Genomic DNA, 131,932 nt, shown 5'->3' on the forward strand with positions numbered 1-131,932 from the left:
AGAAGAAGAAGAAGCTTTCTCGATTCTGCCATTTCAAGGCCTGCACCCTCTTCCTTACAGCTCCCCACTTAACTGATAAGAGTTTGCAGAGGTAGGCAGCTGTTATGATAGCAGGGCTATAAGCTGGCTCTGCCGTGATACGTATCAGAATGAGCACTGGCTCCTCTCTGCAGAGGCAGACAGAGGAAACCCTGGAAACACTTCGGAGCGAACATGAAGACTTTAAGGATAAATACCTAAACGTGTGTGTGTGTGTGTGTGTGTGTGTGTGTGTGTGTGTGTGTGTCCTCTGCTGGTATTTCTACATCTCTCCAGAGACTGATTAGAACCATGATATAAGAAGAAGATTCAAGGTGAATTCTGAAACTTTAAGGCAGTCTTATAATTATTCTGGGTACACAACATCAACTTGATCTAATCAGATGGATAATAATAATAATAATAATAATAATAATAATAATACTACTAATAATAATACTACTACTACTAATAATAATAATAATAAAAACAATCAAGAATAAAAGGAAATACCATAAAAGTGACTTATTAGGAAGGGATCAAATACTAAGCAGAGGTATTAGACTGGATGGGATTTGGGGTGTCAAGAAATGTCTGGACCCAAATCTTTAGAGAGCGCCGAATTTAGCCCAAAATAATTCTATTACAAGGGGAAAAAATCCTAGCAAGGATTTTGAGTTTAAGAGAGATTTGGGAACATTTTCAGAACAACTCAGAGCGAGGAAGAGACAGAAACTTTTATGTTTGTGTGGAGCCGTGCTTGACCCCGTTGGTAGGTCCTGAATTTCCCTCGGGATCAATAAAGTATCTATCTATCTATCTAGGTATATATGACACATGTTCAAAGACGTTGTGATTGGTTAATCCAAGTTTTTTTTAGAAATTATGAACACTATATGAAATAAACGTGATCCTTTATAAATGTTACTCAAGTATATAGCCTACAATATGTTTAAAATCACATTCCCACTCGTGCAGCAGCTTCTTCACGTGTTAATAGATAAATGGTCTTAATTAGTGATTGAAGGCACCTGCATGTGAAGGTGACAGTAAGGAGAGAAACTCAACATGAAGGTCTCACTTTGTGCTGAAAAAAGTAAATGGATTGCACAAATCCCTTTTTGTCCCAACTGTGAGTCAAAAACACTTCATGTGTTGTTCTGAGAACATTTCTCTATTTTCTCCTCAGCTTGAGAAACTCTTCATCTTATAAGTCCTCCTAACAGTTTTTTACACCCGAGGGGCTTTGTGATTAACTTAGATCTTTACAACGCTCTAGTCTTTACTTTGACGGAAAATTAAAAATTAAAAAAAACAACAAAGAACTTTATTTGTCCTTGGGGGGGAAATTCAAAGCACACAGACCAGTAAATGAACAACAGTGCAGCTTTACTAAAATTAGACAAAGACAATAAAGTGTCAAAATTTAAATAATATAAATATAAACAAAACAAAAAAGAGGAGGTAATGACAGAGTTCATATCTAGAACTGATTCCTCATGCTAAGAATATTCTTCAAAATTTTAAAAACTAGGGACAACTTTTAGCTTCCAGGAAACTCTGTGAATACGGCCCCAAGTTTCCTCGCTCATCAGGAGCATAATATTGACTTCACCTGTGGTGGTCTCCCTCTGCTGATGACTGATGATAATCAGCTGGGCTGGGAGGCGATATAGGGACGTCAGAGTTGGTTGTGTGTCTCTGGAGAGTTGACGCTATTAGTTGGCTTTCTGTGGTTTTTGTATGAATTGATATCTCAGTTGAGTGTGTGTGTTTAAAAAGATATTTCAGATTTGGTCACCTTCTACTCAGTCCATTCCCCGTTCTGTTCATTGGCTCCTGCTCCTTCTTTTTTTGCTGCTTATTTGTGTTTAGTTTTCACTTTGATAGAATCAGAGGGGGGTTTCATCAGGCCTGGTTTTTCTGCCAGCTTAAGGAAACCCGAAGCCCTCTTATCTTGAACCCTTCTGTAACAACGGCAGATTTATGTTAGATCATCAACTCATGACCTCTGTAATTCAAGTTTTGTGTCTATGGGGGAATGTAATGGTTTAAAGCAGTATTAGTACTTGATTCATTATTAAGGTCAAAGATGTGACAACATTTGAAGCGTTAATGGATTAAATGACCTCTTCTATGGGCACAGACACCAGATCTAGTTACGGCCTGAACTTATTGATGTCTTTATTTCAAACATGCCTAAAAGAACAAAAGTTGTAGTTTGAAATATATTTAAAAACGACAAAAAGAAAAGGCAGTCTATCATTTGACAACAACCTGCTATAATCTTTTTTTTTTTTTAAACTTAGATGAAAGAAATAAAGAGACGGGAGCGGCTGCTTCATGCTGTAGGTGGGCAGATAATTAGTTGGATAAACTTTGACTTCAAACTGTTCAGCAAGAAGCTCAACAGACGCTCAGATTACAAGCTGAAGGGGGTGATGGGCAATTACCCACAGCCTGATAGGAGAATAAAAAGATGGTGACAACACAGAGGACCCCCCCCAGTCAAAACAGAGAGCTTTCATCAGTGGTCCTGTTTGATCTCTTTGACCATTTATCGTCTGTCTGGCAGATAAAGTTGCAGCATCTGACAGACACAAGAGAAATGTTATTCACTTTCATTAATGCAGCTCATATGAGCAGTCGGCTGTGTCGATGTGTACATATTTAAATCTTTTTTTGGGACATCTGAAGCTGAAGTTTGCTAAGGTCATGAGAGCTCAGTGCATGTTACACTCTGCAATTTGATCAATGCCAGGGAATCAGTTTGTGCAAATACAGGTACAGAGGGGTAGGAGTTGGAGCGTCTTTCCTTCTACCCTCATTGTGCAATAACACATGGACACTTTCACTTGTATGTGCAATAATAATCTCAACCAAGTGCAATAATCGCAATAATAATCATTGCCTTTTTTTTGTATATTTTGCTTCTTCCATGCATATTTTTTGTATATTTTTTCCAACGGAAGAGTGTTCTATTATTTATGCTATATTATTCTTTATATTGTTACTTTTTGTTACCTGCTACATTTTTATTTTTATTTTTATTGTATATGCTGCTGGAACCTAAATTTCCTTGAGGGAGTCATCCCAAAAGGATCAATAAAGTTCAGTCTAAGTCTAAGGTAACACACTCCTGTTCTGCTACTCAGCAGGCCTGTAAAGTAAAACAGTGAGGAACACTTTGTGAGAGCCTTCAAAGGCAGTGAGAAGATAATATATCAGCCTTGAAACATCATTCATGTATACCGACAGAAATCAATGAAGAGATGCAATAAAAAAGGGCAAAAACCCAAATTAAAGGGTTAGCAAAAAAAAAAAGTGCAACCCAATATGACATTGCCTCCTTTAACAGGCCCACACTCTGCTGACAGGTGGTGACAAGGCCCAAAGTACCCCATCAGCCCCCCAACCCAACATAGACTTATAAAAGTATAAATGCATGCATAAAAGTTACAGTGCAGCGTTTTTTTATTCATACAAACAGGCCGTAAACTTGTACGTCTTCAGCCTCCATTCTGAAACAAATAAGACTGTCCGGGAGTTTGCTCCAGAAAAACTGAACTTCTTCTTGTTTCGTTTTGACTCAGGGGACAGAGAGCAGGCTTGTCTCCGGCGATCTGAGCGTCCTGGGTGATTTCTACAGTAACAGCAGGTCACTCGTGTTTTGGTCCTCAAGAAGATATTAAAAAAAAACCGAAGGCAGTTATTGCTACGCTAATATACATTTTCATTAAATACGCGTTAAACTCTAAAGCATGCAGCCTGATCCACCAATCAATCATGTCAGAGTCTAAAAACCTCTCACGTCTTGTCCTGGTGCGGCAGCTTTTAGATTCGATAAGATGAATCTGAATGAAAGTCATTCACTTGCATTGATTTTTCTTATCAGTGAATGCCATAAAAAAGAAGAGCTTCTCTGGTATTTTATAAATTCTGTGTGCATGCTGCTATCTCATCTCTGACAACCCTGATAGTTTGGCAGATTGATGCCTGCAGGAGCTGTCTTAAAGCTTTTGCTAAATGTCACCCTAACCTTCTGGGTGGCTGTAAGAGATCCAGTCTAAAGGGGGTCTGAGAGTGCTGAAGAGTCAGCGAGTTTATCGACCAATCGTCACTTTTTGTTAAGCAGACCACATTTAAATAATAAAGCTGACGCAGGGCAGCACATTGTGCTAAATTACCTACTATTTAGCACTTTTTAAATTATTGACATTTAATGGATTTTTAATCTCTCGGACTTTGACTCCTGTCTGGATATTTTCCTGTAGATCACATTAAATATTACATTCTGGGGAGGGCTGCTTCATGTGCAAATGCCCAAACCTTTTTGCCAGAGATAATGAAATTATGAAGATGTGGAACATTGCAGCAATTATCTCGTTCTTCATCTCTCGCATAATTGGCCTCAGAAATGGGTGTTTTATCTTCCTTACATACACACCTGTTAACATTTCTAATCAGCCACCAACTCATTTGTCCCTACAAACTTATCAGCCTTAGAATGATAATACTGGTGGGGATGGGTTTACACAACGACCAGGAGTAAATCTTTGGCAAATTTGACGACATTAGTAGAAAGTTTGAGAAACACTGGAAAGTTTCACGACAAATCTTTCACCCATCATCGTTGGATTCTTTGCAAGAAAAGAGACAAAATGTGACGAGCGGTTGAAAAACAGGGAGCAGGACTCGATTGCAGGAACAAAAATATTCATTTAAACTAAAAAGGTAAAAACAAAACTTGGTATTCAAGAGTGCAAATCCAAATCAGAGGAAACATAAGGAACCACAGGAACAAACATCCAACATGACGGATGACAATGAACTGAACAGAGGGGAAGAAACACAGAAAAGCTGTTCCTGTCGCTTTATAGACGGTTGATGTATAATATTTACTGACAGAACATCACTACATTTCATCTAGCAGTAGATTTGTTTTTTTCTAAGAATTATACATGTAAGCCTGTGAGCTGTGCGTCTTGCCTCAAATCACAGTCAATAAGAGGAGACTTGTATGAGTCCATCAGGGTTCACTGATCAGTGGAAGCTGAATGATTTTGTATCATCGAGGCGTCTTGAGTGTTTATAAAGTCAGAGAGGCTAAACGGCTCTTCATGATGAATCACTTTGACCTCCTCTGATCTTGACTGCTTCAGCAGCAGCAGAGTTTATTTCCCTCATCTCTGCTTTGCAGAATATTACCAGCTATCAGGAAAGTGAAGCGCCCATATTTACCAAACAGCAACAATTACACCAATAAGAAGACTATTAGTTTTTAATAATAAGTTAATCGTGAACTAGTTACGTCTTACATAGGCTCTCTTCTCCCCTGGCAGCCCCGCTGCGTTCTGCCCTCTGAGCGGCTTCCAAAGAGCTGGCCAATCAGAAGAAAGTGGACACGTACAAGAAGCGTTTGTTCACTGGGAAGAAAAGTGCTGCATGTCCATCCTGTCGCTATGGCAACAGTGTGTTGATGATGGCCGCTGTATGACCAACACAGCTCCGTCACTTTCACTTTTTACTGATCCGACATGGAGCAAAGAGGGTGTGGGTACAAGACACAATCTGTAGGCCGCAAAAATACAGGGAATATCATTTATGATATTATTTAGAAAGAGCCAAAGGAGGCGTCAACACCATCTTTCTGAAAAAGTTGAAACATTTTCAACTTGAGCGCCTGGAGCGACCACAACAAAGAAAAGTTGCTAGGCGCTGGGCTTTTTCTCCAGGCGAACTATCTCTCCTCCATCGAAAACAATCTAACGCTAGGTGCACACGGGGTCAAAGACCACATGACCACATTCAGTTATTCTACATGTGACTGCACCGGCTATTAAACCTTCTTATATTGTTAAATGAATCAAAACTCCATGGCACACTGAATAATAACTTTCCTGTATTCTCTTGTGAATGAACAAAGCCGTTCACCTATAGCTTCCTCAGTTTCACCCAACACGATCGTCTTCTATCGTTTTCACTCAAAGTATCCAACCGAATGAAAAACATGCAAATCTCTTAGTCTTTGAAAAAAAACATTTTTTTATTTTCATCAAACAGGATTTGTCTGTAACAAACAGCCAGAATATGTTTTAAAAACTTCTGGATATATATATTTCATGGAATGTCACTCAAACTCACTGATATCACTTTTATTCACCGATACCGAGTAGCATTACATTATTATAGTTACACTGAGAACCTTTCTCTTTTCACTTCAAACCCACCAAACCCCAGCCAGCCCAACCTGAAAATGCACTGACACACAGATCCCAACATGACACCATTGTGATGCAGCTGATGTTTCTATATGAATAATGGATGATGAGAATGGCTGCACGTTTTTATCAAAAGACGACATGATCAAACATTTTACTGTTTCAAGGGAGCAACCTAATTCAACTTCATCATTTAAACATTTTCTACATTTTGTCGAAACAACACAATATATGATATTAGCTGCATTAATGTAATTAAACTGGGAATTCATTTGAGAGATAAATGCATATTTTTGGCCTGAAATGGCCAAAAGCATGTTGAATTTAAAAATAAAAAAAAACTCCCTCTAAAGCCACGCCCCTCACTTACATGCACTCGTGCCATTAGTCCAGAAGAGTGTGGGCTCGTGCATGCATGGGGTAGAGAGGCCTGATTGGTTCATAACATGTGGACCGAGCGCAGACATTGGCCGAAGTTCTTACAACAGCTGACAGATTCACGTGAATTATTAATAACTGTCAGGCACTGAAGACAATTTGAATTGTATCCGGAGGAAATAAGCTCCCCTGCCTTTAATTGAGTCAGATTGGAGGCTGTTGTTGGCCGTCTTATTGTGGAGCGTAACCCCTAACATATCAAGCAAACCCTTTGTGTTAAACTTTGATAACTTGAACAAGTTGGGTTTGTCTCTTGAGCACTTCAGAAACCTGATTCAGTTTAAGAGCTACGAGTGCAGAGCGGCTTCTGCAGAATTGATGCCGAAGAAAGTGCCTGTTAAAACCAGCGACAGAAACACAGCAGGAGAAGAACAAGTGTTTATCTCATGTTATGGGGGTTAAAGCCCCCGACATGGGTTACGTTTAAAGCCTCACTTCAGAGTTTGATCAACTTTTGTCATTAAAATCTCATCTGTGCTTTGGGGTCTCGCAGAGAAACTGTGGTGTGTGTTTGATAAACAGCAGCTGCCAATCCTCCTTTGTGCTTCTCATCCTCCCTCTATCAGCTTTACACACGGGAGGCTTTGCTTTATTTTCTTTCTTAATATGAGATTTGCTGTTCTCAGTCCATCACTGTCGCTTGTATAAAGTCCCTCTCATTTCGATCATCTTTTTTTTTTTCCTTTCCAGCCAGCCACAATGCACCTGTCAGACTGCAGCAGATTAGCATTTGAAAAACACATTAACTGTCTCTGCATGCATTGAGCGAGGTGACAGACGGCCTCACTGTTACCGAGTCTGTGCTGCCGTCAGCATTAAAAGCTTTACCCTACAGAAGATGCCGGCAGGCGGCAAACATCAGGGAGGAGAAAACTTTTAAGTGGGCGCAGCAAGAGGAAGTGAAGTGAAGTGAAGTGGAGGATAAAGGCTTCTCAGGGGGGGACCCACACATTTAGAAGTATGGAATAAGGAAGTCTAGAAATGATCAAAGTTTATGAATGGAACTGAGAATACCACCGCGTTTATATATAAAAACAAAATAAACTGTATGACCCTGTGAGTACTTCACTGCCTTATTTATAGCTCAGACATCTCAGTCATTCATAAAAGATGGTTATGAGACATCCAGACTTCTGACTAAGATTTCATTTAACATGACCAAAGTTACTGGGATTATCTGAACCATGACAAACACAGAAATCTTACTCGAAAGACTCTCCTCATATGAGAGTTATTTCTGTGGTTATGACACATTAGAAGAGCCCATTTCAGCGGAACTATAAAAAAAGTATCCTGGACAGAAATCTTCAACACTTCATCACATATACACGCCATCGTCAATTTGATTTAGTCAGCAACTTTTGCTTATTTACACATTTAGAAATTACAAGGCAGGAGTCGTTTTTTTTTTGTTGTTTTTTTTTGGCCACCTGGGAGACGAGATCTCAAGTTACAAAAGTCGCCGGGGTCGGACCTGAACCCAGAGCCGCTGTGACGAGGACCACAGTCTCATGTTCAAAACTCCTTGGCTACCTGGCGTCCCTTTAACATCATCTTTCCAATAGTCTTTCACCTTCAAAATACTGATCGCAGCCAATTTACAATATTTCAGGATGAGCATCTAACAATTTATCTACGCGACTCACTAAACTAATCACAAGAATACGGGCTCATTTTTGTGTTTTTAAAAGGGATTTTCTCTCACTTCAGTCTGTGTACTTACTGCGGAAATTTTCAAGTCAAAGGTCTAATCATGTGATGAATTAGAGGGGCAGAGAAATGGATGGTGCAAAGTGAAATAACGCTCAGTTCGGAGACATCACAAAGTTAACCCCTCGAGGGTTCTTGTGACCCCTTAAAAGATCAGCAGAAACAATTTAAGGGGATAGAAACAAGACTTCAAGACTTCAAGTTCCCTCATTTCTACCTCTTATCAAACTACACCAGAGTGCAGCTTTACATTTTTTATACTGAAAAAAAAACAAACACTGATTGGTTCCAACATTTCAGTATAACAAAGTGACATCAGCCAGAAGTTGTTGCAAAGACATCACTTGAACATTTGAAATAATTTACATTTGAAACTAAGATCCAACACTGTTGCTTGTTTGTATTTACAACTTTACAGTAAAGCAACAGAACGACCACCACGATGTGTGAAAAGTTCTTTTTTTTTTTTTTTTTTTTTTGTCCTGGCAGCAGCGAAGTCTCTGATTGGCTCTGAGCGCAGTTCAAGTCCAGAGGTGAGGCAGGACGCTTCCTGTCTGCAGCCTCTTGCTGTAAAAGACACCGATCCATCTGTTCAATCAGTTAAATGAAATACTCCTTTGGGTGTTCACAGGAGGCGTTCTGTGAGTCAGTCTGGTTGTTGAAAGGGAAATCCTGACTGTCCTCCTGTTTCACTCCTTTCACTTCCTGGTTTCGATATGTCTCTTTTCTCCTGTACAGGAATCTGGCGGTTACCACCAGGCCGCTCACAATGACGAAGATCACCAGCGCTATGACACCTGTGAGGGAGAGGAGGGACACAATGTGAGAGGATGACAGAGCAGATAATAAACTTTTTTTTTTTTTTTTATTCAATATTTAAAGACTTGAAGAGGCTCCTCTACAATCAGACAAGATCTATTCCAATTCATTCTCCCGCTGTACCGCAGTTTAATTTCCTAATGTTTCCATGATCTTTCAAAGTATATTAAACTCATTTAAAATCTTTCCATATCTATCGGACATTTCTGCCCTGCTGAGCTCATTCGAGGATATGAGGGCAAGTTTCATCTCATTGCTATTTCAAAAATACACCTGAAATCAATTTATTCTACATTATAATATAAAGACCCCTCACTTTTTACGATAGCTGCAAAAAAGTTTTCTCATCAGCTATAGTCCTCCATGCAAATGTTCTAATTAGGTAATGTGTCCGTTGTGCACTGAGACACAGTCATGCCAGTTTAATGGACAGTTTGAAATGACTTGTCTGTGTCTCCCCTTTTCTATCTACAAGATTATAGATTGAACCTTTGCAGACTTCACTTTGAATCAATCTGTGCTGGCAGTGCAACAAAGTTTTCAAATGAGTTTTAAATGGACTCTTGCCTTTCACGCTTTCTTGGAGTTCAACATTTGTGCTGAACTTTTCTCACCCGAGCCGAGGTGAAGCGTCCGTGTTACCATGTCACAGTGAAAACATGTACATCCTGCTGTTTTAAGACTGGACATGAGACAAACTCATCAAGACACTTTGTACTGAAAGAATAATGCATGTGAGATGTCGGGACTTCTGTACAACTCCGCTTCTATTTGCGACTAAGGAAGTCGCCCCCTGCTGGCCATTAGAGAGGACCCACATTTAAGGCACTTCTTCATTGCAGTCAATTGAAGACTCAAAAGCAATAATGACTTTAAAAAACATACATTTGGTGGTAAAAGGAGAGAAGTTGCCCTTGAATTATATGATTAAAAGAAAAAAGATTTGGTACCTCCGATCAGAGCTGAGTCAGTCCTGATGGCATTGACTAAAGGCTCACCTGAACCCACAGAACCAGAATGGTCTACAAAAGAGAGGGAGAAAGGATAGCGTTGGAGGGAGAGGAGGAAGACAGTCAGGGAAAGACAAAACACCAACATGCACCAAGCAGCAGCAGCAGACCAAGAAGAAATACAAATTGTGAAAAAGAGGTTAAAAAAAAAAAACAACAAGTTGAAAAGCTAATAAGCAAACAGATAATCCAATTAGCTCAGAAAGAGAAAGACAACAGAAAAATCCAGAGACAAGATGAGAGCATCAGCATTCAGAGGAGGCGGGGGGGAAAATCCTGCATCAGGTCTCCAATGACTCTAATAAAGCATCACAAACTGCATGACAACGAGCACAGAGGAAATTAAATCCCAGAGGAAATGTTCCTCCTGTGTGGTCCAAATTAATTAAAGCGCTGATCACACTGTCGTTAGTCTCCAACAAACAAGGGGGAGTACTGTACGCTGTATTAATGACCCTGGAGCGAATCGGAAAAGCAGCTTTCATGCAATTTAGGAGAAGACCAAGGAAGTTTACGCTGCTCTGCTTCAGAAAGATTTACCCCACAAAGTGGAGAGACGGAAACCACGTGGTATTTAAACCGGCAACCAGCAATCCTATTTAATGCTACCAGTTAAAATCAAAATCCTTTTAGTGTTTTTCTCAGTGTGTTTCACAGTGTTGAAGAGCCATCTTCTAACTTTTTTTATTTTTTATTTTTTTTTTACATCTGTTCTATAAATTACAGTTTCCATGACGACAACAGCATCAGAACATTTGCGCAGCCAGATCAACTTTTTGTTTTTTTATGCCTAATTTTCTCACTAATGCCTCTTCTGTTTTTTCTTTTTTTTTTTTTTCAAACCAGCGCACAACACAGCAGGTCAGAGTGAGCTGAGAACAGTGTCGCTTGTCATGCTACATAACCAGAGTAAAACTCTGCATCATTCGTTCAACTGCACTGATTGAGTTCTCTTCTTTACTGCTCAACCCGTTTAGACCTGGTGAGTCGCAGGCGTGCTTTACCTTTAAGACCTGAGGAGACACCTACGTCTCATCAGGAAAAGGAAAGGAAAGTTGAATTTGCATTTATTGTTTCTGTCCTAACAGTGAGGATACTCAGAGTCTTTAATATTCTCTGTGTTACCTGACAGGTGGTGTGTGTTCTCTGCTGCGTAGGGATTGGCTGAAGCCGAGGAGCCACAGTTGGACTGGAATAAAGGTCCGGTGATGATGACGGGGCTGGTGTCCGGGTGGAGCAGAGCGGCTTTCAGAGGGCTGATGGAGTTAAAGTTAACCACAGAGAGACAGCCGGTGTAACCGAGGGAAGCCACGCGGGCCAAGTCTGGATCCAAATCATCAGAACCTGTGTACAAAGAACATTAGAATAAAAAGAGAGGCCAGTATGTTTTACTTTTTAAATCTGTATATAAAGAATAATCTGGTTTCTCAATCTTAACTCTGTTTTTTTGGTTCAGCAGATTTGACACAGAGGTAAAAAGACAAAGGGGACACATGCTGATCTACTGTATCGCCCTGCTTCTTATTTAATCCTTCTATTAAAAGTCTTGTTTTGGGTCCTTGAATTGAAAAAAAAAAAAATAAAAATGTTGAAGATACATCATCCAACATTGGATTTCAATATCTCTTTTGTAAATTGTTCAGTCTTAAATGTCTTTCTAAGAAACAGAGACATGTTATTGAGTCTCGTGTTCTTTATCAGACTGTAAACAACGATTGGAGGATGACAGATGAAGTCCAGGCCTGGGTATGCTTTATCTGTTATCCAAACAAAATTGGGAAAAACTGGCCATTGCTCCTGGCGACTAATTCCCAGTAGTAGCTGATTGATCCAGGGATTGGTTGTTATATTGCTCGATAATGTATTGAGACCTTTTTGGCATTCTTGCAGATACTGTAGAGGAAATGGCACGCGTGTTTACGGAGATAGAGGATGCACACTTATGACAAAGTCAGCTAGAAGATCAAAGTCCACATCATGCATTCAAAAGAGCACGACAGTAGAATATGTTTGAGTGTGTAGGACTTTCTAGTTTGTGCTTGTCATTGTGTTGTGATAGCTGACAGTACATTCACTAACTCTGATGTGCCTCTCACTGTGGGAACATTTGGTGGCAATCAATGAACTGATTAAGCCCACTTGAGCGTTCTTCATTCATTATGCTGAGCGCTGTACTGATTATTTGTTAGATTTGTTTGTTCGATGAGACCACAGGACACGGCGTGGCATCAAATCAGGATCAGTAACGCTCACCTCCGTGAAAACAAACACGCTCGCCCCTCTCGTTATAGTCAACAAGCTGTCAGTGACTCAGCTTCCAGTCTGCGTCCATCACTCCACCAGATGGATTTTTCACTCTCACCTCGATCCGTTCATTTCATTGACTGTAATCCCTTCATCGCTCTCCTCCTCCTCCTCCTCCTCACAGCAGAGTAAACAGCAGCTGTGAAAGGCGACATCAGCGCTGTAAACAGCTGCATCAGTGTCTGCTCTGATGACTGAGAGGTGACAGCGGTTTTAGCAGAACACATCTGCATGTTGATGAGAGCGGCATGGAAACATTACAGCCGCCTCTCAGCAGAAACACGCCTCACTCCATCACCTCTCTCTCTCTCTCTCTCTCTCTCGCTCGCTCTCTCTCTGTTTCTTCCTGCTCCATTAGTTAGGCTGATGGATGACGGGGTTGGCAGAAAATCCACTTTCCTGCAGATTTTCAGGTCCTGATCTGCCTCTCTGCCTCCTCTGCTTTGACAGACGGGAGCACCGGTCACATGCTGACATGACGGGGTTCAAACACACCGAGCTGACCTGCACTGTACTGGAGCTTTTATACCAAAACAGACAACAGAGTAAAGAGACTGTCTTTGAGGAAATTCAACTGATTTTAACAGTATTTTAAATCATGTCTGGTCAGATGTTGGTTAAAGTATGCAGTTCCTTCAGACCATCTGACCAGATCTCTGTTAAATGAAGGTAAAATAATAATAATTCTCCTGTGAGATCCACTGAATGTGTAGGATAGTTTTTCATGGCGGCAACAACCAGTTGATTTCATTTCATGAACAAGGTTCATAAAAAGTGTAAAGTATTGACAAAGAGCTGAAATGTTTCCAACAGAAACCACATACAAAAAAATGTTCTCATGTTCTCATAAACCATCGTGTTACTCTAAGCTACACCTGACTGAGCAATTCAATAATCACCTGCAGTTAAAACAGGTCTTTGTAAAGATGCAGTTTCCTTGCTTGTTTTTGATGAAGCTTTTTTCAGTAGCTGATTCGATACCTGGTGAAAAAACATTTCTGGACTATTTGAGCCCTGCAGCATGCGAGCTGTTTCTCTCTCTCTTAGCTTGAGGCCATACAGACTGACACAGAGAGCAAACATTCACACACCAACATGATCGAGATTTTGCTTCATACAGGTGTTTTTTTTCTGTCTTCGATGTGTTCGACTTTGATCAAAGTTTACCCGAATGTGCTTCTTTCACCAGGTCGGGTGGATCAGTCAGAGTCAGTCGTCTCTCAACTGGAAGGTCGGGGATTCGATCCCCAACACCTGCAGCCTCACGTCCCATGTGTCCTTGGGCAAGACGCTTAACTCCCAGTTGCTCCCGATGCTTTTGCGGGCAGCGTATGAAAGGTATGTGTCGGTGTTACATGGAGTGTAAAAGCACTTTGAGTAGTCAGAATAGAAAAGTGCTCCATTTATCCTTCTTCTTCTTTGTTTTAGTGATTTGTTGTTTTTTTTGCTCGACTCTGCAGCTGCCCTTTTGGTTTGTTTTTGCTTGTTTTGTTGATTATTCTATCATCTCTATGGCCTCCCCATGCATTTAATTAAAAGGTCAACAGAGAGAAATAGTTGCTCTTTGAGTAATCCAGAATAATTCACTCCACATTAGCATCAAATCAGAACCCTACCTGTGGTCCTCAGGTCAGAGTCTTACACAACAACAGACGCATTGTGATGCACAGTTCTCTCTGCAGCTCATTGAACTACGCATGATCAACTGATTTACATTTTTTCTTTTAGTTCAAATCAGATTTCACTACTTTACTCCTTCACAAGAGGCCACATATTGAGTGTCGGCTGAGTCCAAACATCTCAGCGCTGTTGTTCTGATAAGTGCTGCTCTGAGTGCTCTTTAAGTAAAACGACCTTGTCTCTGCTCTCACCGTCTCCACTCTTACCGTGCACTTTGCCCAACACCAGCGACTTGATAGCGTTGAATTCTCCGTCTGATGTCAGGTTGAAGTCTTCCCTGGGGTTTTTGTCGATCTGAGAGAGAGAGAGAGAGAGAGAGAGAGAGAGAGAGAGAGAGAGAAAGAAAGAAAAGAGCATATTCCTCTCCCTTAATGTGAGTTTAAATTTTAGCAGCCTAATTAGTCCCCTCGAACATAAATAAGCGTCTTAAAAATGACTCAGAATAACGTGCAAAAAGTCAAAAGTCGTCAAAAACCGAGGTGGTATCAGAATTTCACACTACATATATCATTAGAGTTGAATTTTGAGAACTGTGTTTCCCTTTACGCTTCATTTCCCAGCTCGGTGGGAGAGAAAAAGTCCATGCTTTCAGTGAAAAACATTCAGTGTGAAGTTCTCTGCAGAACAGCCCTCATTAAAAAAAAAAAAAAACCCTGCAGAGGAGTGACGCTTGGAGCAGAGAAGTTTCACACACTACTTTACCATTTAAAGGACATTTAACATCAAAGCTTTAAAACTAATAAAACCACTCAGTTAGGGTCATCTGCTTGCAATCAATTAACAATGTTTTTCACTGCACTAAGCCTCACATCCCCCTGTGACTTATTGATTTAGACACGGAGTGAAAGATTGATTTGATGGGTATGTGAGGAACTTTTTGGTCTGAGTTGTTTTTGGCGCCCCTCTCTGGACAGAGCAGTACATTTGATCACTTTTCTCATTTTGTCTGTACAAGCGTGAGTACTGGGTTTTTTTTGCACATTAGAAACACTGTAATGGTATAGCACACCAGTCTCAGTATTGCAGCTGACTGGCTTTGTTAGTTTTCAGGTGCTGGGGGTGAAATAAATCCAGGGGCAGACAGATGTTCTGACACTCAGAGGGAACGTTACACAGTCTGATGGCTTCAGGCAGGAATGACTTCCTGTGGTGTCTGTCTCTGAATGTGCTCCTGTGTTTGACCAGCACGTTGTCCGAGACGCGACCAGCGAGTCCAGCTCCGACCCAACACACGACAGCAAACAGAATAGAACTGGTCACCACGGACTCATAAAACATCCTCAGCATCGTTTCACAGATGTTAAGTGACCTCGACCTCCTCTGGAAGTACAGGCAGCTCAGGTGTTCTTGAATTCCTCCACCAAGTCCACACTGACCACAAGGGTGGAAGCAGGTCAATGCTGCCTTTGTTTTCCTTAAATAATCTTCTTCATCATCATCATCATCATCATCGTGTTATCAGACATCTATCCCATGACATCAGTTACAGGCGTTTTATAAATGTAGAGAAACTGAAAACGTGTTGCTGAACAATTGGACTCGCTTCAAATCTGCAAATATAACAGACGTGGTCGTAGCGGCAAAGAAGAGGAAAATACAATCACAGTGAAGCGGATGCGGCTCCATCCAAAACGAGGGTGACCCTCGTGTTTGCAGGCTTTCACTCACGGAGGCAGAGTTGGCCTGCTTTCTGTTGGACAGTCCGAACACGGGCCGTTAGCTTGTCCTCGTGGGCGGTGGTTTGCAGTGCAAATAAAAGCAGTAAATATAAACACCACGTTCCTGCAGTGAGTGTGCACTCCTCGTGGCGATGAGCCCGGGAGGACGTCCCAGTTTGAATGTTGTGTTTACACGTTCCAATGACCAATGGTTCTGACTATAGGGACCCAACTTTTAATTAGCACCTTTGCTAAACACTATTGGAGATGCTGATCATATTGAGGATGTGAAGATGAAAAAACCTACTTGTTTACACCTGCTGCACTGCCTGTCATGTGTCTGATCGTGGCTCTTATTCACATACAGTGAATGTCCCTGCTGTCTAAATCCTGACTGGTCATATCCGTCACTTTGGATAAAAACATCAGCCAGTGAAACTGTGAACTTGTGAAATGACTGATCAGGAGTTTGTCTGTGCAGAGGTTCACTGCAGTAGGTCTTGGTTAGCGTCTTGTTTGTGCACACTTGCATGCACTTGTACACAGTCTTCAGTCTTATTTTAGCCATGCTAGCTGCTCATGGTGCTCGGCGAGAGGTCAGACATACTCCCGTTATTGCAGCTCATCCTTTGAGTGGCATCGGAACAAAGTCCGTCTCACTTCATCCAATAAGTTGGAGGAAATTTTTCAATAAGAACAACAAATGTCACCCGCTGATCGTAGAGGAGAAGTCGGAGGATCAGCAGAGTCAGCAGGAGGAAAATGTCAGGACAATCCACCCACCATTATTAGAAAATATTGATTTAGATACTTGGCCAGATTTAAGCTCTTAGTTGGTACTGAAGCTTTTATTCAATCGCAATACCAGAGAGAGGAGACATGTTTTTTTTTATGACAAGCTGCTTTAAGTGAGTAGATGCTGATGGAGAATGTTTACCACGTGTTAAGACCACGTTACGTCCTCATGCCTGGCCCACACTCAGAGATGATAGACCTCACACATGACCACACATGAGCATCGATAACACAGTATTGTTCCCGTAGTGTGGTGTGTTTCTTTAAAGGTCAAGGTGTTGCTCTCCACCTATTCACAGATTCCTGTCTCCCATAACTGGAAATGTAGTGACATTCCTCACGATCAGGCGCGGCTGTAGATGAGACTTTTATGGCCATCTGCACAGGTACAGTACAGTACAGCTACACTGGAGTTTGACCAAACATGGCAGACGACATGCAGGAAGGAATCGTGATGGTTTCTGATGACTGAAAATAAACAAAGAAAAAAGTTAAACTGTGGATAAAAGATGTGGAGATGTTTGAAACATGGGCCGTAGAGTTTACAGCGTAAACACAGACTCAGCTGTCCTCACACAGCAGGAGATCAGATCATAAATACTGATCGGGTTTAACATGTAGGATTTAAAATCAAGAGGGTGCTGACGGTCCTCAGAGCAGATCTGATTATTCTTAACACCTCCCACCGCAGGATCTTCAATATGACCCGACTTTGTTGAGTATGGTCGGCATTGGGCCCGTTATCGGTCTGATCATTTTAGTATCATAGTACGTACGCAGCTATCTTCACAGCCTGAGCAGGATGGAATAAGTGGAGCATGCTGGGAAACCAACAGGAAACCCTCAGAGGAAAATACTGCTCTCTGTCCTCTCTGATTAAAAAAAAAAAAAAAACAGAGGACGCCGTTTTCGGTAGCCTGGAGTGATTCATTTTTCAGCAGGACATCGGCCCAGGGGGGGAAGGAAGAGGACGGGACTCTGTGGACGGGTGTGACCTGTGTGGAGGCCGCAGCCTGCTGGCCATCAGGAACCCGCGCTGAAACTCACGTGTGTGTTCGCCGGATGTCCCCGGAGTATGTTTCCAGCAATGTAATGATTCAAGGTGATGGAAAGTGGCAAGATGAGACGCCCCTCATATTTCACCGGACCCCTCAACACACAGTAAGTCTGGAGCCCACGCGAGCCCGGGTCACCTTGTATTTCATCTCAGTCCGAGGATAATTATAAACACAGTCATGCTGCCGGCTCCTGGTTAGATGAAGTTAACCCTCATACATCATAGGAGGCTGCGGCTAACAAGATAAGACATCAGTAGATTCAGATACGATTAAGAAGCTTCATATTTCATCTGAGGCTCTGCTAATGTGTAGTTTGTCCCCGCTGCCCTGCCGTAGATCATAACTGTGGCTTTATTACACAGAGGAGAAACACAGCAGTATCTCAGTTTGTTCTCTACTTTTTTACTGATTGAAACACCCACATACTGGATGTGTGATTTTTATTATTATCTTTTTTTTTAAGTGATTCATTGTCAGAAAAGGGGGAATGCAAAATGTTTGAGTTGCATTTGACACGCTGCGTTCACTTACAGCCTGTTCCCTTTCCTGCATGTTATCTCTTCTAACTTTCTCCTTCCCTCTCCTGACCTTCTCCGTGCCGGGGGGCTTTTGTGCCCCCATGTAATGCATGTCCTTTCCCTCATGTCATACTACTATCTCTCTCTCCCTTATTTTGATTCTTATCCACTGTCCTGTCTCTCAAATAAAGGAATGAAAAGCCCAAAGATAAATCATTAAACTTTCTCTTTCAGGATGAAATCATTTACAGATTTGTTGTTTGAGTTACACTGAGCACCTGTGAGTAACTTTTCATTAACATCAGTTCTGGCACCCTCTTCGTCATGTCTTATCTTGTCCTGTACATGCATTTTGTTTCTTTTATAAAAAATAATAATAAAAAAACTCCTCCAAGCGGGCAGCCTGGGTTTGCTCCTTTCTCGCACGTCGTTCACCACTCTCTCTCTCTCTCTCTCTCTCTCTCTCTCCCTGTTTCTGACTCAATCCATTGTTGTCCTACATCAACAATAAAAAGTAATAAAAAGCATATATATCATATATGAATACCTGTTTCAGTACCACAGCAACAAAAACACAAATCCCATTACACATACTGGATTGTCTCTTGTTTTTAATACTAGTTATATAACAGGCAAAATCCTGCACAACGTCCAATTAACTCAAATATGTTGGCAACATTTTGCTACTCAAACTTTGATAAGATGTTTTTGCAATCTATCTCGTCTACAGCTGTTGATGATCTGAAGGTGTTTTTATACTGTTACACACACTCAATAATCAAACAGAGCCTGCATCACTTTATAAAGCAGATTACTGTAAAGTGTGAAGTCTGGGTGATTTTTAAAACAGATCAAACTCTGCTCTCACACATTTGAAAATGTAGCTTTTAGCGCTAACAAATCTTTTGTCATCTTCGTGCACACTTAAAGACACTCACCCAAAACGTTCAACTTCAGGAACGTGATGCTCTTAATAAACATGGAGAGTGAATGTGAAGCTTACCTGCACAGTCACAGAGTCGGCCTGTCTCCTGATGTTAACCGTGTGAAGCTGTCCGTTAGCCAGACTCCTCACTCTGCTCCTCAGCACTTCAGCCTCTCTGCTGCTGTCCAGCTTGTATCTCACCTCCAGCTTATCTACACACACACACACACACACACACACACACACACACACACACACAAAGTTTCACAAACATTTAAACTTCCTCCTCTTATAAAAACAGCCACGTCGTCTTGGCTAATCTTTACTTATCTTTTAAAGATGTATTTTTCACTTCAGTGATTAATCAGGGAGATGAGTATCTGAGTCAATAAAGCTCCCATATTAAGAGGATTATGACTTAAATCCCTATCAATAACAAGTCCAACTTTAATTAATTTTACTAATATTCACAGGATTATGAGCCGACTTAAAAGAAACCCTGCGATGTCTTTGGGCTTTTGACACTGGAGGAGAATAATAAACGACACCTTGTCCTTCAAAAAGAAATGATTTAAATACAAAAAAGTCTTTTAAATGGAGAGACTACGAATAATAATCCTGAAATGCTCTTATTGAATTAACAAAAAGGTGAAGTAATAATGATTTGGTGTTGGCCGCCGTTCTTTAAACAGCTGAATTCTTCATCAGGTTTTTAAAAAAAACTGACAATGAGTTTCTGTGTTTGGTTTAAGGCGATTTAACTACAGCAGAGGGAGGACAAAATATTTTTTTAAAAAGGAGCAGAACAAGAGAAAGCTCTCTGGGATTTAATTGGACTCTTCAGTTTGAGAGCATTTACCTGACAACTCGTCGGCCAGCATGAAAACCTTAACGCCGCGCTGTCCATCAGCTTTCTGTGACTCATTAACACCACAAAAAGTCCATTTGCAGCTAATCTAGCAGCAAAGTGCTGATTTTATTAAACTCCCAGAGGATGAAAATGTGATTTGTTTTGATGTGAAGAGGCTCCGACTTCTCTTAAAAGTCAAACTCACAACATAATTATTTCACACTAAAGTTGATGAAAACACATCAGCAAGTTTTCTGCTGTTTTATTCCGCAGCACAGAGAGCGGCCACCCATTAACAGCCCAGCAAACGTTCACTCCCTCAGCTTCACTCCTCAGGTCTCTTTTTTTATTTCAGGCCGGAGACAAAAACTAATAGCCGGTCCTGCTGGACGGATTACAAGGAGGTAGAGACTGACGGGGTGAATCAGAGAGAGGAGAGATCTGACAGAGCAGAGCAGGAGATGAGGAGGAGACGAGGAGAGGTCGATATCAGGAGCAGGAGACAGGATGGGAGGAAGAAGGGAGGAGATGTAAGATGAGAGGCTGTGAAGATGTGAAGGGAATAAGAAATGGATAGAAGAAGACGTGAAAAGCTTTGAAGAAGGGCGAGATTTAAACAAAATGATGAGGAGCAACAACCGGCAGGTACGAGTACCTGGAAGGTGAGAGCGGTTTTAAAAAGTGAAAAAAATATGAAGGAGAGAGCCTCCAGCTTGAGCAAGAGCCAAACAAAACAAGCCTCTTCAAAATAAAAGCCCCTCCCTTACCATGCTTGTTGATGAGCAGGGCCAGGTACTCTCTGTAGTAGGAGCTGACGTAGAACAGCACAGCCGGACTCTGGCTGGTCCTGAAGCTCAGGGAGACGTTCTCTCCTCTCAGCGTGGTGTCGGAGTAGATGGAGGACGGCAGAGCGCTGCTGTTCCTGCTCAGCTCGTACGGCTCCTTGAAGGTGTAGCTGACGGAGGTCCCTGACTTGAAGCTTGCCGACACGTCTGGGGGGGAGAGGATGAAAAATGTGCTGCCATGCAAAGTGCCAACAAGGAGGAAAAAAAGGATCTCTTCTATACTTTCTCACACTCAGCTGGCACCACCTGTCAGAGCTATCTGATGTGAGCTGAGACACTTTGACACTTTGACTGGAAAAGCTGATCTGGGGGGAAATTTAGGTGGACCACCTGCTCTAAATCTAGGACCACAGTTCTGTATCCATCCATCTCTCTTCTATACCACTTTTCCCGTTCTGGGTTGCGGGGGCCGGAGTTGATCACCAGCTGTCATTGGGCGAGAGGCGGGGTACATCCTGGACTGTCACTCACAGAGCTGACATATAGATACAGACAACCAGCCATACTAATTGACATAACGAGCATGTCTTTGGACTATGGGAGAAAGAGAACCCAGAGCATGCACAGCCACTGTGAAACTGCATTGGCTCGATTATGAAAATAATAATTGGAAGTGTTCATAAATATTCTGTTCAACTCTTATAATTATAAATCCACTGAATCCAGCTGCTTAATAAGCTGTGATTATGCAGAATGCACTTTATTTAACTTGCTACTGAAATCCCTCGTTTAGTCACTTAAATGTGTTTTATGTGCTTTCATTCTTTCTTGCTGTCCTGTAAACGTTTCTGTCGTGTTTCATGACAAATTCCCAGAGGAGCAATAAAGTTTTTCATTCACTTCATCTATTCATTGAATATTTAAAAAAACAGAAACAAGAAAAGATTGATGTTTGCATGGCTATGAATCCCAGCAGCACAGAAACCTTTATTACCTCGGTTTAGTTTTATTGATAAATCTCATTGATGTGCACAACATTGACTTTTTTATGCATGAACACCATTTGTTTTACTTTGCAGCATCTCTTTAGTTTCTTTTTTTCCTCCAGAAGAGCAACTGTTCGATGCAACCAGGAAGACAATAATTGTTTCTCTCCAGGGGCAAAATACATATATTTACAGCAACATTTTTATTCTGTTTCGATATAAGAATGAATCACTCAGGGATGTTTGGATCCATACGAAGCATCTGAAGATCTCTGGCTGTACCACATAAGGCTAGAAACCACCTTAACACCGATGACGGAGAAGTTCACAACCGCTTCCTGACAACTTTAAACACAGCTTTACCAATCAAATATTCACAAAGAGGATTAATATTCCCCTTCAGGGCCTCCGCTTGCTGACGTAGATGCAGATATGAGAGGAGATACCGGCGGTGGTAAAGAAGAGGGCAGACAGAGAGTCATCCCCTAAAAATGCTAAACTCACTTAGGTTCCTGCACCGGGACACAGAGTTCACTGTGATGATGCATTATTAGTGCGGGGAATTTGAACATCAAACGGCAGACTTGCACAGACTCCAGCACATCAAACAGACTGTATTTGCATGAAAGCTTTGATCCTAAGTACTTCTTGATGAGTGTTAAGTGCAATAAAAGGTTCAATGGAGTGATGCAGACTCTTAACCTTTTCTACAGCTGCAGAAAAAAAAAACACACCCACACATGGACACCCTGAACTGTCTCTTCCGTTTACATTCTGTCCTCCGAGTTTCATAAGGACTGAAATAAATGTCTTCATGCACAAATTGACTGATGAGACGTTATCTCTATGGAGACGCAGACTTTAAGGATTTGTCTGTAAAGTGAAGAGCTGTGGTCAGACAGTTTTCCTCTTAATGGAATCAATCAGAAAAACTGCAGCATCAAGTCTATGAAGCAATGGCTTGAGGGTGAATTATAGTGTCTGTATCGTCATTGAAACTTGACCTTTACAGTGCCTGTAAGAACAATGTGGTTGCATTGGCTCGTAGTGCAGGATAAAAAAAAGGAGCAAGTATTTACATAGGTTAAGTCGTGTTTGCACAATAAGGTGCAGAAAACAAAAGCTGTGTGAAATTACCATACAGATAAATAATTTGCACGTTTTAGCTCTGTGGAAGTCTGCAGAAAGTGTCGCGCTTCGACTTTGTCTTTTGTTATTGTTTTGATTGAGAGCCCCCCTAGCGGCGGATTTTGCATACTGTACGTTTAAAAAGGGACTACGACTCAGGATATAATCCACCGAGAATTTACACAAAAAGGAAAAGGAAGTTTTGTCCGGAAGTCTTTTAACACTAATGGCTGGTTTCACTATCAGTTTCCAGAGGCAGAGGATGAAAGACGATGATCACCAAGGGTCGTAAGACTGACTGAAGCTCAATTAAAAAGTCATATTTGTATCAAAGTTTAGGAAGAGAAGATGCTCCAATCGGAGGAGAGCATCTTCAACATGTAAAGACTCAAAAGTCTGACAGTACGACGCACGCTCTCCTCTACTGTATGCACTCTCTGTGTGTGTGTGTGTGTGTGTGTGTGTGTGTGTGTGTGTGTGTGTACCTGCGTTGCAGAAGACTCCCGTGTATGCTGACAGGCCACAGTCACAGTGGAAGCCGCTGGCTCTCTCCACACAGCGGCCCTGGTTCTGGCAGAGCGAGCCGTAGCTGCTGCAGTGACCCGGGCAGCCGGGTCGAACCCCGGGTGTGATCTTCGCCCTCTCCTCCAGGTCCAGAGTGACGCCGTTCAGCTGCAGGGAGCGAATACAGCCTCGAAAGCCCTTCTGCCTGGACGCTGTGCCTCCTGACAAGACAGGAAAAAAACCCAACACTTTTTGTCAGCTAATATCACACGCAAACAACAACAAAGCACAGATAAATCAAAGCTAGCTGACATATAATAAATATTCCTCATAGCTTTGTCTTTGTCTCAGTGTCTGATTCCTTTGTGTTGCCACCTCTCTGTGCATCCTTTCTCTCTCTTGTTTTCCATCTCTCCTCCTCCCGTCAGATGCAGCTGATCCTCGTGTCGCCTCGGCTCCCACACACATCTCCCAACTGTCGACACTCTTCTTCTGACATGTCACAACAACAGAACAGCTCGGAGGCAGCAAGCTGGAGGTGGTAACAGAATCCGGGGCATAACTTTCACAAGTTGACTTGAGGTCTGTTTATATAGATCTATGCTCGCTGGTGCCTGGTGAACTGTGTGGATCAGAAGTGCAGGTTTGCTCCCCTTTCGAACCATTTTCCCTTCGCACCGGCTTTTATTATAGCCGCAAAAACCAGAGGACGGGTGTCAGAAATAAATGTCCACCTTTGCTCACTTTGTTCCTGTTTCAGATGTCACAGAGGGAGAATTAACCTGGCGACCTGCCATTTTCACAGAGATCACAGGTGGTAATAGTTTTTGTATCCATAGTTCAGACATGACTCTTTATTCTCAGCCATCAAAGATGACAACTTCCTGCTGCTCGGCTTCACACGCCAATAAATCACTGAGCTCTCTAAGGCCCCATTCTCTGCCTGCAAGGTTCTCGTGTTTCAGTAAGCAGGATGGATGGAAACGTCTTCTTAATCGGCTGGATATGGCCAATGATTTCATTCAAGGAAGAATGTCACATATTACACATAAATACAGCAGAAATTAAATACACAGTTTATGTAAATGTCTCTCTGAATGATGTCTACAGTGAGGGAGAAGTGTGAGGAGCCAGGTTTACATGGACGGCCTCGTATATAAAAGTAAGTCAAGAGAACTTAGAGAAGAGAAGAACAACATGCTCACTATTTATTTGTCAGTGTATTTAAATCCCAGTCACTCAGTGTCGTTTTATATGAAGCTATGAGACTGTTGCTAACACAATAATAGAGAGCACAGGCCAATGCAGCTCAACCAAAGGTCAGTATAGTTCAACGCTTGCGTTAAGAAGAGAGCTTAATGTGTAGACTCACTTCCTTCAGCAGACAGCCTCTGAGAGGGAAACGTTCAGCGTCTGGGAAGTTTGAACAGCTATACAAACTATAAAACTGTTAAACTTATATCCAGCGCTGCAGCTTCAGCTGGAACAAGGCAGAGTACCTCTCGACAAGAAGTGAAGACATTTTCTACATTGATCACTTCTGAGGAGGTGATTTCATTTCTAAAAAAAAAGCATAACAAGGGATTTGAAAAGTAAAAAGATCAAAGGATCCAAATGTGGATTAACTTCACCTCTGACCAAGTGAGCAAAGCTTTCAGTCCGACCTTTCAGACGAGTGAGAGTTTCAACCTCGTACGACCCTTTCACAGGAGATCACACTGTGAGAGCACACTCTGCGCTGAAGCATACAGCATGAGGGGGAATGTAAAAACAATTACTGAAATAGAGATTAAATAAAAGCATCAAAGGCAAAGCTTGTGGCTTAAAATACAAAGAACCTCGACCTGCAGGCCCAGAAGGATAGATCGAGAGATTTAAAGGAAAAAACTGATGAGTAAGCAGAAGAGAAATCTGGACCAGGGAGAGAGTCACTCTTATCCAGCATATCCAACAGTACATGCTCATGACATTATGCAATGAAACAGTGGGGCTGAACTGATGATTATTTATGTGTTATCTGTTATTGGACAACGTGAGAAGCAATGCTTTGGGAAAATAAAATAAACCCATTGTTGGACTTGTATGGACTTTGATTTAAGGCTGCCTTAGGTCTTAAATGGAACTTTATTAGTTAATGCTGACAAGTCTGCACACCTGCTCTTGTTAATTAGTATAAGAGTGGCTGCTCCCTAACAAGGAACAGATGAGGTTATGACACGTTGATATGTCTACTTTCAAAGCAAAGCCAAAAACTGTCAGTCCTCATTTGAATCACGTTTGTTTCCTTGTTCTCTTTCTTAAGGCTCAGATATACTCGCTTTGAACCATGTGTGTGCGTAGACAACCGGCTGAACATAAACGTTCACAGCCGATGTTCAGGACGTGTGACTGGAGGAAGCGTTACATAAATCAGAGTAGAGATTCTATTTTTTATAGTTGTGGACTTCATTTATTTAACTTTTCTAACAACATAAATAATCTGCCGTTGTTGTAGCAGCTCTCTGGTGTCTCATCACCATACATCCCTACACTGCTCCTAGTGGCTATATGCATATTGCATCAGGAGGATGTGTAGCGTTAACGTCTGAGGAGGACGTGCACAATCAAAGCTCCAAACCAACGCAGGACACACAAGGCTGACATCAAGTGCACACTGCTCACCGTGCCCTCTGCACACGACGCCTAAAATAACACACAGACTAAAAAAACACACACTATGAGGATTTTGCTTCTGCAGTTGCGCTGAGGATTTGTTAAACTGAAGCGAAGCCGAAGCTGCCTCACTATACAGTGTGATGTTTTTTTTTTTTTTTTTTTTAAATCAACATACAAATACGGTTCTAATTTGCAGATGGCAAAATGGGAATATCTTCACGTGTCCCGTCAATGAGGACGCCAGAACAGCAGCAATAAACTTCTGCTTATCGTTCTGAAACAGGCAGCCCAACGCGTCATGTGAAAAGCGGCCTGCCACAAAAACCTTTCAAATGAATCTACAGCTCCAAATATCAGGCAATAAAGAAACTGGAAGAGCGGTCGTATGGCTTATAAATTCAGGGAGGCAATATAACCGACTATTAATTGAAACAATGTGATTCACTGGTGTATAAATCTGTACAAAGCACTATTAAGCCTCATAAATACACTGTTTATGGAAGCATGGTTTATGAATTAATGGAGGGCGACACTTTGCTTTATTAATTCATGTAACTCAGCAGACTTGTGTGGTAGAGCACTGCAGCTGGTAAAATAGTGAGTCTGAGGATCAGAAATGTAAACAAAAGCAAACATTTCTCCTCATGAATCTGTCAGAGGATGACTTAACGCTCATGAATAAATTGTTTTTTTACGGCATGTTGTGGCTTATAATTGCACCCAAGATGAGCTTTTATTAAATCTCATAATACACAGTTTGAATGCTTTACATTTCAGGCACACAGATGAGGCATTCGAAAGCTCTCAAGGACCGTTTAACAACAGAAGAACAACCTTGTTTAGGTTTCCCACAGCAAACAAGGAGAGTTGAACTTCTTCACACTGCAGTTGGTCAACTCAAGGCCGTTTAACAAAAAAAAAAAAAAAAAAAAGCCTCCTTGGAATAATAGATCATTTTCTTTTTTACCAAACAAATCTATTCGACTCACCCCCGTTGAGCTGTACTCGTGATGCACTGCTGTGAGCTCGGTGACCTCGGAGCAGATTATCAGCTAAACACAGTCAGCGAATCAATATTCAGCTCAATTTCCTCCCGCTGTTGCCGCTCCTGCATCCAATCTCGTCAACGTTTGTTGGCTTTGTTGTCCTTCCACACTGTGTGTTTACTGATATGAAGTGACATACATAATATTTGCAGAATGATAAAAACCTGATGAATAATGGGTTTTCCTCCCCCCCCCCCCTCTCCGGCGGGTCTACAAATAGAGTGAGAGGTCATACTGAGAAGTTTATTAATGGAGTAATATTGAACAGATGGAGTTGAGATAAACAAGGCTGCAGAATTGATTGAGGCTATGTTCGAGACATTCCCCGAGCTGATGGTTAATTACACGAGTCCAGTGAATCACTTACAGTCTCAGATAAAGTTATAGATTATATTAGGACCCTCACCGCAAGAATTCCCTCCACACACAACACTGTTTATTCCATGTGCCCTGAATCATGCGACATGTATGAAATGTGATTATTAGAGTTCAGAAACCATCTCCTCTTTCATATTCAATAATGCAGAGAAGCAGGTGGCATCACGACACCTACAGTAGAGCACTTATAAAACATTTCTCTTTTTAAGATATGTAGCCTCTATATTCTTGTACTGTGGATAATGGGGCAGTAGAAGCTCCTGTTTAACAGCTTGTTAGACAGGCACAGGAAGGAGTGTCTGAGCCGACCTGCATTCTTCACTCTGAGTTTCTCTGGGTGGAGAAGCAGGGTCCCTCATATGTCAACATAGCATTGCAGGAAGGTGTTTTTATGTCATGTGAAAGTATTCACGTTTTGATCTTTACTTGTGTACTTTTTAATTATTTTGCAACTGCAGGACAGAGTCAGTGACGAATGCACCTAACGGGACAATAAAGCGCATCTTATTTTCTTTCCATATAAGCAGAATCTGCAGCTTTCATAACCAGTACAGCTGCAGAGACTAGAAGATAAGCATCATGAAACAGAGTATTTTAAGCCCTCTTTTTACACAGTATGATGCACTATGACCTGTGACCTTTAGTTTTAACAACAGGTTAGGCGACTGAGGGAGACTTACACTTCTAATGTTGACAAATAAAGCCAATGCTGAAGAGCAAAATCCTGCAGCTTGTTGACGGTCCGCTTGGCTCCGGCAGTCACAAACACACCGCATTCAAAAATGCCCTTTTTTACAGCGTACATTGATGGATGTTTCTGGCTACACTGAAATCTCAGAGGGGCACTTTTAATTGTGTCTGTCACTTTAAAGACGTAATGTGCAACATCTAATTGGTTAATTTGGAAAAAAATAACTTGTGTATGTCTATTTAAGAGAAAGTGTTTCTGAGTAGTTCACACAGGCTGGAGGGCTCTTCTTCAGCTTGTTTATATTTCCCTAATAGGCTCAAACTGCCTCTCTAACTCTTGTCCCTGCTTCTACATGAGGGAAGAGAAACAGACCCGTTCTCTCAGGGAGGCTGTTTGTAGGTGCACAAAGACTGGACGAGTGTGCTCGCAAGAGCATTTCTGTAGGAGAACCAGCACACTTTCCAAAAAACAAAACAATTAAACACGACAACCCAAATGAACTTTGACCTGCATGCTGTCACTTGATTGGTCACATGATGTTGTCTTGAGACGTTTATAAGGGCTCTACCGTCTCACAGACACTTTTTTTTGTTTGTTTTGGTCTGAATATCTGCTCTGAATGTTGTAGCCGCCAATGTCTCCTGACGCTTCCCTGGAAGACAAATATGACCAGCACATGTCCAAAGCTCTTTGCGATCCAATGCAAAATATGTTGGGTTTTTTTTTTGGCCTACTTTATTGATTTCCAGCATACTTAGAAGCTTCAAGCTGGCTCTCAACTTGACTGCTGCCTTTAGTTGTTGAATATCCTCCTAAGTAAAGACGATAAAACAGCCTCCTTGCATATGACTTTACTTTCTACATGTCTGGAGTATCGCCTGATATCAGCTCGACAAAGAATATAAGTGATTTTTCAGCCCTAAGAGATCGACTACGAGTTCTCTTATCATGCTGCAAACTTGAAGTGGAGCTGCAGAAATAGTAACGCTCTGCTGTGAAGTGGATAAGAAACAAGGCAAGTGTTTGAAAAGTGAGTGCTTCAGAGTTATGAAGAGACAGAAAAACTTCCGGAAACACTTTGGGAGAAAACTCTTCGAACCCATCAAGTAGAGTAATGATGCAAGATACTCGGGCATACATTCGCCCTCTTATAAGAGGCTGCTTTGTAATAGCACAGTTTTTAAAGAAGTAACAAAATAACAAGGCTATGAATAACTTTGTCTTGTGTCTTTAAAATAAAAGTAGTACACTGAACTCCTCACCGATGAAGAGCTGGCTGTTGAGCTGCAGGTGGAAGTGTCCGTCAGCAGGAGCTTCCTGCGTGGCGACAGGAAGTCCGTCCAATCGTAGGGACGCCTCCTTGACGTTGCGCTCAGCTCGGACTCGATGCCACCGGTTGTCGTTAAGCGGCATGCTTGACTCCACCTGAACCTCCAGAGGCCCGTTGCCCACATCAAAGGAGAAAACCACCTGAGTGGAGGCTGAATGAGGAGAAGGAAAATGAGTCAGTGTTTTTAATGTAAACTTTTACAATACATCCTTGTTTTCAATGAGTGTAAAGAAGAATCAGAGCTCCCAAAAAGTGTTTCGTTGTAAATCCACTCTGATCCTGGATTTGATCATGCCTATAAACCCCTCTACTTCAGCCCTGCTCAGACCAGGCTGTTCCGTGTCTGTAGCTTTAAATGCTGATTAGCTGTGTCTGACCACGCCCCCTCTCTGGATCACAGGCTGACGTAATTACTCATCATCACGAAAGACAACAACAAACAAAAAGCTGACTGTAATGAAGCAGACTGGTTCAAGTTCCCACAGGATAACAACAAACAAAAGACCTGAGAGGCTTTGCTACGCCTCTTTGAATGCTGCTTAACCTTTTTTATTTCGCTTATTCCAATCCTTCCTGTGAGATAGGAATACATGACATATAGCACCCTGCGAGGTCGGGGCCGGTGTCGACTTTAAAGGCCTCTTGTTAACTCATAACAAAATGATTTCACAGTGTGGAAGAGGCTGTTAAATCTAAAAGAACAGCCAGCCTTTTTAAACATCTAGACTTTAAAGTTAATATTTTTAGATGTAGGACTTTCAGTTAAAGTGGATTTAACGTTGATGCACGCTTTATTTGTTGGTTTAGTGTCTAAATGATAAACCACCGCTGGTTAAGAGTTTCAGCATCTTGAGTTAGGACCAAAACAAACTCCTTTGTGCTGCTGATGCTGCTGCCTTGTTTCAGCACCACGGACAGCTCCTCTGTGCTGAGCGTCAGTGTTTGCTCCTCTCAGGGTGTCTGCTCGCCTCTCCCTGTTCCCTCCAACAAAGGCGAAAGATTTAAGAGAGTGCAGGCTGAGCAAACCACCATCCTTCATGCTGCGCTGGCCGAGACTGAAGACGTATTACCACCAGAGTACAAAGCAAGATGAAACAGAGTCCCAGCATCCTGCAGCAACTTCATTTCGGCGATTGTTTTCAGTCAGAGACACGATGTTACAGAGCAAACTAAGGCAGGAGGCAAGCAGAGACTGAACCGAAGTGAAAGAGGGAAACTACACATAAAGCTAATAACTAATTCATATCATCCACACAAGCCATTTCACACAGTACACATTACTGCTGCCCATAAATGTGCGCCTCGTTCAGCCGCAATGCTGTCATAACCATACAGGCACAAGGACACCTTGCCGGATAATACAGCTATATTTTAGACCTCACACCCGGCCACATTTCCATGGCACCCATAAAAATAAATAACACTCTGTTAGTTATTACTGTCATAATCCAAATGACACCCTATTGCTACCATAAATGTGTGCCTCACACAAGAGGCAGGGATTAATGGACGGTCACGGCTAAAATGCCCCCGAGAGTTCATAAAACCGCTAAGTTAAAAATAAAGGTGCATTGGAGGAAAAAAAAAAGGCCACTGCAGTGATTATGTGTCCCTTTTTATGGATCGTATGTAGACTACTCTTCATTTGTTGTGTTGTGTCCCGTGTGGTGCAGCTGTGCAGTGCATTCAGCTGTGGTCTGTGCAGGGAGAAAAATTGATCGGAACAATGCAATTTAAAGCAGAATACAAAGTGAGAAGAAACACAAGCACTACCTGCAGAAATACAAACTCTGCATCCCTCAGCTTGACGGTGAATCAAAGTACATCTAAAAGGTAAGGCTAGATAAATGAACAGGAAAGTCTTATCATCCTCTTTTATCATACACTTTAATCCCTGCTCCAGGAATGAAATTAAAGGAATCCAAAGTTTCCTTCTCTTGCATCACTCTGACACAGAAACAGAAATAAAAACAAAACTCTATTACTCCTACCCCACTATAAATAACACTCTCAAACACTGTAAAAGGCTTAGAAGACACAAATCTCCTTGAAGCTCGTCTGAAACGGATTCATTCTTCACCCTTCAGCTCTTACTCACAGCTCAGCTCGATCCGGATGAAGTCTTTGATGCCCAGGTTTTCCAGGAACACACCGGAGGCGGCCGTGGTTTTAAACAGGAAGGAGACGTCTGCGCTCAGCTCCGCGTGGAAGGTGGGGAAGTGGAGGTACGACGTCTCTTTGTCGAAGAACGCGGCGTTCCAGAAATTCTCTGAAATACACACAAAAACAAACGCCTACAGGTGCTGACAGGAAGTGCCCGGAGGCAGAGCACAACACTGACAGCTGTTCTAATCATCATCATCAAAACAATCCTAGATAACATCATTATCCATCATCCACCACCAGTTAAAGACAACAGCAACATCGAGAGGTTACATCGTCAAAAATCACATCAGGTAATCTGTTACTGAACAGATGAAATCATCTCTGCTCTTAATGTGGAGAACGCACAGCTGACACCAAACAGCTCCTCCTCGTCCTCTAATGTGTCCCTCCTTTACAAACGATCACCATGACAACCTTTACACCTACTTGGAGCGAGGTGTAAGGTTTAAGTTAAAACCTTCTGACGACACCGGAGCTATCTCAGCTGGTGCATCGCTTTAAATGAAAGTAGTCATAACTGGTGCATCTCAACACTGGCTGCTAAAATCTGATGTGTGAGCATCGTCGTCTGTCATGGAGTTTGACAAAATAAGTAACCTCCATAAAAGAAGCTATGTTGAAAACTATATTACATATTGTGATATTACAAAGACAAATAAAGAGCTGTGACATCGTTTACAGAATTTTTTTTTCGTAAACTTCTTAAGTAAAGACGAGGACTGGCCGTCCACCTAGAGGTGTAATTCAGTGTGGAAGGTAGTATGCATGAAGGGTTAATCACCAGTGCTGTGCAGTACACGTGTCAGAGGAGAGAAATGGACTTACTGTCTCCATGGCAGCGCAGAGCACCCACCCTGTAGGCGGCCTCCGAGCCCGGCCTCTGGACGTCACCCAGAACCAGAGACCTGACAGGGAGGCTCTCCTTATGGGTGAGGAGGCCTGAGTCCTCAGCCCTGCAGGGATAAGAGAAGAAAATATTTCAATAAGTCATAAATCATCATAAATCATGATAAAGTTTAACGAAAAAAAAAAAAAAAAAGTAGGAGGAGATGGAGTGAGAAGAGGAAGATAGATGAGCCCAAAAAACAAACATAAATAGGATCCTCTTCTTGTGTAGATTTTTCTGTGTTTTTATTTTTCTTACATCACTCTGGGACAATATTCCATGTTGTTACAAGGTGATGTAAACATTGCAGTGTGAAGGTGCAATCTTTCGGGGACTATTTCAATTATAACCATCCTGACAACAAGTCAACATCCATCCAAGAGAAGTCCTCCTGGGACTCGACGCCTGCTGTCCATCGACGCCCACATGCAGCTCATCGCACTGAAGCTTATCCGCCTGTTAGCCCTGTTGCTGAGAAAAGTTGCCGACAAAAGTACATAAAGGGCTGGAGGGGGGGGAGGGGATGGATGCGAAGGAGTGTTTACAACACTTTGCGAGTCTGATGAAATATTGAAGAGCAGCAATGGCAGCTCCGGTCTGTAAAAATAGACCACTGAACAAACAGTTTGTACTGGGAAATGATCGAAGGAAGCAGGTCAGGCTGAGGCTCGATCGCTTACGACAGAGAGGAAAAGCCACAACACTTTTCTCCTCTGCTGATTTCCTTCAGACCGATTTGCTGTTTCCTTAACGGCCAAAGTTAAACTGGGACAGTTGACTGCTGTGTGGTCCGTCATTCGTTCATAAATGATGTACGCAGGGAAAATATGACATTTTACTTTTCTGATGCTTTAGTGTGAACGCTCGACTCCTAAACAGCGTATAACCTGTGAGTGATGAAGTAACCAAAACAAGAAAAACAATAAGAACAGCACTCTCACTTTTTTGTCTTCTCTGGGAATATTGCCTGTTACACCTGAAGTATAATCTGGAGTGTACTTAGCTTTTCTTCGTTTCGAGACCAAACCATCTTCTGCTAACAGCTAAGGAGCTCCGGGTAAGGTCAAGCAGCAAGACTGTTAATATTCCCTTACAAATGTATACAGTTTTCCTTCTTTAACGTTGACACTTCCTCTCTCCCTCTCCTCCTCCTCCTCGCTGTGGTGATCAGCTGATTGTGAGCATCTATTCTAATCATCCAACCAGATTCCACCACAACCTCTCTCAACCAATCATCCTGCTGCTGTCAGATTTTAAAATCTCTTCTCTCACTCTGCCGCAGTCAAGTGTTGTCATTTCAGTGCGACCGCTGTGACTCTCCTCCAGTCCCAGTCACCTCCATCCATCTCAGCAGAGTTCAGACACGGCCTCATCACATCCTGTGTTCTTCTCTCACCACCATCCCCAGTGTGGAGACTCCATAGGGGAGCATCCTATCCTGCTGTCGGCCTCGCTACCCCTCTGAGAACATGAAGACATCGTCGCAATCTCATCGTCAGAGCCACTGCACATTTGATCTTTTTCTAATCTGTTAAAGGGATGCTTCACCCATTTGCATTAAGCTTTGTATCATTAGAAAGTGTTGAATGGTCGTGAATCCAGCCCTCATTTTGCCCTGAGACGAGAAAAATCAGTTTTTTCTTTGCCTGAAAATTTTCTTTACGTGATGCAAAAACCATCATATTGCATAATGCAAATAGGTAAAATATCCCTTTAAGAGTAAAATCTTACTTTAGTCTCCCCTGACTGAAATGTCCATGAAACTTTAGTCATTTTGAGGTTTTACAAACCTGACTTTGTAAATCAAAGGGAAGCAGAACTTGTGAATGTAAACGGTGAGGAACATTTTCAGGAAACAGAAAAGAGTTCAGTACCACTCCATGCGGTCTGCGTCACAGTTGCAGTAGTGTTGTGGGTCCACACAGTCGCCCTGCAGGCCGCAGGCACACTGCTGGCTGCCTGGCTGAGCTCCGCCCCAGTAAGTCTGGAGAGTACCGGGACCAGGACCGCCGAACCACCAGCTGAACGGAGAGCCCTCTGAAAACACACACGACAATGGATTCATCGTCTGACTTGAGAAAACCTTTCCATTGTTTAAGTTGAGACGTCTAAAACATGAACTGTGGGTTCTCACCGAGCAGAAACATCCCGTCTTAAAAACATTTATATATCAGACTGACATCGCTGATTCACGTCAAAGAGCAAGACAGATCAGCACGTTATTGGAGACGTAACTGCAAGTGCCCACACATATTTCATTTGAAGACTTTACAGTTGTTGCTGCTCCATGATTGTCTGTGAAACGAGGAAATAACGTTCAAATAACGTTCTTCGAAATCATTTTCACTTTTAGGCTTTTATTAGTTTATTCTCTTTCAATAAGAAGTCAGGTTTACTACAGCTTTGTGTTGCCATTTTATGATACCAACAACATTAATTATGGTTTAAGAATATTAGAATCGGATCAGAACAGAAAAGAAGTCGATCCTCGAAGGCAGTGTTTATCTACACCAGAGCATAAACCCTGTCACAAACTCCCAGCACGATGTTTGATGCATCACAGATGAAGAGAGAGCATGAGGACACACAGACGAAGTTGGACTTGATGTCCATTTCAAATGATGAGGACATTTCAGCGATTCAAACTCAATCCATCAAGCTTGTAATTTAAACTGAGTTTTTGCAAACTGTTTGCATGAATTAGTTGGAGAGTCCTTCTGATTGGATGGATAGAGTCTTAACGATGTGCAGAGATGGCGCCTCATGACTCACTCTGATAAGATTGTCAAACAAATGTATCATATCAGTGATTACAGCTGGAGTTTGGCATAAAAAAACTCATCTGATGTTGTTTTTGTTTTCATTTATTAGTCTCAGTTAAATTACAAAATGAGAAACAGGATACACTATATCATGACATCACATGTTGCCTGGAAGTAAGACGCACAATTCAACAATAAAAATATAAAGCTCTCATCTTGAACCAAATTTGCGGTGAACTCTGGATAAGGAAAGTCTGCACTCGTGTGGACTCGAGGACAGAGCGTAGTTTGTGATTTAGAGGTGGCCTCACGCACTAAGCACTCACACACTAAGGTGAGTGAGTGTGGAGTTTGGAAGTCACACAAAGAGGCCCTTTACCTGGAGTGTTGAGGAGGCGGGACTTCCTGCAGCGGTAGGACAGCTCCTGTTCACAGTGCTCTGATTGGCTGATGGCTGCTGATAACTGCTCCTCTTCAGTGGAGTAGTCGAAGTGGACCGAACGCTGGCTGACACCGGGAGACGGTCGGACTCTGCTCAGCTCTGTGTTGTTGTGCTGGATCAACATCCACGTGGTCTCCTCTGTAGATGGACACAGACACTCGTTACAAGGATGCAAAGGATGCTTCGAGCTGTGTGGGCGTCTGCTGCTAACTTGTTAGAGCTGAAGGTATTTTATGTCTTTTCTGACTGCTGCGTATTTCACTTTTATTTGTGTAAAAGGGAACACACTGCTGCACACCATCTGGCTAAATGATATGCATTTATAAAACAACAATGTTTCTTTTGAGCTCAACCTCCATAAGAAATTGTTATCGCCATTTATTTAAACTAATTGTTTTTATTTCCAACTATTTTTTTATTAAGTTGAAAAATAATAACAGCGGACCCCTGACAAAGTTACATGTTAAACATGACACCAGGCCTCTTTGAGAAAATGGGAGAGACGCCATTCTCCCTGAAAGATATTATACTATTAGATCCACTTTTACTATTTTCAGATGCAAAAGTTACATATTGTTAAAGTTCAGTTTCAACTGTATCTGATCAGTGAGTGTATGTGAGATGTAGAAGACACACTGAGAGAATTCAAACATGTACACTGATGTAAATCATGTGGAACGCAGAAACAGATGGCGTGAAAGATAAACATTTAGACCGGAGAGAAAAATACAATCAAGATGATGAGAAGGATGTGAAGCACAAGACATTTACAGAAAGTGATGAATGAAGAGAGAGAGAGAGAGTGAGAGAGAGAGAGAGAGAGAGAGAGAGAGAGAGAGAGAGAGGGAGGGAGAGAGAGAGACATCAAAAAAAGGATTTGAGCATTATGACAGGAGTGTCATCATTTATAAATATCTCAATGTTTATCATAAAACATTAAGTGATTATGAAAGGCTGTGTGTGTGTGTGTGTGTGTGTGTGTGTGTGTGTGTGTGTGTGTGTGTGTGTGTGTGTGTGTGTGTGTGTGTGCGTGTCACCTGTCATGTTGCAGTAGACCAGCTGCGGTTTGATCGGTCCGCTGCCGTCCACATCGATGTAAAAATGTCCCGACGTGTTGCCGTTGTGTTTGTACGCCTCGCAGGACTGTTCGTACACAGCTGGGAGGGGAAATAATGAGATCAGCTGCAGCGTGAATCAACATCAGCATCAACACATCGACCAAATAAAATCGACCAAATAAAATCACACTTTGTATTTTCTCTATGAGCCTCTTTTGAACAAAAGATAAATCCAGGTAAAGGAGAGAATAATGACTGACGAGAATCCCGACCTTCAGACCTTTATCAGCGCTCTGTCTTCCTCACAGCCTCCATAAGTCCTCACACACTCTGTGCTTCCTTTTCAGACAAATTGCTGACATTTTTAAGGCAAATCCATATCTAAAGATCCCCACACTCTGCTCACCAGTTTATCTCTGTGTCTGCACAGCCTCAAGTCTACGATTCATCTCATTCCCTCAGTGTGGTCAAAAAAAAGAAGTTTCACTCAAACATCAGCATGAAAACGAAAACTGGAGGAAAACCGTGCGGAGAATTCAGCGCTTCGGTTTTCGAGGATTTACCTCGAGGGAATCGGCACAGGAAGGATAAATCTTCCCTGTAACGATTGAGTCTATTGATTCATTATTTCTCTGTTAGTCACAGCTACAATTTCATTAGCCTCAATCATATCGCTCCCCTCCATTGCTTTGCAAAGGTAAAACATCTGGGAATAAGTTATGAAGGACGACTTCTAAAGTGTCTCCGGGCTGCAACTATAACAAAAACCAAGAACTACTCTGTCTCTGACCTGATATGAACTCTTTTCCTGCAGCAACACTTCAAAGCTGAACACCAAACAAATGGCTGAGGAGTGCATCTTTGACAAGCCAGCAGAACTAAAGGTTTGTCTTTATACCCAGCAGGTAGAAAATCCTCTTTGCTGTTTAGAGCTGACTCTGAGAAAACCCCTCATTATGATTGATGGAGAAGCCGACGTGCATTAAAGTCATAATAATACCGGTTTGTTGATCACATTTTCTTTTCAATTTGCCTCCTTGAAAGCGCTCCACGTTGAGTGTGTGTAAAAGGAAATTCATTAGCTGCACTTCTTTCAATGTTTCTCACAATTTCTGCTTCTTGTTTGCTTCTAATTTCCATTTTTAGTTTTCAAACCTTGTTACATCTCTCCCTCCATCCTTTTCTTAAACCGTCGCCTGGAGAATTGCACTTAAATCCAACAAATGTGAAACAGCTACAGTAATGCATTTCAGGGGAAAACACAAAGGCTGCCCAAGCTACGAATAAATGACATGGTCAGGAAACACTTTTGCAGATCATTGGCTTGAATGTTTCTCAATTATATTCAAATATCGACTCAAAGCCACTGAAGAGTGATCAGCTGGTTCAGCAGCTGGTTAAGATCTTGGAATAAACGTGGTACACAACAACTTTCGGATTGAGTTGACGGTGGCGCCCCCTGTGGACAAAGAGACGACTACAGTCTTTGCTGTTTTTGATCTGTTCACGCTCCTTTAGATGCAGAAAAAGACACGTAACCCTTTTTACTGTTTCATTGACATCTCACATTTTCCATGGAAAAGATTCAAAATGTGGGATATGTGTGACTGTAAAAATATCGCTGGATTTGAAATTGCTACTTTCTCACGTAAAGGACAAGATCAGTAGAGAGATGGAAGGTACCGCTGTGTCCACAGGGGGCGCCAGATTCATCACAAAGCAAAGTTCCTCACTGTAGCCTTCTATGCCTATTTTGTTTTCACCATATCGCCATGGTTACTTATTTCACCAAACACACAACAAACTGTGGACAAGATACGAGTCAAGCGGAGTCCGACTAAGTGGATTCTGAAAGCTTTACACAAAACATAATGGGATTATTGTGTCGCCTGCTAAGTGCCCTGTACCTGATGGGTGCTTGAAGGAAACAGGACACAACAATAATGAATGAGAGGAGGAGGCTATATATATATATATATATATATATATATATATATATAAGGGACTCTGTGAGTGCACGTATAGTTCAGTTTGACCCAGTGCCCCAGTTTTCTTATGTATTACCGTAGTATGATGATGTTTTACTGACAGGTGACTTACAGCTGTGGCAGGTGGCTCCACTGTATCCGCTGTCAGAGCAGTTACAGTGAAACATGGTCCAGGACTGACTGCAGAGACCGCCGTGTTCACAGCGACTGGGAGAACACCTGAGAGAGAGAGAGAGAGAGAGAGAGAGAGAGAGAGAGAGAGAGAGAGAGAGAGAGAGAGAGAGAGAGAGAGAGAGAGCGAGAGCGAGAGCGAGAGAGAGGAGAAGTCAGCCAAGTTTATCACAAAGTTTAATGACCCCACAATTCCCCTGATAGATATGCATGTCAGATCTTGATTTATTTTTGCTGTCAAGTCCCCTCTGAAAAAGAGAGAGAACAATATTTTCTTCTGTATGTTTTTATACACACTAAGACAGCAGAGTTGAAAATCAATTCGCTTGCTTTGGCAGCTCGAACGTTTGGAAACAATTCTTCATATTTTTTCTGGAGAAAAGAAGGACAAAGAAGTCGATGCCAGTAAACACTTTCCATCCCTCGTTTTTCCAGAGAAGTTTCATTGTTTGTTTTCTCTAAAAACGCTTCTGAAGTTTATTTTATGGTTGATCTGATTCATTCTATTTATTGACAGATATTACATTATTCTTAAAGTACTGCACTTCAAGCTGCCGTTATATTGATCCTGACCTGGCCTCTTTTGAAACACCTTTTCTCTCCTGATTACACACACACACACACACACACACACACACACACACACACACACACACACGCACACACCTACACACACACACACACACACAAACACTGTGACTCCTAAACATGAAATTGCACATTTCAAATAGCAAGGAATGTAAATGTGACATTTTTAAGGGAGGAAATAAGACTGTAAAGAATCGACAGCTTCCCCTTTATGAAGAACAAAGCGCTGAGTCAGCCTCAGTGAACAGTGTGTTGTTATTGTTTTTTTTACCTCCATTTATCTCCATACTGATTTGATCTAAAGAGAGCTACTTAGCAACCACATTAAAGTTTGTGAGTTTTTCCCTTTTAGGATCCTTTGCGTTTCCTCCTGTTGGTAAAACTCTGCTGCAAATGTTTGTTCTTTGAGATACATGAGACCCACCGGCCTGGACTCGGCCTGGATGATGTACACTGGTGCTACTTAGGGCTGAACATGGCCCACACTCTAATGTAGCTATCATGCTGATGATCATGGTGATCGTGGGCCTTCTGCCCTCTTTAAAGAGCTCACGCACACTTGAGTTTGGCACACAGTGGCTCAGGTGTGTTAAGCGTCCAGGGTATCTTGATGCTGAGCCGTGTGGCCCCACATCATAGTAACCATGAAGATGGACTCCCACAACCTCCCGTTTTTGTTCCTTTTTGTTTGAACGACCTGCAACAACCGCACCGACAGCCGGGCCTTTGTTTTGCCTGTATTCCTGTGTTAACAAATGAGCATCGGCTGGCTTCTATTCACTCTCATAACACACACACACACACACACACACACACACACACACACACACTGACCCACCGAGCCCACACATTCAGTGTGCCATGAGAAGCTCACAGTGATAGCTTCTGACTAACAGTTACTTGTGCAGAGATCAAACATTTCACAGTCACAGGTGGATAACTAGCTGAGTCAGAGCGCAAACAGTTTCCTCTAACGCACACATCCAGTGAAATGTCATCTACAGAAAAGAGCTTCAAACTCCGCTCGGAGGCTCCCACAGACCAGGGGCCTTCTGTACAAAGCAAACAGTGGCTCCTAGTGACAAAAAGCTAAGAATCTGGACATTTAGTAAGAACTTCCCCTTGAAGTGAAGACTTATTCCTGGTAAAGATAATAGTTATTCACCAAGCATCCAGCCCGTAAGAGAGCTTGTAAAGTGAGACACTGTTAAGAGTAGTGAGGAGGACCAAAGCATGTCCAAGGACACATCGGACATGTTGCTGCAGGAGCTGAGGATCGAGCCTTTTCTACAATAGAAAAGAGGAGAAGAAAGAAAAAAAAATGCAAAATGGATGCAGCCGTCTCATTAAGTAAAATAAAATGGTTCATCTGATTACTGTGAATGTTTTAAGCTAAACATTTCTATAAGGCCTTGATGAGATGTGATGTTACACAGAGGGCTGAACTTGTAAAGGTGCGTCTCCTCATGGCTTTGAGCTCCGTTTGGGTCTTAAGAGTCGGAGTACTTGATCTGTCTTATAATACTCTGTGCTGCAGGTAACAATCATAAAACACACTGCAGATATAATAACCTGCTCTGACGTGTGACCGCCACATCAAAGCTGTGTCATTGGGTCCATTTTCCAGCCGGCTTTACAGCACAATACATCCCATGGGCCTAAAATTCAATAAGCAGGATTAAACGGCATGTGGTCATTTTTTACCCTCTCTCTCTCTTTTTACAGAAAACTGCTTTTTTTTAATATATATATATTTGTATTTCAGTGAGCAGTCAGATCTGTGCAGGAAGTGTTTGCTGCTGAATAATGATCTGATTAATGCAGATATTTAATTAAAATCACTCGAGCAGATTCTCCTTGTCTTGCAAATAAACGTGTTTCATTCAATGTTTGTGCATATATTGGTGCCGCCTGCATTCAGTTAACTGTATAGACTGTGTGTGTGTGTGTGTGTGCGCATTTGGGCGTGTGTGTGTAGTGTTCCCTTGAGGAGGGTTTTATAATTGCTGTAATTGTCTCATTAATTGTGCTGCTATTTTGCGTGACATGAAAACAGCAAACGATTTGTTCTGCTCTCTCTCTTTCTCCCCCTCTCTCTCCGGTGCATATGCCTAATAGGAAGGATAACAGCGCCAATGTTTATTTAACTATTTATACTTTCATTTAGTATTTTTTCATTGCTGACTCACACTGAACAATTTCTTCCATTTCTTTCCATTCAGTTTCTTTACTCGCATTGGACTGCACGTGGAAAACGGACCACTCCAAGCAGTTTTCCACTATGTGACAAATTCATCCATTCACATACCGACGGCAGAAGATCCCACATACAGTGCCTGTCAGTTCATTTACAGCCATTGGCTGTGTTTGCTGTGCTGATGTTTGAAGGTTCAGTGTCTTGCCGAAGGACACTTTGACAGGCCGACTGTAGAACCTGGGATTGAACCACCAACCTTCAAATTAACAGAGACCAACTGAACGAGCCACAACCGTCCCTGGTTATAAAACACTGAATCTTAAAAACCTGCATGGGGCCTCTGAAGCTGGTCTTGTAGTGCAGGTAGCACTTAAGTGTGAGTCCTTGTGCAACAGCCAGAGTTGGTTTGTAAAAGCTCCTTTCTGCATGTCCATAACTTTTCTGTCAATCTTCAATTGTTGCCAACAAGTTTAATTTAACAGACAGCAAATATTCTGTTGTTTCCATTTAACCCTTAATCCTAACCAATGACAGATCGTTACCAACATGTGTATCCTCCAAATATCAAAGACGGCCTTCAATATTTCATTTTCTGAATATTTGAACAGTCTCTTTAATCAGATAAGAAATGCTTACTGTTGTTTCCATTGAAATTACTCTTTAAACCCGGTTAAGCACCATGCAGAAATCAGATCTACTGAACATTGTCTGGTACCAGGATGGCCGAGTGGTTAAGGCGTTGCACTCAAGATGCAATGGACAGATGTCCTCGTGGGTTCAAATCCCACTCCTGGTAGTACTAAGCTCTAGTTTGACTCTAACACAAGCTTGTCACAAGAACTGCATGGTGGGTTGTGTTTCCTGGTATAAAATACAACTCAAACAATTATAGGTATCAAAAAGATGCTTTACCAAAGATACAGTGGCTACAAATCTTCATCAGTTCAGATACCATTTTTAAACGAAGACTTAAGATCCAATGGGATCCAATTAGATCTACTGAGCAGTGTCTGGTACCAGGATGGCCGAGTGGTTAAGGCGTTGGACTTAAGATCCAATGGGCACATGCTCTCGTGGGTTCGAACCCCACTCCTGGTACAGTATTGCCAAACGATTAGCACAGCCACTACCCTTCACTCCAGACAATTTCATCCATTCACATACCGACGTATGAGTCCTTGTGCAACAGCCAGAGTTTGTTTGTAAAAGCTCCTTTCTGCATGTCCATAACTTTTCTGTCAATCTTCAATTGTTGCCAACAAGTTTAATTTAACAGATAGCATATTCTGTTGTTTCCATTTAACCCTTAATCCTAACCAATGACAGATCGTTACCAACATGTGGATCCTCTAAATATCAAAGACGGCCTTCAATATTTCATTTTCTGAATATTTGAACAGTCTCTTTAATCAGATAAGAAATGCTTACTGTTGTTTCCATTGCCAGACACTAAAACCATTACCACCATTTGCCTTTTGTTTTTTTCTACTTCCTGTTTATAGTCAGTATCTTTACAGTTAGTTTATTTCTAGGTGCCGTTGTGGTCCATGCACAATTTCAACCCCATTTTCCAACCCAAGTTATATATGACATAATTAATCTGCCTCCATGAAGACAGTGCTGCAATGGCTATGTTATTTCTGTCACAAAACTTTTTCTTTACCCACACATTACTGTAATTGCAGGTAGAGCCTGATGTGCCAATCAAAGACAGACAAGTGGAAAAGAGAGAAAAACATCTGAAGACCGACAAACATGTCTGTCAGAATGACCGTCTGAAGTCTGCTGCAAAAACAACCTCCACATTTTTAACAGGGGTGAAAAAAAGAGCATTTGATTTGGACATGTACTGGAGACGATGCTGGAAACTGCACATGACTGGATTCTTCTGGAAACAGTACAGCTAACTGAAGAGGAAATCAAATCCTCACACTGCTGTCCTCATTGAACAGAAGTTTTTAAACTGGCACGAGAGAGATTCTCGGAGTTGGTGTGCAGGCCCGTGGTGGCTTTGAGTGTTTCTGTTTGTATCCTGGAGGGGGTTTCTCTCTTCTGCTGCTCTGCTTCAACTCACACATATATTACCTCCGCAGGGAAGAAACATTTTTTTAAAGTAGCAAAGAATTGCCTTTCAGAAACAGTCGTACAACGAAACATTCAAGGACAGAAGCAACAAACTCGGCTTTAACTAAACATTCCTCCGTTTGACAGAACAACAATAGAGCTGTTCCTTTCTGTTTTATTGCTTTAAGTTAGCACAGCATGTGGAGAATCAACTTTTTATGGAACTTGGCCTGAGAGCTGCAAGACATAAAACAACCCCACCGTTTGTACATGAGATTTCAACAAAGGTAGAAGACACAGAAGGAACTCTTTCAAACAGTCACATTTTTAAAATGAAAGGTACTGAATAGGTCTAAATAACAGTAAAGATCTGTCCTAAACACCTTATGCTCCCATCTTAAAACATAACTTATGTTGACCAGTAATCATACATTTTCACTCTTAACATTTTATGATAATCGTGTGTGTGAGTTTAAACAGACAGACCAAATATGTTCAATCATATATGGCAACATCTGTGGTCATGGCTCTAAAACAGGTGTCACTGTGAGAGAGAATCAAAGATGGCTGACCGCCTGACCTAATGGCCTGTAACAAGTCACAATGTGGCTGCTTCTAGGATTAACAGTACGTCAACTACGTCCATATACAGCAGACGCCCTAACCATCCCAACCACACAGGCGCATGAGCTGCTGATGGGTTACACTAATGATAAAGTGACTTTTATTAAGCTTTAATGCAACATGAATCATGCCGCTTTCTGTTGACCACCATGGCAACCTCAGCTTGACGCACACTGATTAAGACAATGGTGCTACAATTCAGTGTGCCTGATCACACAGTCTAAATGCATGTCATACCCAAGATTACTGTCAGTGTGTAGTGCGCAATACACTTATAAGAATGCAAAAATTCCCCAGATAGTGAAATTTTTTACAAAATCACCAGGATGGCCGAGTAGTTAAGGCGTTGCACTCAAGATGCAATGGACAGATGTCCTCATGGGTTCAAATCCCACTCCTGGTAATATGAAGCTCTGGTTTTCCTTTAACACAAGCTTGTCACAAGAACTGCATGGTGGGTTGTGTTTCCTGGTATAAAATACAACTCAAACAATTATAGGTATCAAAAAGGTGCTTTACAAAACATACAGTGGATACAAGTCTTCATCAGTTCAGATACCATCTTTAAACGAAGACTTAAGATCCAATGGGTGAATGTCCTCGTGGGTTCAAACCCCACTCCTGGTAACGTATTGCTGAATGATTAGTACACCTACTGCCCTTGACTCCAGGTTGTCTTGACTTCTGCTTCAACTGCTCAATCAAGCAATTAAAATTGATAGCTACATAATGACTTAATCATACATCGTACTAACGCTGCATGTCTCCCTGAAATGTAGGGACATTTTCAGTCCAGATCCACATTCATTTTTTGGTATAATTGTATTTTTGTCAAAGGACAAACATCATAGATCACGCACACTTATCAATAAATCAATTGTTATTCTTATTGGTGTTGTCTCACATCACCAGGATGGCCGAGTGGTTAAGGCGTTGCACTCAAGATGCAATGGACAGATGTCCTCGTGGGTTCAAATCCCACTCCTGGTAATATTAAGCTCTAGTTTGACTTTAACATAAGTGTGTCACAAGAACTCCATGGTGGGTTGTGTTTCCTGGTATAAAATACAACTCAAACAATTATAGGTATCAAAAAGGTGCTTTACAAAACATACAGTAGATACAAGTCTTCATCAGTTCAGATACCATTTTTTAAACAAAGGCAAAAAACCCCCCATTGCCTTAAACCCTGTTAAGCACTATACAGAAATGACATCTACTGAGCATTGCGTGGTACCAGGATGGCCGAGTGGTTAAGGCGTTGGACTTAAGATCCAATGGGCGAATGCCCTCGTGGGTTCGACCCCCACTCCTGGTAAATGGTCAAAAGAGGTTCCAATTTGTTGGCTCAAAATATTTGAAACTGTTAATTAATTAATCAGGGTTGGTTTTAGATGCGCTCCTGGTGGTTGAATAAAAAGGACCCTAAAAAGTGTCCACAGAGAAGGTCAGTATGTTGTTCAGTTCATCTACTGAGCATTGTCTGGTACCAGGATGGCCGAGTGGTTAAGGCGTTGGACTTAAGATCCAATGGGTGAATGCCCTCGTGGGTTCAAACCCCACTCCTGGTAATGTATTGCTGAACGATTGGTACAGCCACTGCCCTTGACTCCAGGTTGTCTTAACTTCTGCTTCAACTGCTCAGTCAAGCATCAATTAAAATTGATAGCTACATAATGACTTAATCATACATCGTACTAACGCTGCATGTCTCCCTGAAATGTAGGGACATTTTCAGTCCAGATCTACATTCACTTTTTGGTATAATTGTATTTTTGTCAAAGGACAAACGTCATAGCTCATCACTTATCAATAAATCAATTGTTATTCTTATTCGTATTGTCTCACATCATCAGGATGGCCGAGTGGTTAAGGCGTTGCACTCAAGATGCAATGGACAGATGTCCTCGTGGGTTCAAATCCCACTCCTGGTAGTACTAAGCTCTGGTTTGACTTTAACACAAGCCTGTCACGAGAACTCCATGGTGGGTTGTGTTTCCTGGTATAAAATACAACTCAAACAATTATAGGTATCAAAAAGGTGCTTTACACAACATACAGTAGATACAAGTCTTCATCAGTTCGGATACCATCTTTAAACGAAGACTTAAGATCCAATGGGTGAATGCCCTCGTGGGTTCAAACCCCACTCCTGGTAATGTATTGCTGAATGATTAGTACACCTACTGCCCTTGACTCCAGGTTGTCTTAACTTCTGCCTCAACTGCTCAGTCAAGCATCAATTAAAATTGATAGCTACATAATGACTTAATCATACATCGTACTAACACTGCATGTCTCCCTGAAATGTAGGGACATTTTCAGTCCAGATCCACATTCATTTTTTGGTATAATTGTATTTTTGTCAAAGGACAAACATCATAGATCACGCACACTTATCAATAAATCAATTGTTATTCTTATTGGTATTGTCTCACATCACCAGGATGGCCGAGTGGTTAAGGCGTTGCACTCAAGATGCAATGGACAGATGTCCTCGTGGGTTCAAATCCCACTCCTGGTAGTATTAAGCTCTGGTTTGACTTTAACATAAGCTTGTATTGTATAACTTGAATTTCCCTCGGGATCAATAAAGTATCTATCTATCTATCTATCTATCTGTCACAAGAACTCCATGGTGGGTTGTGTTTCCTGGTATAAAGCACAACTCAAACAATTATAGGTATCAAAAAGGTGCTTTACCAAAGATGCAGTGGATACAAGTCTTCATCAGTTCGGATACCATTTTTCAAACGAAGGCAAAAAAACCCCATTTCCTTAAAACCCTGTTTTGCACCATGCAGAAATTACATCTACATCAAAATTATATCTACTGAGCATTGTCTGGTACCAGGATGGCCGAGTGGTTAAGGTGTTGGACTTAAGATCCAATGGGTACATGCCCTCGTGGGTTCGAACCCCACTCCTGGTAAATGATTGAAAGAGTTTCCAACTCTTTGGCTCTAAATATTTGAAACTGTTAATTAATTAATCAGGGTTGGTTTTAGATGCGCTCCTGGTGGTTGAATAACAAGGAGCCTAAAAAGTGTCCACAGAGAAGGTCAGTTTGTTGTGTTCTTTGAAGACCATTTCTCATGAATATTTGTACCAAAGGGAGACTCTTTAACTACCGTTAATTAGCACAAGCATTACTTTTTCCAGCATTACTTTACATCACCAGGATGGCCGAGTGGTTAAGGCGTTGCACTCAAGATGCAATGGACGTAAGTCCTCGTGGGTTCAAATCCCACTCCTGGTAGACAGACTTCTAATTTATAGAAAGTGGACTGAACACCTTATAAAGTAACATATCCTGAAAGCTTTATGTCTCTGCATCTACACTGCTGTGCTTGAGTTCAGTTTTCTGAAATGTGCAGGAAACACCTCCCACCATATTGACTCTGAGCCTCTGGTATCTACAGAACAGAATAATAATAATACATTTTGTAAGCGCTTTTACAAATACTCAAACACACTTTACACATGAAAATCATAAAATATACAGTTAAAAACAACACCTTGATATCTGTTCGTCAAAGAAGTACACCCAAGGTTATTGATTGACCCACCTGTCGATGATTCCACACATGTCGATCTGCAGGTTGCTGTACACTCCCAGCTTCTTCTGCTGCACCAGGATCAGGTCCACGTTCTGGTTTTCCAGAGTTAAGAGACGCATACAGCCCTGGAAGATATTGAAGGGGTTTCTGCACTGCCGACTGTCGTCTTCAGCAGGACATCCTGAAAAACAAGTTCAGAGAGAAAGTTACTATTCTGAACACAAAACACATTTTTAGAGGTCAGCTAACTAACTTACAGTAAAATGAAATCCAACATACTGAAAGGTAAAAACAGTTATACAGTATAAATATGAATTTTAACAAAAACTGAAAATAATTAACTTCTTATGATGGGGAGAAATGGAAACTTACACGGAGAAAAAAAACGATTTCAATCAACTATCTTTGGATCTTTCAGATCACATGAGTATTTCTCTGCTTCCACCACGCTGTTCAGACTTTTATAAAATAAATATTAGAGACCCGTCTCATGTTTACCTCCAAAAAAGACTTGACTTTCTATGGCGACAGGAAATGAAGGGCTGGCTTGAGCGTTGCCTCCATCCTCTCTATCCACAGAGATGCTCAGACGACCTCGTCTTGAAATGAGCTCTACTGAATGCCACTGACCGTCATTCAGAGCGGAACCTGCAAACCAAAAAAATCCATAAACACGCTGGGTAATTCATACATGGATCTATTTAAACCTACATTAGATGTTGGATGTGCAAAAGGTTTTGAAGGACTGAAGTCAAGCATTAGCACTCATTTAGTAATTACCACACATTTTAACAAATCACAACCTGACACACATGCTCCCAATTATTGTTTGCAAACAGCAATGACATGTTTGTCTTGTACTTTGATTGTGTCGAGGAGTTTAATCAGGAAAAGTTTTGCTTCATTCGCTGATGTGTGGCTGCTGTTGGAAAGCAGAGATGCAAACAGATTGCACAAGCAATCAGGAGTAGATGAGTGCCGATCACACAGCAGTCTTCTTTACATCCTGCTTCCTTTGTTTGTTTGATTGACCTGCAACTAGTGCAAGCCGGGCTGCACCAGCTGTGTCAATCTGTGTATTTCTTTGGAGTTGCAGGAATAAATCAATAACTCATTATCTCCTCTATTTTTCTTGCTGACTACTTTTCTCAAGAACAAAACCGAGTCATCCTGCAGTGCCATTGGCTGCTCAGCAGTCTGCCATAATGATGACGCTGTGTGACTTGAGCTTTAATAATGAGCATGAGCAGAGGCCCACTCAGGCTGTTTGATGGGCAGGGGTGAAAATAATTCAAACTCATCAACTGCATGCGGCCGCAGCTGTGTAAAGTCATGACAAACTTGTGGTGAAAATGAAAATGGTTTTATAATGTGAGTACAGGACACATAATACAGTGTGACTGATGGAGCTCTGTGATATAAAATTACAATTTGACCCCGCAAGGATGAAACTTTTTAAGCTGCTTTTAAGGTGCTTTCTGTTTTAACCAAGTAAAAAAAAAGTCACTCATGCAAAAGTCTATAGCAGAGATCAACAGTGTGTTTACCAACTCTCATAGTATGCTAAGCTAACTACCTCCTCAGCTGTAAAAAATAAGGCCAGAGGCATAATTATGACCTATATGATAGGTTACTCTTTTACACAGTAAAAAGTAAAAGGTTAAGAGATCCAAAGGGCAACAACGACCTAAAACGTTATAAAAATAACTTGTTACATTTGTTACATTATCGACCAGCTACTACATTTTGGGTTTTGTGTAACATTTCGGGTCGTTGTTACATTTCAAGCTCTAACAAGCCCTCGTGGGTTCGAACCCCACTCCTGGTAATTTGCTGAATATTTCACAAACAAATGTATGACTACAGAACAGGTCACAAGGTTGTTCTTTTACGTGTGTTAAGACTTTATTATTTAATTAATCTGGACAGCCGTGTTAGAAAAAGATCTGGGGTCAGCGATCTTCTGCTTGCTGGAAGTAGCTCCAGCATATTACTATAAGAATTGAAACTGTGAATCCCTTTCATTGCTTTTCGACCACAGAAGTGTTGACAAAGTCTGAGTGACATCACCCATTTGTTATTGAAGGGCTGTTTTGAAAGCTCCAACAACGGAGGTTGCAATAACTTTTAGTCTAACTGAGCTGCCACTGAGCTGGAGCTGAGGTATCTTTGTGTGTTTGCAAAAATAGGATAAGAATAGGATGTAAAAATACTTCATAAATGAGACCAGGATGGCCGAGTGGTTAAGGCGTTGGACTTAAGATCCAATGGGCAATAGCCCTCGTGGGTTCGAACCCCACTCCTGGTAATTTAGCATTTCACACAAAAATTGGGGAGATTTGACTTGCAGATCAAAATGGGTTGAAGAGGTGAGCCTTATATATCACTGGAAAAATCCAAACAGGTGAGTTAGAAAAGGAAACTGTTCTTGCATCCAGCCTCAACTGGACACTCAATGAACTGCAGTTTTTTTTGCACTTACATTGGCGTAGTCATTTTTACACCTGAGGTTTGTTTGAGGCTTTAATGTTTACCCATCCTGGATGCTTCCAGAATAATAAGTTCTCGTTTTGCTTTTGAATTGGCCCGAAAGCATGTTCAGAATTATCCAGGATGGCTAAGTGGTTAATGCGTTGGATTTAAGAGCCAATGAATTTGAACTCCACTCCTGGTGATTTGCATATTATATATATATATATAATGATATATATATATTGCATATAACTCGTTCACCGGCAGAAACAGACCAACCATGACAAAGACATCAGGGTGCAGCTGCAGATTTGTTGCTATCTGGGTTCAAAGAAACCGACCTGCACTGAGCTCCAGCAGCGCTCTGCCCGTCTTATGGACCTGCAGCCGGAGTCTGGCCTCACTCAGGTACAGCCAGACCATGCCCCCTTCATGAGCCAGGTCGAAGGTGAGCAGAAGCCCCGCCTTGTTCCACGTTCTGAACTGAAACCCGATGGACACGCCCCCTGAGGAGGAAGCTGTCGCCGCCGGCAGCTGGAGGAAGCTCTGCGGGCCGGGAAACGTCACAGCAACAGAAACTGGCTCAGCACAAGAAAAGGTCACATTGCCCTGAAAGAGAAAAAACAAACAGAGTGAAGAGAGAGAGAGGGGGGAGGGACAGAAAGACTGATTACTACGGCGATAAAACAACATAGAACATGAATATTAATCAGCTGCAGAGGGCGTGACGATGTGACCCCGTGTCATGATGATCTCATCAGCGAGTCTCCTTAAAGAAGGCACTATAGAGGATTTCAATAATGATAACAGGCTTAGAATAAGATAAGGAAGGCAAACTTAAAATTCTAAAGTCACCTAGCTTGGAGGTAAAAGTGATAAGTGATAAGAAATAAGGCGCAGTAAGCCCATTCCTACGATATCTCAACATCTCTGTTACAGTCCATTCTTCTGAGTGGTAGTAATGACACCAGGTTCATTGCTAAGACTACAGAAGTAATAAATTGAAGCTAAGGCTCTCTGCAGGGAATATCCGTCTGCTATCTTTGTAATGCTCTGGAAACACAGATGACATCTAAAAGCCCTTTGTGGTGCAGTTAGACTGATGCACAATAACTCATGTCGGAGTGGGCAGTGAGAGTGCGCCACACTCAAAAGTTACCTTAAAATCCCTGAAAAGTCTGCAGCACGACGCATCAATTCTGCAACATGCACGGCGCTGACTCTTTTGTATTAATCCGCCTTTGCAGAGCACTATTTAGTCGCTGTATTAAATGGGACCATAACTTTGTCGCTAGCACCTTAAGAGCCACATCATAAAATTGCCTCGATTAGATCTTCAGCCATGCATGTGAAATCTGTGAACCTCTTTACAAAGAATTCATGTTCTTCTCTGCTGCCCGAGCCTCTACTGTAATGAGAGAACATTTATTAGTCCCTGCAGAAACGCTTCACGGCACCTGCCTGATGAGCTCGCAGCCGCTCATTGGGAATGTAGAAACATGTGAAGATCCTAATAGCCAAGATGAGAAGGCATTAGTAAGAAGCCTCTGCATTCCTTTGTTCTGGCTTCATTTAACAGCAGCGGCAACATCAGGCAGCAAACCACACAAGCCAATATTTCACCACTTAAATTGAATCCCAGAAGTAAACAGTGAATACAGCAGACACACACACACACACACACACACACACACACACACACACTGGGGGATTACATTTACAGTAGCAAGATCAATAAAAAAGTACAGAAGAAAAAAATCAAAACAATCCTTTCACTTAAAACTAAATAAAACATAACCCACAAGAAAAGTATATGCATGCTGCCCTGTAGTTTAGTATGCACTGTGTTGAATAATTGGTAAGCATCCAAATAAAAACAGGGCACAAAAACACCAAGCAGACTACTGGAGACTACTACTGAGAACAGGAAGGTCCAAAAGGAATTTCATGTGGCTGAAGTTTTTGGGGCTCTTGTCCTGTATTTGATGCTCCAGATAAAAGGCCAGCAGCCCCCGAGTGTCAGAAGAAAGTGAAAAGTAGGCCTCGCTCACACTTGACAGTATCCGATCATGACAACAACGACATGATTTAAACAGGGAGTGAAAGAGGTTATTTAACTTACCATTACTGTAACTTGGTGGTATTTGTGTTTCACCAGCTCTATCAGGTTCAGCCCGTTGAACTGTAGGTTTTCCAAGCAGCCGTGGAAGTTTCTCTTGGAGACGATTTGTTTCTGAGAACCCAGACTCTGAACTGCGCCGACACTCAGCTGTGCGGGGACGAAAACACGTGACAGACACGTGCAGAGTGATGAATCTTTTAAATAAATGATGTGATATAATAATGTTTTAATGTAGGCTACACGTGTGTTTGCCTGCGTTCTCTCACCTGCTTGATGTCCCAGTGGCTGAACTCTGCAGGGATTTGAACCCTCTCTGTGTGTTTGTCCACCGTGAGGTTGAGGTGGGCGCCGCGTCGCTCAAAAGCTAAATGGTGCCAATGCTGATCGTCTAACAAGCTGCCGAGGGAAGCCAGACGCCGGGGCTCAGAGGACGGAGTCCTACCTGCGAAAAGAAGAGTTTTAAGAGTGTTTCATTTTTTCACGGCTCTGTTCACTCAACGAGGCCATCAAAAGCACAAAGTCGTGCCTTTATTTTCAGAGGATATATCCCAAAGAGAGGAGTAAACAGAAGTCAGCCTCCCTCATTGAATCAGGGAAGCCAAGAAATCTAGAGGCTGGGAACGAAACTGCAAAAGGAAACACGAGACATCATTAATGATAGATGAGCACAAGACTGTCCAAATTAGCCGAGCCACTTCTGCATCCCACAACGTAGCATCAGAGAGACGTTGTGCTTCTTCAGAGAGAAGGAGTCCTACAAAGAGCGGCGTACAGCCTGAATCAGATATTCTTAAGGGAGCGCGTCAAAGACAGACACAGTTCAGAAGATAACAGACAAATGTACATTTGATATTTTAGCCAGTTTTTAGAAAATGCATTTTACTGCTTTTAGGAGAAGAAACCCAACTTCATCCAGACAGAGGATGTTGGGACACAGCCTCATAAAAAAGAGGGACGTCTGTTCTGTGAATATATTTTAGGTGATGATTTATTCGATCCCAGTTCGGCGAGTGGAAAAAATGTTAAGATTTAAAAATAAATAAGATGTAGATGGTAGAGAAGAGTGTGACAGGATCTTAATGGTGATTTGATTACTGATGAAACAACTTGAAACAGAGAGCTGGAATCAATAAAAGAGGTCCAACAGCAAGCAAATAGAAAATGAATTGATCATGACATCCTGAGTCCTCACTTTACTTTTTGATCCTTGTTGTCGCCTGTTTTTTTTTCCTCTCAGTTTGGTGTTTTAAACAACATTTGAAGCCTTAATATTAACATTACATAAACATTTAAATAGTGTTACAATGAAGGGGACTCAGTAGCATTTTTTTTTATTTTTGGGACTAATTTGGAAACATCTTGGCTTGTACTGCAAAAAAAACTTGTGTTAGGCCCACTGTCAACGAGTCCTTGAGCGGGATTGTGATATGAATTGTGATCGGGGTGGGTCACCAAAAATCAATAGGTTACTTCCTGAGGGGACCATGAATGTGCTGCGAAAATATTAACAAGCTCCGGGTCAGCACATTTAAAAAATTTAAACATCAGGGTGATGGTGGTACAGAAGAAGGGTCGCGGGGTCTCGAAAATCGAAACATTTTTCATTTTTGGAGCATGCACGTGAAATTTCAATTACATACTCAATATGTGCAGCATGCCGGAGTATCATGAGCCAGTGAGAAGTCCAGGACATCAGATTTTTGCTCTTAGTACGAAAAGTTCTGCTGCTGAAGGACCGCAAGGACACTCGTCAAAATCTTAAAATATATATATATATATATATATATATAAAGCTTCTATGACAACAGCGTTTCTATGACTTTAGAGCAGAGACGATTGTGTTTGCTTGTGCGTCAGTCTTACAGCCTCTGCTGAAATCTTTCCACTTTCTTCTTCCAAAGTCGCACGGTCTGTATCTTCTATTGTCTGCAATTTCACTGAAGCTGTTCAGTGTGACTCAGAATCTGATCTCATATAAGGACAACAACAAGGGCCCTTATCAGAAAACTGCCTCCACTATCACCTCAAAACAGGATTTTCAATTTGCACATACGCAAATACTCAAAACTTTTTAGTAGGTTATTCAGATAAATCCATCAATTTTCTGAGACTTATGGAGTGTCTTGCTGTCTGAACAGGATCAATAAAAGAAGTCTGCTGTCAAAGGAGGTCCAACTTCAATAAATCTCTTTAATAGAGACATTTTTAAAGCTGCTTTCCTGGAGTAGACAAGTATCCCAGCCTGCACTGTGAATCCACTTCAGTATTCTGTCTCTATGCAGCTGTTAATGGATGCTGTAATTGCAGCCATCCGGATGGCCGATTCAATAAGGCGTCGGACTTGAGCTTGTGTTCCTTTTACACTGCACACCTTTTCACACGCTGATGGAAGAGGTTGCTATGTAGAGAGACAATCAGTCCATTCATACGCCACAGACAAAGCGGAGGGGTAAAGGGTGTCTGCTCAAAGACGTGTCGCTGGGTATCAAACCCTCAACCTTGACCGGTTGAGAGACGATGACTTTAACTACTGACAGTGCCTCAAATCGTGCCAATTTTGCAATGACGGTAGGAAATCTGCCCCATCTGACATCACTCCCTCTTAATGACCTGTTAAGTGTAACAGCATTATTCTGTGAAAAACAACATTTGTCAATCAAGGAAGATCTGCCTTGAGGTGGAAAAATAATGTGGAAAATTCATTGGAAGAGGCCCCCAATGAACCTTTGCCAGGGGCCCCAACAGGCACCAGAATCGTCCCTGCCCTCATGGGTTCAAAGCCCGACTCCTTGTACCTACAGTACATGTCTAAGAGGCGCCACCCACAGTGCGTGACTAAAGATCAAAGCTGCATTGTATCCTTTCTAAACAGACCCTGAAAAAGCTTTGGGAGGTAACTAGACAAAACAAATGTCTTTTAAATTGGATATTACAACTCAGCTGATAGCTTTTTTTCATCTTTAAAATAATCCGATTTTTTTTTTTTTATGATGGCGAAATAAGCCGAAGCTGAAATGAATTAGTTTACCTCCAAGAACAACCGCAGTGTTCATTAAAGCTGAATCATGTCTTAAATTCAGCTGTTTATGCGCTTTGGGATGAAGCTCTAGGATTTGTGCAGGAAGCTATAATAGCTTTTGATATTGAAGCAACACAAAACGTGTCTAAATCAATGTCAGGGGAAGATTTTTAAAAAAGCAACACAAGAGGAATATGTTGTTCTAAATCAGGAATGGGTTAGGGTTAGGGTTAGGGTTAGGGTTAGGGTTAGCCCTAACCCTAGCACCCTTTTCAGAAACAGATAAAGCTTTGAATGTAAATGTGGACAGGTCAGTTAATATAATGAGTACTTGTTGCCCTCATGTGTTCAAACTCCCCTCCTTGTAAATTGATCAAACAAAGCCAACAACTTTGGTTATAAGTGTGTTACCACCATTATGATTGGATATCTAAATGTCAAGTACGAAAAGCAGTGTCACAAGAAATGTGTGACCGACTTCATTAAAACTGAAGTAGAAGAAAAAATATTGCTGAGATATATGAAGGATGAGTTTTAATATTATCACATTTGGGGTTCTGATGTTTAATCACACACACAAACTTCACCAGGATGGCCGAGTGGTGAAGGCGTCAGACATAACAGCCAATGGGAAAACGCCTTTGCGGGTTCACTACCATTTGTTAGGTGGATTTTCCAAAGTAAGGAGTTTAAATACAATGTAATAATCTCCCCAGAAAGCTATACGACGCTGTAAAATAGGCCCTAAAAGCCTTTTTTACAAACGTAATGTTGTTTCTCAGTGAATACACAGGTTTGCCACCCAGCTCATCTAAATCATTCATGTTGGAAATATTCCATGCAGTAGAGTAACTATGTGAGTTAAGAGTTTCAAATGATGCAAAACACCAAACTCACACTTGAATAAGGAAATAAGACGAGAACATGAGAAACAGGAATATCAGAGAGGCAAAGAGTTATCTGACAGATACATCACATAAATCTCACCAGGATGGCCGAGTGGTTAAGGAGTTGGACTTAAGATCCAATGGGCGAATGCCCTCGTGGGTTCAAACCCCACTCCTGGTAACGTATTGCTGAACGATTGCTACAGCCACTTCACGCCAGGCTGTCTTGACTTCTGCTTCAGTCAAGCAATTAAAATTGATAGCTACATAATGACTTAATCATACATCGTACTAACGCTGTATATCGCCCTGAAATGTAGGGACATTTTCAGTCCAGATCCACATTCACTTCTTTGTATAATTGTATTTTTGTCAAAGGACAAACATCATAGATCATGCACACTTATCAATAAATCAATTGTTATTCTTATTCATGTTATCTCACATCACCAGGATGGCCGAGTGGTTAAGGCGTTGCACTCAAGATGCAATGGACAGATGTCCTCGTGGGTTCAAATCCCACTCCTGGTAGTATTAAGCTCTGGTTTGACTTTAACATAAGTGCGTCACAAGAACTGCGTGGTGGGTTGTGCTTCCTGGTATTAAATAAAACTCAAACAATTATAGCGAAATCAAAAAGATGCTTTACCAAAGATGCAATGGATACAAGTCTTCATCAGTTCAGTTCATTTTTAAACAAAGGCAACCCCCCCCCCCCCCCCCCCCAATTTCCTTTAAACTCTGTTAAGCACCATGCAGAAATGACATCTACTGAGCATTGCCGGTACCAGGATGGCCGAGTGGTTAAGGCGTTGGACTTAAGATCCAATGGGCGAATGCCCTCGTGGGTTCGAACCCCACTCCTGGTAAAGCAGTACCAAATAAGCTCTTATCATAGTAAAATGATAAGATCACAGAGAAGTATAAATGTGCCTTTAGAAGCTTTTCAACTGAAAACCCAATGGGCAAACTTCTCTGTGCTTCACAATGGGAGCTGAATTGGAAGTGAAGTTCAAGCAAAAAGGAAGCTGAACGTTGTGCTGTGACTCTCACTAAAGTCCAAATAACATCTTAATTTCCTTAATTGATTAAAATATGGTGGGTGCCTTTATTTTCCAAACCCACAACAGGATAAGTCAATGCTAGCAGAAAACCTCCTCATGCAACATAAACAAATAATAAGGATTTACTTCTTGTGTTATAGTCTACAGCATTGTCGATTGTGTGCATTGCTGTTACTCAGAGTTGCCTCATGAAGCGTGACACATCTGCTCGAGGGAGGTCAGACCTGGATATGATGTTAGTGCAACAAAGCAGAGTGGTCCATGCATGAGCTCAGGGTCAATGCACATGGAATATGACCTGAATGACACAATCTGTAACCCAAAAAAGCATACGTAGAGACATAAAGAGACAACGCAAGTAGGGAGAAATAATTAAAGGGGAAGAAAAGAATGGAAGGAGGCCATAGATGGAAATAATGAGAGGAAGAACGATGAAGGGCACTGGACTGAAAACAAAAACAAGACAAGGACTGAGATCCACAAAGGGATTCTAAAATGCCACGGGAAAAAAAAAAAAAAAAAAGGCTTAGATGGATGTAGAGAGTACAGTTAAAAGAAAGAGAATGGCCTCTTCTGGCGATCTGTGGAAGCAAACAACTGTAATAAGGATATAAACAAGAAGGAAAACAGAAAGGGGTTGTAGGACAGGCAGAAAAAGACAAATAAAGAGCAGACGAAGAGAAGAGGTTTGCAGAGCTGCTCTTATTCCCTCTCCTCGCACTGAAGTGGACGGCTTTCATTTTCTCTAAATGAGCTGCAGTCTCTCTGTGTGACGATGCAGACTTCTTTTCAGATGACACACTCCTTAAAATGGAACTGTCTTCCTATAAGATGAAAGGCTTCTGTTAGGATCAGCAAGTGTCCACGGCTTTTGGAAATTGTACGGATCCTGTCTAAATCAGATTCTGAAAGCTGCAGTAAGAGTTAGAACTTCCTGTGACACTTTCTAAGTAACTTTTATTTCAAGTGTATTTGGACCTCTCAGTCATGCAAGTGTTAAATGTTAACTGTAATTTCTTGCATTTCTTCTTCTTTCACCTCCTCCTCTCTTCTTCTCCTCCTCTCTTCCCACTCAAATCCAGGAAGTTCTGATTACTAAGGACATAAACAGCATCTCCTATGAGCTGATACTTACACTACACTACAACCACCCGACGTCCCTGACACCACCATCCGCCTGCTCTGTCCCCACAAAGACATCCTCTCTGCATCTTCTCTGATCTCCCCCTATCCCATTTTCTCTGGTAACATGACCAAGAGTACAATCTTTACCTTGTATGCATGCTTTGTATATATCCTACAAAATAGTGAACAATGTGTAATCTTTAAATGTGTTTAGGTAAAACCGTGATTAAACAATACGCATAACAAAAAAACACGGCTTACATTTTGAACATTTGGCACACAAGCGGTGATTACTAAACATGCCTGGCCATTTTTTAAACTTGGAAAAAGTAGGCTGTGTATTATATTTTACTGTGTCTTTAGTGAGACAATGTGTACAGACGACAAACTTTCTTCAAGAAGCATTGCTACTCTTTTATGTGTTGCCAATCTATCCTTGCAGGATTCAGACTCTTTGTGAGAGTTAGAGATAACTTGGCGACAGACTGCGGGGGGAAAAAAAGATGGATGAAAGAAAGATGGATGAAGGAAGATAAGGATAAAGGCATGGGAGAATATTTGGGGGGGGAAGAGACATATGGCAGAGAGGTAGACTAAGGGAGAGATAAAAAGATAGACGAGGTAATGGAAGAAGGAGTGTTTTGGGAGATATAAAAGTCCAGAAAGAGAGAGCGAAGGAGGCAGAGAGAAGGAAAAGGAGATGAGGAGGGGTGGGATGGATGAAGAAGGGATTTCAGCAGCCATATGGGGTCCCTGAGGAGAGGTGAGCCATATGGTGATGATTCAGCATGGCAGCCTGACAACCTCTGGTTTAACCCTGTTTACACACACACACACACACACACACACACACACACACACACACACACACACACACACACACACACACACACACACACACACCTATGCACAGACTGTAAGCCATGCATCAAGTCCTGCAGAGTCCAGCCCTAACACATGCTACGACGAGCGGGAACCATCCATCATGGCTGTAAGCAGACAGCAGCAAGGTGTGAGCCAAGATTTCAACCAATCAGGCAGCGGCGTGCGTGCGTGTTGTCTGTCTTCACCCAAACACGACCAATCTAAAGTTTTCTCAGAGTGGTTCGTGTTGTCCTCCATATTATACAGTCACTCAGCCATCTCAAACCTGTTTGTTGACAGATAAACTGCATCCTGATGCTACATTTTCAATTTTTCTGGAAATGACAAACATTTCTAAAACAAGCCAATCTTAAGACTGTTTTCTCTCTTACATTATATGTTAGGATCTCTGAATAGGTATCAGTATCTTGCATGTTGTACCTTTTGTGAGCAGCAGCAGCAGCTTTCCTCTCTCTAACTCCAGACTGAGGCCGAGTCCTCCCTCTCCCTCTACGTGCAGCAGCGTCCCAGAATTCCTCAGAGTTTTGAACTGCAGAAAGACGACATCTCTGGACACCTGCCTCGTCCCGGGACTTAACTTGAACGCCAGACTGCTGCCGACGCCGTCCAGACTCATGACATCAGACGCTGAAAGACAAAAAAGTAGATGACGTCATTGCAGGGCCTGGCTTAGACCATCACTGAGTACTACAACTGAAAACTTCGGTTGATACACCATTTCCAATATGGCCACCGCCATCGTTCCAAACTGCTCTTTGGAAACCAACGGGCGACATCACTGAGAAACTACCCATGGTTTATAAGGTCTACATAATAAATAAATAATAAGCACGTGTGCCGTCCCTGCTGTGCATAAAGCAGCATGCATTCTTCACTGACAAGATCGCTACAAAAACATTATTTTATATTTGTCCGTCAAAATTAATGTCCAAGAAATTTAAAGCATTTTGAAAAAGGAAAAAATGAAGACATTGTAATGCGAAGTGGAATCTGTCCTCCATTGACATTACTAGTGTTATTTAATCTTCAAGTTACCAAACATTTTAGAATAAATCAGCAAAATGTTCACTGACCGTATTTAAATCCAACCAAAACTTCAGACATCTTTTAAGGCCTCTGATTTTAAATCTTGAGACTCATAACATCTATGTGGGTCATTTACTATCTACCTAAAATGATAGTAATACCTGCAGAACATGCAGGCTTCTCATCATCAACATAAATTCAGCATCATACTGAGTGAGGAATGTGCGTGACAGTTGACGCCTTTGTCTGCAGTTTATGGAAATGAGCAGAAAATTAATTGTCTGAAGTTCAGCCCAGGTTCTGTGATGTTTTCATGTTTATTTTCAAAGTAAGATAGATACAGTAAAGAATCTTAAAGTGTTCCCACAAGAGTAGCACTTATGTTGTTGAGTTTGGGTATGAACAACATACTGTGCATGTAAAAGCAAAGTGTGAAGTGTGTAATTTTCATTGTTTTGATGGTAAAATAATCTGGATGGTTCTGATGCTGATTAGCGCTCTGTCAGTGTCCGATCAGAGAGAACTGTGTTTATCGGCACTTACTAACATTGTTTGCATTTTGCTTGTGTTGTGCTCACTCTTTGATGGACGTCGCTTCGGAGAAAAATATTGTTGTAGGATTGTAACCTACATAACCTGAAGCCTGAGACCAATGACAAAGACAACCATTAGGTGAGATGCCCCATTTGTTAACCCTTTTGAAAACCTCTGAGTTTGAGGTCAGGCTGGTTGAAAAAAAAAGAGACTTACTGAAAGGGCATCCATACGTCTCCAGCCGGAGGCCGATCCTCCCGTTGGGGTTCCAGTCCAGAGGAATGAGACGGAGAAATCGAGCGATCACCGGCTGCTGCAGTTTGTACTGAACCACACTGTCTGCGTTACTGTTACCTGGAAAAGACTGAAAACACACAAACACAATGAAAATATGCTCCCTGATCTCAATTTATATGCTCTGCAGAAGTAACCAGGATTAGTTTAAACCCAACTCCTGATAGATTGTTGGCTTCGAAGTTTAAAACAAACCCTGTGCTGTGGAAGCTACATAAGGTAACCAGAGCTTCAGTAATTAGGTACATATTGTTTTAAAGGTCAGAAGCACATCAACAAATCATAACTAGTATTTCAGACAAAAAAAGAGGTCTCGTATTTGAGCAGCCTGGTTGTATCACTTGCCACCAGGATGGCCGAGTGGTTAAGGCGTTGGACTTAAGATCCAATGGGCAAAAGCCCTCGTGGGTTCGAACCCCACTCCTGGTAGGCTGATACATTTAATCAAGCTCCGTTCCACCAAAGACAAACAAGTTATTTCCTCGCTTGGAAAAAAGGCCTTTACTCAATAGAGAAGTCACTGTAAGGGCACTAATTCATCGGAGTGGTATTTGTATAATCCCATTTTCAGCAGGCTTTTAGCATCAGTATAAAGCTCGTAGGGGGTCAGACCAAAAGAAGAGGGAATATTGCAATAATTGGAATAATTCATTACCTCCTAATAAAACAGCACAGGGTTCATATCCTATGTGAAACCATGCAGTTGCAGCCAAAAACAAAAAAAAAGGTATAGTCCCTCATTCCAAATGTCACCATGGACGCACACTGATTAAGACAATGTTGCTACAATTCAGTGTGCCTGATCACACAGTCTAAATGCATGTCATACCCAAGATTACTGTCAGTGTGTAGCGTGCAATACACTTTTAAGAATGCAAAAATTCCCCTGATAGTGAAAGTCTTTATAAAGGCGTTGGACTTAAGATCCAATGGGCGAATGCCCTCGTGGGTTCGAACCCCACTCCTGGTAACATATTGCTGAATGATTGGTACAGCCACTGCCCTTGACTCCAGGTTGTCTTAACTTCTGCTCCAGTCAAGCAATTGAAATTGATAGCTACTTAATAACTTAGTCATACATCGTACTAACGCTGTACATCTCCCTGAAATGTAGGGACATTTTCAGTCCACATCCTCACCCACACCCACACCGGGATGGCCGAGTGGTTAAGGCGTTGCACTCAAGATGCAATGGACAGATGTCCTCGTGGGTTCAAATCCCACTCCTGGTAGTACTAAGCTCTGGTTTGACTTTAACACAAGTCAGAGGGTAAGAGAGGGTTTGGCAGGGATGTACTGTAATTAATTTGGTCTTTAAATCTGGGTGGAAATGCTTCACTTTTTCCTTCTGTAAAAAGACTTCGACTTCAGTTTAAAAAGATGCAGTGGATACAAGTTTTCATCGGTTCAGATCCCATTTCTAAACAAAGGCAAAAAAAATATTTTCTTTAAACCCGGTTAAGCACCATGCAGAAATAAAAAAAAAATATTTTCTTTAAACCCTGTTAAGCACCATGCAGAAATCAGATCTACTGAATGGTGTCTGGTACCAGGACGGCCGAGTGGTTAAGGCGTTGCACTCAAGATGCAATGGACAGATGTCCTCGTGGGTTCAAATCCCACTCCTGGTAGTACTAAGCTCTGGTTTGACTTTAACACAAGCGTGTCACAAGAACTGCATGGTGGGTTGTGTTTCCTAGTATAAAACACAACTCAAACAATTATAGGTATCAAAAAGGTGCTTTACCAAAGATTCAGTGGATACACAGTTCAGATACCATTTTTAAACGAAGACTTAAGATCCAATGGGCGAATGCCCTCATGGGTTCAAATCCCACTCCTGGTAACGTATTGCTGAACAATTGGTACAGCCACTGCCCTTAACTCCAGGTTGTCTTAACTTCTGCTTCAACTGCTCAATCAAGCAATTAAAATTGATTGCTACATAATGACTTAATCATACATCGTACTACACAGGTGTCAAACTCCAGTCCTCGAGGGCCGGCTTCCTCAGACTTGTTTCCCTGCTCTAACACGCCTGCTTTAAACCAATGTGTTGTCATAAAGCTCTGCAGAAGCCTGATAACGAGTCACTCATTGGATTCAGCTGCGTCCAAGCAGGGAGACGTCTAACAGTTTGAGGAAGCCGGCCCTCCAGGACTGGAGTTTGACACCCCTGTCGTACTAACGCTGCATGTCTCCCTGAAATGTAGGGACATTTTCAGTCCAGATCCACATTCACTTCTTTGTATAATTGTATTTTTGTCAAAGGACAAACATCATAGATCACGCACACTTATCAATAAATCAATTGTTATTCTTATTCATGTCATCTCCCATCACCAGGATTGCCGAGTGGTTAAGGCGTTGCACTCAAGATGCAATGGACAGATGTCCTTGTGGGTTCAAATCCCACTCCTGGTAGTATTAAGCTCTGGTTTGACTTTAACATAAGCGTGTCACAAGAACTCCATGGTGGGTTGTGTTTCCTGGTATAAAATACAACTCAAACAATTATAGGTATCAAAAAGGTGCTTTACCAAAGATACAGTGGATACAAGTCTTCATCAGTTCAGATACCGTTTTTAAACGAAGGCAATAAACCCCCATTTCCTTTAAACCCTGTTAAGCACCATGCAGAAATGACATCTACAGAGCATTGCATGGTACCAGGATGGCCGAGTGGTTAAGGCGTTGGACTTAAGATCCAATGGGCGAATGCCCTCGTGGGTTCAAACCCCACTCCTGGTAGTGTATTGCTGAATGATTGGTAAAGCCACTGCCCTTCAACTGCTCAGTCAAGCATCAATTAAAATTGATAGCTACATAATGACTTAATCATACATCGTACTAACGCTGCATGTCTCCCTGAAATGTAGGGACATTTTCAGTCCACATCCACACCCACACCAGGATGGCCGAGTGGTTAAGGCGTTGCACTCAAGATGCAATGGACAGATGTCCTCTTGGGTTCAAATCCCACTCCTGGTAATATTAAGCTGCGGTTTGACTTTAACACAAGTCAGAGGGTAAGAGAGTGTTTGGCAGGGATGTACTGTAATTAATTTGGTCTTTAAATCTGGGTGGAAATGCTTCACTTTCTCCTTCTGTAAAAAGACTTCGACTTCAGTTTAACATCATCACATTAATTCAGATAAACTAAGCTAACGCTAATCTGAGGGAAATGAAAGTGTGGGTTGGACCAAAGCTGTGAATGTTGGGTAGGTATAGGGCTCTCACATCACCAGGATGAGCATTGCCTGGTACCAGGATGGCCGAGTGGTTAAGGCGTTGGACTTAAGATCCAATGGGCATGTGCCCTCGTGGGTTCAAACCCCACTCCTGGTAAACCTGTGTCTTCAGTCTAACACATGTTTATACTACAAAGGCAAAGAGCTTCTGCAACAACCAAGATGACACAGTGGTTAAGGTGTTAGACTTCAAATCCAATCGGTTGTTTCCTTTGTTGGCACATGATAGGATTGCTGTTCATGGGTTGGACTTTATTAATCACATATCAGCAATTATATTTGGCCCATTACATTGAGAATAACTCTTGGCTGTCTGGGATATTTTGCTGAGTTTGTTCCAAAAGCTTAAATCAAAGGATCGCTGTAAATCAATACTGAACTGAGTCATCAGCTTTATTCTGCAGGATTACAAAGAGCAGATCCACGAGAGTGTCGCTGAATGGTTGATGAGTTTGAACAATGAATCAGAGGCAGCGGGCTTAGCACTCAATATGATGAACTTTTCTGCCCTGAGCCAAGCACAACATCTTTCAATCTTTTTCATCCATTAGTGTCGATGCACAAAATAAAAAGTTTGCTTTCTTTAGTAGTTTTCTACTTCCACTTTTTGTGCACCCATTTTTTACAGTGGAATCAACTTCCTTGCTCACTTTAGTAGAAATAAAACCTCAAACAATTGGATTTAATCATTCAAGTCATTTTTCAAACACAAATGCTACCAATTCTCTGGATACACGAAACCGTCTGGCTCTCGTCTGACTCTGTACTGACTGATAAATGCCTGATTGATCACTCTTCTCATCTCTCTCCCATCTGGCAATCTATCCTAATTACATCTCTGCCTTGAAGTTGACATGCGGGTTAACTGGCTCTCCCACTGCAGAAGAAAAGCTTAGACACATAATTAACTCGTTAATTCCTATCTAATCACTAGAAATTGCAGTTGGACCTCCTCATCTGATGTAGAGGGCAGTTTTGTTGCAACATTTAGTACTTATAATAGAGCATGTTACATGTGATTGTAAGTGTGTGTCTGGAACTTCCACCTTCATTATGTTTGCATAAACATATTGCTGAGCCGGTGTCCTTAAATGATTTTAAATGAATGACCTGGAAGCAGCTTGACCTACTCACTTCCTGATTCGACTCATAGATGGTCCCATTATAATATAAAATGTTTTGTAAATTGTTGCTTGTCTCCCTCTGTGTATTTGTCTGCAATTTTTTTTTTTTGAAGTTCTTGTAGATTCACTCTGGACACAAACAACAGTCTCCTGTGTGATATATTTCTGGCAGAAAGCCCTGAAGGCAGGCCTGCACAACATTTGTTTCATAGCCATATACTATAGTATTGTTGTGCTGACATGAACAGAAAGGCATTATTATTATATATGAAACACATTAGAGTGTAGAATTTGTGCTGACTCATCTAAAACAAAGGAAACACATTTCATGTACACAACACCAAATAATAGATTTTTAGGACCATTTCTACACAAAATACTCACTCAACAGTATACAACAACATAACATAAAAGCGGCATGCATTTGTTTGATAAGTGTGACTTATGTACAACATGTGAATATGAAGCACAGCTGGGAGGCTTCAGTCACATTCACGGGTCGTGTAGCAGCTTTTTATAGCGCGAGCAGCTGAAAGCAGTCGTTTCCACAAAGCTGCTGAACCAGATGCCAACAGCTCGGCAGACAACATGGGAGGAAAACATCTGATTATCTTTTACAGTCACAACCTGAATCTGTCAAAGTGTTTGTGAAAGACAAGAGGGAAGAGCTGAAACAGGAAGTCTTTTTTTTTTTTACACTGCAGGTAACAAGTCCTCCGGTGTTTGGTTCACACATTTAATTGCCATGTTTTTGTTAATGGATCACAGATGTGTCAAGTCTGGGCCATAAAGAAAACCAATGCAGCCTCTGCAAAGGGTCCAGACGCCTCACCCATGCCTGTCATATTGTTACGTATACATATTGTCAACATTTCGGTTTTATACTTTGTCAGTCAGAGACTTTTGGTCCAGTTGATACACAAGGCGGCAAATTAGAATCATTACAACTCAGTGACATCGTGGCCAAAACAAAGACACTTCTAATGAAGCATCGATACTGAAGCGGTGCCCAAACACGTCAAATCAGCAAAGATATTACTAACACAAAAGCTGTGTTTGGAATGGTTCGTCCTGTCAGCAGTAAAGGATGCACAGCATAGTACGTCTGCTGTACGTTCGTCTCACAGCTTACAGTGTTTACAGCTAACGTTATCGACAGTGATGGTAAGATAAACCATTAACTGATGCTCAGGTGTTTTTTTACAAATCAGATGCTGCTCCCTCTCTTCAGCCGGCTCGGCTGGAGAGGAGGGACCAACTTTTTGTTTGTTCCAAGAAAAAGGCCCATGGTGTGATCTGTTGTTGCATCGTTTAACAACAACAGAAGTTCTTGTTTTATTTTACTTATTCATCTGGAGCTCAACATGTCTAACGTTTCTGTGTTGTTGTTTGTTCATCTTACACGCATTTATGTCCACTAAATCACAAAAACTCCTCTGCCCAGTCTTCCAGAGATGAGCAGAAACTCCCCCTCTCCTCTCAGTAAGGCAATTCAACAGCTACACTAATAACTCTCTCCGCTGACAGGCTCTGTAAGCTTGGCTCCTTTAGACACACAAGTTGAGACGCACTTTGAAATGCGGCTGGGATTGTGTTCAGTTAATGTCGAGTTTCAGATCAACATGTTTCCAAGCTGTGAGAAGCTGCTCTCCGCTCGCTCAGAGAAGATCCTCAGCGCTCAGATTAGCTGGACTCCCTCCACACCAGGAAATTGCCTCGGCTCGACTTCCAATCAAAAAAGCTCCACTCTGCTCGGCTGTATTAAATGTGGCCTCACTTGAGATAAATGTGTGTATATTAACCCACTGCGCTTTAATATACCATGTTTTTCGTAGAGTGTGGCACCGTTTGCTCTGGCATGAGGATTGTTAGGAGGAGAAACAACATAATATGTCGAACTGGCTGAGAGGATTTTTCACTGTGTTTGCTTCCTGCAGAAAACAGGATCAAAACGGTTTCTTATTCCCGAGGCTGTACACAGAAGCATGTAGCGTCACTACTAAGGGACCAAAAAAAAAAAAAGAAGTCCGTCATGACATTTGTGTGAGGAAATGTTTCCACGAGGAGAAAGATGCCTCACTGCCTCTGCTGTCCATCAGATACAGTAATACATAAATCAGTTCTGCAGAGTCTTGCAGTGACTTTTGCACATAGTGAAAAACTTGTGTTAGATTACGTTCTTACATTATGTCAGCCTGCAACTCTGAACAATCTTCCATGTATTGCCTCTTATTTATGACAAATGTTCTGTAAGTATTAAAGTATTCTGAGCCCACAGAAAGCTTTTACACTGCATTACATCCTCCCATTCACACACACGTTTCTCCACTGCTGGTGGAGGCTCTATGGTAACAGATATCACACACTTCAGTGTGTTGCATTTCAACTCGGAAACTTGTTTTTCCGATGTGTCCGACACCACATGAATGCAGGGTTACTGTGTTCCTGTCCTCTGGATGGCGCGGCTTCTTTAAAAAACACCAAGTGGCATTACGTTTCCTGTAACTCATCATCTCATCTGCCTCAGAACAAAACCCTGGATTCATCTCTACCCATCACCCGATTATTCAGTCTGATGAAGTGCTGCCTTTTCCTAGTGTGTTTTTTTTCTTCCCGTCAGTCCCAACGTGTTTTTTTCCTCTATTTGTCCAGATTTTCACCGGAGTCTTCCCCTCGAGTCCGCTGCGCCAACAAACAACACAACACATTCTCCATCTGCCTACAGAAACAAGTCAGCACCTCAAATCTCCTCCACTCTGACTCAACAGTCAGCCCTCCACCGTGCACCAAGCCCTGCAGTAAAACCTCATCGACCTTTCAATCATACCGCCGTGTCTGGTTTTGTGTCTACATTATACAGACCTTAACGCAACTTGATGTTTATTAGACACGCTGAGGTTTTTTTTTTTTTTTTTTCCCGTTTTGCTTTTAGTCTCCAGCTGTGCATCATGTAGTAACTCATAGCCTCAGCAGGCAAAGTGACACCACGGGCTGCCTCACTCGCCCGCTCAGAGTCCATCAACAGCCGCTTAAGTGTTTTGGCAACAAGTCCACACAGTCAGCAGAGCTCTTTGATCAGTTCATCCATTATTAATGAAGAGTCAAAGCCTCCTGATGACTGTGATTATCTCCTCAGGGTGGACTGATCTCTGCAGACCTTCTGATGCAGCTGCTGCTAAACACCGCAGCTACTGTAAACAACATCAAGGAAAATGAGCTGCAGTCAACCTGAGTGATGCTCGTCTGTATTTCTATGAAATGACAACACACCTACAGGACTGTTTGTGCACTTAGGTGATGTTACTTGGTTTCATTGTCCTAAATGTTTGATATGTTTAACACCGCGCAGCTTTGATGAAGCATGGTTGAACGTGCACATATGAACTCTGCATGTGCTGGAATGTGTGGAAGACTGCTTGCTGTGTAAATCATCCTTTCCAATCCTTTATTTTACTGGACTCATTCGACTGTTTCTTCGTCTTCTGCAGCTGAACAACCCCCCGTAATAGTCTCTTTTTCACACAGACAACAGCACAAAGTGGAAAAATGCAGCCGATTCATCAATTTCAAGGAAACAATGGATTTAACATTTCTCACACTGGAGCCGCTCATGCAGAGGCTTCGAACACAAAAGGGGTATTCTTGCCAACGAGCGGAACTTTTCCATTTCTTGTTGTTGTATTTTGCTGCTCTCTGAGTCACCAGTTGATGCCTGCAGCTTCTGTATCCACTGACATGGGCGGTAATTGTGACTTTAATGGAGCGTTTGTCTGTTTTTCCTTCATCGTGTCTTTCACCTGACACCTTTAAAGTGACAGAGAAATATTTGTCGGGTAATAAGTATGGGCTCACCCCGATACTGTCCTCCTGCCTGTACTGTCTCCAGTTGTGTCCCGTGTCGCTGAACATCAGCAGGTAGGACGTCAGCCAATCAGAGCTGCCGTAGCGACCCTGCGTAGCGACAGCGGTGATCTTGGTCCGCTCGCCCAGGTCGACCTCCAACCACTGATAGCGGTCCGAGGTGAGGGGAGACCAGCCTCCAGCTCCTGCAGAGAGAGAGAGAGAGAGAGAGAGAGAGAGAGAAAGAGAGAAAAAATAAAGATTGAATTGATTTCATTCTCACAGTCTTACACAATTTTAAATCACTGGTGTGTATATGTGTCTGAGGAAGTAATTGCTTGACCTTTAAGTCTTGGCTTACGTCATGTTTTATACTCAGGACCAAAAGAACGAGCACTTTTGTGAAATTCAAACAACAGTTAAACCAATTTCAGAGCACAGAGTCAAGAATGTTGATTGTTGTGCTGAAATAATCGGTTTCACTCTGAGACACTGCTGGCTTTTTAAATGTAGGAAACTACAACTAAAAAAAAGCAGCTTTTTTGATTTTTACTGTGTAATAGGGTATGTTTAAGTTTTTTCTGCATGAATGAAAACTTCTCTCATTTTTCAAAATTTCCCAAATTGTACACCTGCAGTCTGGGTGCTTTCATGCTGATGACTCTTTCGGCTGTGTGATTGGCACTGTAGTCACAGCCTCTTCTATCACCTTCAGTAAAGTATGGAGTCAAACTGACCTCCTTGGAAGAATATTTTATGACTCCATACATTAATGTTACATTTCAAAACCATCAATATGAGGTTGTGAGGCCTTTCATTGATTTGCTGCACAGAAACCCTGACCACCCGACACCCTTTCTCAAAATAGCACCGATAAAAGGCTCGGTCATGGCGTCATCTATTGATGAGCTGAGACACTTTGCTTACACGGTTCTGGCTTCTTTGCTGTATATAGAATATCATCAACGGGAGCTTGTGGTACCAAGCATTGATTGGTTTTAAAGTAGCACTGCTGGTTTGTGTTATTTCTCGTAATATATATCAACAATAAAGAGCGTTCTTGTAATGTATCGATCATCTGTATTTGTGGTCGATGAACTCAAAGAAAGAAAACAAGTGTTTGCCAAATAATGCTGTAACTGATTTCAGGAGTGCAGGTTTTCAATAAAGCGTTGGCTTTTTCAACACCATGCTTATAACACCGAAGTCTTTTCCCAAAGCACTTTCAATAAAGCCTGTGGAGCTATTGATCAGCCATATACGAGCACATTTTCATTAAATTTGCCCTTGTTTTCAGAGACAGAGAAAACTGTTGCAAGAGCGGGAAGGAGCCAGAATGTGTTTGTGTGTGTGTGTGTGTGTTTGTTGGAAAGTGATTTGTCAGGCCAAGCGATGCCTCAGAGCTCCAACGCCAGATGGATGATTCTGAAGGAGGAGGCTGCTGACTGGTGTCCCACCGAGCGCTGGCTAACAGACACACAAATAAAAAGAGCAAAGCGCAACAAACACAACCACTGATTTGACCAAAAGAGAGCGGAGGAAAAGCTGCACCAACACAAACAGCGGGAGTACAACCGCTCTGGGAAATCATTAAAGGACAAACAGTACATGCCACTTGTTCTCATGTAACCACGCTGATGCTGGCTTTTCATTTTCGCAGTGATAAGCACTCTGAAACAAAGCGACAAACATAAAGTGTTCAAAGCCTCCGAAATCTAGTCCGGAGTTGTTTGGTCAGTATTGATGACGATGCAAAGCCTACAAAGCCTTTATTGTCTTAAAGGAATCACTTATGTGACAATTTTGTTATTTCTGTCCATCGATGTCTTCTATCGTCTAAGCCAACCAGGATGTATCAGAACTTTTCAGAGCAACGGTTAAAAAAATGCATCAAATTTCCCCTTCAAGCTCAGCTTCTTTTCCACCAAGGTTCACAAGTAGATTCACGCTCAATTTGACTTTGCTTAGAGCCCAATGCTGAGAACTGTTTGGCTCACTCCAGACCTGATGGGGGAAATCCAGACAAATCTGTGAGCTCATATCCAGCTCTGTTAGATCTGGCCTGGTGCACACAGATTATCTTTTTGGCTTGATCTAACTATTGAACTGAAAACAAACAAACAATTGGCCAATCAGGAATCTGTCTTGTTTCATTGTTGTGCATGGTAATGTACATCTTTGAGTTTCTGTTTAACTAGTTATTCGATGACACAAAAGTTCAGGTGTAAAGCACAAGCTGTGTAGATACGATATTGCAACCTGAAGGGAAAACACATGTTTGATTTGGTAAAGTGGCTCAATAATATCCGATCAGACACAGAGCAAATAGGATGTGTACACATGACCTGTAGGAGCTAAACATACAGGGAATATTGCTTTCTGCTGCCCTCTCCTCATTGAAAACAACTGAAAAAAGGAGCTGACTTTCAGAAAAAAATAAAACACACTTGGTGGACACGGGACCATCGGCAGCATTTAACTTGAACCTTACGTTGACCTAATAGACAAGTTTCATCTCACTGCAATCACAACGACTTCAGTCAATGTCATGTGCTTCAACAAAAAAGCTAATTAAGTCAAAAAAATTTCCTTTTTCACATCAGGTTTGAATATTTGGTCCTGAACATGTGAGCAGAGAAATGTTGCAGAGGCATCGCTCATGAGTTATTAAATTCTGTATGAAACTCAAAGATCCTGTGGAGAACTTTGGGTTTGAGCGTTGATTTTGGCACCCCCCCCCCATGGACAAAACTGAGTACCTTAACTTTTTCTTATTGTGTCGTTTACATGCGTAGGTAGTGTCTGACACAAAATATCATCAGTCAGTCACATGTGCGTCTCATTGTGAGAATCTGAATGATGTATCAAAAAGGTTTTTCTTCAGCTTGTGCATATTATCTATTCTGACACCGACCTCATGGCAGCAGCTACAGGCGTTAAAAAACAATAATACAGACGTTGTCAACTAGTCAATGATGATCTTGTTTGCTTTTGTCAGTCATACAGAGTCTCATTTTCAGGCTGTTTCCATAACAACTTAAAAACTCCTCACAGGGGATTTAACCTCATATATGTCTTCTTGATTTCCCCGTTGAAGTTTTACTGGTTTCTCTCCGTGTCAGGGCAGTGCGGTTGAAAAAAATGTCAAGCTTTCATATTCCCATATTTGAGTTACCAGTCAAACATGTCCGTGAACAATGTGTGCTGGCAGGTCGAGGAGAAAAAGCTCAGCAGTGAAAATGAATCAGTGTCGGTCTGGTGGCTGCTGGAGTGTGATCTCTCAAGAGCTAAAGGCCAGAGCTAATAAGCACTCGACTTACAGACGTGTCCACTGACAGAAGAACAGAAAAGAGACACTCTGACCTTTACTCTCGAGCAAAACACCGCGGAGGGAAAGAGGAAGAGATCAGACGGACAGAGAAGACCGACAGTGTCCGCCCTGTCAGATATAATTGAAACAGAAGTGAGCTGATGGCTGACGCTCTGAGTGCTTTCTGTAACAGCTGTCACCATAAATCAAAAGAGATCTCTCGGGCACTTTTTCCTCCAGTGTTTGTAAAGGAACAAACTCTAACTTTCCACTGAGTAACGTCTGATCTAATGAGGGTCAGAAGTGTGACATCACCGCTCCGCCGGCCAATTAAAACAGTAATCGCCCCTTTAAGAATCAAGGGCCGGTGAAAGCGACACCAGTGACGAAGAGAAGCTCATTATTTGAAGCAAAACCATCTGAACTTCTGTCCTTCAGGCTAATGTTGCATAAAGGCTCGGTCATATCTGGTCTTCCCACACCAATTACAACAATAACGTCTATGTAACATTTGACTGGGATGCCGAGTTTAAACAGCAATGGAAACTTCCTAACAACTGGTGATTCATAGTGAGCCTGGAGATTTGTTCGAGAGCCATCTTGTACTTTGTCTTCATTTTCTCCCGTGTTTTTAATAGATCACATTGTGTTCTTATTTGCCTGCTAATTACTAGAATTTGTGTCAAAACATGGGCAGATGTTCCCATGATTGTGTACAGTTAAATTGAATTAACGCATCTTTGTTAATGCCACGATTCCCTTCTGTTAAGTTTGTTTATTCCTTTGTTGTTTTGTTAAAATGTAATTTCCTGTTTTGTCATTTTTTTTTATCTTTTAGGAGCACATGAATGCAGCATGACTGCCTCCATTTTGATTGCCCTAACCTGTTTCACCTGTGTCCAATCACTCCTGGTTTATCTGCGTGCTTTACCTTCTGTGTCAGCTCATTGTCAGATTTACGTGTTGATTATCATCATGGCTCTGGCTTTGTAGTCTCCAGCCTTTCATCAGCTGAGAGCTACTTTGACAAAATGAAGGTGGCCAAGAGCTGCATGCATCACATCGCTGGCATTTATTTACATCGCACACATGAGCTGAAATAAGCGACTGTTTGTGTCGCATCAAGGCCCAAGAAAAAATAAAACATGTTTTACACTTCTTATTGTGTTCATTCTCATCCATGTCCCAGAAAACATGACTACTTTAAACTTGTTTTTCAGGGGCCAAATGAATGAATAGAGGGAAGACGTTCATTTACGTCGTCATTTAAAAAAAAAAAAATTTACACAGTGGGTCAACCTATCGGCGACCTCCTGGAAACCTGTCCACAAGCTACCAGTAGCTCTCACGCTACCTGTTGGAGACCCGTGGTCTAGTGGATCTGCTCTCGCTTTTTAAGACTTTTGTGTTTTTGCCTTTTCCTCTTCTTGTTTGATTGAATATAACTAGGACAATTAATCCCAACAGGGGCAATTAGCCAATGCTTATCCATCTTCCTCCTTCAACTGTGCAAATCAGCATATAAACTGTGGAGCCTTTCAATGATAAGGAGGAAACGTAAGAGCAAGAAACCTGCCCCTCATTTCCTTATTTAATCACACCCGTGCCTTGTGACTCTCTGTATATACGCCACGCTTTAAACTCTCCCCTACTTCCCATGCGGTTCTCCTCCACAGAGCTGTGTGCTGCCATCTCTGTGAGTTCATTTAAAGACCTTCTGCCTGTGAGTGACCGGCCCTCCAGCTCTTATCCTGTCACACTCTGTTTGCCTTCTTTTCACACTGTCTACAAGTTGTCAACTGTAACTTGCTGACCTTTAATTGAACCCGCTCTGCCTGTGTGTCTGCATTCGGGTCCTCTTCCCTGAAGCCTATATGTTGACAGAACAGTGGCAGGACACACAGAGGATAGGATGCACACTCTTAAAAGAAATGACTTCTACTGTAGATCCAGCAGTGGCAACCTGAATACCTCCAAGAAGTCAACGGTTCGGATGCGAGTGCTCTGCCGGCATGTTCTGATGCTGGTAGAGATTGTTGACATCATGATCCACATTTAGCTGAAGACTTGGCTAAATCTGGCGCGCTGCTGGAGGAGAGCGGAGAATTCATTGTTTCCCTGAACAGTTTGTTTCAAGGGTGTCAGCTCCTAGAGCAAAACGTTTCTTCGTTCGAGGTTTGACATTTTAAAATAGCAGATATCAAAAGTATCCTGACTGAGTATGTCAAACTCCCTCCGAGCTTGTTGTTCTCAGTTCTTCAGTGTTCAGATTTATGGGACGGCACTTCCCCCAGCATGTTTATGTCTCACTCAGACTCTAAATTACACAAGGAATAAAGCTGTTGATTGTGCACCGTCACTTTATCACTATGAAAGCAATATTTATATTGCTTTGCATGTAATTATCTGCAATTAAAAATGTGCAAAATATTGAGAAAAGACAGACCAGTTCAGTTAAGAACCATTTAATTGCATCCTGGTTTTCTACACGATGACTAATAATATGATACTGTCTCCCTGCTCACAAATGTTATACATAAAACCATTACTTTTATTAATTTCATTAGGTCAACTTTGTTTCATCAAACACAAACCTAAACCTGGAGCGTTAACTTTTTCCAGCTCTCATACTTCAGGGATCCACTTCACCTGTAAGGACTCTGATACCTGAAACCAACTCAATTTGTCTTGTCTTGTTATGAGAGCAGTACAGCTAGTGTAACAGGGGAGGATGAGAGCCGGTCAGCCTGCACAGATCTCCCTCTGCATCACTGTTGAAGGCTAACCAAGCTTGACGTGAGTCCGCTTTGGATAGCAGCTTCAATATAAGGAACAGATGGATGAATAAGTGAAGAAAGGACTGCTGAATCATTAATAATGCACCGATATTCCACCTGACAGGTCAAGGGGAAAGATGGGAGTATTTCGCCGGGAGAGTCATGCAGAACGAAGAGGGCCGGACAGGTGGAGGCAGAAGCCAGCGGGAAGCGGAGTGAGCAGACAGAGCTATATGGACGGACAGGAAGCTAAAAGGGAGGACGGAGATAGAGGTAACAGGCTCCGAGTGAGTTTACAATTTGCATGAGAATAACAAGTCTGGCTGGTAATTTACAGCAGCCTGATAACATGTCAGAGTCCTAATGGGCCTCATGCAGCAGGAGGTTGCAAAACACCGGATGTCTCCTGCAGGCGAAGCACAACACATTTCCACTCAATTGTCAAGCCTTACACGGGAACTTTACCAACAGTTAACACTGAGAGTCCACGTGCAAATCAATACTTGATAAGTTGGCAATCCATACACAAATGCAGTGCAAGGTCCAATTAAACCGCCTACACGTGCCACTATACTTCAGTATGTGAGTACTGAAGTACAATTATTCTGTTTAAAGTCTATTCCAGTATTACTGCAGCAGAGAAACTGATAAGTGTTTGTGTTTCCTGAGATAGGAACACCAAAGGTGCTTTTAACATTTTCAAAAAGACAAAGTCTGTAGCGTTGTCTGTGCAGATAAAAACACTGAAGTGAAGAGGGTTATTCATAGCAAGGAGGCCGGTTTAAAAAAAGGAAAAGGGACTATACATGCTTGGAAAGGTGAAAGATAAGAAGTAAACTTGGGAAATTAAGCTGAACAATCAGGCAACATTAAGATCAAAACAGTGAATCGTTCATCCTGCAGGTTCTTTGTGAAAGAGACATTCATCTCCAATCAGCTGATTCTAGACTTCAATGTGAAAAAGAAGTGCATGCTCAAAATACTGAGTGTGCCACCTTTCAAAACACTGTATATAAGGAATATAAATGTATCACCACTGGCGCCCTATACCAGAGGAAAACCCATTTATCACAGCTGAGCCGAGTGTGATAAACCAACGTGTCAAATAGAACCTCTCACAGAGAGTTTGTGGACTTTTCAGCTGAAGCCTTTTTTCTGTTCAGCACGTCATAATCTGAAACACAAACCACTGGAGTCACCAAAGTGCAAAACAACCACAGTTCAAACTGGCTGTGATTACACTACTGCCAACGCTTGATGGAGGAATTACAACTCTGCTTTATCTCAAGCACGATTTAGCAATGAGTGCGTTAACATCCTTCCAACAGGAGGAGGGTTTATATGACATGCTAATGTCAGAGTGCTGGAGGGAAACTTTACATTTACATGTCTGTAACTCCAACCTTATGCTTATAAAAAAATATAATGACACATTTTCAGAACTGAGAAAATCTCGAGGGTCTGAACACCGTCTTTCGGAGCCCTCCTCTCCATCTTCTTCTCTTCCATCCACATGGTTGCATTACTGCGAACTTCCAGGAGCCATTCTCCTTGATTATGTCAGCATCTGACATCGGCTTGTCAAATCCGGTCATAGTTAAATATTTAACTACCCCTTTTCCTCCCTTCTGCACATTCTCCATACTCGAACACGCTCCCACCTGTCCAATTTTCTGCACACATCTCTCCTGTATCAATTTCCTGCATGATATGAAGCTATGCTCTTCAGTTTCCTGTCTGTTGACAACTGTCACATTACCCTTCTTTTCAGTCCAAACGCAGTCAATGCTCGTGTCGCAGTTTGAGTGTGAGCCATCAGTGCACGAGACCGAGTCAAGTCAGGAGTCCTGAAAATCACGGCTGGAGTGGGACACAAGCCCAAGTCCTGGACTAGAGTAATACCACTCTGTCAAAGAAACGTTTGTAATGCTTACATTACAGCATGACGTTTTAGTCAAATGTTAACAAAGGATAATGAATCTGGCTGCTCTTACAGTCACAATTCAAAATAAAGCCTGCAGTTATTTCATCTTCACCAGTTTAAGGTTTAAAAACAAGATTAGCTTTGTTTTTAAAAAGCCTGTGGCCAAAACACAGCTGCAGAGATTTGTTATATTAAACCAAACAATTCAGTAAAGATCCACATGCAAAACGTAAGATCCTAAACCCCATGTAGACCACACCTGCAGTCGTCTCAGAGCTTTAATAATGTGTTCATTTAGCGAGCACAGTGAGTGAAGGGAAAGCTCTGAGAACGAGGGGGAGGAGGCAGCGAGTTAAAGGCAGCAGAGGGGGTCGGAAATGAGACGGGAGACGTTCCTTTATTCATCGATTTCCTCTACAAACAGCTGGAATTGTTTCGGCTTTGCACTGTTAATATAGCTGGGGAGGAAATGTGACACAAACAGCTCTCCTAATCCACAAACAAGCAGAGCGAGATGTGAGACATGCAGCAGTGAGGTGACGGGTTAGGATGCTATTAGCAGTAGCTTAGTGATTCATTCCACTCCCACTCCTGATCCCTGCATTCTCTCATATTGACATGATTATTATTGATGAGAGGAAGCTGGGTGAATCTCTTCAGTTTGAGCCACAGACATCCAAGCTGTTTCCCTCGTGCTGCTTTTAAAAAGGTAGGCTAACATGGATGGAGTTTTAAAGGATCAAGCAGTCAAATACTGATAATTACAAAACTAAAAGACTTCTGTCAATTATTAAAAACTCAAACATTTGAAGGCGTGTGGACAAAGTAGACGCATGCATCACAAGCACATACAGAGAATTCGAAGCATTTATATGAAGTTGAGCAAAATCCGCTCTGTTGTTGTTCTCGTAAAATGTCTGGTTCTTCATCAGTTAATCATCATCTTCTTCACTCTGCCTTTTGAGGCCTGGCATGAAGCATGCAGTGATGTTACAACTTCTGCTGCAGCAGGAAATGGACTTGTTATCTCTCTTTTCCAGTGTTCTGACAACTCAAAGTGTAAACACACCACAGGTCACACCCACCCATTCAAACACTGCTGACAGAGGCTGCTGTGTTAAGTATTCATCAGTGGGGCTGGGAGTCTTGTGAATCTCGTGGTGTGTCACGATTAGATTCAATCTCAATTCGTTTGGTTACGATTCGATTGAGAAGATTCAAAGCGACTCTGGACTCATGGATTCAGAGTCTATTTTTGAATTAGTAAATACTTCATGATCTACTCCAGTCATCTGTGAGACTGGATGAATTTCTGCTGACTTTATGGGCTTGCCTTAGCACTAAGCAGGGAGAGACCGATTATCCCCAAGAAACATTTGGATTTATTGAAAATCTCAGAAGAACATAATCAGAATTTTACTTTACTCACCTCTACTCATCATTATCAACTAATCCCATTCAATCATTCAGTCAGCTGCACATGCAGCCCACCCTGATTTTTGGGGCGTATTTTGGAGTTTGAGCAAAGCTTTAGGGAGATGACAAAACACTTCTGTTGTTGGAACAATGAGACCCAAACAGCACGAAAAAGCGGCTTGTTGTTGAGTCAAACAGAGGACTGAGCTGTGTTCTGCACGCTCTGCTTCCTGTAGTTTTCCAGGTGGTGTACTTCATTCAGCTCCCTATTAACACCCTCTCATCTGATTGTGAGCTTTGATGTGAGGATAAAGCAGCTCGCTCCCTGCAGAAAGCGCCACAGTAAATCAGTTTGTCAAAGCCTCACATCAGCATCCAGAACAGGGCTCCCTGCAGGGTTTTTATGTTGGATGAACAAACAAGCGTTCACATTTATCCTTCTGGCAACACATGCAGCATCTACAGAGACGACGGCAGCGACGCCTGTTCTCTCTTTTCTTCTTGTTGTGCCTCGATCAAGTTATTCTGATCCTCAATCCTCGCTGTAAACGACTCACTGGTGAGTTATCCGTCAGTCTTTAACTTTCCTGTTAGGGGTCCGCTTTGTGTTCTGAGCTCTATTTGTGCACAGCAACTTCTCAGTAATTGACGAGTGCCACTGCTCTCTTAAAGAGACAAATTGTTCTCAGTCATGATTCCGTTGCACTCACAGTTCTCTGAAGCACAAGCGAGAATCACTGCCAAGCATGCCATTTCAAGGTTCACACTTTAACTATACACTTACTTGAGGCTACTTATGCAAAATTGTTGGGTTAATTGCCGGCTCTAAATTACACATATTTTCTCTGTTTTTGTGAGCCCTGTGATTAAATAGTAAATCGACTGGCGGCCAGCAGTCCATGATGAACCCCAGGCCCAGTGACAGCTGGGAACAGATCAAGACCCCAAAGACCGATAAAAGCAACCACATCATTAATGTGTTTAGGGACTGTTATTGTGACATCTGTAACACACAGAATGGACGCTGGCTGAACTCTCATCATTGTCACCTGCACAGTGGCATTAATTGATTATGTCAATCTACTATCATGGAAAAGTTCCATTAAATATACATCAGATCTCAATGAAGCCCTCGTTAGCTCATAGCCAGCTGATTAGCTTCTAAGCATCCAATTAGCCTCATCGCACTCCTTTGAGCTGCTCTTTGCTGCTCCTTTAGCAAGCATATTTGACCCCGGCTCCTCCTTTAATGCCGCGTTGCTCAATCAATGAGCTGAGATGCGATTCAACTCTATTATCATAACACGTATACAAGTGTAGGAGTAACGAGGTTTGGCATCTCACCAGAAGTGCAAAAAATCTGTGCAACGTACATTTCAGAATTTACTGTCATGTCTCTTAATGTCATGATGTTGTTATTGATGCCTGCTACATTGGGTTTGACTTGCATCTCTCCCAGATCCCAGAACAATGACATACCACCAAATGTAAACACCTGCAAATAACGTGATTTTCTTACAAAAGTGTTCCACACAGGCGTAAAACAAAAAACATTTGATCGTCTAAATTAGCTATACTTTAGCAATATTTGAAGCAGAATTTAGTCTTGTCTTGAAAAAGTAGACAATGTTGTCCAATCAAGTTGTACCTTGAGTCAAACCCAATTCTTAGACGTTTTTAAACTCGATTTGATTTTTGCACTGTGTGATTTTTCTTCTGCTCTCCTGCTTTGCTGCTGTACATTTCTCCGTGTGCGAGATGAATAAAGGATGATCTGATCTTACATCCTACAGTCTATAAGTGTTTCAGTCACTCTCTGCAGAAGGGAACTCTTCCTTACCGTCTCTCCGGTTGACTTTGGCGAAGCCTGGCGCGTGACTGCTTGACAGCTGGGAGGAGCTCCAGAAGGATGACGGTGGCAGATTCGAGAGCAGGGCGCTGTCACACACCTCTGTCAACCAATCACAAAGCAGAAAGAAAGCATACGAGGTCAGGGCTTCACACACATCTAATACCGACAGCTAGATTTTCATTAATGGACAATCCATGGCTACTTTCATGGATTCATGGATACTTTTTCATGATGATTTCCAGATGTTGACATGTGAAACAAATGCTCATAACAGCACACAGAACCAGAGCACACAGATGTTGAATGCTGTCATGTGACTTTAAACATAAATGTCCCGACAGAAAAGTGACAAGCTAAATGCTGCTCTGAGAAGATGTAGAAGAAAATCCACACCTAAAGATAAATAAATAAACAAGTTTAATTTACTTTGGGAGGAAGTTTTCAGCGAGCACAGCATCAACAGCATCATTACATTTCTTCTGAAGGCTCAGGTTAGTAGAAATGTTGAAACATAAGTACCCAAACACTTATCCTGAGTGAAGCAGTGCTTACTGGTTCATCAAAGCAGAATGGGAGAGGTAACTGAGCCAAAGCACCACGTTGTTTGGAGCCTGGATAGACACCATTTAGCAGCTGAAGAGGAGTGCAGTTTTATCTTTGAGCAGCAGCTTTAATGTCAGCTAAGTGGAAACAGGCCTTTGACTTTGTGCTCCGGTTTCTCACTAAAAAGTCCACAGCAGCAGCTCGATACAGGGATGTCTCCTCTTGCTAGCATGAATAAAAAATAATTTCATGGTTCGAATTCATAAAAGTGGGAGAGGCGTCTGAACTCTTTCTCCAGAGCGGGAAAACACAGCTGAAGGGTTCAAAGAGAGGAGATCAGCAGAAGAAGAAAAAAGGACGCTATCTGACACAGCTGCAGATGGATTTTTATCGTTTAGCCCGAGTGAAGAGGTGTTGAATTGTTACAAACTGCTGAATTGGATGTAGTGAGGCAAAAACTATTTTTGTTCAACTAAATCATGCCTGAACGGGTTTGAAACCCCAACAAACGTGACGACAGCCTCGTCATGTTGGATTGAGTCTGTGAATATTAGCCTGATGAAAGAGAAGCAGGTTTAATGTTCCACAGGTGGAGGCCGCTCTTTCAGCTGTAATGACACCGTATCAGGCAAATGAAGAGAGTAATAATGTCCACTTGGATAAATGGACGGTGTAATCATGGCGTGTTGTGGGGATGAATGGCGTCCTGAACGGCTCATTACAGGCTGGAAAACAAATCAGCTGTGTCGGAAACCTTCACATAACTCACTCTTAAAGACGTAATGGATGATTTCATGCAACATACGTTAAACACGGTGTGAAATAATATGAAGCCTTTTTATTGGATTAGTGGATCTGAAAAGAGAACATGTACCCGTTTAGTCGCACTCGTAAAGAAGCTCATTAAGAAGTCATCCATGCTGTTTTTTGGGGATGTCGAATTCAAGAATTCATGCTTCACAACATTTTTGAAGGAAGAAAGTTTTAGAGTTACAACCGCACCTGCAGAGACATTTGCTCTTTGCAGATTTGAAGCCTCAGCGTAGCCCAGCTTGTAACTTTCTCCAGTCTGTCAAGTGTCTTTTTATCGAGATAATCGTTCCTAGCAGAGTTCTGTCAGTCCGGTTTATGTGAGAGTTTCTCGACGTGTTACACTGATGTCTTTTGAGGATAAAGGAACCAGCGGAAGAATCTGTCACACAGCCAAGATTACCTGCTGTCACTGATGATGAAGAGTTGGGAAAAAAAAGTGAACAGGGTCCAAAAAAAAACAATTTTGAGGTGTGACAGAAGAGCTTGTGATTGAATGGACTGATGGTATGAAGCTACACAAATGGTAGACTTTGCTTTCAGCCTACATTTTTTTATTTAACAGAGCTATCTTTAGCGGACTTTAACCAGTATGCAAATATGTTACATTGTCAAACCACCAGTATGCTACTGGTTACTAATCCTCATGCACCGAAGCTATAACGGCCTAGGTTCAAGTCTGACCTGTGGTAACTCCTGCATGTCATTCTCCACACTCTCCCTCCCTGAGTCCTGACTCTATCCACTGTCCTGTCTCAAAAAATGCATATTTGAAAAAAACTTCTGAAAAAAGAGAGAGCTAAATTATAATTTTCACGCTGTATATTTTTAAATGAATTGGTCTACATTGGCATAAAAAAATACCCAGCATTGGGAAAACAATATAAGGATTAAATCACAAGCGTTCAAAAGTTACTTTTATATAAATATCGTAAGGAGGGTGTGTTAATCAGTGTTGTAGACTTAGACTGAACTTTATTGATCCTTTTGGGATGACTCCTTTGGGGAAATGTAGGAAAAAGGGAAATTTAGGATATAATTATATCTATACATATATAATACATATATATGTATTCAAGTCCTCTGAGTTGAGTCCAAGTTGGGTCTCGAGTCTCCAGGGTTCAAATCAGAGTCAGAGTCATCAAAGAAGAATCCGACTCAAACAGAGTCCTCGTCTGTCAGGTAACGGGGAGAACTGAGGAACTCGAGTTTACTCATCAAAGATGTTGCTCAATATGACGGCTTGTGGAGGAGCATGCATGTGAACCCACATGTCAGCCCTTCCTTAACTGAATAAATGATAAGGACCAGGAGTCCTCCTGTCCATCTTTGGAGTTCAAATGCAGTCCACGATCCAAGTCCTTTCCAAGTCTCCAGTCCAGGAAATCAGGAGTCAGATCAGACTCTTGTCTCAGGTCTGAACTTGATCACAACAATACTGGATGCAAATTTAAAAATTAGTCAAATTTGGATGGTAAAACGTTCTTTTAAATTATCTAAAAGAAAAAAAAGTTCCCATAAACAAAGTTGAGATTTATTTTATAAAGAGGCACAGCAGCTTTATTTACACAGTTATGTAATTTATTACTATGAGAAACATAATGCAGCCCACACACACACACACACACACACACACACACACACAGAGAGTCATGCACATCAGCTCAATAAACATCCCTATCTTTTCTCTGGAGCTGCAAACTGTAAGCCGAAGTCAAACTAACACTGCCTCCATCTAAAGCCTCTCCGTTAATGGATGTTGTTCTCCAGCGCTGACACAAGAGCCAATTACTATGATTCACGCCGCGGTCGATCCGACCCGCAACTGACGAGGCTTTAGCTTCGATTACTCTGTCAACACCACCGCCTTCATCTGCCTCTGCACATCCAACACAGGCTGAAGATTTTTAAAGAGAGGCATCCCCACATTCAAACTAGAAGGACGGATACATATCACTAATGGTTCAGAATTATTCATGGTTCTTTGATTGAAAGAAAAAAACACAAACGTGCCCGAACTGAGACACAGGTAGAGCGATGCTAACAGCAGGGGCATTGCTGGAGCACAACAGAACTAGAAACCCTCAAAATCCAGGACTTGGCAGACTTTCAGGATCATAGACGTGTTGTGAAGCCTGACGATGGTGGTAACCATCTCCATCAAACTTTCCATCAGTCTACTAACAGGAAGAGAGCTTCAAGTCCAATCAGATACGCCCTGATGTATGTATGCATCGCTCTTAACCATTGATGTAATCAAACTGAACAATTGTTTGTTAATCCATGCAGTAAACATTTTTTCCCTCTGTTAATATCGGCACTTTTAATGTGGGACCTAATGAGGATTCCTTGGTTTATGCTGCGCAGCCTCAAGTGGACACTCAAGGAAGTGCAGTTTTTCTTACTTGTGCTTTTTTTTTTTTTACCTCTTGTGAAGAGTGCAAAAGACAAACTGATTAACATTTATTTAATGCAATACATCCCAGCTGTTTCCTGAAATCTCCGAAAATGTTATAAAGACTCCAAACTGAAGCTCCCTTTTTTATTTATCACCCAATTTCGTACACTTGGTTTAGTCTTTAAACACAAGTCTTTCTTAATAAGTCAGCTGACCCCTCAGGTGCTGAACTTCCTACAGTTTATTTAACAGTGCTGCGACAGCCTTAAAGGAACAAGACGTAACTCTGAGACGAAGACTTTAAAATGAGACCTGCAGTCCAAATTCAAACGATTGGAGAAAACTTACTTTTAATTATTCATAGTGTCCTAATGTAGTTATATTGCCAAAAGGCTTTTGTCAATGCTGACTCCCTCCTTAAATAGACTTTGAAACATGACTTCCTACTTTGTCTCTGGCATAAAGTGCTCCACATACATAAACATTTTAGGGCACTTAATGAACTTATGCTTCTGCTGTTCGAGATTTTTAGTAATCTGAAGGCCTGGAGAGACTTTATTAGAGAAACATAGCAAATCTTTAAGGACGTGCATTTTATTAACAGAGCGATAAATAACACCGCAAGCCGTTATGACCACGCTGTACACTGACCACTTCTGCTGTTTTTGTAATTAACTGCAATCACTTCAGTACAGAGAAAAAAATCAGTGCATTGCATTTATTTATCCCCTGCCTGTCTTGATTGCGCTGTACAGTAACAGCAATTTATCCATCATTAATATGGATGATCAAATTCCAGTCCTTAGAAATATTATACCCCAGTGGAGTTGGTAAGGGTTTAATGATGTTGATTACCTAACACATGTTACACTTAAGGTGTTTAAAGATAGACTCATGTGAAGGTTTTTAAATCTATGAATATTTAGCCATTCAAAACGCCTCCGGCTCGACCTCAGTGACACTTTGGCGGAAAGGAGTCCTTCATGATGAAATCATCTGGGATTAAGTCTGAAGTCTGTTTAGGACACTTTGTGACAGCAGTTATTTTCAAAATGATGTGCAGTCACATTACATATTAAATAAAAGGATAGAGTGGCTTTGATCATCATTTATTTTGAATTCATAAATGCGCTCTGTCCACTCCAACGATCCTCCTTCGGCCTCCAGCTCTGTGCTCCTCTGATCTCCTCCTGATGGTCCTTCCCCCCGCAGGCCTTGGCCTGACAGACACTTGTTACTGTGGGAGGTGGAGGAGCCCTCAGCGTGAAAAGCAGGTGAATTACAGCAGTCTGAGGAGACGAAATGAGAAGGACGCCTCTCCATCGCCGGGAGCTGTAATCCCTGAGGAGATAATGTGTGGTGAGAGCAGCGACTCGCTGAGGAAACACTCAGCAGACAGAGAGAGCGGAGGAGTTTTAAAAAAAACACTGGGTTGCTTCTCCTCGCCGCAGCTTTGGCATTTAAGAGGCGACGTCCCTGAAAGTGTGACCAGTGGAGCACAAACACAGACAGCTCAGGGGGAAATGGAGCTAAATGTTGAATACCTGCTGGACTCGGCAGCCACTGAACCTCGACACTGACCCCGGCTGTGTCGAAACAGAGAGCTTTCCCTGAATATTAAACTGCTGCTCCTTCCTCCTCGGCACGACAACAAACACACCTTCATTTCTCTTTCTGTCAGCCTCAACGTCTTATGGAGAATAAAAACTGTGTTCTCCAGGCATTTACATTTTACATCTCAAGATCAGTCGAGGAGTAAAGCTGACATTTGTGAAAAGGTAGCACACTTGCAGCTAGGAGGAAAGGGTTGAAGTTGTCACCGGCACAGGACGCCTACAGCTGAAAACGCAAAACATGTCTGTGACTTCAGGAGGGAAGTCTTGGATATAAAAAAAGAGCATCATTTTGCTTTAAGATGAAAGCACTTCAGAGCATTCAGAGGAGAAAATATGTATGAGGAGGTGAGTGAGGAAAAAAAGAGGCAAACGGTTGAAGTGTAAAGCAGCACTTTGATTTTGACATTTGACTGATGGGGTATAGCTTTACATCTCAATAAAATATCCTCCCTTCAAATGAATGTTTAATCGTTTCCACCAGAGGAAGATTTGGAGGGAGGGAGAGTCTCCAACAGCCCCGACCATCCATCCAGAGTGTCAGTTTTATCATTCAGGCTGAATAAACTGGGAATCTGACGGCAGTAAGAAGTCTCAAAAGACAAAAAAAAAAAATCTCTGGAGAGCAGAGGCCTTGGCTCTGTCAAGCACAATTAATCACCGCTGACATGATAGGCAGACTAATACTTGGCAGTGAGACACAGAGGGTTAGAGCACGGCTCATTCACCTGCATTGTCCACTTCTTTACCATTCCTGTGAATAGCAAAGAGCTTGCAGATTCCATGACGGAGGTGGAGACCCTGAATACCGATGAGCTCCATCCATCACCTCAACAAACAGCAGTGAACACAAGGTCCTGCTCCTCGGAGCTCTAAAAGCCCCGCAAACCCCAGAGTTCAGAGTCTCTCAGTACCAGCAGAGCGGAGACTTATTTATCCATTCAGAGCATGTCGCGGTGAGCGGGGATAATGAGGCTGCAGACATGGTTGTTTTTGCTCCAGAGCGCTAACAATCATCCTCCAGCACAAAAACGTCAATGTTCATTTGACTAATCTGCACAACTTCGAACCAGAACACATTTGAAAACAGAGCAGAAATAGCATCACGGGTTTTTGTGAATACTTATGTAAAACAAGTGCCGTGTCTGAACGCCTCGGCTTCAACTTTTGAGTTCAAGCTGCTGCAGGCGAGAGCATCCATCACCGAGATGGGACAGAAGGATAATTAAAAAAATGTCCTGTAATTATTCATTTCATTTCAGCTGTCATTTTCTTTTTTTAACCTCTCCTTAATCTGGCAAGACATTTAAAAAAAATAAAAAAAAAAATAAAAAATTAGAGTCACATTTACTTACATTTGCAGCCAGAAGACGACGTCTCCTGAGAGGAAGGGCTACAAATAGACAGAGAAGAAAGTCTCTGGGGTATATAAACTATAACTAAATACTGTCCAAGCAAATGTGCTAACTCCCAAGAACAGCTCGTTCTGTCACAGTGATATCAAATTGAAAAGAAGCAAAACCCCTCTGCACACGTAGTCAAAAAAGTGTTTCTTAAGAAACTGATGTAATTGATCAATAGGTAATTTGGGTTGAAGCAAACAGCACCTCCATTAGACTCAACAAGACTTACTTAAATGACTGCAGCTGGCAAGCTAACAATAAGCAAACAAGCTAACTTGGAACCTGCTAGTGAGGCTAATAATTCTTTAAATTAAGGCTAATAGAAGCAGTATAAACTCTCTAAGCAGGCTAATTGGCTCTTGAATTGTTGCTAATGGAGGGTTGCTGCATGCTAGCTGTAAACCATGTCCCTATTTTAGTGCTGCAGTTTGTGTTATCACGGAGGAGCTTTGTGGCGCTGTTGAACTGGAATGACTGAAAGTGTGGTGACAAAATCACTTTTTACTAACTTTGCAAAATGTTTGGCAGGATTGTATCCATGGTTGCTATGACGATAAGCCCTGTATTAACTCACCTCAGCTTGGACATGGACAGTAACACTTAGTCACTCGGTATAACAACAGATACACAAATAAAGCATCTCTAATTTTGTTTGACTAACCTTTAAATTATTTTTGCTTGGATCAGACGGAGTGAAAACTTTTCCCTGTCCAAATCTCATATGTCATAAAAAGATCAGTGACCTTGTGTCTGCATCGATGCATCCGCATTTATTTAAATGGTTGATAAACATCACTGACAACTCCCTAAACTTAATGTCCGACTGTGCTGTCCGTCACTGCGGTAAATAGACTGTAAAGAAATAATGACCTCAATTCAGAACATATGACAAAATGCATCAGCTGAAAGATGAACAGAAAATTAAAAAAAAAGAAAGTCATAGTTGTTTAGTTTGAAGTTATTTATACACCATGTGAGAAATCCACTCGGCCTGTGACGGATCAGACGCGCTGATTTAAACTGCTGAATTATTCAACAGGAGTCAGTGTCTGTTGTAAAGCCGCCTGTGGGACGACTTGTTAATTGATTAATTGAAATGCAGAGCAGCATACTGTGCTAACTAATACCCTGAAGGTAAGGACATGGCAGGAGCTCTCCTCTCCCCGTTTAATTAGCATTACTGTGACACGTAATTAATAACACAGGATGAGGAAGTCTGATCCGGCTTCACACCAGCATATGGCACCTAGCAGCTAATGCAGCACTGCCGAGTGCTCATCAACACTTTGAATGCACTTTAAATTCTACCATGCATAAATCTTTGAGGATTTCACCTCTGCTGATTTTAAAACCACATCACCTCGGTCTTAAGTTAACAAAATGTACCTGAAGCAGCGCTCCTTAAACTCCACGATAAACACATGACACCCCATCTGTGTCATCTGAGTTTTAAAGGTCCTGTTGGGAATATTTGGTCACCTTTGTTATATGGGATGTGCGGGAAATCAGTACCAGTCACTGGTTTTACTGCGACATGTTTAAACACCCGTGTTTGGTTTTAGTGCACACACGAGGCAACACAGATTGCTCCATCTACCAGCCTGAGAGGCGTGTAAATAGGAGTAGTGTAAAATAGAGATTTGTGACAGACAACAGCTCAGACTGAGTCCAGTGGTGATCCGCATGTTTCTCTCAGACACTCAAAGAAAATCCAGCAGTCACACACACACACACACACACACACACACACACACACACACACAGTTTAAATGGCATCGCCCCCCTCCTCGCGTAACAGTGGCTGTCAGTCAGTTTCTGGCACAGCAATCAAGTAAACTCTGTTTATGCAGTGAACAGCAGCATTAAGTGGGTGTGCTTGTCTGAATCTCTTTCAGTCTGTCTGGGGATGACAAAAGCTATGTGTTGAACAGGTATAACTATTCAAAGGTGTGTTTAAACTGACATCTCACACGTATTAAGTACAAGGTGATTAACAGAAGCGTGTGGTGTCTGTGACTCAGGGTGAAAGGAGAAGCAGCTGTAAAAAAATCTCCACTAATTGCAGCTTCATCAAAGGTGAAATGATCACATGAATACGTTGTGTTTTCGACAAATCCTTAACTACGAAAGTTCGTACTTTTCGAGGTGTTGAGACAGTTTTAATTTGACAAAGCGATGCTACGAAGTGTGATGTTTTCAGCAGCAGCTTAACACAAAGAAATTAAACTTACAACCTCTGAGATTCTGTAGGAAGCTACTGAGATCTAAATGCACAATGACTTATCAAAAAACAGGTGTGGTTCCCGGTGTGAATAAGTGTTCAAATGCTCAATCCTGTTTAAATACTGTGATACAGAATACTAAATCTGAGGTCAAATCATCCACCTTTACTTTGGAATAAAATGCTGTTTTCTTACTTTTTTTGTACAGTCATGTTGAAAACATAGCAGTTTAAACAAGCCGAGCTCTGAAATCATGAAAAAGTCTCAATGCATATTTCTGGAAGGCGAAGTCGATCCCCAGCCAAGCGTATGGGTTAAATTGCAGACATTTATCACACGGCGTCCTAAAAATAACAGCTGTAACGTTGAAACAACATTAAACACCACAACAGAACAAAACCCTTAATAAGTAGTTTTTTTTTTTTGTTCTGCAGGAGATAGCCAGCCCTCCAGAGGAACCGGGTCTGAAGGCTTGGTGTCAAAAGACCTCTCAGCCTCACACAGTTCATAAAAGCACTTTATTGCATATGTGCAGAGAGCGACCCACGCAAACAGTTCCCTAATGCACGCTCTGCATTACACTGCCTCTGAAAGGATGAAACAATCCCGGGTCTTACGCAGGCTCTCGTCACTCTGAGCGGCGGTGTGGGTGTCTGTGTGGGAGACAAGACATCAACCAAATGAAGAGATCAGAACAGCGGCGAGCCACCTCACAGCAAGCATTTAAATAGTCTTTATCTTTAAACTGCCAGATTTAACTCACACGTCAACACAGGCAGAGGTAAAAGAAGCCGCTGAGAAAACACGACTTTTACCAACAGGGTTCATCTCAAACACAGCTGAAGCCCAAAAACATTCACTGTCAATCATTACGGCTGAGTTATGCAGATTTAGATGGATAGCTGCAGGCTACATGACTAGTAATAATGACTCCAGGGGGAGATATGATCATAACATATCCACTAATCCACCAGATGCACTAAGTAAGTGATTTGAATATATTTGCCTCTCAAGTGAAAAATATCAACACATCCCCATAAAAGCAAGATCATTAGTTTTTGTCATTCAGGCAAAGAGCACACAGATATCCACATTATCCAGGCAGCTTAGCAAAATTAATTTATTTCAAAAGTCACACATTAAAATGAATTGGACCCCAGTGAGTCATAAAACCGAGCGGAGGGGGAGAACTGCTTTGGCAAACAGGGATATAATGAAGCAAACACTGATGCCAAAACATCACTTTACAAGCCTGTTTTCTGTTTATTCCACTGATCTGAGAGGATTATTTTATTTATTGAGTCAAAGCACAGTCGTGTTGGTTAGACACTGTGTCGCCCCAACCACCACCTGACGCCCAGCCTCCACCATCAGACTGTGTCGCCCCAACCACCACCTGACGCCCAGCCTCCACCATCAGACTGTGTCGCCCCAACCACCGCCTGACGCCCAGCCTCCACCATCAGACTGTGTCGCCCCAACCACCGCCTGACGCCCAGCCTCCACCATCAGACTGTGTCGCCCCAACCACCACCTGACGCCCAGCCTCCACCATCAGACTGTGTCGCCCCAACCACCGCCTGACGCCCAGCCTCCACCGCCAGACTGTGTCGCCCCAACCACCGCCTGACGCTCAGCCTCCACTGTCAGACTGTGTCGCCCCAACCACCGCCTGACGCCCAGCCTCCACTGTCAGACTGTGTCGCCCCAACCACCGCCTGACGCTCAGCCTCCACCGTCAGACTGTGTCGCCCCAACCACCGCCTGACGCCCAGCCTCCACCATCAGACTGTGTCGCCCCAACCACCGCCTGACGCCCAGCCTCCACCGCCAGACTGTGTCGGGAGTTTGACTTTTCGATAAAGGCAATACTTAGTGATGTATTTAGTTGTGATAGATTCAATACCTACAATTTTTTGTTTCAAATTGTGTCACTGAAACTGTTCAGGATTTTATTAATCCTAAAGGTACAGGAAGGATCGTGCTGTAATACTTCAACCACAAGGAACAACATTTTGGTGACCATTTTTCATAAATCATAAATCAATTTTTCAAAAAACAAATTTTCCTCGCAGAAAGCTGCAATCCCATTACTTTCCAGCAAGGCTAAAGAGACACAAATCCTCTGCACTTTAATAAGATACCTCCTGCTGGGGTAGAGTTATATAAAAGCCAACTGAAGTGGTTTACCCAGGAGCTTCTTTTTGTTTCTCTCTGCCTGTTTGTGTGCATGTGACTCTTTCTACCTTCACTAAAACACTGCAGCAGCAGCAGCTGCCGTCACAGCGTGTACTTTAGTTTACTTCTCAGCCATCCTCCCTCAGGACGCATTAGAAGATAAGTGCTTCCTTAAAAAAAAAAACTTTTCTCTGCAGATAATTTGATGTTCTCCATCTCCTCCTCTGCCTCTCTAACACTCGTACAGAGCTCCGCTTTCCTGAGGCTGCAAACACAAAGGCTTCATAGATCTCTCTAACTAAGAGAAGAGTTTCTGTCCTTCACAGAAGTCACAGAGTCGAGCGTTGATGCAGAACTTGAAGGCTGAACTGCCTTACCTTTTTCAGGACAGCGTAATTGGTGATTGCTGGAGTGAAAACTCTGACTGACTCCAATTAATGGCAGCAGTCAGAAATGTAGGACACGGTGCAGAATACCTCCTGTCGAAGCTTGTTTGCCACGTCCTTCGTTTAGTTGGAAAACCGCAGCTTGACAAGAGGACATTCAGCAGTCCTTCAAAGTCGAAAATAAAAAAGAAGAAGAGCAGAAGCTTTTCACCAGATAACAGCTAACGGAGACATACCAAACTCTTCACACCAAAGATGCACCCCACTTTCTGTCAGGCTGATGTTGATGTGTTGATGGTTAAGGAGTAGAGGATTAACGGTTGGCTTTGCTCCACCACAGTATTACACACACATGTTGTCTGCCTGTCTTTAATTTCATCTGTCTCTGAAGCCTGAAGTAGTTTATCTTGAAGTTGATAATGTACTTCACAGAAATTCAATTTTTGTTGCTCGGTACGCCGGGATCAAATCCATCACACTGTTGTGCTATCACCGGTCAACACCTTTACTCTCTGCTCTCTGAAGACCAGCATCACACTGCATGCTCTGACACTCAGGCACATATCTGTTCAGAGGCGGTGTAACTGTTTCTGATTGTTGGAGATAGAGAATAAATCCCAGCAGCAACATTATCTTTTCTCTCACCTCTGCTGAAGTTCAAGTTGGTGGAGATTCAGCGTCGTTACGGATTTCTCAAATCATTTTATTACAGCCCCAAGGTACGAAGGACAAGAAAGAAAACTGTACCGCAAGTGGAACTATATCGTACAAATCTCTATACGCCAGTTGCAGAAAATACTATTATATGAAACTATATGAAGCAAACTGAAATATATAGTGCAAGATATACTTTAATTAAACTCGTTGTCACAACTCAAAAGACACACAACGAATAATAAGTGTTTCTTTGGACTTCAGCAAATCTTTAATAAGCTGTAAAAAAGAAAAGAGAGCTGAGATGTGTCCCAACAGGATTTAAAGGAAGAGGTGCTGCTTGTCAACAGACAAGACAGGAAGCTGCTCGGAGCCAGTACGGGGCCCCCAATGGCTGACGAGCTTTAAACCAAAGCGTTGCCTCAAAATGTGCAATTTTTACAATGAGAGGGGGAAACTTGTCTAATCAGGCCCCATCTGACACTTACTAGCTGATACAGTAAGCTCGACCCCTCTATGTAATGTTGTCCTTGTCTAATTGGCTGAAAGCTCTGTGCAGAGAATGGTGAGAGAGGAAATCTCAGTTTGAGAGAGGCTGCTTCTTCAAATCTCAACTATTATTGGAATTAGTTGGGCATAAATATTACTATCAGTGCAGTCTTTCAAAAATCCATAACTCGAAGGTTTCTGCAAAAAAAACTGAGTGCACGCTCATAACACACGCAGACACAAACGTAAAGAGCTAACTGTCACGGGGAATATGCTAAATCCTCTAAGCAAAACATCTCTCTCCATTCGTTCTAATATCGCTTGCTTCACACGCCTTGTTCCTCCCTTCACAATTACTGATTATTCTACACCTCATACCAATTTCATGCACATCCTTTTCCTGCCTCCCAAACCTTGCTCCCTCTATCCTCGCTGTCCTTCATACCTGCTGTCTTGCTTACCACACCTCCTCCTCCTGCTTCATCTTATGAAGTCGAATCATGTCAAAGATGTGAGTCGCTGCATCCAGGAAGCAGATGGTGGCGCGTGCACACAAACAGCGGAGTCATTGAGGGATGAAATGGGAAAGGCGGCAGAAAATGTCACGACAGTTGTGAGAAACACAGAGGGAATACAACAACCAGACGCCCTGCACTGACACTTCAACTTCATCCTCTCTGACTCCTTTTCTTCTTCTTTCCTCCTCCTCCTCCTCCTCTGTCAAGGAAGAAAGCGCTAACGTGTGGACCCGTCGCATTAGTGCTTAGCTCTGATTAAACTCTGTCTTGTTGTGTTGAAATTCAGCCTTACCCTCCTGTCTTTAATGTCCACTGACTCAGCTCTGTGCTCCTCTGTGATGCAAACTGACCGGCCTGCTTCCTCTCATCAGCAGTCGGCGCATAGCTGCAGAGCTGTGGTCACGCAGCAGCGACTTCATAAAAAACCCACAGCAGCGACAGCATTAAGCTGTGATCAGCATCTATCTTCATATGTAACGCGACTCAGACTGCGAGGAATAAAGTTATGTAGATGCACTCTTGCTGAAGACAGATATTGGCCAATTAGCCTTGCAAATTTAGAATAATGCAGTTCATAAGTAAGGCATTAAGGGGGCCACTTTGCAGTTTTTCAAGGTGAAATGTATTATTCTAAAGTGGAGAGGACATATGAAAATGTGACATTAAAATTCCTGCAGCAGTCTGAGTCTGCAGAGCTCAGCGACGCCACCTGTCTCTCTCTTTCTCTCTCTCTCTTACTCGCTCTCTGAGGGCTGCTTTCGTAGCCTCTATTTCATCATGTTAAGTTGGTTAAAGTGAAAGCCCAGGCAACGCCATTACAGCTGAAGTCACCCACTGGATGTAGAAGTTTTAGTATAACTTAAGGCCAACAGGAGCACAAAGGCAAATAAGCAAACTTAACATCTGTGAAACAAAGTAGGATTAAACATCCAACCGCAACTTTCCAGGTCGAAGTTTTTCCAGAAGCATCTGTTGCTGAAGGCTTTTGCGAGATGTGCCCACATATGTAGGCGCTGTATCACGAGGTGAAATCGTTCAAAATAAGCTGTTGTTTAAACACTGATGATGCAGTTTTTAGAAAGCATCACAATTAGTGATGAAGTGTCCGGACCTCTGACATCTCCCACAGTTGCTTGTTCACACATCGGCCTCTCAGCAGGATGTTTCCCTGTTGGACAGGAGGGTGCACAGTGGTCCCAAGAGGCAAGAAATGATGTCAAAAGAGGCGCCGCGAAAATCCGAGACGACAGATGGAAAAACAGTGTCTGACACTATGATTACAGATTTTGGCGTACATCAATGCTACATGTAATTAGCCATATTTAGTATCAACAGACAGGTGGCAGAAAACACTCTGGGGATCAGAAAACAGTGTCAGATGCTTCAGTTCATGAAGCGTTCACACATTGGCCAACACTGATTTCACACAGACACTTTACAAGCAGGTCAAATTCTGGTTCACACATGCCACCAACCCCAAAGGTTTCAGGTCATTTTTTATTTTTTTTTATTTTGGGCATTTGGTGCCTTTATGATAGAGGCAGGACAGCAGACAGAAACGGACATCAGGGAGAGAGAGAGAGTGGGGATCGACACGCGGGAAAGGAGCCACAGGCCGGACGTGAACCCGGACCGCCAGCGTGACTATAGCCTCGGTGTGTGGGGACGCGCACGCTGCCACTGCGCCTCCTGTGAAAGGCGCACCTGTGTGAAATCCCCAACATTTGTCCCCGCTGGCAGCCTTTTATAAACAGCAGTTCAGCACGGCCTGATATCAAATGCATGGACTTCAGTCTGCCATCAGTTCCTCACTTAACTACCTGTTGCTGGTTTAATAAATCCTTATTCATGTCTGGAGGCTCCACATTCAGTCTGTAACCTTGACTTCATCACATCCCATTCATGGCTCCACTTTGCCTGCGCACATTTCCATAAATGACACTAAAGAAGAAATATGAAGGGGATTAATCCTCAGCTGTACGTCCCCTTCTCCACATCCTGTCTCTCACTGCTGCTGGCCTCTCATGAATCACACAGCATCCGGAGGCTTCACCACACCCAACACATTATTTTCTCTGGTTTATGTTCTACTCTATGCAAACAGCAAGTACACCGAAAAGCAATAAATTCCAATCAGGCAGGGCAGCACCATCCCTGTATATGTAGGCTGCTGAATTTGCACCAACCTCAGCATTTTCTTATCCAGATTAATCCTGCAGGAGATCAAATATGCTTCATGAGTTCAGAGATTTAATCAAACAGCTCTAATATTCCAGCGGAGCCTCGCAGCTTACATAACCAACTCTTTTAAAAAGACTTTATCTGGTGGCTAATGACATCTATGTGTTTGCCATTATGTCTGCTGAATCTTAATAACTCTCCTTCAGCTTCAAACGTGTGAAAAACCAAACCACACTGTGTTTATGTTGAAATGTATGATGAGAGTAAAACACAGTGCTACCATCAGGGCGATATGACCTCAAATCAACATCACGATTAATTGAACATTTTGCCTCAATTACGATTAATGAGAGATTATTTTGTTTCTGTTTTCTGCTTCATAGTTCACTGACATGGTTTCTACTGTAAACATGCTCGACTATTAAAGCTGGGGTATTTTTTTATAATGAAAGAGAGCATGTCTGATGAACTAGTTTGTGGTTATTGATTGAATAGTTCAAACTGAATTAAAAGCATCGCTTGAAATGGAAAAAGACATTTAAGTTTTAAAGTAAAAAATTAACTTCTCTAAAACAGTAGAAAATAAATAACTCGCTTTTCTGACTTCTTTTTGTTCGGTGTCGTCGTTCCTAAAGATGAAGTGTGTCCATGTTTTATGGAGTTGATTGTGTTGTTTTGATTTTACTGTAAGGTCACCTTGAGTGTCATGAAAGGCGCCTAAAAAACAAAATGTGTTATTATTTCTTTGTGTCCTGATCACAGGGCGGTTGAAGGACAGGCAGAGAAATGAATTAAAAAGCGGCGCCTGTCTGAATATAAATGAATATCACCAACAGGCTGTTTGACCTGTTGGCGAACCTGATGTCAAAACAGGTTAAAAAAATGAAATGCTATCGGGATGAAACGCTGCAACGATAGTTTCTTTAAGGAATTTTAACATAAAACAAGTGCCTTGGCCTTCTTTTTCTATATTTTGAAACATCTTTTTTTATATAAAAAGAAAAAGTTTTTACACCATTAAGAAGCTCAAATATTTCATTACTGATACCTGTTTAATAGAACCTGGCCCTTCTCCGGTGAAGACTGTGACTCGGGGTGAAGTCAGCCGCGACTATCTTTACACTCAGGAGGGAGGGTGAAAAAGCAGACACACACACACACACACACACACACACACACACACACACACACACACACACACACACACACACACACACACACACACACACACACACACACACACACACACACGGCAGGAATGTGCTGGCATTATCTGTCATTAGGCTAGGATTAAAGTCATTTAGTGTTCTTGAGATTATCTGTCATTAGGCTATGATTATGGCACACACTCCAGTGGCTCTAAATCAGCTCTGAGGGGAGATAATACCCTCAAGGAGGACTGATGAAGAGGAGAGAGAGAAGGGCGAGCGTGACGGAGAGAATACCTGCAGATGACAGCTGGGAAAGTGAGTGCAACCATCCGTCCATCACATGCAGGTGATGAGTAATATGATTAATGGTTTACAGGAGAAAAAAACAACATTTCATTTCTGTCGCTGTCAGAGGAAATATAATTATATGAATAAATGATGCGCAGAGCAATAATGTAGCTGGTTCAGGTATTGATCGCAACGTGACCCCATTCTGCTCTCGTGTTTTTCCAGAACATGATCTGCAGACGAAGATGAAGGAGTCGTCCATGTCTATTATCGACACTGCACGCCTCTCCATACGCTGCATGCTTTCAAAGCTGCTGAGATTGTGATGTCACAGTTTAGCTTTACAAAGTAACTACAAATCCACATGACAGGATGGGGGTCACTAGATGTGCAAGACCAGGCTCGTATTATTAATGGAGCTATAGCACTAGCAGCGAGTGAGCGAGCCAACATGCTCATCACAGTTGGCCTCAAAAAGTGTGATAATACAGCCTTTAAGTGAGGACGGAGCAGGTGGTCAGATGCATCCTCAAAGGAAACACTTGCAATATCCTATCATTCAGAAAGACGATTAAGGAACTTTACACTTTTCATGTCACTGGACAAGCATGAAAGACGTTTCTGTTTCCAAGTATCCTGGAAGCTGTTTTGGTGTTTGGAAACTTACCAGAGAGCAGAAAACGTTCCCGGATCAGGGCGAAACCTCCTGCATGACATACAGTATGTGTACGCTCCTGCAGTTATGAATCAAAATCTGCATCAACAAGGGTTAAATAATGAGCTCATTGGACGCACCTGCTGTGTCAAACAAAAGAAGCAGGTTCAGTTACGAGAATGAAAGAGGAGTGATTGGAATCAAATATCAGCTCTTCTGAAGCGTTATCTTCTTCTTTGATACACAGCGACGATGCCACATGATACACCACCTGCTGTGTATGTGTGGGTGGGTGAGTGGGGGGCAGTTTACAATATGTCCAGTGCATGTGAACATGTGGCCTTTTAGCTTTATCTGTGTTGTCATAGAAATCACTGGTAGTTTCAGTTTGTGGTGCTTGGTGTGTGTTCATTGTAATGTATACTTGTCCAGTTTCATGCTCTCTGCAACGACATACTTACTAATTCTTAATCTTTCAGTGCCTCGTCAGAGCTGTCAGTTCAAGTCCATTTGCCTTCAGGTCAAGCTTTGAACTCTATTGTTAACAAAATCACTTCTATGAAGTCGCAGAACTGCCCCTACGGTTTCTAAATACACACCTGATTAAGGTTTTCACTTCAAAACGTTGGTTCTACTTTGGTTGTGAGCGGGAACCAAGTGGGTTCATCTGTGTTTCTAGAATCTGATGTTTTGTTGACTTCCTTTCTCGGCTGTTTAACTTCCCCCTTTTGTTGCTCTTCACTCTCGTCGGGATTTCTGCAGCTGTTTGTGGTCTTTCTGACTTCAAGTGGGACTTCTTTCAAATCAGCTTTTTCTTCTTTAACGGATTTGGTAAGCTACTGTACATCAAACAGCTATTTATAAAAGTCTTAAGAACAGAGAATATTTTTTATACTGAAGGCCTTGATGATGTCAACTCAAATCTCAGCCTACTCGTCTATTGGTCTGATTTCTAGAAATGATTAAAATCAATACACTTGCTTAGACTTGTGTTTTTGCAGTGTGCACAAAGTCTATTTAAGAAGTCTAAAAAACACTAAAGATGTTTTTATATTAATTTTTAAATGTTGATAATGGTAATAATTTCAGTGCTCAGCCAATGCATCCACCAAAGTTTCATCTGAGAACCATTTGATGAAAATTGGACAGCCTTTGTGTTCGGCAGTGATCTTCTCGCGGTGCCTGTAAAAATACTAATCTTGAATCTGTGAGCTTTGAAATAAAACAGCCTGCTGAGTGCTTCCCTCTCATTAATAACTCAATATGACACCCGGCTTGTTGGGCTTGTGGTTCATGCCACACAGATGCTAAATTATTGTGAAGGAAGAAAAACAAACATCATAACCTCTGGGGCTGTAATTTTAGCTCCTTCAGTTCACTCTGACAAACAGAATCAGACAGACCTTGCCCACGGCGCCCACGCAGCATCACACCAAATAACGTGTGGAGTAAAGTCATGGACGATTATTGAGTGAATGATGAACAATGGAAGGAGTGCTCTCTGAGGATTAAATGGCTGAAGGACGACACCTTGGACTGAGCGAGCTGTAGGTCTTTTTTGTCCTTTCAGCCAAAGCTTATAAAGGCCAGATAGCTTTTTTTTTTTTTTTTTCTGAAGTAATTTTCTTGGAGGCAATAAGTCCTTCTTTTTTTATTACAGCTGTTCTCTGTCTCTGTCATGTTTTCTGTCCATCAGTCTTTCTCTGTCCCCATTGGTGCATCTTCTCTTTTGGTCTCACCCTTTTAAAAGTTGTTGCCTTTATACAATACAATAAAAAGTCAAGTCCATTTGACGAAAAGACTGCAGCTCCTCAAGCGTCCACATGAATAATGAATAATATCTGCAGCGATGTGCACTCTGATTCTTGTTCGGCCTCTTTTTTTTAAATCTTTGTAGCTCTAACCCGTCGCCATCCTCTTCCTCATAGTCTAACCAGCAATGTTTCAAACAGTACAGAGACAGGCCTGCTGGCTGATTTTCTCTTGAGATGACCTCAACCCGCTGCCAAAGTTACATACTGCAGTAATCAAACGATCGAGCCGTTGTCCCTGTTGAAAGTTATTATGCTATTAAATCAACCTCTGAAACTTAAAAGGAGGTAGTGTGACATGTTGTTGCCTTAACTTTCCATCCTTTCAATTTCAAGGTACATATTCCCTTTACAAACAGCCTGGCATGTCGTCTTCGCTCTTCGAATGTTCCTTTAATCTCGCAGGGTAAACGCAACGCTCTGAGGAGCGTTTTCATTCATTACAGCCTCTGATTTCTGACCACTGCTGCACTTAGACAAGCCTTTCCACTGCAGCTGTTAAATTTACAGCCTGAGGAGGTCCTGCAGAAGGAAGGAGAGTAACTGTGTTTAGCAGCAGGTCAGATGTGTCTCTTTTACTCAGGGCTGTTACATCTTTGAATTAATGTGCTTACATAAACTATAACCTACATGTTGGCTGAAAACACCCAGGGCCAATACAATTAATTTGAGGTAACAGCAGGGAGAAAACAGAGATGAGTTTATGACTCACCAGAACACACACGTGCACACACAAACAGTGAATCAGTGCACTTCTTAGTTTGATCCACCGGGGTAAAAGTTGATCTCAAAGGGCTTTCCAACGTTTTTTACCCCCCCCCCCCCCCCCCCATGAAAACGAAATCTGACTTAACTGTAGTGAACACAATTGGACGACACCGACCTCAAAAAGAGAATACCGACGAGCTAATGTACCCGAATATCATTTACATTACATTACGTTTTCACACACGGCAGCTTTCAGTCACGGTTCCCTCTTCCTTATGTAACAGTCTCTTTCGTAGCATCTCGTTTCCACGGCAACGATAAACACGTCTGTTATGGCATCTGCCACAACAGGACACGTCCTGTTACGATAAAACTGCACATTTCTCTGACTTTGAGAACTGTTGGAAACATATGACGTAATGCACTCCTCAAAAAATATATACAACATGGGTTTAGTCCATTTTCACTTTATTTAGATATTTTAGTGTACATATTATTTCTTTAACAGATTTTGACGTTAGATGTCATGTATAAAGCCACAATTCACTTCAAGAGCCACTCAAACATAAAATCATTTCCAATTTTCATTCTTGGAAACTGCCAGGAGACATTTAGGAAAACACTGGAATTATTAAGTTTGAGGCCTTTTCATTGTGACATCACACATCAGATCCTTTCATCGGAGTTACTCCAACAAAGGAACGGCTCAGTCCACTTCTGAATAATAAAAATCTTTCTTTCTTCATCGTACGTCCACAACTGGCACATCATTTATGAGGAGATCAAAGCTCAGGCTCGATTAGATTGGATGTTTATTTGTGCAGGACAGTACAGGTATATTGGTTCTCCGGTTCTCAGTGTGTTTCTCCCACAGTCAACTCACCAAACAAGGTGAAATCATATAGAAAACAGGGCAGCAATATAAACATCAGGGTAGAAAAAATAAGTTGGAGTAACAACCTAGAAAAAAAATAAACAAATGGAGGCGGTGTGCAATGAGATATAAATATAAATATGTTTCCTTGTATATCTGTTATTGCACTTGAGATGCACACATTATATAATGGCACTGTGCATTGATATATGCACATGAGCCAAGCACGTGTCTCCATGTCACACGGTTCAGCTAACAATTAAAGACAACATCGCAGCATGACATGACCCGGTCTGACATGTTTTGAATGCACAGACTTTGAATGTTTCAGAAGCAGAATTACAGCAGGAATCTGGAGGGTTCCTGAAGGCAGCAGAGAAAACATAACTAATTAAATGATCCACTAATTAATGTAGAACATGCTTTTAAGGCAGGGCTGTACCTACTTACAGTGTGCTGGGAGAAACAGCAAATCAAAGCAGAAAAAAAATAACTCACAAGAACAAAAACTTTCTGAGGGCACAATTAAAGACACAAAGCGGAGTACCAATCAACACTGCATGAGGAAGAAGTCGTCTCATGGTTTGTGCCTGGGACTGTTTTTCAGCTTAATCAGTTACACTCATTCAGGAACACGTCTCTGGTGGAAATCTTCATCTCTCTGATAACTGGTGCCAAATATCTCACCAGCCTGATACATCTATCTATCATGATCCTTCAAGGAAGATCTTAAATGACTTCGGTGATCCCTGACCTATTACGCATTTTTTTTTTTACATTTTATAAAGTGAGTGAGATCTTCAATTCACACTCAGGAAGAGCTGTGATATCTGAAAGTGTTTCCTTATGTTTAATTGGACACCATTTTCAGAAAATGGGACAACTTTTATAGTTTGACTGTGAACAGTCAGTGTTGATTCCTTGATGCAAAAAAAAGCTTGAAGCATTATTAGATCCCTGAAGCTTTAAACTAGTGTGCACACATCCAAGCCAAGTTCTTACAGGTGCAGGAGAAACTGTGAATAAACAGCAGAAAAAAAAGGAGAAGGCTCTGCACACCTTTCAGCTCGTCATTGTAAACACTGAAACATTTTGATCCAAACGGTCTTTGCAATGTTGATCATGTTACATTTCCAAAAACATGAAAATGTGTTCATCTTTAAAGGTGCACTATGGAGCTTTGGTAGAGAGAAATGTAAAAGTGGACAGATTCTGTGGTTTACTGTTTGTTCATAACTCTAAACACAAAATGCCTACAGAGGAAAATGTCGTCCCTTTAACGCCGTGTTCAGATAAAATGCTATGCATGAAATTGTAGTGAGGGGCAACAGTGAAACCATAATAGCTTTTCAGCTCCAAATAGTGTGGACCTGTTTTTTTTTTTCTTTGAATAAAGTGTGTTTTAGTTCAGAAAATAAAGCATGTCATTGTTTCACTTCTCCAACTTTCACATTTCTCTACCAGAAGTAAAAAGCACACCTTTGTACCCTCTATGATGATACATTCAAGTAGATAGCATCCAATTAGTCCGACAGAGAGTGGGCAAGAAGAATCTAAACCGCAATATTGGTTGTATACAAAATGCATCGACTTTGCTTTAAGGTGTTAAACAGCTAACAGAGAGTAGACCAGATAAGCCAGAGCAAAGAGAGCTGAAGTTGGTGATTTCCTGAACTTTCCTGCTTACTGCGGCAGCTTCTCTCTGTGACAGAGCTCAAAGCTTCTGATTACAGAAGCCACCCTGCAAAGGAACAATTGTCAGTGATCACCTGTTAGATCTGTCCAGTCGGTGGTGTTCAAAACCTTTTCATTCTTCACTGGTTTCATACAAATCCATGCACAGAGCAGCCGGGGGTCAAGTGATCGTTTGTCGTCTGAAGTTGAGCGTACAGGAAAACAAACAAGTTCCTGCCGGTTGACTTGTTTGTGGAGCTCATCGATGATGACAGCTGGATTCTTTATTCAGAGTGCATCATGCCCCCGGGGCTGCATACGCGTACAGTCTGTTTCATTCTGCAGCTCTGACTGCTTTTTTTAAAAAACTGGCCTTTTTACCAAAGATTTGTCATGGTGTTACGTTGAACATAAGTTCAAATTGTTACGATCGACAGAAAGCTGCTGCTTTTTTTGAAGCACTTTTTACCGCGATACAACCTACAACACATCCCGAATGGTTAAGGTTGGTAAAAGGGATTGGGAGAGGTTAGACTAGTTGTCTTTGGCCCCTCCCAGCAGACTGACTAGCAACACATCCCGACTGGTTAAGGAGTGGATTCTGGGAAGGGTAACCCTTTGACTCCTGATGAAAGTTATGTGCATTCTTGTAGTGTCACGCTCCTTCACTGCATGGTGACGTCATGACGTTGAAAGGTAAAGCGTGCGCTATAGAAGTTAGTGGCAGGGATTAGCGCATCATATGCACACAAAATTGCAATTTGGCGTATGCATGGCACGTAATTGGAAAGTGTAATGTTGTGTTATTTGTACGCAGACTGTGAGACCAGGTTGTTTTTTCCATATGTTAAACATTAGATCTCTTTGTAGGTATTGTTAGTGACTGCGACTGAAATCTGACACGGGCTCACAAAAGGAGAGAAACATCTTTTAAAATGATTTTCTTTTAAAGGTACCTGAACACTTTTTTCTGTTACATAATGACCTCTCCAAACACACGACCGACCTGCCTTTATTCCACTGCAATCATGGCGGAAGCTCTTTGAAAACACACAGTGACTCTGTCCTGCTGGTAATATCAGAAGGCGATTAAACGCACTGTGACTTTACTGCCCTGCAGGACGTTGTTTCACACTCTGACTTCCTTGAATCTCATCACATAAACCCCAGTGCCTCACTCCTCCGGCTAACAAGTCATCGGAGCACCATCTGTGCCTGTTAAAATATGTATTTGTACTTTGTTGTCATTTAGTACCACCCCCGTAATGAGCAAAGAACTGACTGCAGGGCGGAGGACGGAGATGTAATGCTCATTCTAAATCTTGCACCTTAGATTCCTCCACTTCTGCAGTCTTAAGTTATTACACCGCTGTGGTTTATGGTCCGTGCACGATAAGGGAGCTGCTGGGTGGAGATAAACAGAGAGATAGATGGAGGAGAGGGAGAAAGAGGAGCATGAAAATTAAGACGAATAATAGGAAGAAATGCATGGATTGTAAAAATGAGGGCCGATACCAATGTTTAAAACAGAAATAAAGCTGATTTTTGTTTTCGTTACGTCTCTCGTGGGGCTTTCACTCTTGCACAAAACTCCTGGAGGAGCTGCACGCTGCATGAACGCAAATATTCAACTTTACGCAGGTTTCTCCTGCCAGCCCCCCCGAGTGTTTTGCTTCAGAAAGTCCAGATGAGCTGATGTAGGAATGCAGCAGGATATAATCAGAAGAATTCAGCTCGCGTAAAAAGGAGGAGGTGGTGATGTTTATTTCTTGCGACCATATAGACCACAGCCACGAAGACATCGGTGACTGTAATTTTACTGGAGCGTTACGTTTTCTGATCAGCATTGTCTTCTTCTCTGCTCTTCTGTTGTTGTTGTTATTCTTTCTAACTTCACACAACTCTGTAATAAAGACAAATATTCTCACAGACTCTGTTGCTTCATCGGCCACTTCCATCATTCTTTTTATGTCATGTCTTGCATCAGCAGGACCCCCCCGCCTCCCCTCCCTCCAGGAGTGCATACATGAAAACGTTAGTTACGTACTGTAACTCCAGATTCTATGAGTATAGGCGCAGCCCTCTAAGGCTATCGCTATTGGGTTTATCCCTCGCGCGCATGCGCAGCACTGAAGAGTTGTAGTCCACGCCCACCCACGATGTGGGCCCCTCCCACGGTCAACCTGCCGGTATATAACCGGAAGGGACCATGTGTTCTGTTCCCCAATAAAGGGCTTTTCTTCAGCCGTTACGGAGTCAGTGGGGCCCACCGCTTAGAGGGCTGCGCCTATACTCATAGAATCTGGAGTTACAGTACGTAACTAACGTTCTATTTCGTATAGGCTTCGCCCTCTAAGGCTATCGCTATTGGGTTAGAGGCGAAGCAGGATGTAGTCAATGCCACACTGGGTCCGGAAGGTACCACAAGCACAACAACACCCCGAACAACCATTTTCCGCCTGACAGCATCAGGGGAAAAAATGGAACATCCCACTCTTACGCAGACAGAGTGCTGAGCACTGAGTGAGACATTGAGAAAACGGGAAGCATCCCGTAGATAAAAACGCACAAAGGAGCACGGAGAGGACCACGAAGCTGCCGTGCAGATGTCGTCCACCGTCACGCCCCCGTGCAGGGCAGCCGAGGAAGCAACTCCCCTGGTGGAGTGCGCCTCAATGCCCACCGGAGGCTCAGCTCCTGAGGCGATATAAGCCTGTGTGATGGCGTCACACAGCCAGTGTGACAGCCGCTGTGTTGACAGGGGCTGTCCCACAGAATGTGCCCTGTAGTGTACAAACAGCTGCTGGAACAGCGTATGGCAGCTGTGCGCGCAACATAGCATGCCAGAGCGCGCACTGGGCACAGTAGGTGAGAGGTCACCTGCTCCCCAGATGTGTGGGGAGGAGGAAAAAACCCCTCCAGCGTGATCACTCGCGACTTGAACTCGCCAGTGATGACTTTTGGCATGAACGCCGGGTTTGGCCGTAATACAGCCGAACTACCGTCCTCCTGGATCCTGAGGCAGGACGGAGCCACAGAGAGAGCTGACAGCTCACTGACACGTTTTGCTGACGTCAGAGCTAAGAGCAAAACCGTTTTAGCCGACAGAAAACGTAGGGGAATCTGATCCAAAGGCTCAACCGGCGCCACAATCAGTGCGCGCAGCACCAGTGCCAAATCCCATTGCGGGGCCAGGCTGCGCACCACCGGCCGAAGCCTCTGTACCCCTTTTAAACACCGCTTCACCAGCGGATGGCCAACACCGAACGGTCACCAAAACCTTCGTGGCATGATGAAACTGCAGCCGTGTATGTTTTGATAGTGCTAATGCCAGATTTCGGTCCACTAAGAACTGGAGGAAAGAAAGCACTTGAGGCAGAGGACACGCAGTAGCGGAGAGTTCTCTCTCTCCGCACCAGCGTTGAAACGCAGCCCACTTTGCGGCGTAAGATGCCGTTGTGGAGGCAGCCCGAGCGCCTTGAATAGTGCGCACCACATCCTGAGCCAGCCCCATACTTACCAGATGTGTCCGTTCAGCGGCCAAGCCTAGAGACGCTGGCCGATGATCGGGTGGCTCGTGAGCACGCCCCCTGCCTGCGAGAGGGCATCCCCCCTCCAAGGGATTTCCCAGGGCTCGCCTGACGTCATCTGACGTAACACGGGAACCACATCGCATGCTCGCGCAGCGGGGCGATCAGGATGGCGCACAGCTTCTCCTTCCTCACTCTGTCCAGGAAGCTCGAAATCAACGGGACAGGGGGAAATGCATAAATGAACGTCCTCGGCCATAGCCGGTGCGAAAAGGCGTCCACCCCGAGAGGAGGGTCGTCCTTTGCGCTCAGGGAGAACCAAAGGGGGCACTGTGCATTTTCGCGTGCTGCGAACATGTCCACCTCTGCTCTGCCGAACCTTTCCCATAACTGGGAAACCAGGTCTGCATGAAGGGTCCAAGATCCCGGACGAGGACCCTTCCTTGACATGATGTCCGCTCCCCGGTTTAGTTCGCCGGGGACATACAGAGCACGGAGAGAAAGTAACCGTGTGCTCGCCCAGACCAGCAGCTTTCTGGCTATGCCGAGAAGCTGGGCTGACGCCCTGTTGTCTGTGTTGATCAGCACATGATGATTTTTTTAGCAGAGGGATGCGTCTGTGAAAAAACTTTTTCTCTGTATTTTTCTTTTCTTTTGTGATGCGTGACGTAGCCCTTCCCAGGGCCAAGTCCAATACAATGGATAAAGGAACGCGGAGCAGACGTCTCCGCTGCAGCCGGGGATCTATGCGTTAACAAAGAAACACCGCTGCAGACGTCTCATGTGGGGCAGGCCCAGAGGAATAACGACATGGGCCGCCGCTATCATGCCCAGCAGCCGCATGACAGTGTTCTTTTAGATCTGTCACCGTGCTGTGTGGCTTCACTCGGCTTAATAGTCCTCTCAGCGCCTCCAACCCTCTGCCGAGGGAGCCGCGCTGACATGTCGGCCGAGTCCAACATCACCCCCAGGTACATTATGGACCGGGATGGGATGGGGGAGCTTTTCGCCCAGTTCACTATGAACCCTAAGCTCGATAGATGAGACACGAGCGCCCTCATCTGGAGGGCTGCTTCCTCTCTGGAGCGAGCCAGTAACAACAGGTCGTCCAGATAAAATAACACTCTCATCCCTGCCCGGTGAAGCGGAGCCAGAGCTGCTTCTACGCACTTGGAGAAAGTGCGCGGAGCCAGGGAATAACCGAACGGCAGACGGTTGTATTGGTACGATGTCCCCTCGAACGCAAAGCACAGGTACTGCCTGTGTTTCGGGAGGATGAAGACATGGAAGTATGCGTCCTTTAGGTCTATTTCTATGTCGTAGCCCTTCCCAAGGGAATCCCCGCTGACGTCACGCAGGGACTCCCCCAGTGGGCCAATCCAATCCAGCGGATAAAGGAACGCGGAGCAGACGTTTTTCCGCTGCAGCCGGGGATCGATGCGTTAACAAAGAAACACCGCTGCAGACGTCTCATGTGGGGCAGGCCCAGAGGAATAACGACATGGGCCGCCGCCATCATGCCCAGCAGCCGCATGACAGTGAGAGCTGTCACCGTGCTGCATGGATTCACTCGACTTAATAATCCTCTCAGCGCCTCCATCCTCTGCTGGGAGAGCCGCGCTGACATGTCGGCACGACACGAGCGCCCTCGTCTGGAGAGCTACTTCTTCTCTGGAGCGAGCCTGTAACAACAGGTCGTACAGACAAGATAACACTCTCATCCCTGCCCGGTGAAGCGGAGCCAGAGCTGCTTCTATGCACTTGGAGAAAGTGCGTGGGGCCAGGAAATAACCGGACGCGAAGCGCAGGAGCTGCCTGTGTTTCGGGAGGATAGGGACATGGAAGTAGGCGTCCTTTAGGTCGATGGACGTGAACCAGTCGTCCTGGTGAACACACTCCATATGTTGATTGTCAACATATGAAAATGGTCTGACCACAATTGATTTATTAGAAAAAGACAGGTCGAGGATGGGCCTTATCCCGCCTGTCTTCTTCCGCACGAGAGAAGTAGCGGGGTAATAACCCCGGCTCTCCTCCTCTCGCTCCCCTCTGGAGATGGCACCCTTCGTCAAGAGCTCCTGCAGCTCTGACCGAAGAGCCAGGCGTCCCTCCCCGGATGGCATGATCGTCTCCACTACCGCATTGAATCGTGGAGGGGGAGACGCAAACTGCAGGGTGTAACCCCGTTGAAGCAGTCTGTCCAGCCAGCTGTCCAGGGAACATACGTGCCGCCACACGGAGTAATGCTCCGAGAGCGGGCGTACATGTGGAGGAGGCTCCGCCCCCTGTCCATCAGCCACGTCAGCGCCCCGACCACTGCATGAGGAGCGAGCTCCCGTGCAGCCCGCAGAGGCTCACACACAGGATGGAGACGGGAGAGAAAAGTCCACACGACGTGCCGAGCCAGCGCTCGTGGGCTCATGATGCCCCCCCCCCCCCCCCACCTGTCCGCCGGAGAACTCACTGAGTGAGGAACACTCCGGGGAAAAGAGGACTGAGGAGATAGCAGGTGTCTCGCGGCCGACGTCGCAGTTGGCTCATACAGCCCCGCTGGGTTTCCTTAGCACAAAAAAACGAGCTGGCTGTACGCTCATTGTGGGACTGGACCGCCAGTCTCGACATGGAATGAGCCAACAGGGACAATTGTATTAGCCGCAGCAGAGGCCTGGTAGGCACACTGGTGCGACCTGTCCGTCAGGCGTGCCGTTAACAGATCCCGGCTCGAAGGAGGGACAGGACGCCGTCCCGAACCCCCGGCCCGGACCCCGAAACGGCCGTCAGGTTAGCCTCCAAAGGCGGCACCGGAGGGAACCCACGGTCCGCCACCCCCCCCACTTTTGTGATGGAAGTGTAGGTGGAGACCGGAGCCCTCAAGAGCCTCGGATCCGCCGCTGCCCCCTCCTGATAGGGGATCAAAGCCGGGAACCGCGGCCACACCGGGTCTCGCCGGACCGGCCGGAGAAGCGGAAAATCCCCCGCCATCTCATCGATCGGCTCCACCTCACGTGCCACCGGCACAGTGAGGCCCCGTCGGGCTGCAGCCGTTCTAATGATACCCGGCAGCTCCTGAAGCAGACCCCCCACCACCGGCGGGGGCCGAGAGCGGCTCCCAGCCCCCACCACCGGCGGGGGCCGAGAGCCGCCCGCAGCCTGATTCCCAGGGGAGCCTGGGCAATCTGACTCGGCTCTCTGAACTATCCGAGCGGCTCCCGGTCCCCACCGACGGCGGGGGCCGGGAGCCGCTCGCAGCCCGATTCCCAGGGAAGCCTGGGCAATCTGACTCGGCGACGGTGTCAGGTGCATCCTCCAGCCCTCCCGACAGGGAGAGGGGAGGGATGGGAACCCTGACACTGACCCACGGATGGAGCACGGTGAATCCGCAGACTCCTCTCCATGGTCCAACATGTCTATCTCCCGTTCCATTGTGCATTCCCCCACCTGCCACACCGGCTCTGCAGCTACAGCGAGGGCTTCCGCTCTCCGCTGCAGGTCATCACGGGGAAGGCGTAGGCAGCTACTACCCATTGCCCGTGAAGTTAAAGCCAGGCTGGCATGCTCCGGCCCAAGGCAGGCCTCACAGAGACGGTGGGAATCAGCCGGCATGATGTACCCGGTCTGACACTCTGGACACACACGGATGGAAGAGGTAGACATGGTTAATTTATGTTTCTCTTACAGGTGCTTGTTGCATACTTACTCGCTGAAGAAAAGAGGGAACAGAACACATGGTCCCTTCCGGTTATATACCGGCAGGTTGACCGTGGGAGGGGCCCACATCGTGGGTGGGCGTGGACTACAACTCTTCAGTGCTGCGCATGCGCGCGAGGGATAAACCCAATAGCGATAGCCTTAGAGGGCGAAGCCTATACGAAATAGAACTGATTTGGTGTAAAGACTCCCACAATGCCAACATTTTCTCTCGTTTGAATGATACAGTATGACGCAACGGATCAAAAAAATTGGCTACTGAGAACATTGCCATGATATTTGCCAACAGGACAATGTCTGTCAACACGTTCGATATCGCACTGCTGATGTTGAACCAATGCACTCGCACACTCCTAATTATACAAGATAGATCTATTAAAACTTGTGCCTGTCTGTTTCATCCTGCTCTGATAAAATACATAACATCTAAAACATGCTGCTACATTTTGACCTTAAATGTTTATTTTACCAAGGTTAAAAAAACAGAACCCTGAATGTATGCAGTGTATCAAAGATTTTTACAGTGTCTTAAAGTGCTGCAAACCCTGTCATCAGTGTGATACTCAGCGGAGGGCTTCAGTGTCCTATTGTGGTTTAAGTGCTGCTTCGGAGGCTTTTACGCCCTGACAGGGATAAAATTGGGGGGGAAAACTGAAGCATTCCCATTAGACTGGGTCACAAGCGTGAAGCAGCTGCACAGGAGGAGGTGGAGACAGAAACATCAAATGACCTGAAGAAGAAGAAGAAGAAGAAGAGATACAGCCAGAATTGAGGTGAAGCAAAGAAATAGGAGGAAAGCAAGCAGCAGGGTAGGGCTGAAGAAGCTGAAGAAGAAGAAATAGGGAGGACAGATACAGCGACGCAGCAGCAGCTCTCTGATTCGGATACAGCAGGAGGGCAGAGACAGAGGCAGAGAGAGAGTAAGCCTGCATGCAACAAGGGGAGAGAAATGTGTCGACAGGAAAGAGGAGGTGGACAGAAGCTGACAGAAAACAGCAGGAATATATCACGCAACAAGCAGAAAGACAAGAGACAATACCGAATTAGAGACAAGAATAGCCAGAGGAGAAAAACAGCAGGAGGAGAAGAGACAGAGAGGAGAGGACTTCAAGGGGAAATTACAGAAATATAGATAAAGAACAAGGAAGAATTTCAAAATAAAACCACCAATAGACAGCTCCTTTCATCACCTGTGTTCTCATCAATCCTGTAGAAGAAGCGACCTGTCTTTTGTCAATCCCTAACTGCCTTACAGTTGACTGCCTTTCCATTAAAGTGCAGCAGAACCTTCACACCTGAGGGATTACTGTTCCTGGTATGACAGGCTCACGATGATGTGTGAGAGACCTTCCGTCACATGGAGGACTACAGGCATGGAAACAGAGGAAGGTGGTTGAGGATTAGGAAAGCATACAGGGGAGCGAGAAAAAAAATAATGCATGCATGCAGGATGAGGATGCATGCAGAAGTTGCAAAAGAGAACACATCTGAAGAAGGATGGAAGAACTTTTACAACCACCTGCTTCAATTAAATGTAGGCCTGTCGTGCCATATCTTTGCACGGATTTCATTCTCATATGCAAAGAACATACTTTTTTTTTTTTTTACAGGATCTGTGTGTATAGAGAAACAGCTGCTCCTGTATTTCACCATCACAGAAGTCCTATAATAAAAACAAGAAAGCCTGCAGGTCCATCTCCCATCTGCAAACGCTACGATACTCATTTTTATTACACTCTGGCTGCTTTCTGAAGTGTGTGAGCCGAACGTGCCTCAGCCTGGCCACCACGCTGCTCCATCACATTAACAAGGAAACAGATTCAGCGAAAAGCGTTGTATTACGCATCCAGTGGATGAACAACCTCTGGAGTCTGGACATGTTTCGGTAAAAAAAAAGAAAATCTAATTTCTATCAGAGAGAGAGAGGGGGAATACTAAATTGCTATCAAAAGCAAAATCCTCTTTTGAATACGTAAATGGAAACGTGCCAAATCTGACGCTGTGAAAGAAGTACAACTGCAGAAATGCGGCAAAATAATTGATAAGGGAAACCCCGTAACTTAAACAGTGCGAATATAGTCCTTTCAACATGCTCAGGGGAAATAACCATCCACCACTCAAAACAATGTTTCGGCTCTCGAAGATAACAGAACATGCCATCGGTATCACTCATATAAAAGCACTTCAACTCTGACCACAACAAAGTGTGCACCGATGCGCAAAAGACAGCTGCAACATTTTCCTGCATAAAGAGAAAAGTCTCCGCACTTTTCTTCAATCAACATAAACACACGTAACAGATACAACTGATCCAAACGCCTTGTATTCTTCCAAGCGACAGAAGGGTGAAGCCCCGTTTCAGCAGCCCGGACTCACTCCGTCTCCTCCGGGGAGTGAAAAGTCAAAAAAGCGCACAGCCTGCTCACCTTCTCCGGTTGTCCTGTGCGAGCTGGAGAGAAGCAGCGCGACCTGAGCGATAATCCCAGCGACTCGTTTAGTCCACAGATCCATGATGATGAAAAGGAGAAAGGCTGAAGCAGGAAAAACCCGGCAGCTGCTGGAGGAGAGAGACGTCCGACCTCTCCTCTCCAGCTCCAAGAGAGATCTCCCAACATACGGCAGGAGGGGGAGAGAGAGAGAGAGAGAGAGAGAGAGAGAGAGAGAGAGAGAGAGAGAGAGAGAGAGAGAGAGAGAGAGAGAGAGAGAGAGAGAGAGAGAGAGAGAGAGAGAGAGAGGGAGAGAGAGGGGCATTCAGCAGTTCTAAGGCAGGAGGCTTCAGGTTTGAATAAGTTTACCTTTGAAGGGAGGAACTTTGTACATCATCTCCAATATTACCAAGTGTTATTAATTTAATTAGGCTCAACAAACATACTTTAGAATAAGTTATGAACTTATCTGCATATATTTAAAGAGAAACGTTTCAACTTGCAGCTAATTTCTGCAGACAAAAAGAACTTTTTATAATACTGAAATCCTACTCAGCTCTGTTTCTTTAATATTTCATTATTGAGTTTTTTCCCCTTTAATTCTGTGTTTTATTTTCCCTTTTGCAATGTAGTATTGGACTTGCATCCTTTTTACCAGTGTTTTTTTGGTTTGAAGTCTTCCTCCACTTCTTTTTAAGTATTGCTCTCCATGAGCGCTCTCCTGTTGTTTCTATTATTACACATTTGGTCCACAGCGTATGTCTGCCAAAGCCGTCTTTTAAGTGCCGTGTTGCCTTTCAGTTTTGTAGAGAGTGAAAGCAAAGCTGAATATAGTTTCAGCCAACACATTGACCAGTAAGGACTGAGACATATGAATGGAAGCATGTGGGTGGATGGAGGCGATGGCTTTTTGTGTCCCACCTGTAATCATTTTTAGGATCACATACGCTGTATAATCCCTAGTGAAGTCAGCACACCGTGTTTTTCAAAAAAGATCATTTCCTCCCTAATGGCTGCAGCAGATTAGTTTTCGTCAACAAGTAAGGGTTAGTTTAAAAAAAAAAAAAAATTGACGTGGATGCTGAGCACAAAAGCCATTTTTTTCAGATTCCCAACGCTCCATTGTGATGTCAGAGGTAATATCAATATTTATTAAGATAAGGGGGTAATTGATGCTGTCCAGTGACAACTGAACACACCATTGAAGAAAACTGAGGGTTCACAGTGTGTTTAAAGGTCCAAAGAATTTACTGTGGTCACAAAAAGAGACACACAAGGAGGTCTTCTGAAATGTTGGAGGATGCTAAGTGAGACAGTAGGTTAATGCTCCTGTTGAGCATTGCCAAACCATTTACCTGTGTGACATTTTGTGCCAATGCATCTGGCCAACATGTTCCCTAATCATTGAAAAATCAACTGCTGGTGCAGGTTCAGAAATATGAGAAGTCCGATGTCATTATGGCTGTCCTTAACATAAATTGTCTGCATGGCTTTAAAGAAAAGTTATTTAGTGTTTGTCAAGATAACTTAGTCTGGATCAAAATGGTGCTCCAACCAATTGCCTGAGCAAACGAGGAGACGAGAGAGGGCAACGTACTCAGCAGGACTTGCTTCCCCATTTTTTGCATCTACTTGATTTCATCAAAGTTCGGGTGCAAAAGAAGCGCTATATATGGAGCTAAAGAGGTTAACAGAGTAAAAAGTGTGAAAGTAACAACATGTAACTTTTTAACCTTTGAATAGTTTAAAAGTTGATCCAACAGCACAATAACTTTCAGGATAATGTGGTCTCTTAAATTTCCACTTAGCACCCCGGTTGACAGTTTTCAGCAACTCTGTATCTATGTGGGCAGCGGCTCTCTTCCAGGAAGTGCATCTTCATGGCACCAGTTTCAACTCCAGCCTTCAGCTAAATAGACGGATGAAGCTGAGAACTGAAAAAGAGGGAGTATATGAGCGAGAAGCCGGACGAGAGTAAATATTGGACCTCGTCGGTCAGCATGGGCCTTTGGCTTCTCACGACGTCTTTGCCCGTGTTCTGTCGAGAGAAGCTGCCACAGTGTGAAACAGTAGCAGAGGCTATGTGTGACCTCTATGAAGTCACTGGAATAAAATTGAATAAAAGCTGTATATAAATTTACTACTCACTCCATTTGCATTATCAGGAGCCACTAAACACCACTGTCAATCAATCAATCAATCAATAGTGCTGATGTAACAGGTATGTTAATATGCTTTATTGACATTGTATATAATTCACCAAAATAGCCATCCTTTTATTTACATTTTTTGATACATGTTACATGTTTATTGTGTATTCTGTTTTTGTATCTTATTTTAGAGCTTGTTTGATTTTTTTTAGTCTGTTCGATGATGTCATTTCCTGTTTTCCCGCCACTCTCCTCAGACGGTATGAGACCCGCTGAGGAGAGGTGAGTGTTTAGTTGTGCTTCGGTATATATCAGGTTAAAACATGGAAAAAACATGAAATAGTTGTTAAACTTTAAGCTAATAGTGATCTAATAGCATTTCTAATGTGGTCTGTGTTTTCTCTTTCCCTTTAATATGTTGAAGCCACAACAGAAACTGCTGTACTGTATTTCTTTTATTATGAACAGGTATGTGAGCCCTCTTTTTGTTGTATTTATATGTTGATAAGGAGTTTGTTATTTAAAAAAAAAGAATGTCTCGGCACATATCTCAGACGATATGAGACCCTCTGGGGAGAGGTACATATGCTGAAGTCACAACAGAAACTGCTGTAATGTACTTCTTTTATTTTGAACAGGGGAAGGAGAATAAATCTACTTTGTTTGGTAACAAGGTCCTTGGTCCCTGTGATTCATAACACAACGCAGAGAACTCAGAGCAGTGAAAGCCAGACCGGCTGCACCAATGTGTCACAAACATGATACCAAGACACTTTACAAAAAGCAGGTCAGACAACTTCACTTTCAGTCAATTTAACAACATGCTGAGAGCTGGAGCTGAGAGCTGCTTTTAAGCCTCTTGTCAAATCGTCACACCATGCCCACTAATCAATCAGGTCAACGATGCGCCTTGAAGAGATGTGGACGTAAAGCATCGTAAACGTGAGCTATGCAATAATGTTGAAGAACACAGGTAGCACGTAGAGGAGTCGCAGATCTTTCTAGAGTAGGACGGATGCTGTACAGTTGGAGGATAATTAGTGCAGAGCGGATGCGAGTGACAGTGACATCGTTATGAAGTCCACGGCGTTTGAGAACAGATAGCAGAGGGAGAACGTTCCGACAGCATGTTACCTCAGGGGGGGATCAAAAATCTTCTTGTGTAGCGACTGTGAGACTTTGATGGACTGACATAGTTTGTGCCGAGGAGTGAAAGACAACAAACAAAAATAGAAATACGTGGGAGGAGACAGATCATATAGACGATACTGGAAATAACGAGAACTCGAGAATAGCTTTATATGATCCTATCCGAGTCGGAAGAGAGTCGAGCTGTATGTGGTAGTGACAGGGAATCAGACTGACACGCAGCAGAACCAACTCAGCAGTCACATCGTGTTTAATGACAGGATGAGGATTGCATTGATGTGGAGGACTGTGGAAATCAAGGCATCAAGTCTTATTTGGCAAAAAGATGTTTCTTGTCATTTTTTAACAAACGGTTATTATTTTTGGCTGTACTTTTTTGGCTGTGTTCTGGGTTTTAAAAAAAAACCTTCCTGATTTTATGGACAGATTTTAAGTTTTAAACTATTCAGGGCAGGACTGCAGCTTTTGTTCAGACTGGACCACGAAGACATTCAGCCTGCTGGAATTGAGCAAATCCAATGTTGCTTTCTTGGGGACATGAATTCATTTGATATCATCACCATAGGCTTCTGATATTCTTGCAGGTGTCAGTACAATGGCAAAACCCCAATATTCTGCCAATGAAAGGTTATTGGTTTTCTATTTTCTAAAGTAGATTCATGTAACTTTTCATCACATAATTTGGAAGTGATTCCGCCAAGGTGTAATACTGGTGTCCCCTTTCTGTGGATTCACATTGTGTTCACTGAAGCCTTCTTGTTTCTGTAACGCCTCTGTTACTGCCTCCAAAGATGGTTCAGAGAGTGGGATCAGTTTGACCCTCCGTTGACCTTGAGACTGAAGGCAAAACATCACAGGGGCTTAAATATCACGGCTTGCAGTGTGACTCGAGCTCGTCACTCTAACGCAAATCTAAGTGTCTGCTAAAAGCTCGTCGAGCTTCCATATGTACAGAGGCAGTGGTCGGCTTGATTGCTTAAAGTGAACAAAGCCTCAGTGACATCACACATGGGTTTGTAGGCCGCCATCTTGGTTTTTCTGAAGTGACTTCATTGAAATGTGTGTACCCAAGCAGTAAACGGTTTGAATCTGCTGAGTGGACAGCGACCATCAGCCGTTTATCACTAACATGGCCCTGATGAGTCTGAAGTGGCCAACTTGACCAACTGCAGGTTTTTGCGCTTCAGTGTGAGTTTGCCAAAATCTGACGACATCAACAGGAAATATGTTAAAAGATGTTTAACTTGAATAAGAAAAGAACTGAATTTGTATTACCGCCCCGGGTACAAATAAGGTTTTTTGAATTGAACTAAATAACCTTAAAGGTGATTGGTTGATATGCTCAATGAGAAAAAGTGGCTTTGGTTTTATTTTTATTTTAATGATGCATATGAGAAGTTTTCACAGTGGAAACTGTGTCTGACTGTTCATAGAGACTAAAGCACTCCTGCAGCGTAGCCAACAGCTTTTCTTATCTGTATACTGAACAGTCACTGTTTCACCACCTGTTGGTGAAGCCGACAGAGAGAGCTAAATAACAACAGCACCATACAAAAGTGTATTTTTTGTCCCAAAAAAAAAAAACATCTTCTACTGGAGTCAATTGTCACCAGTTTAAGTGTTTGCTTTCTGCACTCTCTGTAGTCTTTCCTGAATGCCTAAAAAGAAACCGTACGTGTTAAATGGCCATTGTGTGGGCGTAACAATCCTCTCTGATGTTTGTAGGAAAAAGAAAAACACTTCACTTCATTGAATAAACACTGCTCTTCTATCGGGGCCTCCATCCTTTTAGAATATTTTCTCTCATGTGTGGAAACAGTGTCTTACATTTTACATTTATTTTATGCACGACAGCGAGCAGAGGACTCAAAGTTTCTCATGCAGCTCACACAGCCAGTCATGAAAACACAGCTCCGTGTTTGCTCCTGATGCAGCTCAGATGCGACGGTGTCAGAGGACAAGAGGAGAAACTGTGAACCCACATGAGAGAGCAGCTCCGAGTTACATTTATCAGTATGTTAAAGAAGAAGAAAACAGAGGGGAGAGAGGGAGGCGTGCAGAGCGGGTCAGTGGGGGAGTCCGATAATGAAAACCCAGCGAGACAGCAGGGGAATGAGAAGATAAAGAAAGACCTGTTGAGAGCAAACGCAGCAGGGGGATCAGATAACACTGATTCTGCGAGGAACAAGGGATCACACACAACATGAGCGCTGCACACCTTAGCAGGCCTGCGGACAAACCTCACACAGAGAAACCAGCTGGCTTTATAATGTTCAAACCAGATTTTAAAATTGTGCACACCTGAGAGGTGCAACTTCTCAGGTGTTTCAAAAAAAAATAAAAAATTCCCAGTTTGCTTTCTTCTGTTCTGCAGCTCAGTCTCCATCTTTCCTCCCCAAAACGCTCCACGTCTTTCTTTTGAAGTGACAACACAATGTCACTTTTTTGTCATGTGACTTTTGTTATCCCCCTTTCATTGTTGGAAAAATCATTTCCTCATTCTGAGCTTCACCTCCAGTGGAGAGAAAGTCGAACGGTGCTTTTCTCTGTTTTGTTAAAGGGAAGATTACTTGTTGCTGCGTCTCGAAGGTTTGATAAAAATCTCTTGGCAGCCGTGAGCGAAACTGGGCCACAATGGGAAATGTGGGGAAAGCAATTTGTTTCATTTCAAAGAGACGTGTGCTTTCACAGAAATGTGTGCACAAATGGGATGGTAACAAGGAGACTTTAGATGTTTTGTCAGCATTAAGCCTTGGGGTATTGATTTTAAAATAAATCACAGCAAGTTGTCATTTAGATATTTGTTTCCTACGAACAACAACGTGCGAAGCCTTAATTGTATGTCGGTGAAAGAAAAAGAAAAAGCACATTCGGGTCTTTTTTCCCCGTACTAAAGGGGCTTAATGATCTTGCAGCGTTTTCCCGAGGCACGAGTTTGGCGGCTGGATCAACGACTCAATTCTCGATGGATCACGAAGGTCAAGATGGAGCAAAGCCTGAGGGGGACGCACCGATTGACGAAGTGCCGGTCGAGGTCGTGAGCTTTGAGTGGTGACAGAGGAGATATGATCGCAGACGTGAGCAGTCGAAATCAATGAGAGTCCAGGCTCGACGAGGGGAAAAGCTCGAATATCAGTATTAAAAAAAAGCATGTCGAAGTGATTTTAAATATATCAATCTGTGGTTACATGATACTGTACTTCAACAGCAGATATATGTATCTACTTTCAGGGAGGAAATGTAATCACTGTTTTATTTATGCTGATACTATTCAAGTATTGACTTTTATATCGCCTTGTTTTTCGTGTCAGAGAGGATTAAACATGGAAAAGCAAATAAGAAATGATTGCTGTCTGTATGTATATGTATATATATATGTATATATATATATATATATATATATTTTTTTTTTTTCTTGTTTATTTTTTTCTTTTCTTTTTTTCACACTCAACTTCAGAACTTGACTTCACCTTTTCCACTCAGATTTTATCCCGTGTGGCTTCTGTCGGTCTCAGAGTATTGTGTCTGTTAAATGTGCTGATATGCAGGAGGATATAATGTGGAGAATTCCCTACTAACAAATGGGAGTTATCAATGTTATCAATTAATTAATTATCAATGTACAACCTTTACATGTCCCGTCTTCCCCAGGTGATGGAGTTGGTTTATATAAGTAGCCCCCTTTGTCTCATTGTGTTAGGTCTGTTTATTGAGTTCATGCCCTTGTTTTCATCTTGTTGATTTAAAGTTATACTAAGTTTGTCACAGGGCAACCTCGTGCCCGTGTTTGTCAACTGAAGGGTCGCGAACCAAGAGTGGGTCGCTGTAAAAAAAAACCCTCCATTAAGCATTTAAAAACATGCCGTCTTGTGCTTTTGTTCTTTTAGAAGAAAAATAAAGTAAGGCTGCTGCAGCGGTAAAGGAGAGAGAACATCACGACAGCATGTACGGAAGTCTCTACTCAATCAACATTCGATCAGAATTAAAATAAGCAGGTCAAAACTGACGCGTCTCTAAATCAAGATCTCACACCTCGTGAAACGGAGCTGCACACGTCTCTAAAGAGACAATTAACTCCTCAGGTTGTTTCTGTTAAATCGTGCCTTGAAAGTGCGAAAGAAAACAGGCCAAATGAATCCCATTAAAGGAGTAAAAGATGTTAACATTGAGTGAATGACTTTAAACTCATCAGCACTTACAAATGAACTCTTTACAGGTACGCGCCTGTTAAATGGAGGAGTGAAAACAGCAGCATGGAGCAGGTTTTTGGAGTGACAAACTGATGAAGTGATTAAAGTGTCAGGGGGTAAAAGCAGAATTGCAAAGTGCAATGACTCCTCCCACAGTCATTGCTACAGATTCTATATGTGAACAGGCTTAGATGTATATGGAGAAGAGCTGAATATTCACAAACAAAACAGTAAATATTGAAGAAAAACATTGGCTCAGGATTTGTCTGTTGGATTTGGTGGATAAATATTGATGAGAAACACGAGCTGGCTGTTTGAATGTGCTGCCTGCGGTGTCCTCTCTGATCTTAATGAAATCGATATTAATATTTGTGGTCATGTTCATGCTGAAGAGTAAAGAAAAGGGCGGCTCTCTTGAACAAATGAGGAACGTAATGGGAATATAATGTGTTTCATTGTTATTTTCTTCAGTCTCAGTGAAACATTTGTTCGACTAAGACTTGGAAGCAATTAATTCAAAATCACAATCTGTTTAATTCTTCAGCACTGTCATCTGTTAGCAGGATTAAGCCAAAGTGAGCAGTGTGTAAGAATACAGTATAAAAGAGTTAAGGGAAGTATTAAAGACTCAAAGTTTTAATAACACTAACAGTGACTTTGCTGATGAATAATGTGAACTATTTCTGAGCTGCTGCCTCCTGTCTTTTATTTTGTAACAGCACATGTTTGTATGGTATAACAGATGGAGCGAGCTGGTGATGGATGCACTCTGACTCTGCTTTATATTCACAGCCGCAGCTGCAAGCTGTTGGAGGCCTGGAGGCCTGCTGACCGACCGACCGACAGACCGACGGGCCGGCCAGTTAGCTGAAACAAAATAGACAATTTGTTGGGCGAGAAATCAGGCAGAAGTCCTCTCTGTTTAATGTCAACAGTTGTATTTCATGATAGACTGTAAAGCGTTCTCCTCTTTCCTCTGAAAGTGAAAATACTACCATCAGAGGTGCTGCTGGTCAACTGCTCGGGGCCCCTGGCCAGTAAAGGCCCCCCAAGGAGGACAAACTTAAAACGGCAGCAGTACTGTCTCGTAGACCTGCTTAGCAGCTCATGTATTCATTATAATCAATCCACAGGAGGAAAATAATAAAAGAATCTGTCTGGGAGTGAAAAATAGGAAGATCATCTGAACACTGGCAGACATAATGCTGGTTAAAGGGGCCCAATTTAGTTTTGGCCTCGGGCCCCAATAGACTCAAGAATCGCCACTGAATGTTGTTATATTATGTTTTATGTAGAGGGTGTTCTGATCCCTCAGTGCAGCCTGAAAGGCACTGACCCCCCCTACATCCTGAATGATTTAACCTCTTCACGCCGATTGTTGCGAATTCCCATCAAACCGCTTCCGCTCCAAAAGCAGCCGAAATAGCGTCCGGATTCCTCCACTGCTAGTTGATACACTTTCAATACATACCTAGGAACCTTTTGCAAGCGTTAGTTTGTCATAGGACCAGTCGGATACATAGCTAAATGTTTTTATTTTATATGCTATGATCAAATTAACTTTCTCGACTTCATTTAGCATCTACTTAAAGGCAAAAACACGTAAAAAAAAAAGTTTAATACCTGTAAATAAATTCAGGCGTGAAGGGGTTAAGTTACCCCTCTGTACCACCAGCATCTTCGCTTTCCGTTGTGAAGTCACAGTTAGGAGAGGACTGGAAGTTAAAACATCCTGTCAGAGTGTTTTTTCACAACACCTCGGAGGCAGCAGATAGTGAGTGATACTAACAACAGGGTGTCACACATACAGGCACCGACACACAGGCGGCGAGAGTGACGTGTCAAACCTGCAGAGGAGACAAACAAACAGGCAGCCAATATGACACATCTGAATCCCACCATGCATATGGAACAAGCGGACTCTTCAAAACCCTTGGACATGATTTGAGTCATGACAGTGGAGTGACACAGATTGCACTGAGTGAACCTGCAGTATTTCAGACAAAACACACAACGCAGTTTAGGCGTAATTGAAATCGCATGAGGTGTTTTTAACTGGTTATGAAACAGTGGGATTCTCCTTTAAAGCGAAGCAGAGCGTCTGACAGAAGAGGGACCATTTCTATGTTATTATGTCTAATAGCTGTCACCATGTCAGACTCAGGTGAAGCCATTTACAGCACACGAGACGTTCGGAGCCTTTGTAAGCGTTCTCTGTGGAAACATTTCTCAACGAGTGGTGCGTTCGCAAGTCAGAAGGAAACAGGAGGAGACTTCTCTGTGCATGATCCGCATGCATGTAGGGTGGGTTTGGGTTTTATTCATCATGCGGGGGAAACATCTGTACAAGCTAACGATCTAATATGGAGTTTTAGATTTAAAGTTTTGAGTGACTCACTGACCCACTTTCATGCGTCGCCTAATCTTCCCTGCATGTGTGACAATCCGAGTTGTCACAAATTATTAATTTGGTGTCCCAACATTAAGCTGAGTCTACTGTTAAAGATTTGTTTGGGGGTTTTTGCCTTTATTTTGAAAAGGCGGATTAAGTAGTGGATTGAGTCAGAAGAAGGAATGACATCCGTGAAAGGAGCTCAGATCGGACTTGAACCCCGGCCGTCTCCTTAGAAGACTGAAGTCTGCGTACACTGCTCGGCTGTTAGCTCTCCCCGTGTTAAAAACATCATACATCCAGTGAGTGCTTTTGAAGCTCTTAAAATTAGCACATATTTACTAATCCCTTTCCTTTCTATGGAAAACCTAGTAAGACAAGGATATGCATCAGTGTCAACTTACATTAAAAAAAAAAAATACAGGCAAAGACGTTGGTCTGGTGAAAGGTTGGATGAAATTGAATATTCGTCTCCCACAGAAATCTGTCAGGAAGGAGACAATGGTAGACAGAAGTCTGATGGGAGATGATATGCTTTTTCTTTCTGAGAAAAAAATCAGGGTTTTTTTTGTCTCACTTAGTATGCAAACTGTGGCGGCTAAGAATGAAGAACTGCTGCACAGAGACGCGCCTGTAACTGTGACTCATTCGTATCAAATCATATTCAAAGTCCAGGTAAGTCTTTTGATTTATGAAGCAAAAAAAAAATTCAAATATATTTCTAAAGAAAAGTCCAGAAGATGATGGTAATTGATGAGGAACAGTAAACTCACTCACTGCAACAGAATATATATATATATATCAATAACATGGAACCACGCCCACTGCAAATGACTGGATATGATATCAAACACATTCAAGATCTGATGAACACTTATTAGCTTTATCATTTTAAGGTATGCATGAGCTGGATTGGAAACTACTTTGTCTTTAAAATCTCAGCCTGATATTACAAGTGTTTCAAAACAAAATAAATGTGGTTTCCTGACTGTAACATGTATGCTTGATGTATGAAGGTCCCTGTTTGTTAGGAGGTATGAAAAAGTAACATCAGTGTCATGGTTGTTGACATTTCTTGGACACGGTCAGAAGTTTTCATGAAGACCTTCTTCATTATTTAAGCCCTGTCTTTTCCCTGACAGCTGTGTGTCAGAGGCTGGATTGTGAGACAGAGATGGAGAGTCTTGGGTGTTGATGGTGTTGTGTTCTTTAATCCTTACCTGACAGATGGTGTGAAATGCCTGCAGGCTGCCGGTCAGATGATGAAGTTAGCCGCAGGTTTCCTCAGAGGTCAACTCCCTGTCTTTGCACGGTGGACTTCAGGGTTTCTGTCTGTCATCCTTACATCTTCATTACTGCTGGGTCGATACTGTTAATTTAACATCTATTTAAATTAGTGCAAGTGAAGGTCAAGTAAATTTTATTTTGAAACTCCTGATATCTTTATGACAGTGTCGTCTGTAACTCACAATTCGTAACTCACTCTGCTGCCTCAGATAAACAAAACTTATTTTGGTTTTAATTGTGCTATTTATCTCTCCGAACAGAAATCAGAGAAACATTAATATTTGCAGATCATTTCTTTTTTTAATCAAAGCTATGCGTTTATTCATCTGATAAAAAAAATTTCTTCATTATGTCTTTATCTCCATTTTCCACATTGCTACTTCCTTTTAAATCTGTTCTTGTGTGCAGGGAAACTGTTTTTGACAGACTTTCAAGTTAGAAAACAAAAAACAAACAAAGTCAATCTTCTTTCTTATTTATCCAAATAAGATGTTTTTCTCTGCTGATTGTTTTGAGCTGTTTTTGTTGTCAGACTTGCAGCCAAAAGGTTCAATCAGCAGAGAGGACGAACCCTCAGGTGTTTCTGGGAAAACTATTAGTTGTGTCATGAGTGCGGGCAGAAAACAGGGGAGGAGGAACCAATTGCTGGAAGAAAAAAAAAAAACTAAAATAATTAATTTTAACCAAAAAAAGGCAGAAACACCAAAACAAAAACTTACTCAAAACTAATAAATCCAAAACATCCAAAATTCATGAGAAGCAAAACCAAAGTAAATCCAGTGAGACGAAAGGACAGGCTCAGAACACACATGAACTACAGAAGACAAGCCGACATGAGACTCAGGAAAAGACAGAGCCTAAATAGACATGGGGTAATCAGACGCAGGTGAGACTAATCAGACAGGTGATTACAATCATACAGGCGGGAAAACACAAGGAACAAAGAACACAAGACAGGAACACTTGAGGACAAGTACAAAGTAAAACCCAACACTGACAACACCACCAAAACCAGATCTACAAAATAAAACAGGAAACAATAAAGACGAGACTTAAAACACAAGACAGGAAGTAAACTTTCAGGTAACACAGGAGGACACAGGGAAACACACTAAAGACTAAAACAAACACAAGACTATGAAACATTAAAGCACACAAGAGGCAACAATCAACACGAGGAAACAAACAGAACACTAAGGACACAGACAATGAAACAGAACCAAACTATGACAAGTTGTTTGTTTATATTTTGACGGCAGAAATTGTGGAGATGCAGATGGATGATCTTATACGCAAAGCAAACATATAGAGAATCATCTTTCTAATTTATCCCAACAAGATGTATTTCTTTACACTGTTGTAAATAAGTTGATTTGAACACACAGTACAGTATCCCCTTCCTCTAACAAGGCCAATAGCCAATCATACTTTAGGATTTTCGGGTGGCCAATCAGATTGTTAGAGCGACCCCGGCAGCACATTGGCTCCTGTATGGGGGTACAATGGTATTTCTGCTGGTTTTGCTGCTGTGTTAAATAACTCAGGTGATCCCATCTCTGTGCCGGATTTGGTAAAGTGAAACCTCTGGGGTTGACTGAGCTCCCTCATCTGATCTTCCCCTCACCTTGAATCAACTCCTCCTGGCAGCATCTATAAATATGAATGTTTTTACACAACTCACACAAGCTCGATAACTGTTAAAAACAGCCTCAAGGTGTTTTATAATCCTGGATTTAAGAAGGCAGGTCAAAGAAAAAGAAGATCCAAATAACATTAGAAGTTAGCCGAGTAGAACTTTTCCTCAGTTTTATCCTTGAAACATGGATGTTCGACAGCAGCTTCACTAATCCTGTTGGTTTCATCCTGCAGGGAAACTCTGGTTTTTTTGTTGTTGTTTTAGAACAAAGCAGATCCGACTGGCAGCAGCCTCCTGGAAGCTTCACACCGTCGATGCGTTGGTTCACTGCAGCTCAGCTTTGCCAGGGTGTTAACACAGTTACTGCTGGATTATTCAGACACACACACAGCAGCAGCTTTTACAGCCACATCGTCGACTCAGATCTTTTCTACAGTGTTTTTCTAAAACATGAATGTCTGATTAATCGTCGTACTCTGCACCCTTATAATCATTAAGTATTTAAAAAGCAAAGCACAATTATCTCTGTTCCTCACAATGAACAGTTTAATTCAGGAATCTTTTTTGTCTCGACTTCAATGAGATATTGCACATTCCTCTCACAGCGCAACGGCTTTAATTAGGAGACAAAAGTATTCAAATGTTTCATCATTTTTATTGGTTTGTTTCATTCTGCTTTCTCTGACATGTGTTTCATCTTTAGTCCTTAAAACGACATCAACTTTGCCGTTGAAAAAAAGCCGGCCCGATCCTGTCGAACAAAACGGCTGATGGTTGCTGGTCAGGTGTTATGGGTGAGAAGTGACACGTGTTCCCCGCTGAACTGACGGGTCACGTGCACCTGTCATGACCATGAGATCACTGATGTCGTAAACAAGATCCGAGTCACTGTTGTCTTATTAAAGCCTTGATTGGCACGTTTGAGAGAGAAAGTTCAACAAACTCTCAGTCTAACCTTGATTTACCCTCAACCAATGCTGTGCATCTCGAACTTTAATGTTTGTCCATAGCTTAAACAGACCGACAACAACAACAGTGACACATTACTTAATTTGTCTTAAAGCAATATCACTCCGCCAACTGTAACCATGAGCAACCTTAAAGGCAAAGCGCGTCATATCAAACAGTTACTCCTGCAATTCTTGAAAAATGTCAAATCATGTCAACCTGAGAAAAGTAAAGACCTATAACAGAAAACTGTCATCTCCATCTTACACTCATATGGATGAAGTGTTTGGTTTGAAAATATATCTATGTATTTCAAAATATAGATGCTTTTGCTTTCAGGATAAAACAAACATTATCTGTGCAGACATCTGGAGTCTGGCCTGATTCCACCTGAGCTTCTCTATTATTATCCATGAATGACCTCATTTGAGCAATAGAGGGAAATAGGTTTTCATTAAAACTGAAAATAGACTTTCTACTCACCTCATTCATTAAAAATGTTGTCCAAAGGAAATTCATCAGAACTCATCCGTTATTGCAGAGCAGCAGCTCAAGTGCTGAGGAAATTAATCTCATTGATCATAATTACAATCCTGAATATTGGCTGGATGCTTTGTGTCTGTGCATCTCCAAACTGCAGTCCATAAAAAATGAGTGATTCTTTTAAATAATGCACAAGTTTAATGTGGATTTAGTTGAGTTTATCTCTTGTTGTCATGCAGATTTGTTTGCCCGTTTGAGCTTCTGTGTGTGCGTGTGCGTGTGTGTGCGTGTGTGTGTGCAGGCAGGCAGGCAGGCAGGGAGGGAGGATGGATGGTCGGCCAGCAGAGGAAGATTGAATATTTCTGGAGGAATTCATTTCACCTGCTGATATGAACTTATCATTAGTTGACACCAACAGTACAGTTTTGAAAATAGTGTTGAGATAAACTGGCAGACGGACGGAGGAGCAGCCGCCCACACAAAGCGAGACACACATTAAAGAGTCGGACCCAAGTTTCGGCAGAGCTGAATATCTTATTTGAATACCCTCCCCCGACACGGGAACGCGCAAAACGTAGAGATTCAAAGTGAGACTGAGCTTTTCACTCATGCAAACATCCTTACCAGTTTACTTTATGGGTTACACTTTGTTTACATCCACTGGATAAAAAGGAGTGTAAGTGATCAGACTCCAAAATGAAAATGTTTAGCGCTTTAGATCTCCGTCCACTTTGTTCAAATGCGATTTATTTAAGTCCGAGTCAGACGGGAGCCAAAATATACATGACAATAGTGTCTCAGTGAAGGTGTGTTTGGTTGGTTTATCTCCCTGACACACTAACAGGCTCAGACGTGGAAATGTCTCTTTTAAGATAAGAGGCTGCAGCTTTCCTTAAGCTTTGTTGAAAACATGAAGGATATACAATGACTGTTTATCTGAGATCAGGCTGTCGGAGTGTCGGGTAAACACCTTACGGTTAAAATGTCATGTTGATCTCACAGCTTATCTCTATATTATCCCATTCTCCTGACATAAAAGGAGAAAGTACCCTGACTTAAAAGAACCAAAACTAGAAAATGTCTCGAGGAACAAATATGAACGTCCCACAGCAGCATATTCTTTCATGGATAACTCACAGAGCCGAAGAGGATGAAACACACATCTGGAGAGGCGCTCAGAAATCAACAGAAATCAGATTCTGTTTGGTGTTCCAGTGTTTACCTGCAGACAGTTTTTCAAAACAGAAAAACAAGATGTCGCAATAATTACACGGTGTTTCTCGAACACTCAGAGAAGTGTTTACCGACTGATGAATCGATGTGTACAGCTGGATAATGAGCCGAGTGGGAAAAGGTAAATGGAAACATACCGCTGTCGTTGCAGAGGATCTATGTTTGGTTAAATTGTTTGCATTTTTTTTTTTTTTTTTTCATTGAGCAGAGCTGAAATATTTTATTTTGGCCTCTTTGTTCACAGAGCTGGAAGTTCAAACTAATCTGCAAAATAACAAGAAGCTTGTAACTTTTAAATCACATTGTATTTACAGGTATTGCATCAAAACTTATTTCTCTGTATTTTGACATCACGTGTACCTGTTCAGTAGGAAGATTTCATTAATCGTTTTATTTCCTGTTCAGTACCACACTCTACTGTATGTTCGCCCACGAGTCCCCTGAAACATATTCCTGAACCACACGGCTACCTTTTCAAGTCTTGCAACGTTGGTGTATTATTTTCAGAATGAAACAGGATGAAGAAAAGAAAGTGAGCTGAAGTTATCGACAGCTCGCCTCAGATTCCCCGGGGGTCTGCAGTAGGAGACCCTCTCGGTGGGTTACATTCAGACTTAGCTTGTAAAGTTTGCAGCCCGCCGTGCCGTTACTCCTGCTCTGTAAACGGTGAAACAGCTGAAAGAATGAACGCGCAGGGATTCAACTGAAAATCAATCAATCGATACGCTTTACTAACGAGGAGATGGGATAACATGCAGGTAGGATTCCTCACGTTCCTGTTGTCCACACTTCCTGGAGCAGGCAGCCCGTTGAGACTTTGCTGTATTTATTGATTCTATATTATAGTTGGTACTTTAATAATTCTAATCACAACAAATTGGATATCAGAATTCATACAGATGGTTTTATGTATGCAAGAAATGCCAAGATGTGAACTAGACTGGCCTTAATAAGAAAGTGTGATTCAGAGCACACACTGATCATACTCGACTGCCCCGCAATGTTCTGCAGCACATCAGACTACCGTGGAGTTAGCTCACCAGCCAGCAACAAGCAGCTCTGTCAATTTAACTCAAATCAAATGGTGGATATACTGGAACAAAAGTGACGTATTCATTGCAACAAGTCTTCCAACCTATACGACCGTAGAGGTCGTCTGTCACGTAATACGACCCATAGCAGCGTTTCCTAAATTAGCGCCCCCTACCGGCGAACGTAGAAATGCCAGTAAAGTGCTAATTAACTATTCTTTTGGGGAAAAAAAGTTAGCTAGCTTGGACTTGGGTTAGGGTTTGGGGTCAAACGTCATTCGATGACGAACACATTTACCAGAACGAGGTTATTTATACGTCTGCTAGAGGTCACTCGACTCTGAAACTTAAATATGGGTCATAATTTGACGCTTGCACAAATGACCAGTGGAGTCTAAAAGTTGGAGGACAGGCTCATTTATTGACTAATATTAGTACAGATTGCCACAAATGCCAAAATACGGGTGTTTTTACTTGCAGAGCAATATGAGGATTCGCCCCATGTATGAGCTCTTGAATCATTGCAAATTTAAATTTAATTAATACAAATGTAAATGCAGTCGTATGGGAGGGAGAACAATTTAGTGACTAGCTTGATGTCACTGTACACAGTATATCAAAGACCAAAATGTCTCAACCTTTGTTATGAGTTCATTTTATGGTTGAGCATTTAAGGCGGTGACAGTAGCACAGTTTTATGAACTCACTCTCTTTTTTTTTTTTTTGCTCTCGGGGCACTGAGAGTGTGGCGGAGCATGACATTAGCCCAGAGCCTCACTGCAGGACTGAACGACTAACTGACCGAGCGGGTGAGTGTCTGTTTGACTGACTGATTTTCTGAGGTTTGCATTCAGCTCAGGATCCCCGAGGAGTGTTATGAAGCATGATATTAGACCCTGAGCTTCACAGCGGGAGCCCTCACCACCTCTGAGAATCTCCAACCTGTCAGCTGTGACAGACAGCTGCCCTCATCTGGAACAGAAAGCAGCAAAAAGACAAAGAAGCAGTGCCTCAATAGGCTGGTATGATGAGGAGAGGGTCAGCTGACTAAAGCAGTATGTCTACAGATTATTGGACGCTTGGAGACCACTGATGGATTTGGACAAGACCAAGAAGTGAACCTGCTAATAGGAAAGCAAACCAGCCGTAGATGACTGGGCAACATGATGACACTATTACAAGTGATGGTTGACTGCCGAGACACACTAGAAAGAAGTAGAAGTAGGAAATGTAAGACCGCTCGTTTTTGTGCTGCAGGAGGATTTGTGGCACACTGAGAAAAGCAAGCAATAGTTCACTGGATGTTTCAAGGCAAAACGGAAACGAAGCAGAAAACTAGATTGGGCTTGCTTCATGCAGCCAGAAAAGTTGTAAATGAAATGACTACTATAGATGGACAAAACAACTTGTCTAAAGTCTTGAGCTGTCTCTAAAATCAGCACTGCCAAGACGTCTCACAACTCAAAAGAGCCCTCAGGGGACATCTATCCTTACATATTCCACTTATTTATCTCACATCCCAGAAGCTGCAAAAGCACAAAACATCCTCCTTCTCTCCCCGCCTTCTTTTCTTGGTGGTAGGTAGCGTGGGGAATTGTAGCAGGGTATGTAGTGGTCTGGCCTGTAACTAGAACTGTAGTTGATGAGTGGGAACAGAGAAAACATTTACTTCATCAGGGCGTCCAACTTTTGATTTGAGCTGGGAGGGATTTTTTTCAGGGTGCATCCTATAACCTACAAACACCTACCTCCCAAACACACCAAAAAAGATACAACAGGTAAACACATATTATTACATGTTTGTTTGACCCATTAGGTTAAAGACACCCAATGCTACTCCCCAGGCAGCCAATCACAATGCTCATGACAATGATTTCTTGTGCCAAATGTTTGGTTAAAAGTTCAAACAATTGGCTGTATTGTTCGAACAGATTACGATGAAGAGTGGTGCGTTCAGGCGTGTTAGTGCCTGAAATGTAACAACAACCCGAAATGTTAAAACTAAAAAATGCTGAGTCCAAAATGTAGGAACTTTTCCCCCAAAATGTTCTAAGTTGTTACATTATTCGGCGGAAAATATTGTGCTTTCCCCATAAAGTAATAACTGACATTTCAGACTCTAACGAGGCGCAATCCGTTAAAAGTGCCATTTTAGCTGTCTTGTATACACTCAGCGACCACAGACTCTTTTGATAATGAAACGTTGTGTGACATGACGGGCATGAGATTTGCGTCAGTTGTGTGAGCCTGACGCTCAATGCGTGATAGTTGGAAGCCC

At 42.5% G+C, this 131,932-nt stretch overlaps 1 protein-coding gene across 1 annotated transcript; it reads right to left on the reverse strand.

The window, feature by feature from the left end:
- Positions 1 to 6,402: 6,402 nt before the first annotated feature.
- On the reverse strand, positions 6,403 to 113,329 carry LOC306826350 (contactin-associated protein-like 4). The gene is made up of 24 exons (XM_079347608.1): positions 113,156 to 113,329; positions 80,924 to 81,034; positions 69,669 to 69,862; positions 61,364 to 61,511; positions 60,008 to 60,214; positions 52,874 to 53,049; positions 52,608 to 52,754; positions 50,827 to 51,094; positions 48,512 to 48,661; positions 48,023 to 48,194; positions 38,922 to 39,028; positions 36,801 to 36,920; positions 35,701 to 35,901; positions 34,434 to 34,596; positions 32,499 to 32,626; positions 31,606 to 31,776; positions 29,440 to 29,658; positions 23,389 to 23,628; positions 20,772 to 20,996; positions 19,233 to 19,366; positions 14,407 to 14,494; positions 11,342 to 11,560; positions 10,157 to 10,228; positions 6,403 to 9,184 (listed from the first exon to the last, which is right to left on the reverse strand). Exons 1-24 carry the CDS (start codon positions 113,238 to 113,240, stop codon positions 8,988 to 8,990), a joined length of 3,942 nt encoding a protein of 1,313 aa, XP_079203734.1. The 5' UTR covers positions 113,241 to 113,329; the 3' UTR covers positions 6,403 to 8,987.
- Positions 113,330 to 131,932: the final 18,603 nt, after the last annotated feature.

Source organism: Symphodus melops (assembly GCF_947650265.1).
Source record: "Symphodus melops genome assembly, chromosome: 7".
Lineage (NCBI taxonomy): Eukaryota > Metazoa > Chordata > Actinopteri > Labriformes > Labridae > Symphodus > Symphodus melops.

Excerpts from the sequence above, each read along its gene's own strand:
- LOC306826350 (XM_079347608.1), bottom strand. The coding sequence starts at position 113,240 with ATGGATCTGTGGACTAAACGAGTCGCTGGGATTATCGCTCAGGTCGCG. Across the intron at positions 35,902-36,800 it reads GGTCTACTGCAACATGACAG|AGGAGACCACGTGGATGTTG; the intron begins GTGACACGCACA and ends GTCCATCTACAG. Across the intron at positions 29,659-31,605 it reads CATCCGGATCGAGCTGAGCT|CCTCCACTCAGGTGGTTTTC; the intron begins GTGAGTAAGAGC and ends CTCCTCATTCAG.